This window comes from Pseudorasbora parva, chromosome 1 (assembly GCF_024679245.1).
Source record: "Pseudorasbora parva isolate DD20220531a chromosome 1, ASM2467924v1, whole genome shotgun sequence".
In the NCBI taxonomy this organism is placed as follows: Eukaryota; Metazoa; Chordata; class Actinopteri; order Cypriniformes; family Gobionidae; genus Pseudorasbora; species Pseudorasbora parva.
In genome coordinates, this window is record NC_090172.1 from 70,797,126 (window position 1) to 70,941,304 (window position 144,179).

Here is a 144,179-nt window from a genome sequence, read left to right on the forward strand (position 1 = left end):
GGAAACTGGACAACTCTGTAGACTTTGTCCTCCAATATGGAGAATTTTGTAGAAGAATTAACAGTGATTTCTCCGGATTCTACTATTTGTTCGTACAGATGGTGAATATCTGTATCTGTCTGCTGAGCTTCCCAGATGTCATGATCAGTAATTGGCAGATCTTCTGTTTTCTCAGATTCCACCTTTGAGGTCTGAGATAGAGCAGTGGAACAAGTCAGAAGGCCCAGCTCATTAATGTCCACAGGTGCCCGGGACAAAGCATCAGGAACCGTATTATACTTCCCCTTCCTGTACTCCACTGTAAAATTGAATTCCTGGAGTCGAAGTGCCCACCGAATTAGACGAGTGTTAGGTTTCTGTGTTTTGAAGACCCACATCAAGGAAGAGTGATCAGTGACGACAGTGAAGAATTTTCCTTCCAAGTAGTACCTCCATCTCTCGAGGGCCCACACGACTGCCAAACATTCTTGCTCGGTAGTCGTATAATTTCTTTCGGCCGGATTTAAGGTACGACTGGCAAAGGCCAAGACTTCTTCAGTGCCAAGTCCCGTTTGTTGCACAAGAACAGCTCCTAAACCGACCTCACTTGCATCAGTGTAGACGACAAATGGCAGATTTAGATTAGGATGGCCCAACACAGGTGGAGACACAAGGAGCTGTTTTAGAGCTTGGAAGGAAGTTTGACATTGCGAAGACCAAAGGAATTTAGCACCTTTCCTTTTTAAGGCATTCAGAGGTTCGGCCACTTGAGAAAAGTGTGGTACAAACCTATGATACCAACCAGCCATGCCTAAAAATCTCTGGACTTCCTTTATGTTCTTTGGTACAGGGAATTCTTGAACTGCTCTGGTTTTTTCTGGATCTGCCTTGATTCCTGTAGCAGTAACGATGTGGCCAAGAAACTTCAGAGAAGTACGGAAGAAATGTGTTTTCTTCATATTAACAGTCAGGTGGGCCTCTTTCAATTTATCCAAAACAGCCTGGATGTCCTGGAAGTGCTGTTCCACTGATGGAGAGTAAATTATTATATCATCCAAATAGACGAGACAAATCTTACCCTGTAGCTCTCCCAGGACTCTTTCCATTAACCTTTGGAAAGTCGCTGGTGCATTTTTTTAGGCCAAAGGCCATGACCTTAAAATGGAATAGCCCCTGACTGCAGATGAAAGCAGTTTTATCTTGACTGTCCTCTTCCATTCTAACCTGCCAATATCCACTGTTAAGGTCCAAGGTGGAAAAAACAACAGCACCACTCAAGGACTCGAGAATTTCTTGGATGGTAGGCAGTGGATAGGCATCTGACTGAGAAACTGAATTTACCTTCCGATAGTCAACACAGAAACGGTAGCCGCCAGTTTTCTTGGGAATCAGTACAACGGGGGAAGCCCATGCTGATGAGGAAGGCTCGATGACATCAGCAGCTAACATCTCATCAATAAGCTGTTTGATAACTTTCTGTTTAGTAGGAGAAACACGATAAGGCTTTTGTTTTATAGGAACATCTTGTGTAACATAAACTTGGTGTGTCAAAACACTTGTTTTACCCAAAACATCTGTGCAGACATCAGAGTTCTGTTGGAGTTGTGTTAGAAAATGATCCTTTCCTCTTTCACCTAGGCAGGTGTTTTGGCATGCCACATACAGATGGTTTGGTTCTTCCTTTGTTGTACCAGGGGGAAGAGCAGAAAAGAGAGCAAGGGGTGAAGAATTATGCCAGTCATGAAAGTGAGCATCATTTTTTCAAAAAATAATATTTTTGCTCAGGCTGAAACCAGTAGACATTGTTCCGGATGTCCATTTGTAGCCCACTGAAGAAGAGATAGTCTAAACCCAGCACAACAGAAAAAGCAAGCATCTGTGGGGCAAGGACCACCACAGGTAAGGTGACTGTTAATGTTTGCACTGCGAGTTGTACTTCACCCCATCCTAAAGGTTGCCGGGCTCCTCCATCAGCCAGATAAATGGGACCTTCAGTCCAGGGTTTGAGCTGTTGAGTTTGATAACCCATGGTTAACCACAATTTCTCATTAAGCAGTGTATATGAAGATCCTGTGTCCACCAAAGCCTGGCCTTGCCAAGAGTCAATGCCTACAGGCACAATCAATTGCTGTGGTAGAGATGAAGAAAAAGGATGCGTAGGTGAGTATACAGACTCCATATGAGTAACAGTGCTAGCAGTAGGATGATTACCATGGTTACTTTTAACAGGATTTGAACTTTGCTGGCCTTTATAATTTTTGTTCTTACCAGAACCACCCTGAGGACAAGAAGATGGAGAGTGAGGGCCTTTACACCGCCAACAGAAGAGTGCTTTAGAGGAGTCCTGTGGTACTGGAGCAGTTACTGGATTATTCAACTGATTCGAAGCAGGGCTAGTTACTCTGAGTTTCCAAGGCTTTTTCAGATGTTCATATTGTAGCTGGTTTTCCTTGTCTTTTTCCAGCTGTTGCCCAAGACGGACTAAACTGTCAACAGAAGTAACTCCATTACTTCGAAGTTGACTTGCCATCTGAGGATTGATGTTCTTCAAGATCAGCTTAATGACTTCATCCTCTGCAATGTGTGGCTTCCAGCGTTTACACAGGGCACGGTACATATAAGCGAAATCTCTTATGCTTTCACCTTCCTGCTGTACACGTGTTCTTACTCTCTCTGCTAACTCATCCTCGTAGTCTTCCGACAAGAAAGCACCAAGAAACTTAGACTCAAACTCCTGCCAAGTGGTGGTTTCAAGTCGAGCAACATCCCACCAGTCTCTAGCTGTTCCATGAAGCACATTCCTGAGTGTGGCTATTAATTCTTCATCTGAAAGAGGATGAAGAGCCATGAAATCATAACATTTCTCCAGGAAGATCAATGGATCATCACAGTCTTCTAGTCTACCAAAGCAAGGAAATTGGATTTTAATAGGCTGTTTCCCCCCAAAACGTCCTCTACCTTCAACGGTGGTTACTGATTCATTGGTGGGATTAAGCTCAGAATCACCAAGTCCATTCTGAAATGTAGAATGGAGTCGCTGTAATCTGGTATTCACCACTGGAGTTTCCACCACAGGAGAAGGGGATGGTGACTTTATTGTTTGCACAGAAGCATTTGCTTTCCTGTAAATCTGCTGTGATGACTTGAGAACCTCAATGTCCATAGCTAATTGATGCAAATGCTGTGTGCACTGATGGAGTTCATCCTGTAAATTACTATTGGAGCTTGTATGAGCAATGAAGGTTTTCATTTGTTGAGTACATTGATCAGTGGCCTTTTGAATGAGATCCAGAGATGTAGCCATTGGTTCCATGACACCATTGAAATCCTTTAATACCTCTGCATGATGATTCTTTAGTCGCCAATGCAGCATGTTATTAAACTCTTTTCTGAAGTGCTCAAACTGATTACTCATAAGCTGTTTTATTTCTGTTGTTTGTTTCCCAGATGCAGAATCCCCATTCAAAGTCAAAGTGTTTACAGCATCTTTCAACTCTCCAATTTCAGTGAAAAATGTGTCTTTTAGATTCTGGCATTGGGTTCTGGTCGTTTCACTCAATTGCTGAAGTGTCAGAGTGTCCATGAATCCAGTTGCTCCTAAGGAGGGCTGAGATGACGATGATAAAGGGGGCCGGAGATCAAAACTTCCTGTTAAGTCCATATCCAGCAGAGTATGTTGAGATGGAAGAGCTGGAAATCCTTCCAATGCACTAGGAAAAAGGGATTGAAAACCATCCTGATTCAAAGACATTATGTCCATAAGATCCTCTGTAAAGTCCTGGTTTGGAATTTGGTTTTGATCTCCCTCTATTCCATGACAAGACTTGCTTGAAGATGCAGCCATATTAAGTGTTGGGTTTTAGTCGGTTTGAATGATGAAGAGTGATTTTATTTGAGTACAATTTCCTTCTCACAAGCTTTAATATTTGGGTCCCATCTGGGGTGCCATTTTTTATGTAACGCTTTCTCACTTCTTTGTTTTGGGTTTTTTTTTATTTGCTGGGGTGCCAGACAGGGTTTCTGTCATTACTTTAAACTTTAAGGAAAAAAACGTACAAAGGTCCTGTATAGTCTGTTTTGTCAATGGTCTTACACAAAACCTTTATAAGTGAGATAAGGAATTGATATCAGCGATGCAGGTAATAAAACCCATAATAAACCCTCTTTAAGCAAAACTCATTCAACACAACACATGTAGAATTTCTTTTTGATATATATTCAACCATGTGCATTTATCAAAAGTCCCAACATTTACATAAGTAGAGAACCAAAGAATTTCGAGAAAAAAACAAAAATATCAGTTCCAATTGTCCAGCCAAAAAATAGGCTTAATAAAAATAAATAAACAAAACTAGTTCAGTCCAAAAGGCATAAAAAAAACAATCCAAAATACAAACGATAAATAATCAGCAACAAAAATAGTTCAAATAGTCAAAAAGTATAATAAGAGGAAATAAATAAATTATTTCCCTTAAAAAACAGTCAAGTCAAAGTCAAACAGTCATCCACGGCAGGCTGGATTTTACTCACGACTCCTCATGGCCTTGTACACCTTTCCTTAGGCATTAATACGAGGCTGCAAACTCCCACTCCGTTCATTCATTTCGGGTTTTCAGACCAATCCTCTCATAGCGTTCTCCCTGCAGCGTCTCAACGACGAGCCGCTAGTAACTCAATGACGAGGATCCTTTCTCTTCATGCTCCGGAAAGCGCTCTCCATAGAACACGCCGACGAGTACTTCAACCCGCGGATAAAGCAACAAATCGCCGCGGGAGTCTTTAAGGGGAGTTTCGCGAGCGTTTCAATGACACTCGACAGCCGCCGCCATCTTGCCACCATCTACCCTTTTGTCAGTGACGCACGTCCTCCAGATAAAGGTAAAGAGGCTGGACATAAGACGCCGCCATCTTAATTCGGCAATAGGGAACGATGCCTGTTTATACAAATGAATGATGACTGATAAATGAACAAGTCCTTGCACTTTATTTATTTTATGACATCGTCACAGTACACTAGAACCGATATACACTTCAAAGTGCTGTAAGGCAAGAATCAAGGCTAGGGCCTCTTTCTCTATGGTGCTGTAGTGAATTTGATGCTTCAAGAATTTTTTTGAAAAGAAGCTGATGGAATGATTCAAACCATCCGTACCAGTCTGCAATAAGACAGCACCAACACCAGTACCACTAGCATCAACTTCTAACAGAAATGGCTTTTCAAAATTGGGTGCAACGAGGACAGGTGTACTACAGAGCAGAGTTTTCAGAGCATCAAAAGCAGATTGACAAACAGAAGTCCACCTGAATGAGGCTGTTTTTCGCAGTAACCCAGTGAGAGGGCTAGCAACGTCAGAGAAATTTTTACAAAAAACATCGATAGTAACCGGTCATTCCCAAAAAACGGCGGAGCTCTCTTCTCGTTTGAGGGACTGGAAAGTCGAGGATAGCCTGAATTTTTGAGTTCAGTGGGCGAACATGACCACTACCGACTTCTTTACCCAAGTATGTGATGGTAGCACATCCAAATTCACACTTAGCTAGATTCAAGGTAAGATTAGCATCTCTGAGACGTTTAAAGACTTCCTCTAAAGTGTTCAGATGATCTTCCCAAGTGTTAGCATAACACACAACGTCATCTAAATATGCCTCACAATTTGATACATTGGATAACACAATGGACATTAAACGTTGAAAGGTAGCTCCAGCGTTTCGAAGGCCAAAAGGCATAACCCGGTATTGTAGGAACATTTCAGGGGTGGCGAAGGCAGAGATTTCGGAGGCCCGCTCTGTGAGCGGCACTTGCCAATAACCTTTTAGTAGATCAAGTTTTGTTACGAATTTAGCATTTCCGACACGATCAACACAGTCTTCCATGCGTGGCAGTGGAAATGAATCAGCCTTAGTCAACGCATTAACTTTTCTGTAATCTGTACAGAATCTCGAAGTACCGTCTGGCTTAGGGACGAGAAGACATGGTGAGCACCATGGACTGGAACTAGGGACTGCTAAGTTATGTTCAAGTAAATAATGAGTTTCCTTCCCCATCAGGTCTCTCTTAAGTGGATTAACACGATAAGCGTTCTGTTTAACAGGTGCATGGGACCCAACATCAATATCGTGTTTTATCACGTGTGTAGTGGTAGGATAGTCACTGAACAAAGTCGGATATCTTTCCACCAAAGTTTGTATATCAGCCTGGGCAGACGTAGACAAGTGTAACAATTTTGCTGAAAAGTTTGACAGAGTCTCTGAGTTGGATAACCGAGCAGTTGAGAATGTAGCACTATTCATCTTCAAACCGTCTACTTCAGGCGAATAATCTGACAGTGGTACATTCACTGGGGCGACAGTAACAACAGGGATCTTAACGTCAGAGTTAGGACGGGTCACATACCCCTTTAGCATATTAATGTGACAAACTCTCGACTTTCTCTTACGCTCGGGGGTATCAACTACATAATCGGTATCGCTTAGTTTCTCTTTAATCTCATAAGGCCCAGTAAATTTAGCTCGAAGCACTGAACCAGGCACGGGAAGTAAAACGAGAACTCTGTCTCCAATCTGGAAACCGCGCTGTACAGCTTTTTGGTCATATCGAGTTTTCATTTGGTCTTGGGCTGAATCAAGCGAATGTTTTGCCAGCTTCCAGAGTTTATGCAGTTTTTCACGAAAAGCGCTAACGTAATCTAGGATGTTTGTAGTGGGAGACGAACGGTCGGAAGAAAGAATCTGTTCTTGTAAAATTTTCAAGGGGCCACTCACAGTGTGTCCAAAAATCAATTCAGAAGGACTGAACCCGAGGGACGCTTGAGCCGTGGTACGTATTGCAAACAACAAGAGTGGGACCTCTTCATCCCATTCTTTCTGTTCTCCGACACAAAACGTTCGCAACATGGATTTGAGAGTTTGATGAAAACGTTCGAGGGCACCTTGCGACTGAGGGTGGTAAGCGCTAGATACTTGATGTTTAATGTTTAGTTTTTTTATTACTTTGGCGAACACTTTGGACATGAAATTAGTACCTTGATCAGATTGAATGTATTTCGGCACTCCGAAAGTGGTACAGAATTTTATAATTGCTTTGACAATAGCATGAGCCTTAAGGGAACGAAGTGGTATCGCTTCGGGATACCTGGTTGACGCACACATCAACGTTAACAAATACGAATTTCCCGATTTTGTTTTGGGTAATGGCCCAACGCAATCAATCAAGATTCGCTCAAATGGTTCGCCAAGCACGGGTATTGGCTTCAATGGGGCTGGAGGGATAACTTGATTGGGCTTACCTGATACTTGACATGCGTGACAGGACTTACAGAATTTGGAAACGTCAGATTTCATCGAAGGCCAAAAAAAGTGTTTCAAAAGATTATCGTAAGTTTTTCGGATGCCTACATGACCAGAAAGTTCATGGTCATGTGCCACACTCAATACCTGTTCTCGGAAGGGTTTTGGAACAACAACTTGAAAAACAGTACCCCAGTCATCCTTGACATGTCTAGGAGACCACTTGCGCATAAGAACGCCATCTTCAAAGAAGTAGGTCGCAGGATGTTCTGGCAAAACAGTCGGCTCGACAGCAGCTGCAAAACAGTGACACAGACTTTGATCGGCACTTTGTGCCTCAATTAACGTAGTTTTACCAAATGGTAAATCAACATCTGGAAGTGCGCACACTTTCAACTGAACCAAATCAACTTTCTCTGTTTCAGCAGAATTGTCAGCACACAAAAATGTTTTTGACAGATCAACGGAATCTTTGAATTTATGAGCTTGAGCTCGTGTCACTACACATGTGCAAAACACTTCAGGAAACTCCCCTTGCAACGCATCCTCGTCGTGCGTATCAGGAACATCTATTACTTCGGGTAAACAGAAAACTTTGTCACCGGCTAGATCATTGCCTAAAATGAGCGATACACCTTTAACAGGTAATTCAGATCGAACTGCCAGCTTAACTGTCCCTGAAATTATTCCAGAGCGTAAATGGACACTGTGCAAAGGAACTTTAACTACAGTGAGGTCAATACCTTGCACTAACACACTGGAACCACAACTTGACTTTTCAGAAAACGGTAACACCCTCTCTAAAATGAAAGACTGCGCCGCGCCCGTATCACGGAGCATGCGAATGCTTTTCGTTTCAGAGTCGGCTTCCTTAAGTGACACGACACCATCAAAAATAAATGGCTCAAAAGCAGATTCAGTGGTTGTATCTAAAGATACTAGCTCAGGGTACACATCAGGTCGATCAACTAATGCAACACTTTTAAAAGTGGTCGCTTTCTTACCGGCTTTACGCTTCAAAACGGGGCAAACGGCAATTAGATGCCCCAACTCATGACAGTAAAAACATTCACGGTTTTCGCTGCGATCTGCACTTGAATCGTTCTTGGGTACCACTGTGGTATCCTTAGGACTACGAACTCGATCGGGGAAGTTACGCTTTGCGGGTGAAAACACTATTCTGTGCGTGAGTACAAACTCATCAGAAAAAACTGCAGCTTCAGAGAAAGAGGACACTTTCTGTTCATTTAAGTAAACCACAATTTTCTCCGGTAGACAATTCTTAAATTCTTCTAACAAAATCAGCTCTTTAAGCTGCTCAAACGTGACGACTTTATTCGCAGTACACCATTTATCAAATAAATTTGCCTTGTCTCTGGCAAACTCCACATGTGTTTGACTAGAGGTTTTCACATGATTTCGAAACTTTTGACGGTATGCTTCGGGAACTAATTCATAAGCGCGCAAAACGGCGGTCTTCATCACATCATAATCCAAGCTCTGTTCAAGCGTTAACGCTGAACAGACCTCCTGGGCTTTACCGACGAGCTTACACTGTAACAACAGCGGCCAAACATTCCGCGGCCATTTTAACGTGGCGGCGATTCGCTCAAACACAGTGAAATAAGTGTCAACCTCACTTTCACGGAACAACGGAACTAGTGCTATTTGACGACTAATATCAAATCCGGGTTGACTTACTTGTGGGGTGCGTCGAGGTGCAGGAATAGGGCTCGGAGTGGAAGCGGTGATGGGCGACGACACAGGCATGCTCGCGCCAGGCGCATCAACAGCTGAGGGGTAAACAGGCGATTTTGTTTTCAGTTCGAGCTCCAGCTCTTTGAGCTTGATTGCTCGCTTGATTTCAAGTTCAACTGTGCGTGCATGCAGCAGCTGACTCTGATATTGTTGCCTGCCCAACTCCAACTCCAGCTCTTTCAGTTTGATCGCCAGTAAGGGATTTTGCGGAGACGGCAGATCGACGGGATCTATGCTAGCCAGTTCCTCGGGTTTGGGCTGTTCTCCCTCACCCGCGGGACCCGGCAACCGAAGTGCAACACCCGCCGAGTCGCGCTCCTCTGACAAAACTCCCTGCTCCACCAAATGTTTGTAAATCGCATCCTTAAGCTCACGTTTCACTGCACCACGAGGAACTGTAATTTGATATAAATCCGCGATTGAAAACAGATCGTCTTTGCGGCAGATATCCAATTGATCAGCCGTAGGCTGAACCGCAAACCTTTCTAGCTCAAATTTTAAAAACATCGCAAATTCCCTCCCCCTCAAAATGAAAACCACTAGCCAAACTAAAATATACTAAGCAAATTTCATGAGTTACACACGCAACGACGATAGTCCAATTGGTCTTTTGAAAAAAGAAAACTTTAAGACGAGCCCCCAATTTCTGTTACGACCGCTAGGGGTCAGCCGTAACAAAAAGGAAGCGAGTCTCACTACCAGAGATATATCAAAATGATGCAAGTTTATTTACAATGAAAATAAGGGTTTTAGCACAAGGGGCAGACACGGCCAAAACAATAAACAAAACACAACTTAACTTACCTATCTCCCTTAACCATAAACAAAGTGATAAACATAAATAAATTGGTGTCTAACCCCCCCCCCCCCCTTTAAAGTGGTAAAAATATATACAATAGTATTTACAGTTGTATATACACCCCCCCCCCCCTTTTTTTTGGAATCGGGTTTGTATATGACCATATTAGTGTCACAAACTTTTGTAAGTCACTTTGGATAAAAGCGTCTGCTAAATGATTAAATGTAAATGTAGCGTACACATTTCAGCGTATGAATGGTGTATTGTTGCTCATTTTGATGCCTTCATTGGCAGGGTTAGCGGACTCCAGCTTAAAGGGATAGTTCACCCAAAAATAATGAAAATGTGATGTTTATCTGCTCCCCCAGGGCATCCAAGATGTAGGTGTGTTTGTTTCTTCAGTAGAACACAAATTAAGATTTCTAACTCCAACCGTTGGGTTAGACCCACATATGAATCAGTTGACATGAGGTGTTTCAGGGATTATTAGAGGACAGAGAACGGGGGACTTTAACATGAGCACCCCCTGCTGGCCTCACCAACACAGCGATCTCAGCTTTAGATTCACCTTGACTGACCATCACTGCACAACTAGTCCAGAGGTGCACACTTTCTACAAAACATTTTGTCAGTGTAGTTAAACGTCAAATGTAATCCGGATTTTTATTGCCAGTTGATATATGCAAATGGCAGCCAAGGGTTAGGGTAGGTTCTTTGTATGATGCTGATAAATGTTCCACAAATAAAACACTTTTCTTATTCAAAAGTTCTGGGAAATGAGCTTCATGTGCTCATTGAAAGTTAATGGGATGGTTGAGCTCAACATATGCCATCATTGGTGTCCACAAAAATACAGCAAAAGAACTTTACAAAATATGTGTGCATATATTCTGTGCTTTTCCACATTGAAGCAGGAGGTGCTGGTGGACTTAAATGACAATCAATCAATATCCTTCAAAACAGACTGCATGTGTTCTGTAAGTGCAACAGATTATCAAAAACGAATGGCATGTAGGGCGGAGACTTGGCTCTGTCAGTCAGCTCGTGATTGGATGTTGAGATGTGGGCATGGCACTGCAGAGGCGGATCTGAATGCGAGCTTGCAGTCGATTGTGGGCGGGGTTTAGTCAGACTAGCGTTTGGAGAAACAGGCACATGATCAGCCTCATCCAAACACGCTGAGAGAAACAGCACGTCTTCACTTGAGAGCTGATATAGTGCAAACAAATGAACTTATTCAATAACAAGAATTTGTTTTTAAGACACTTTTTTTATAGTTAAATAAAGGTTAAAAAAAAACTTTTCTGGTAAAATAAAGATAAATAAATAAAGGTAAATAACTGAATAAAGGTAAATAAATAACACTGTATGAATTTATATAATTCTTTTTGTATATTTATATACCTTTATAAATTTTTTTAACTTTATTTATTTTCATTTATTTAGATTTCATTTATTTATTTAGCCACCTGTGCAATAAGTCCAATCCTGACATTTCCTCACTACTAAATATTCCACGCTCAACTATTAGTGGGATTATAACAAAGTGGAAGCCATTGGGAACAACAGCAACTCAGCCACCAAGTGTTAAATCCCAGAGCGGGGTCAGCGCATGCTGAGGGTCACAGTGCGCAGAAGTCTCCAACTTTCTGCAGAGTCAACAGCTCCAGACCTCCAGACTTCTGTGGCCTTCAGATGAGCTCAAGAACAGCGGAGAGAGCTTCATGGAATGGGTTTCCATGGCCGAGCAGCTCATCCAAGCCTTACATCACCAAGAGCAATGCAAAGCGTGGGATGCAGTGGAGTAAAGCAGCCGCCACTGGACTCTAGAGCAGTGAGACGTGTTCTCTGAGCGACCAATCACGCTTCAGTCTGACAATCACATGGACGAGTCTGGGTTTGGCCGTCGCCAGGAGAACGGGACTCGCCTGACTGCACTCTACTGGTGGAGTAGAGCCACTTCGTACGTAGTGTGGTTAAAAAAATCTTTGTTTGAAGGGCCTAACATTAACCCTTACCCCTACCAGCCAAAAGAGACTGGAGACATCCCTGCACCTTCACATGAACACGCAAAACGAAGGGGTAGAAATGGGATTGGGCCTAAGTACAATTAACTAAAAAGTGTTAGTTAGAGTAACTCTTTCCAAATAAGTAGCACATTACTTTCTGTAAAAAGAAACTAAATTACGCAATAAGTTAATTTTTAGGGAGTCATGCAATAGTGCATAAGCCTAGAAATCTAGACGCACCCTAGCGGCAGCAGATCCAATCTGACGCGAGTGTGGTCCAGCAACTCTCAATACACTTCTGAGCTGTAAAAACCAAACTCTAGCATAACGTGTCTAGAGTCGGTGGGGGGGGCTTAACATAATGTTAAGTTATGTTAAGTTAAGTTATGCCGAGTTGCGCTTGCGTGCTACTAGTTAACACAGAAGCTGGCGAACGGCGGCCTTTCGAATCAGCTTTGACCACTGGAAGACTTGGAGTTAAGCGTTTTCTCTGATAAAAGAACAAAGATCGGCACTGAATTCATTCTTAAAAAGGGAAGATGTGTTTGGAGGTTTGCCAACCGGATACGGCGAAAGTTTAATCTTCACATGTTTACTAGCTTCAACTAGCTCCGCTTCACGTTGCTCTGGTTGGTGTAGCGCTATCCTATCGCGTGCAGAGGGAGTTTGACAGACAGCCGTTTATCCCGCTCTCAGACTGAGCCGTCAATGGTGAGTTTCCAGACCAAACATCTTGATGTGGGTCTGGCTTGTCAGGCTAATAGTGTAATGCATTACTTTTAAAAGTAGCACTAAATAAAATCCATTGTGACAACCCCGTTTCAAACAACTTCATTGATTTCACCATCTGTTTTCTGCTATTTGAATAAAGAGCCTCATAATGCATCCATCATTCTCAGTGTTTTACACGGTACGAGACCAAAGGTTTTGCATATCAATGTATAAAGAGCTATTAAAAGGCAAGTAAAGAGGATTTTGAGAGCAGAACCTTGATATAGGTCTGTGAGAAGCGTTAGTCGTCTGTACCAGGTAAAGTGGGGTCTGGTGGTGTTTTTTGCTTATATACTTTAATACATTTTCTATATTATCAATACAAGAGTTGGAGCTGATGTGAAGAAAGCCTGTTAATCCTGATTTTCTACATTACTATTACAAAATAGACTTGAATTAAGCTGGTTCATTTAGACGTTCGCATATGAAACAATTCCACATTCAGTTGCAGAAAGCTATCCAGCATTTGGTATAACCGTGGTTTATTTCTTTCAGTGAATGCAGCAGTGGAAACCAGAAGATGCTGAAGAGGGTTGAGCTTGTGTTTGTGCTCGGTGAGTGTTAGTGCTAGTGTGGGAACTGCTGTCGGATCATCTTACCACAGCTGATTGTCCTTCTGATAGCCTCAGCAGGAATGCTCTGGAGGACCTGGTGCGAGCCGTATCTCTTCATCCTGATCAAGGAGCCCAAGACCTGGCTGGAGTCACAGGCGTACTGCCGACGGGAACACCTGGACCTGGCTACGGTTCAGAGCGATGGAGACAGAGCCAAGCTAAAGGAGGCGGCAGACGCAGCCAACTTTGGCTCTTTCGCATGGATTGGCTTCTACAACGGCGTCTTCACTTGGCGTTGGTCTTATCAAACTAAAGTGATAAGCTATGAAGAGTGGGAATCCTGGGAGCCGGACACGTCCCGCACAGTCGAGGCCTGTGCTTTTGTAAACAGAAACGAGCGATGGGGTGATGTAACCTGCCTTGAAGAAAAGTACTTTTTTTGCCAAACTGGTAAGAAATAATACAGCACCTTCACTTATAATCTGTAAGTCATGTTCCTCATAATATTCATCCCAACCTAAACACCTTCTTGAGATCTTGTTTTCTAGCAAAAACATTGTAACTTAAAAGTGAATTTGCAATCAATCAATCAATCAATCAATCAATCAATCAATCAATCAGCTTTATTCATATCGCTCTTCTCCAGCGCCGATTGTGTCAGAGCAGCTTCAGTGTTAAACAGGACAATACTGCAGCAGAATTAGATTTGGCTGTACAGTCGTTCTGGAGTAAACAGTGATGTTATCAGCTTATTTTAATTTATCAGAGAGAGACAATGTTGGCAGATCAGTATTATAGTTTATAGAATTAAATAAGACCTAATTCATTAATGTTATTTGTATATTTAGTTGAGTAACTTTGATCATAATGTTAGTGTCCCCAACTGAGCAAGCCAAGCCAAAGGCGACCAAAGGAACCGAAACTCCATCAGGGCATGATGGAGAAAAATAAACCTTAGAGAAACCAGACTCAGTTCTCCTCTGGCCTATTAACACACAGCGGAGGGTTATTATTCTGGACACCGCACAGCTCAGAGGTCAGATTAGAGCCGAATATTCCACATTTCAGGGTATCACGCAAGAGACGGGTTTATTGAGGATGGGGCGTCGATTAGACAAGAGTATGAATACATGAAAGATCGGAGTCGTCGCGCTGGAGACGGGTTTAACACAATAATAGAAAATCTCAAATAAATGCAAAGCTTGCCAGGGGGTTCTGCTTGAAGTCAAAACATCTTTAAGATGCATTTATTCAGAAGCAAAACTGCACTGGATATTAACCCTTGCTTTCAGAGAAAACTCTCCCACTTTCTGCTTGAAATCAGATGTTTTGAACAAATGTGCTAATGTTTTAAAGCTAATCACCGTAGAAGGCCTGCACATTTACCTGGTGTGTCTTCATGAAATCTTCTGCAAAACTCACTTTGCATCCTCTTGGCGGAGCGAAAAGCTCATGCAAACAAACACAGAATCAGTAGCTTGCCATTTCACATATGCTTTAACATTCGCCTGTATCCAAAGCAACTTACAAATGATGCAAGCAATTCCTCATGAGAGGCAACAATATCTGCACTAAGTAAAGTTGCAAATACAAGCTTGCTTAGCAAAAAAACTCGGATGCTTCTAGTCTAGGAGTCAGAGGCGTGAGAAAAACAGGCCATTCGACACCAATCACACTTTAGGTCATGTTTTATCACACGTTTCAATGTCCTGACCACAATTCTGAATCGTTCCAGACAAGACCGACATTGCAGGCAAGTTTGAGTTCATCCAAACGAGGCTGAGGTGGCGAGACGCTCAGCTTTACTGCAGAGAGAAGCATGTGGACCTGGCCACGATTACAGACCCCACGGAGAACAAGGCCCTCGCAGCCATCATTTCTGATCACAACGGCTCGGACGCCTGGATCGGCTTGTCCAAGAACCTGTGGCTCTGGTCGGACCAGACTAACGTGTCCTGGCCTTCGCTCCGATGGCAGTCCGGACAGCCGGATAACTTGGACGGCCAGGAGGAGTGTGCATCTGCTGGGACTGAAGGACAAATGGCCGACGTCTCCTGCTCCACACAAAGCTTCTTCTACTGCAAAACCCGTGAGTCCTGTGCTCCTCGCATGGCCAGATGTATCTCTCTATCTATGGGTTATTCATCACAGTAACGTTTGTTTCTCCAAGCTGTATTTAGGACCATAAAGCTGGTCCGAGTGGCAGTGAAAACTGCAGGACGTCTGGATGAAGCGGCAGTGATGGAGGCCATCAGAACCAAAGTGAGTGTCTGCTGTGCTCTGGAATAGCTATTATGAGTATTTTTATATTTTAATTTAAATATAGTTTGTGTTTTGTCATTTTTATTAGCTTTAGTGCCTATATTTTAGGGCTGTCAAGCGATTAACATTTTTATCTAATTAATTACACGATGTACCAATTCATGAATTACTATCGCTATTAATCACTTAAGACATTTGACATCTAAAGAAGTCATTATTGTGTCAAATGAGAAAAGCATCAAATAGGCATTACAAAAATTAGCTTTAGAAAGAAATATTTGATTTGATTCCACATCCACATTGATAAACAATTTATATGTCCAAAATATGATTTTTTAAAATATGAGTCAAAGACTTGATTAGTTCAAACAGCTGATTAAGTAAATGGTTCTCTTTATGAATGAGTCATTGAGTCATTAGATTCGTTCAAACGGCTGATTAAGTAAATGATTCTCTTTATGAATGAGTCATTGATTCATTAGATTTGTTCAAACGGCTGATTAAGTAAATGGTTCTCTTTCTAAATGAGTCATTGATTCATTAGATTTGTTCAAACAGCTGATTAAGTAAATGGTTCTCTTTCTAAATGAGTCATTGATTCATTAGATTTGTTCAAACAGCTGATTAAGTAAATGGTTCTCTTTCTAAATGAGTCATTGACTCATTAGATTCGTTCCAATGGCTGATTAAGTAAATGATTCTCTTTATGAATGAGTCATTGACTCATTAGATTCGTTCCAGTGGCTGATTAAGTAAATGATTCTCTTTATGAATGAGTCATTGACTCATTAGATTTGTTCCAATGGCTGATTAAGTAAATGGTTCTCTTTATGAATGAGTCATTGACTCATTAGATTCGTTCCAGTGGCTGATTAAGTAAACGATTCTCTTTATGAATGAGTCATTGACTCATTAGATTCGTTCCAGTGGCTGATTAAGTCATTGACTCACAGCACCACAGCTCTGCTCTGGCTTTAATATTTTCCTTTATTTTCCGCCTGTATGTGCCTTCTCTGATCGCTGAATTCTCGTGTGCAGGTGAATCAGATGCTCTCGGAGCACGAGATGGACGCCGGATTCAGCCTAGCATGGAGAGTCCAGCCTGATGGGAAGATCTTCCACATGCAAGAAAACAGCACACAACACAAGACGACAGTGTGTAAAAAGAGAGACAAACGCTAGACAAGTACAATTACTTCTACAGGCGTTAAGGAGTCTTTAGACATTCGTATAATACATTAGATTAATCACATTTAATGCACTGGTGCATTTCAAGGTACTGAACATTTTCTTTCTCATCATTTCATTGAAAACTGATATATATCTATGTATAACTGATATATATATATATATATATACTTTTGTGTTTAATAATCATTTGTATTTAATGGTTAAAAACTGATAGCTCCAGTAGTCATGAACAGATTCCTCTTGAGCTCTGCATATTCAGTGTATGACATTAATATTTAATGTATCAATAAAACACTTATATGACGTCTCATTCTAGACCCCGGCCCGAGTGAATGAGTTAATCTGGCTTGTAATGTCTGCTCAGAGATGATTTCCAGGTGTTAGTGCTTCTGCCGTAAGGGCTCCATCAGTCGTCGGGTGAGTGTGCTCTGGGCAGATTATCCCAGAAGGCCTGTGGTGTAAACCCAAGCAGACATTCCCTCGGCCCGTTACTTCAGGCAAAGGACATCCGTCCGCTCCACTCGATCCGGCAACGCTGAACACCAACAGCTCATCAACTAGACACACAACGCACTCCAAAACTTACCATTTAAAGTATATAACTACTCTAATTAAAATGCACCCACTTCTAAAATGTTACTTGAGTGACATTTTTGGAAAGTGTCAAAGGTCACATCACTCCGTTAATACATCACTGCGTGCAGAAGAGCTTTTCATGCAGCTGTGAATTTGGAGATACACACACACACACACACACACACGGCCATCCACGTGATGTAGAAGAACACGTGATTCCTCAGACCAGGCCACCTTCTTCCATCGCTCCGTGGTCCAGTTCTGATGCTCACGTGCCACTGTTGGTGCTTTCGGCGGGGTCAGGGGTCAGAGGTCACCCTGACTGGTCCATACGCCTCAAACTGAGCTGCTCTGTGTATTCTGACAGCTTTCTATCAGAACCAGCATTAACTTCTGGAGCAGTTTGAGCTCCAGTAGCTCGTCTGTTTGATCGGACCCCACGGGCCAGCCTTCGCTCCCCACGGGCAGTTGTTGACATTATGTTCTGATGAGAAAATGAATCGATGATTTAAATCACAATAAAAAATCCCCCCTGTAAAAACCTTTAACTCTGATATGGCAACAAAATCAAACAAGTCGAACCTGATTTTATCCAATGTTCAGATTTATTCTCTGTAAATGTATGCAAATTAGTGCATATTTTAGTGCGGGATTGGTTAGATGAGCGTTTAAAAGAATAGAAATAGAAATAGAAAGGGAAATGCTGTTGGGTAAACTGGCGCTGTGCGGCGGGTTAGGGTTAGGAACAGGCATTCCCACACGGAGCGCACATTTCAAAGTAAGACAAACTGGCTATGGCACCGTTTACTTTAGTACAGTCAAAAACGTACACAGAGCACCTTTAAGAAGAGACATTCCCTCACACAGCACTGCTCTTTCCTCCTTCACGGCCTTTATTCACTGCTAACGGTCCGCTGTAGGAATGACCACTGGGAACATTTGGTGCATGGGGAACACATATTCACTATTAACTACGACTTCTGCCTCAATAATCTCCTAATTTACTGCTTATTAATAGTTAGTAAGGTAGTTTTTGTAGCGTTTAAGTTTAGGTATTGGGTCGGATTAAGGGATGTAGAATAAGCTCATGCAGAATAAGGCATTAATATGAGCTTTAGAAGTGCTAATAAACAGACAATATCCTAGTAATATGCAGGATCATAAGACACTAATAGTTAATAACTGAACCCTCAAATAAAGTGTTACCGAACAGTCCATAAATGATTAGAAGAAACCACAAGCAGCACATTAAAATAAAAAGTGGCATTTTGAAGCTGAAGTTTTGTAAAAACACTCAAATAATCTTAGTGAAGTCATTATTTACAGCGTGTCAGAGCGAGTCACCTGTGATTTTGCATAATGGCCAGATTCAGGTGCCAAGCTCTCATCATTAGACAAATGTGTTAATGTAGGCCGTTTATTTACATAGAAGGCAGATGAGGCGTAAGACTAAACGCCAAACACATCTATTACCTTCAGAAGTCTGACCATTACTCAGAAGCATTCACTCACTATTATTTACAGCCTTCTGATGTTATAAGAATTATTAAAAAACTAAACAAATCTGCAATGTGTAGATTGAGCATGAGCCGTTTTCATGAAGTGGGCATGTGTTGGAGATGAACATAAAAATACCACAAAAGAATAAATTGAGTAACAAAAATGGCACTTTTTAAAAAGAGCCACACATTATGAAGTACAGACCTGTGTTTGGACGCGGTCCAGTTAGCGAAGGAGAGCAGGCTGGTTTAAATCCTCATGCCAGTAAAGGGGACATGAGGACAGTGGGAGTTTTGCATGCCATTAACAAGAATATTAAAGCTTGGGAAGACTCAAAAAACCCGGAGAGAAGAAAAGAAGAGAAGATCACACAGGTTTGTGTTTTTAACAACATATTGGACAATAATCAGTAGGGGTTATTGTGTTAATGCTGATGTCAAGAATATTTCTCTTGTTGTTTCAGATAATGGAGCACACACGACTGACACTGCTCGTTTTAATGGGTAGGTTCCCTTCAATGTGTCCTGCAAAAGTTGTTTCTGAAGTTGTGTTCAGGTTTTTTCTTGATTTTGTGAAAGCTAAGTTCAGGAATCACTATCATTCTTCAAACATAAAAACTCAACTTCACCACACGGTTTAGAATAACTCACGCTATGAAGCATTAGTTAAGCGTTATTACATAGTCAATTCATCATTAATAAATCAAAGACATTAGCACGCAGTTCAAAAGTACAGCTATACATGCATTGTTTTTGATTTATAAGCACATCTATAATGCGCTTAATTTTATTTTATTTAAAAGTGCAGATGTACACTTGAGGCTTCATTTACTGCACAGGTATGCTTTCTGGAGGCATTGTTATGCAGAGGTTTGTTTTTCATGTTAAATTTTAAGGTTAAATTTAAAAAATAAAAATAAATTAAGTTATATTTTTTGCATCTTCAAATAAATATTTCTATTTTCTTGCGTTTGTTTCCTTTTTATGTTCAGAAGAAACTGAGTCTATAGAGCTGCTCTGTAAAAGCTTAGCGAGGCATAGATCGACCTCACTTTAGATCAGCGCACTGGAATACCGACAGATACTAAAGGTTTCATAACTACCTGAATTAATCAATAATTACAGTAGGAATACGTGTTTATAAAGCATTTATTAACACACTGAGTAACTATTTCTATATGTCTAAATAATAAGATGTATAAATGTGGATTTAAATAGTTTATTAATCATTTACTTACACTTCTTAATGATCTTATGACAACTCCTAAATAACTGATTTGTAAATAATGTAAAACTTATTATAGAAATTATTAACTGATCATTAATTAAGTTTGAAAATACATTTTTAAACACATTATAGATATGCTTATGAGTCAAGAATGTATTGCTGTATTTATAAACTGCTTATTAATGTCTAATGCTATATAATTTACTAATGCTTCATAGCGTGCAATCGTTATAAAGTGTTATCCAAACATTTATTCTTGATTATGCGAACGTTACATTTTATCGTTCTTCAAACATTATGGGAATGTTCATTTTGAATTTCTCTGAACGTCGTAACATTTAATTAGAGTTAGATCAGATAAAAAAAATAATATCAGTCGATATCAATAATTATCACGATAAATGTCAAATCTTTATTTCTTTCACGTTTTAAGGCAGATTTTTGCCCCTGGGTGAAACCAGATTGGCTAATTGTTGTTTTATCATCAGAACAATGACAAACATTTGTTGATCAAATTAATATGACACGTTTCATCTCTTAGAAATACCCAATTGACAGTAGCTCAATCACCTTTGTTTGTTTTGTTTTGGTGTTAGTTTAGGCCGTTTATTTACATGGAGGGCAGATGAGGCGTAAGTCTAATTGCCAAACACATCTATTCACTTCAGAAGTCTGACGATTACTCAGAAGCATTTAGCTCACTATTATTTACAGCCTTCTGATGTTTACTAAGAATTATTAAAAAACAAAACAAATCTGCAATGTGTAGATTGAGCATGAGCCGTTTTCGTGAAGTGTTAGAGATGAACATAAAAATAACACAAAATAATAAAATTTTTTACATGAAGTACATATTGGTGTGTGAGATCTGCATCCCGTGCTCCAACGTCTTCCTGGTGAGAAAAACACCACTAGGCCTGAGGAGAACTGGCACCCCGACTGAGTCTGGTTTCTCCCAATGTTTATTTTTCTCCATCATGCCCTGATGGAATTTTGGTTCCTTGCCACTGTCGCCTTTGGCTTGCTCAGTTGAGGACACTTAAATTTCGATCTAAGTGTTCAACCAAATATCAAAATAAAATTATTTACTAAATGAACCGTATCAACTGCCTCATTCACACCATCAGACCCTATCCCTAACCCTGCCTCATTCACACCATCAGACCCTATCCCTAACCCTGCCTCATTCACACCATCAGACCCTAACCCTAACCCTGCCTCATTTAGACCATCAGACCCTAACCTAACCCTTCCTCATTCACACCATCAGACCCTAACCCTACCTCATTCACACCATCAGACCCTAACCCTAACCCTGCCTCATTCACACCATCAGACCCTATCCCTAACCCTGCCTCATTCACACCATCAGACCCTAACCCTACCTCATTCACACCATCAGACCCTAACCCTAACCCTGCCTCATTCACACCATCAGACCCTAACCCTAACCCTGCCTCATTCACACCATCAGACCCTATCCCTAACCCTGCCTCATTTAGACCATCAGACCCTAACCTAACCCTGCCTCATTCAGACCATCAGACCCTAACCCTAACCCTGCCTCATTCACACCATCAGACCCTATCCCTAACCCTGCCTCATTCACACCATCAGACCCTAACCTAACCCTGCCTCATTCACACCATCAGACCCTAACCCTACCTCATTCACACCATCAGACCCTAACCCTAACCCTGCCTCATTCACACCATCAGACCCTAACCCTAACCCTGCCTCATTCACACCATCAGACCCTATCCCTAACCCTGCCTCATTTAGACCATCAGACCCTAACCTAACCCTGCCTCATTCAGACCATCAGACCCTAACCCTAACCCTGCCTCATTCACACCATCAGACCCTATCCCTAACCCTGCCTCATTTAGACCATCAGACCCTAACCTAACCCTGCCTCATTCAGACCATCAGACCCTAACCCTAACCCTGCCTCATTTAGACCATCAGACCCTAACCTAACCCTGCCTCATTCAGACCATCAGACCCTATCCCTAACCCTGCCTCATTCAAACCATCAGACCCTAACCCTATCCCTAACCCTGCCTCATTCAGACCATCAGACCCTAACCCTAACCCTGCCTCATTTAGACCATCAGACCCTAACCCTATCCCTATCTCTGCCTCATTCACACCATCAGACCCTAACCCTATCTCTGCCTTAGTCATACCATCAGACCCTAACCCTGCCTCATTCAGACCATCAGACCCTAACCCTAACCCTATCTCATTCACACCATCAGACCCTAACCCTATCCCTATCTCATTCACACCATCAGACCCTAACCCTATCCCTAACCCTGCCTCATTCACACCATCAGACCCTATCCCTAACCCTGTCTCATTCAGACCATCAGACCCTATTCGTATCCCTATCTCTGCCTCATTCAGACCATCAGACCCTAACCCTAACCCTAACCCTGCCTCATTCACACCATCAGACCCTAACCCTATCCCTATCTCATTCACACCATCAGACCCTAACCCTATCCCTATTTCTGCCTCATTCAGACCATCAGACCCTAACCCTATCTCATTCACAACATCAGACCCTAACCCTATCCCTATCTCATTCACACCATCAGACCCTAACCCTACCCCTAACCCTGCCTCATTCAGACCATCAGACCCTAACCCTATCCCTAACCCTGCCTCATTCACACCATCAGACCCTAACCCTATCCCTAACCCTGCCTCATTCACACCATCAGACCCTAACCCTATCCCTATCTCATTCACACCATCAGACCCTAACCCTATCCCTATCTCTGCCTCATTCAGACCATCAGACCCTAACCCTATCTCATTCACACCATCAGACCCTAACCCTATCCCTATCTCATTTACACCATCAGACCCTAACCCTAACCATATCCCTAACCCTGCCTCATTCACACCATCAGACCCTAACCCTACCCCTAACCCTGCCTCATTCAGACCATCAGACCCTAATCCTATCCCAAACCCTGCCTCATTCACACCATCAAACCCTAACCATATCCCTAACCCTATCCCTAACCCTATCCCTATCTCATTGACACCATCAGACCCTAACCCTACCCCTAACCCTGCCTCATTCAGACCATCAGACCCTAATCCTATCCCTAACCCTGCCTCATTCACACCATCAAACCCTAACCATATCCCTAACCCTGCCTCATTCACACCATCAGACCCTAACCCTAACCCTGCCTCATTCACACCATCAGACTCTAACCCTATCCCTAACCCTGCCTCATTCACACCATCAGACCCTAACCCTATCCCTAACCCTGCATCATTCACACCATCAGACCCTAACCCTAACCCTGCCTCATTCAGACCATCAGACCCTATCCCTAACCCTGCCTCATTCAGACCATCAGACCCTATCCGTAACACTGCCTCATTCAGACCATCAGACCCTATCCCTAACCCTGCCTCATTCAGACCATCAGACCCTATCCCTAACCCTGCCTCATTCAGACCATCAGACCCTATCCCTAACCCTGCCTCATTCACACCATCAGACCCTATCCCTAACCCTGCCTCATTCACACCATCAGACCCTAACCCTGCCTCATTCACACCATCAGACCCTAACCCTAACCCTGCCTCATTCACACCATCAGACCCTATCCCTAACCCTGCCTCATTCACACCATCAGACCCTAACCCTATCCCTATCTCATTCACACCATCAGACCCTAACCCTATCCCTATCTCATTCACACCATCAGACCCTAACCCTAAACCTAACCCTGCCTCATTCACACCATAAAGACCCTATCCCTAACCCTGCCTCATTCAGACCATCAGAACCTATCCCTAACCCTGCCTCATTCACACCATCGGACCCTATCCCTAACCCTGCCTCATTCACACCATCAGACCCTAACCCTGCCTCATTCACACCATCAGACCCTAACCCTAACCCTGCCTCATTCACACCATCAGACCCTAACCCTGCCTCATTCACACCATCAGACCCTAACCATAACCCTGCCTCATTCACACCATCAGACCCTATCCCTAACCCTGCCTCATTCACACCATCAGACCCTAACCCTATCCCTATCTCATTCACACCATCAGACCCTAACCCTATACCTATCTCTGTCTCATTCAGACCATCAGACCCTAACCCTAAACCTAACCCTGCCTCATTCACACCATCAGACCCTATCCTTATCCCTATCTCTGCCTAATTCAGACCATCAGACCCTAACCCTAACCCTGCCTCATTCACACCATCAGACCCTAACCCTATCCCTATCTCATTCACACCATCAGACCCTAACCCTATCCCTATCTCTGCCTCATTCAGACCATCAGACGCTAACCCTATCCCTATCTCATTCACACCATCAGACCCTAACCCTATCCCTATCTCTGCCTCATTCAGACCATCAGACCCTAACCCTATCCCTAACCCTGCCTCATTCACACCATCAGACCATAACCCTATCTCATTCACACCATCAGACCCTAACCCTATCCCTATCTCATTCACACCATCAGACCCTAACCCTATCCCTATCTCATTTACACCATCAGACCCTAACCCTATCCCTAACCCTGCCTCATTCAGACCATCAGACCCTAACCCTATCCCTAACCCTGCCTCATTCACACCATCAGACCCTAACCCTATCCCTAACCCTGCCTCATTCACACCATCAGACCCTAACCCTATCCCTAACCCTGCCTCATTCAGACCATCAGACCCTAACCGTATCCCTATCCCTAACCCTGCCTCATTCAGACCATCAGACCCTAACCCTATCCCTATCCCTATCTCTGCCTCATTCAGACCATCAGACCCTAACCCTATCCCTATCTCATTCACACCATCAGACCCTAACCCTATCCCTATCTCTGCCTCATTCAGACCATCAGACGCTAACCCTATCCCTATCTCATTCACACTATCAGACCCTAACCCTATCCCTATCTCTGCCTCATTCAGACCACCAGACCCTAACCCTATCCCTAACCCTGCCTCATTCAGACCATCAGACCCTAACCCTATCCCTAACCCTGCCTCATTCAGACCATCAGACCCTAACCCTATCCCTATCTCTGCCTCATTCAGACCATCAAACCCTAACCCTATCCCTAACCCTGCCTCATTCAGACCATCAGACCCTAACCCTATCCCTATCTCTGCCTCATTCAGACCATCAGACCCTAACCCTATCCCTATCTCTGCCTCATTCAGACCATCAGACCCTAACCCTATCCCTAACCCTGCCTCATTCAGACCATCAGACCCTAACCCTATCCCTATCTCTGCCTCATTCAGACCATCAGACCCTAACCCTATCCCTAACCCTGCCTCATTCAGACCATCAGACCCTAACCCATTCAGATCATCAGACCCTAACCCTAACCCTGCCTCATTTAGCCCATCAGACCCTAACCCATTCAGACCATCAGACCCTAACCCTAACCCTGCCTTTGTTAGGGTTTGTGCTGGACGAGGGGGATCATGTCTTACAGGCAGAGTCCCAGGGTTTTATAGCCCCTACTTCATTGTACCCCAGAAAGGTGGGTTACAGCCATCTTTGAGCTTTGAATCTAACAAGGCTCCGTGGTTACTTGACCGAGTCCAACTCCTCTTACTCAGCTTGGAGTTGGACTCGGTCAACCGAACAACTCACAGAGGAATGTGCTCAGTTGGTGTTAAGTCAGGACACCGGCCCGCTAAAAATTTTCAGTGGTTCCTGGACCTGTTTGTTGCTCTGGATGTCACATTCCATGTTGCTTTAGCTTTAGTATGTGTTTTCCCCAGTGAGCCTACTCCTACAGACACAGAGCAAAGTCAGGCAGGACGAGGAGCAGGTCTTGCTAGTTGCAGCCTATTGGCCCAAACGGGCCTGGTTCCCAAAATTGAGGCTGCTCAGGAGAGATCCTCCCTGGAGAATTCCTCATTTTTCAACACAAAAATGATATCGGGATTATATTGGGACATTGCCCAGCACTAGCCTTGACTGTATTGACAGACAGATAGAGTGTGTATGTGTGCAGCAATCAGTTATATTTGTACCTTTCATTGATTACTAATTGAGTTTTTTTCTAGGTTTTTCCACCTCACCAGCCTATCAGCAGTCTATAAATGTCTACTATTTTATGTCGGCATTGAAAACGTTCTCTGAAGCGCAGCAGTACTGCAGAGAGACCTACACAGACCTGGCAACTATTGAAAGCATGAATGATCTGAGCTCACTTCAGACCCAATGGGTGCCTAGTACCGGCGCGTGGATTGGGCTGATGGAATCCTCTGCTCTTCTGTGGCACTGGGCTCTGGCAGACAGACGCTTTTATAGAGACGGAGAGGCAGAATACAGGAACTGGGCACGTTTTGAGCCAGACGAAAATCTTAATCAAGGATGTGTCATCATGACAAGCAAAGGACTGTTTAAAAACAACAACTGCCTCAATACATGCAACTTTATTTGTTATGATGGTGAGTAAAGTTATAGGCCTTTCTGCCTTTTCATTTCGTGTTTGTTTCGTTTAAGAAGTTACTGAGTAGAACAGCCAAAATAATTTCCCTGCTCCACAAAACAAAACATTTTAGAAACAATCCTGTTTAATATTACAAATGATGTAGTAGAACATGACGTGTTAAAAGTGTTTGTTCAGCACACTTATTATCATTAAATAAAACTAATACCATGCAAAAAAATTATTAAAAACAAAATAAACATAATCTAAAATAAAAAAATATATATTTTATTTTAGCTTGTTTAAAACCAAACAAACTAAAAACTTAATACAAATATATAGACATACAGACAAAAATAAAAGAATAATAAAAATGATAAAACTAAATTACTTAAAGGTGCACTATGTAGTATTTTTGCAGTAAATATCCAAAAACCATCAGGCCAGTGTTATTTATTTTGTTCAGTTGAGTTCTTACAATACCCCAAATGTTTCCAACTAGTTGTAAATTGTGAGAAAAATGCTATTTTAACCAAGGAGCCAGGATGTCCGAGCATAGCGTCTGAGGGAGTTGCCGGTCAATTGCGTCATATCTGCATTACTCCGGTTTCCAGTTTTATTCTTCAGAATCGCTTTACTCTTAGCAGTGTGAACAAGTGTCACAACAGCTGCCGAGCGAACGCACAGAGTAACATCATAAAATCATTTTCAACACACTTAAACATATCTAGTATGATAAACAGAGCTGTTACCTCCTACTCATGACCGGAAAAGCAGAAACGGCGCCGGCGACTGTGGCATAATAAAAGTCCCGCGGCTCTTGAGGCGTGTGCTGTTCATCTGATTAACAATCGCTCCTCCCTCAGCTCCACAACACTCTGTTAAGAACCCAAGGTATCTTGTCTGTTTTAATCTGTCATTTGTCTGTGTATATACTCTCTCTGTATGTATAGTTGTGTCTGTGTTCCAGGTGGGCGTGGTTTCGACTTACCGGTGGGGAAACACGGATTGGTCCCTCTAAACACCTGACCAGTACTTAACCCTTTAGGCGCCAGAGGTTTTTTCCTAAAACGTTCGATTTTGACATCTTAATTCCAAAAGGCTATATCTTAAAATTGATAAAAGATAGAAACTTTCTGTAAATTAGAGAAATATTAAGGAGGACCCTAAGTTTATGTAGAGATTACATTTTCCCATCTAATTTGCATATTATGACGTCATAGCGTGGGGGCAATCTTGGATTATATAATTTTCATGAAAAGCCACATGTTTAAATGATAAAATGCAGCACTTCTTTCCCCCCAAAATGTCCCTCACCTTCTGTGTGCTATATTGCACAATACTGCATGTTCAGGTAAATAGTAAATAGTAAACAAACTGTGTAAATCATTACTAATAAGTGGTAGAAACAAACCGAATCCATAGCGGTTTGCCTTTTGCTGTAGAGATTTTCCATTTACCACATACAGTAAGCACTCTGATTGCATATATGGGGCACATATATATTATATATGATATATTATGCATAATAGCCCCTCTGCCCCGCGTCACAGCACGTCTGCTCGCGTGCAGATCTGCCTCGCGCGCTGCCGCGTGTGCACAGCCACGGCCAGTGTTATCATTTTGACTCCCCACCCTGCCTCCACATTGCCCTCAAACTTGCTTATGAATACTTCGACCTCTTCTAACATACCCAGTGGCGTTAGATAAAATCTCCACCACAATACTGTCGCCGCGATCGCGGAGAGGCGCGCGGTGAGAAGACGCGCGCTTCATGGTGAGCGCGGCAAAAATCTCCCGCGGCCGCCTCATTCCCAACACTAACACACCTGCTAACTTCGCTATGAACACTCGGACCCCGGGAAACATTATTCCCACCACTGACATTGGGCAAAGGACCATCTGCATTGGGCAAATGATTCACCATTTGTGCTTAGTGTAACGTTAGGTTTAGTTTCACTTTCAGAGTCACCGTCATCTCACATTTCCCTTCAGAATCAGGGTCCGCGAATAGAAGACCCAACACTTCATTGCGGGTAAGCTTTATTGATGCCATTAGAACATAATAATAGTAATAATAATCTAATGCAAATACTCGCTGACGTTGACAATGCTCTGATAACACAGCTCACTCGCACGTCAGCTCCGCTTTTGTTTACACTGATTCAATGCGCTCTTGCTCGTATATTTTGTATAGAATCATGATGTTTGTATGAGTCAGGGATGAAGTACAACATGTCTACCATCTAGTGGAGGGGAGGTTGAATGAAATTTGACACCCTATTTGACAAAATCGGCCGTTTTATTCAGTGACGCATCTTGTCGAGTAAACTCGACCGTGGCGCCAAGAGGGTTAAGGACCGCCCCAAACACTCAGCCTTGGCCTTGTGCCTCGTTGACTTTGTGCTATATCGCCCTCGTTCTTCGCTTCCAGTGACTTTCTGATTATACCGTTCGTTTCGTCATCGTTTGTTTGAGAGTGTCATGCCAGAGAGATTGTGAGTGTTTTAGGAGGTTGTGAGTGTTTGTTAGACACCAATTTATTTATGTTTATCACTTTGTTTATGGTTAAGGGAGATAGGTAAGTTAAGTTGTGTTTTGTTTTCTTTATTTTTTGGTTAGGTAATTTAGGTTCAAAAGAAGATTGTTTTGTTTATTGTTTTGGCCGTGTCTGCCCCTTTGTGCTGAAACCCTTATTTTCATTGTAAATAAACTTGCATCATTTTGATATCTCTCTGGTAGTGAGACTCGCTTCCTTTTTGTTACGGCTGACCCCTAGCGGTCGTAACAGAAATTGGGGGCTCGTCTTAAAGTTTTCTTTTTTCAAAAGACCAATTGGACTGTCGTCGTTGCGTGTGTAACTCATGAAATTTGCTTAGTATATTTTAGTTTGGCTAGTGGTTTTCATTTTGAGGGGGAGGGAATTCGCGATGTCTTTAAAATTTGAGCTAGAAAGGTTTGCGGTTCAGCCCACGGCTGATCAATTGGATATCTGCCGCAAAGACGATCTGTTTTCAATCGCGGATTTATATCAAATTACAGTTCCTCGTGGTGCAGTGAAACGTGAGCTTAAGGATGCGATTTACAAACATTTGGTGGAGCAGGGAGTTTTGTCAGAGGAGCGCGACTCGGCGGGTGTTGCACTTCGGTTGCCGGGTCCCGCGGGTGAGGGAGAACAGCCCAAACCCGAGGAACTGGCTAGCATAGATCCCGTCGATCTGCCGTCTCCGCAAAATCCCTTACTGGCGATCAAACTGAAAGAGCTGGAGTTGGAGTTGGGCAGGCAACAATATCAGAGTCAGCTGCTGCATGCACGCACAGTTGAACTTGAAATCAAGCGAGCAATCAGGCTCAAAGAGCTGGAGCTCGAACTGAAAACAAAATCGCCTGTTTACCCCTCAGCTGTTGATGCGCCTGGCGCGAGCGTGCCTGTGTCGTCGCCCATCACCGCTTCCACTCCGAGCCCTATTCCTGCACCTCGACGCACCCCACAAGTAAGTCAACCCGGATTTGATATTAGTCGTCAAATAGCACTAGTTCCGTTGTTCCGTGAAAGTGAGGTTGACACTTATTTCACTGTGTTTGAGCGAATCGCCGCCACGTTAAAATGGCCGCGGAATGTTTGGCCGCTGTTGTTACAGTGTAAGCTCGTCGGTAAAGCCCAGGAGGTCTGTTCAGCGTTAACGCTTGAACAGAGCTTGGATTATGATGTGATGAAGACCGCCGTTTTGCGCACTTATGAATTAGTTCCCGAAGCATACCGGCAAAAGTTTCGAAATCATGTGAAAACCTCTAGTCAAACACATGTGGAGTTTGCCAGAGACAAGGCAAATTTATTTGATAAATGGTGTACTGCGAATAAAGTCGTCACGTTTGAGCAGCTTAAAGAGCTGATTTTGTTAGAAGAATTTAAGAATTGTCTACCGGAGAAAATTGTGGTTTACTTAAATGAACAGAAAGTGTCCTCTTTGTCTGAAGCTGCAGTTTTTTCTGATGAGTTTGTACTCACGCACAGAATAGTGTTTTCACCCGCAAAGCGTAACTTCCCCGATCAAGTTCGTAGTCCTAAGGATACCACAGTGGTACCCAAGAACGATTCAAGTGCAGATCGCAGCGAAAACCGTGAATGTTTTTACTGTCATGAGTTGGGGCATCTCATTGCCGTTTGCCCCGTTTTGAAGCGTAAAGCCGGTAAGAAAGGGACCACTTTTAAAAGTGTTGCATTAGTTGATCGACCTGATGTGTACCCTGAGCTAGTATCTTTAGATACAACCGCTGAATCTGCTTTTGAGCCATTTATTTTTGATGGTGTCGTGTCACTTAAGGAAGCCGACTCTGAAACGAAAAGCATTCGCATGCTCCGTGATACGGGCGCGGCGCAGTCTTTCATTTTAGAGAGGGTGTTACCGTTTTCTGAAAAGTCAAGTTGTGGTTCCAGTGTGTTAGTGCAAGGTATTGACCTCACTGTAGTTAAAGTTCCTTTGCACAGTGTCCATTTACGCTCTGGAATAATTTCAGGGGCAGTTAAGCTGGCAGTTCGATCTGAATTACCTGTTAAAGGTGTATCGCTCATTTTAGGCAATGATCTAGCCGGTGACAAAGTTTTCTGTTTACCCGAAGTGATAGATGTTCCTGATACGCACGACGAGGATGCGTTGCAAGGGGAGTTTCCTGAAGTGTTTTGCACATGTGTAGTGACACGAGCTCAAGCTCATAAATTCAAAGATTCCGTTGATCTGTCAAAAACATTTTTGTGTGCTGACAATTCTGCTGAAACAGAGAAAGTTGATTCGGTTCAGTTGAAAGTGTGCGCACTTCCAGATGTTGATTTACCATTTGGTAAAGCTACGTTAATTGAGGCACAAAGTGCCGATCAAAGTCTGTGTCACTGTTTTGCAGCTGCTGTCGAGCCGACTGTTTTGCCAGAACATCCTGCGACCTACTTCTTTGAAGATGGCGTTCTTATGCGTAAGTGGTCTCCTAGACATGTCAAGGATGACTGGGGTACTGTTTTTCAAGTTGTTGTTCCAAAACCCTTTCGAGAACAGGTATTGAGTGTGGCGCATGACCATGAACTTTCTGGTCATGTAGGCATCCGAAAAACTTACGATAATCTTTTGAAACACTTTTTTTGGCCTTCGATGAAATCTGACGTTTCCAAATTCTGTAAATCCTGTCACGCATGTCAAGTATCAGGTAAGCCCAATCAAGTTATCCCTCCAGCCCCATTGAAGCCAATACCCGTGCTTGGCGAACCATTTGAGCGAATCTTGATTGATTGCGTTGGGCCATTACCCAAAACAAAATCGGGAAATTCGTATTTGTTAACGTTGATGTGTGCGTCAACCAGGTATCCCGAAGCGATACCACTTCGTTCCCTTAAGGCTCATGCTATTGTCAAAGCAATTATAAAATTCTGTACCACTTTCGGAGTGCCGAAATACATTCAATCTGATCAAGGTACTAATTTCATGTCCAAAGTGTTCGCCAAAGTAATAAAAAAACTAAACATTAAACATCAAGTATCTAGCGCTTACCATCCTCAGTCGCAAGGTGCCCTCGAACGTTTTCATCAAACTCTCAAATCCATGTTGCGAACGTTTTGTGTCGGAGAACAGAAAGAATGGGATGAAGAGGTCCCACTCTTGTTGTTTGCAATACGTACCACGACTCAAGCGTCCCTCGGGTTCAGTCCTTCTGAATTGATTTTTGGACACACTGTGCGTGGCCCCTTGAAAATTTTACAAGAACAGATTCTTTCTTCCGACCGTTCGTCTCCCACTACAAACATCTTAGATTACGTTAGCGCTTTTCGTGAAAAACTGCATAAACTCTGGAAGCTGGCAAAACATTCGCTTGATTCAGCCCAAGACCAAATGAAAACTCGATATGACCAAAAAGCTGTACAGCGCGGTTTCCAGATTGGAGACAGAGTTCTCGTTTTACTTCCCGTGCCTGGTTCAGTGCTTCGAGCTAAATTTACTGGGCCTTATGAGATTAAAGAGAAACTAAGCGATACCGATTATGTTGTTGATACCCCCGAGCGTAAGAGAAAGTCGAGAGTTTGTCACATTAATATGCTAAAGGTGTATGTGACCCGTCCTAACTCTGACGTTAAGATCCCTGTTGTTACTGTCGCCCCAGTGAATGTACCACTGTCAGATTATTCGCCTGAAGTAGACGGTTTGAAGATGAATAGTGCTACATTCTCAACTGCTCGGTTATCCAACTCAGAGACTCTGTCAAACTTTTCAGCAAAATTGTTACACTTGTCTACGTCTGCCCAGGCTGATATACAAACTTTGGTGGAAAGATATCCGACTTTGTTCAGTGACTATCCTACCACTACACACGTGATAAAACACGATATTGATGTTGGGTCCCATGCACCTGTTAAACAGAACGCTTATCGTGTTAATCCACTTAAGAGAGACCTGATGGGGAAGGAAACTCATTATTTACTTGAACATAACTTAGCAGTCCCTAGTTCCAGTCCATGGTGCTCACCATGTCTTCTCGTCCCTAAGACAGACGGTACTTCGAGATTCTGTACAGATTACAGAAAAGTTAATGCGTTGACTAAGGCTGATTCATTTCCACTGCCACGCATGGAAGACTGTGTTGATCGTGTGGGAAATGCTAAATTCGTAACAAAACTTGATCTACTAAAAGGTTATTGGCAAGTGCCGCTCACAGAGCGGGCCTCCGAAATCTCTGCCTTCGCCACCCCTGAAATGTTCCTACAATACCGGGTTATGCCTTTTGGCCTTCGAAACGCTGGAGCTACCTTTCAACGTTTAATGTCCATTGTGTTATCCAATGTATCAAATTGTGAGGCATATTTAGATGACGTTGTGTGTTATGCTAACACTTGGGAAGATCATCTGAACACTTTAGAGGAAGTCTTTAAACGTCTCAGAGATGCTAATCTTACCATGAATCTAGCTAAGTGTGAATTTGGATGTGCTACCATCACATACTTGGGTAAAAAAGTCGGTAGTGGTCATGTTCGCCCACTGAACTCAAAAATTCAGGCTATCCTCGACTTTCCAGTCCCTCAGACGAGAAGAGAGCTCCGTCGTTTTTTGGGAATGACCGGTTACTATCGATGTTTTTGTAAAAATTTCTCTGACGTTGCTAGCCCTCTCACTGGGTTACTGCGAAAAACAGCCTCATTCAGGTGGACTTCTGTTTGTCAATCTGCTTTTGATGCTCTGAAAACTCTGCTCTGTAGTACACCTGTCCTCGTTGCACCCAATTTTGAAAAGCCATTTCTGTTAGAAGTTGATGCTAGTGGTACTGGTGTTGGTGCTGTCTTATTGCAGACTGGTACGGATGGTTTGAATCATCCCATCAGCTTCTTTTCAAAGAAATTCTTGAAGCATCAAATTCACTACAGCACCATAGAGAAAGAGGCCCTAGCCTTGATTCTTGCCTTACAGCACTTTGAAGTGTATATCGGTTCTAGTGTACAACCTGTTACTATCTTCACTGATCATAACCCCCTTACATTCCTTCAACAAATGTCTAATGCCAATCATCGTTTAATGCGATGGTCTTTGATCTGTCAAAGTTACAATCTGAAAATCTGTCATAAAAGAGGTATTGAAAATGTCATTGCTGACTCACTATCCCGTGTCAATCAGTAAAACATGTTTTATTTTTATGGAGGGGGGTGTTAAGAACCCAAGGTATCTTGTCTGTTTTAATCTGTCATTTGTCTGTGTATATACTCTTTCTGTATGTATAGTTGTGTCTGTGTTCCAGGTGGGCGTGGTTTCCACTTACCGGTGGGGAAACACGGATTGGTCCCTCTAAACACCTGACCAGTACTTAAGGACCGCCCCAAACACTCAGCCTTGGCCTTGTGCCTCGTTGACTTTGTGCTATATCGCCCTCGTTCTTCGCTTCCAGTGACTTTCTGATTATACCGTTCGTTTCGTCATCGTTTGTTTGAGAGTGTCATGCCAGAGAGATTGTGAGTGTTTTAGGAGGTTGTGAGTGTTTGTTTATTGTTACCATCTGATTATCCACTCTATTTTTGATCCCTGCCTGCTTGACTACGCTTATTGAACACTGAATCGGATTTGTTTGCCAAGACCCTGTATATACAACTGTAAATACTATTTATTTTGTTTATGGTTAAGGGAGATAGGTAAGTTAAGTTGTGTTTTGTTTTCTTTATTTTTTGGTTAGGTAATTTAGGTTCAAAAGAAGATTGTTTTGTTTATTGTTTTGGCCGTGTCTGCCCCTTTGTGCTGAAACCCTTATTTTCATTGTAAATAAACTTGCATTATTTTGATATCTCTCTGGTAGTGAGACTCGCTTCCTTTTTGTTACGGCTGACCCCTAGCGGTCGTAACAACTCGGCCCTGCCCTGCTTCACATAGTGATGGGCAGACCGAGGCTTCGTGAAGCACTGAAACAGTTGAAGCAAATGTGTCGAGGCTTCGAAACAGCACCCGACACCCGTCTCCATGACGCCATCTAGTGGACACTTGCATGTATTGTTTTGAAATAACCTTCACAGTGATACATGAAAAAAAAAAAGGTTCTAACATCTGTCTGACAGCTACTTGGTTTTCTAACCTGTAGCCTTCCCGTTGTGAATAACTTGAGTGTTTTTGTCATGTAAAATGAGGATTAATAAAATAAATACAGCCACAATGTGTCAGTTTTTACATCATATTTTTATTTAAAAATATTAATTGCTCTGCTGTTGAAGGGCTTAGTCGACTTCTTTTTTTACATATAATTTCTCCAGCCTTTGAAAAAATCCTTTCACAAGGGACACTTGTTGCTGGCATGCACAAATATTTAGTAGCAAGTACATATAAATGAGGGAAAATTACTGCTCTCTCTCTCCAGTAAGTTAATGGATCATGCGTTCTGGGCAAAAACGCATCCTTCAGGTATTTTTTCACTTCTACTGTTGCATCAGCTGTTACACTGTGTGTCGTCTGGGTATCACGGATACGGCTATCGAACAGTTCCCATAAACTGTCCTGTGTTTCTGTTGGTGTTGATGATGATGGTGATGATGATGATGGGCCTGGTGTTGACATTTGTGGCTCTGAATGAAACAAATCAACAATTAGTTACAAAGCATATAAACACACTGACAGCATATATGAAGTATAAGTGACATAAGTATGCAAATGATATATCTCCATAAAGTTAGATGAAGACTGAAACTGCTCACCAGAAGATGCTGTGTTTGAACGCATCAGCGAAGCGCACTCCAGTGTTATGTTCTTTTCAGCCTCCTGGGCTTTGGCAGCATTTCCAAAAGCAACATGTTTAAACCTTGGGTCCAGCAGTGTGGCAAGTGCCAAGGCTCTGAATGACTCATACCCCCCACATCTGGAGTGCAGACCTTCTTGCAGATGTGATCCTGTTCAAAACACGAGCAAAACATATTAATTATATTATTGACAACAATATGACATTTATAGCCAATTACATAGAATGGTCATTGTGGCCTACCTAATTGTATAGTTGATTCCTGAGTTGCAAGTCCTTTTTTCTGAGCAAGCTTGTGCTGCAACATCCTGTAGAGAGGTATAAGTTTGGAAGCTGACACCCTCTGTTCCTCTGACAACTCTGTTGTTGCTAGTTTAAATGGTTGAAGTAATGACAATGATTCTTCAATAATGTCATATTCAAAACTTGTCAGAGGAGCAATATCACTCTTTAAATTTGAAAGTGCAGCGCCCACTGGCTCTCGTTGCTCATGCAATCGTTGCATCATGTCAAATGTGCTGTTCCATCTTGTGTCCACCTCCTGTACCATCTTCAGAGTTGGTCTGCCCATCAAGCCCTGCATCTCCACAAGCTTGTCCTTTGCTTTGCAGCTGGATCGAAACAACCCCACAATCTTTCTGGCTTTCTGCCGTATTTCATTGATGACATGGGTTTGATCTAGGGCCTTCTTCACAATCAAGTTCAAAGTATGGGCAAAACATGGGACACGTCGAAGGTTCAGTAGCTCGGCACTTAGGATCATGTTGGACGCATTGTCCGTCACCATACACAGAACTTTGGAGGTTATTCCCCACTCAGCCATTAGCAACGATTTAGCCTCCATGAGATGCTGGGCTGTGTGGGTTTGGTAAAACCTCCTTACACCCAGTACAACAGTTGCCAGCTTTGCCTCTGGTGTTATGTAGTGGCAAGTCACACCAAGATATCCATCCATATTAATGGAGGACCACATGTCAGCAGTAAGGCTAACAAAATCTGCCTTTTTTAGGTCCTCCATGGTCTTCTTCTTGGTGTCATTGTACCTTTCGGTGACCATGGTTTTAAGCGCCTTCCGGGATGGGAGAACATAGCTTGGATCAAGCTTGTTCACAAACGCCATGAAACCCTCATCCTCCACGACGGTGAAGGGCTGCAAATCCTTCACCACCATGTATACAAGAGCCTCATCCAATTCCCTCTGTCTGCCTTTTAAAAGAAGATAAAAATAAAAGATGAAACATACTTCAAGACACATAAGTTGGGAAAAAATATAGAAATAGTGCACAGATATTACAAGCTATTACATTATTTGGAAACCTTTCCAGACAAACAATTTTGCTAAAGTTTATGATCTGACAGACACAGATCAAACTGAATATAGAACTACAACAATTAGAGCTGGTTGGCTGTCAAATGGTTAATAATATGTAGGCCTATACGTTTTTCAATTAATACAGTAGCTACGTTTGTGAAGTGATATATTTAACTGTTCACAGTAAAGCTGTGTTTAACACAATTGGGAGTTGTGATTGGTACATTACTTGTAAGGGTGGTAGACACAGGAATAGCCTAAGCCTTTTTAAAAGTATAGACTTTGTGACTTTATCTGAATTATATTTCAAACAATGCATACCTTGCTTAGACGGCCCAGCAGTGTCAGTAGCAGGCCTAGGTACAGGGGGAATATTACCATCCTCTGCACCCTCCAAAATGGCAGGATGAGTGCTCCTCAAATGGCGCATCATTGAAGATGTATTACTGCAATAGGCTAGCTGCCTATCACAAATCATACATCTCACTTTATTTGGGGTTTCCAAATGGAAATGCTCCCACACCACAGATGTACGACATCTCTTATGTGGAGCTTCCATATCTATATATCAACTATGAATCTCTCTCTCTCTCTCTCTCTCTCTCTCTCTCTCTCTCTCTCTCTCTCTCTCTATATATATATATATATATATATATATATATATAATATATATGTAATAATCTATATCTATATAATTCTATATCTAAATAATTCTATATTTCTATCTGCTGTGCTATCTGTCACTATCTAACTTTGCCTATATGAATGTGTCACTAGTCTATATCTATACTAACTATCTGTCACTGTCAATACCTATCAGTCAATATATCTAATTTAAATCTAGCCTAAATGTAACTAACCAAAGCTTACTATAAATCTCACTACTATCACAAAATCACTACTATCACAAAATCACTGCTATCACAAAATGTCTCTCCTCTCACAAAACCCACGAGGTGAAGATGGATTAACTTCACTTTTAAACTGTGGCGAATTAGGTTCATACAGATGTGTGACTGTGTGGTTTGTTCCCGCCCCTTGCAATCAAAGCAGTTTCGACAGGCGCACCTGATGAAACACTTCAGTGCTTCGTTTAGCTGTAGTCACGTGACATGGGTGTGTCGAATCACAGTCCGGAGCAGTGTTTCGAAACATCTGCGCTTCGGGATCTCGACACAGCTTCGAAACGTCAGTTTCGCGTCAGCCATCCCTAGCTTCACACTACAGCAACGATAATAATCACATCCATTAACATGATTTCTGCCAGAGTCCTATGTTCCACCTGCTGTGACCACATGTCCCACATGCCTGAAGACCACATGTCCCAAGATAATGCACTCAAAACTGGCCTCATCAAACTATGCCTTTGTTTTGAATAGGCACCCTCTAGCGGACAGGAAAGTTACATAGAAAAGTTAAAAATCCCTTTTATTATCATTAACTAAAACCATAAAAAAACCTTTTAATTGCATGCAAATAAAATAAACATGACCTGAAAAAACATTTTATTTGAACTTGAAGTATGAAAATAACTAATAGTAAATAATAATAATAATAATAATAATAATTATAATAATAATAATTAAAATAATAATAATAACTAATAAAATGTTAATTAATTACAAAATGACTTACATTTTAAAATGTAAATGAGTATGAAAATGAGAAATGATGCCTTTAGTTTATTTAATTTAAAGTATAGTTTAGAGTAACCTGCGTCCTCTGCTCCTGTAGCTGCTGACATTACCCAGCCTTACGTCTACATCAGCCTCCAGTACACATGGAGAGAAGCTCAGATACACTGCAGAGAGCTTCACACAGATCTGGCCATCGTGAGGAACCAGGAGGAGAACCGGCTCATCCAGCAGCTCATTCCTGCAGGCACAGTCGCATACATCGGCCTCTTCCGAGACCCCTACGCCTGGTCCGACAGAAGCAATTCTTCCTTCAGAAACTGGGCTTGGAATCAGCCAGATGTCCTCGGGGAATGTGTGGCGTTACTGGAGAGCAGACGATGGAAGACTGAGGTCTGCAGTAACCCGAAGCCATTTATCTGCTATCGCAGTGAGTGTTCCCTTATAATTATTATTAATATGCTGTGCAGTAGCTGTTAGGTACGCCAAAAAATGTAATTTTGCCAATGTACGGTTCGGTCATTTTTTAACCCATTTTTCTTTTTTTACTTCAGGGTGATGGTACGAAATTTGGTAAAGGTTTTGCTGTGTGAACACAAAAATTCCATTAAAAAAATCTCTGGCATGATTGGAAAAGGTTAAATGGTCAATACAAGTCACACTTGTATTGTTCACGCATTAAGAAATGAATCGGAGACATATTTCATCTAGTGGAAGCATTTGGTACTGCGCCCAGATTAAATCTCACTGAAAGCCCATTTTATGAGATATTAAACTCAAATTTGGGACACAGTGTATTTAGATAAATGAATTTACAGTTTTAGAGTAAAACATGTTATGGAAAAATATATTTCACTTTCTTTTTTTTTTTTTTTTACAATTATATAATGAAAAACAAACATTTTTGAAATTCACTTTTTAAAAACTTTTTTTGCTTCAGCAATCATATCATTAAAATAAAAAAGGTCATTTTTGATAGACGTGAATAGGACCATATATGTATATGTATATATATATATATATATATATATATATATATATATATATATATATATATATATATATATATTAGGGACGCCACAATACTCAATATAATATTGAAATGTTGAAACAGTTTATTTCAGCTCTGTTTTAAATATTTATCTCAGTTTATTTCAGCTCTGTTTGAGTGTGCCTGTGAGTCTACGCACTGATATGAGCAAATATCCGATCATATGCTCTAAAGTTAGGGTTTTTAGCCGCGTTTTAAAGCCTTGCCGGATAAACATTTAATACGCATTTTACATGTGCTGAGTGCACGCGCTGTCAAACACGAGATTACTGGACTACGTAGTCTTACTGCGCTAATACTGTCACACAACACAGATAAACACAGTCGGTTATGTCTAAAGTTAAAGTAAAATCGCGTGTCTGTATATGATGAGATGCGGGCAGGTCTTAGCGGCGCAGACTAGTGCTTGTGACCGCTTGTCCTTAAAGGGACAGGTCACCTCTAAAATTATAGAGGTGTTAGAGGTATTAAAATAGACAAAGAAAAGAAAAGAAAAATCACTCACTGCTCTTGAATAAAGTAATAATGCAGTAGCTTTCAATCAATGTATATTGAAGACTATGTAGTTGTAGTTTTAGTCTACATTCTTTCAATTTCATACATAAATGCTGCTGTACATCTCTGAGCTGCCACTGTACATCTTTATATATAGATTTATTTTATATTATACAATACACTAGGAATGTGTAGAAGGGTTTTTTTTTAAAGTAAAGTTTTAAGTTTAAGTAAGGCTCTTAGTCTCTTTCTGTTCCTGTCGCCGAAGAATAGAAAAGCAAAAAAAAAAAAAACGAACCGAACCGAAAACCGTGGAAATAAACTGCGGTATGTATTGAACCGTGGACTAACTGTACTGTTGCATCCCTAATGCTGAATATAATGATATATATATCATCACTATCTCTGAGTGTGAAGGAGTTCAACTCTTTAGTCCTGTTGTAATGCTGTGTTCAGGTGAGGTTGTTACGAAGAGGCAAATCCTGAGACTGAAGGTCAAATCTGGTCTGAATGGGAATGATCCGGATCTGAAGACGGCCATCTTAGCTGAGGTGTGTCATATCATTAACTGCTTTAACTTAGCTTTTAAATGTACTTTTAATCAACCTCATAATAATGCAATATATAAATGAGCAGAAGAGACTCTTACTGTCTGGTAGTGTGTATCAGACCGTTCCTTACGGAGCATGCAACACAGCTTCTTGTCCAAGCCCTGGTCATTTCTAGACTTGACTATTGCAACGCGCTTCTGGCTGGACTTCCATCTTGTGCAATCAAACCGCTGCAAATGATCCAGAACGCTGCAGCACGTCTTGTATTCAATGAGCCCAAAAGGGCTCATGTCACACCTCTATTCATCTCTCTGCATTGGCTACCACTCGCTGCCCGGATCAAATTCAAAGCCCTGACTCTTGCTTATGGATCTTCCACAAGCGCAGCACCCGCATACTTCGACTCACTCCTTCGCGTCTACACACCCACCAGAAGCCTTCGCTCCGCTAATGAGAGGAGGCTTGTGGTACCATCACAGAGAGGCATGAAATCCCTCTCTCGAACTTTTTCTTTCATTTTTCCGGGTTGGTGGAACGATCTTCCGTCCTCCATACGCACAACAGAATCACTCACTTTGTTCAAAAGACAGGTAAAAACTCATCTCTTCCATGAGCACTTAATCTTACATTAAAAAAAAAAAAAAAAAAAAAAAAAAAAAAAAATCCCCCTCTATTTCTCCTTTCTTCTTTCCTTTTCTGGTCTTTGCTACACTGAGCAGTGTACAAATCTTGGTATTTAGGGCACTTTTTGTGTTTCGTTGCCTCTTCTTGACGGATCGCTTCCTGTTCTCCTGAGTTGTAAGTCGCTTTGGATAAAAGCGTCTGCTAAATGCATAAATGTAAATGTAAATGTAAATGTAAAGCCGTGTGTTGGTTTCAGATCCAGCGGCGGCTGCAGAAACTGGGAGAGATGAACGTCACCAGACTGGAGTGGAGAGAAGCTGCCGACGGAAGAACCAGAGCACAGTAACGGCAGAGCGGATGGAAGACACGGAAGAGACACAAATATCCCTGCATCTCTGGGAAGATTTACAATAACGGGGGCAGATTATGAAATGACACATGCAGGACTGTGTGTATTTACATATACATTTAGTGTTGTACTATGATTTCTGGTGAGGGTTTTTCTTTGTGATAAAGTATGGAGGAATTGTGCGTATTTCATGGGCTTATGTTCAGAAACTAAATGTGATGAAAAGCAATGCTAAATGAAGATAATAAAACGCACCCAGCCAGATAACAGGCCTGCTATACTCCAACTAAGACTGTTATTTGCTTCTGTATTCTTTCTATCGCCATGTGGTGCTTTCAGATCCAGAAGAAGCTGCATTTAGCAGAAGCCTTTATTTATTCATAGCAATTTACTGAAGAGGAAGAAAAATCAGGTTGTCCATATGTTGTGCTCTTTAGACTGCACGATAACTTTAAGAGTTCACTACAAAACTAAAATACTGTATAATTTGGTCATTTATTTATAGAACAAATCTGTTGTTTTTTTCACAGTATGACCTAACAAACCACAGTTATGACCAATATAATGATGTATTTTCTGCAAGTGAGATGTGATATTAATAATAAACATAATTCAAATCAACAAAAGTGAAACATTCAGTCACAAAAACCAGGACCAGGAGAATTTCCATCTGGACCAGAGTGATTTCCATCTCGACCTTCACCTTCTCCTGAGGCGTTTTATTCAAAGACAAAAGCAAATCACTAATCGCACCAAGCCTGCGAGTTAGGGAAATGAGTTAACTACAGACCAAAACATGCTGATAAACATCTCTCAACAAATACATGATCTGGAATGGGTTTTGCTGATTTTATGACATTTTTGTCAAAACAAAACAGAAAACAGCTTAACAGTGCAAACAAACTGACAGTACCAGGGTGGACAAGCTAAAACAACACAAATGGTGATATATAGGGTTTCAAAACGCTGTAACATTAGAGTTCAAATGGTGGTATTAATGTCTCAGACAAGTTTTAAACTGATAATGTTCAACATTATAAAGCAGTAAGATCATGATCTTTACTGGGGACACAAAGTCATAGAATGTAATTACATTTCATCAAGTTAGTGTTTTAAGCATTTTTACATGTATTCCAATATAATATCTAACGGCACTAACAGTTTACACAATACATTTTATTTGGGAAGTGATGTTTAGTTGTTCTTTTTAATAGTCTACCTATTTTCATCAGTCATCAAGCTCAGTAAACAGTGTCACAGACATGGAGCTGTAGCTTTAATTTCCCTAAACTGATTGCTCACAAAAAAACAAAACAAAAAAAAACAGTCTACATATTTTCAGATCATTTTAAGTTTGCTTTCCTGTGTCCAAGTCCAGTCCTAGTCCTAGTTAGTTCATTATTCCTGTCCCCTGCACAGGCCATGCCCGCCACCCCTTGCCATCCTGTGATCATGTCTTGTGCATCCCAGTCTCATGTGTTATGGTGTCATTGGTTAATTGTCTTGATTTTGTTCACAGGTGTGTCTTGTCTAGTCATCAGTAGTCTCTGAATTGAAACCCTCTTGTTTGCCGTGTGTCTTTGCCTAGAATTGTCTGTGTAACCCATTGTTTAGTAAGAAGTCATGTTCTAGTTTTGTCTGTTCAGATTTAAAGGGCTCATATAATGGTACATGCACTTTTACAAGCTGATTGTATGGAAATGTGTATTCGCAGTGCCTGTACACAACCATCCCATAATGATAAAAATCAATCCAGAGCTTTTTTTTAATCTCCTTATTTGTTTTCTCCTGTCTCAAATCGAGCCGTTCGATGTGTGACATCACAAGCCCCTCGCACGACTGTTGATTAACAGCAGCATACCTCAGACCCGCCCTGAGCGAGCTCATCATAGGCTCTGTCCCAAATGGCACCCGAAACCCTCACAGTCTTCCTCTGAGTCCGCACTTTTACGACGTAATGCCGCTTTGACTACCGGGTAGAATTCCTCTGCATAGCTCGTAAACTTGCAGGCTCGGCTGAAGTGTGCATCGAGGGCACATAGCAGCCACAAAGGGGGCGCTCACGAGCACCCTTCTTAAAGCTTAAATGACGAATGGGACACCCTGCGGTCTTGTGGACTTAACAGACACGCGCAAGCAATGGCCATTGTAAGTCCACAAGACCGAAAGTGCACATGAAGTGTGCCATTTGGGACAGGGCCATAGTCCGCCATTGTTGATGCGCTGGAGCAGAATGGCGTCTCAGCGATTGTGGTGTTCTGTTCTTGGGTGTAATAATGAACACGGCAGTCATTCTGATGTTCCTAAATCTGAACCGCTGAAGACGCTGTGGCTGAGTTTTGTTTTCGTCAATGCTTTTATGTCTGCGCGAACCGCAAAGCATTTTTCACCAGACTGCTTTGTAACTGAGGGTTAGTATAAAGCAGGTTTTGCTAAGAAGCTGCTCCTGAATAAAGATCTGCACCAGCTATTCATGTTCCTGCTGCCCCTCCTGAAGAAGTGAGTGTAGTTTGAAATGTTTTAATGCTTCACAATGAATGCGGATAAAGTGGGTAAGTTAAATTACGGCATGCTTTATATTTATAACATTCTCAATATAATTCATAACAAATATAGTTTATAATGAACAATGCTTTAGGGTTATTGTGTTATTATAGTTTAATATGCTGTGTTCATTATTACACCCAAGAACAGAACACCACAATCGCTGAGACGCCATTCTGCTCCAGCGTATCAACAATGGCGGACTATGGCCCGGTCCCAAATGGCACACTTCATGTGCACTTTCGGTCTTGTGGATCCACAATGGCCATTGCTTGCGTGTGTCCGTTAAGTCTGTGTACGCTGGTGATAATGTTAACATGGATGTGCTAACACTACACTAAGCTTAATATAATAACGTTAGATGGTTTATAACGGTGTGTGTTACTGTAAAGAAAATCATGTTGTAACAGTTATTACAATGCATCGATAAGGTTACGCATCACTGACAAACCGACATTAAAGCAGCACTAGGTAACTTTTCAACCTTCATAATATATTTTTTTTAGACTCTTGTGATGATAAATCGACTTACAATAGGTTGAATGACACGTCTGCCATAGCCTGATGGGGTCTGTATCGTTTTTAATCGTACTTTTAAACTTCGGGTTTCGGGTAGTAACCCGAGAAAAAGAAAAGAACTACAAAATTCGACTGCTTTACGGCATATTGGTCACTTCCACCAACACACACACTTCCTTACATTCGGACGTGCGAGCCCAACTTTGTTCGTCGGATAATATAGTCATGTCCGAAGCAGCAGAGACAAATAAGAAAGAAAAGGTTTTGTTGGAGGAAAGCAATAAGAGGAAATGAAAAAATTATGGGATTAAAGGCAGGACGAGGATCAACATGTGACCAGGGTTTGCTCGTCGGCGTGAGCTGAAGGAGGCGGGCCCAACCGATGCTGTCCTGCTTGTTACGGTGAGCTACCACTCAAACATTGAACTGAAGTATCATATAGATTCTGGAAAACGCTAACCAATAGACTACTATAATGACGCTGGCTTGTAAACGTGAGCATCGTGATTATTTGGCGTTTGAAAAAAACAAAACCCATGAAATTATATTCATATGACATGCTGAAGCATGCCACTGACTGTAACGTTACCTGGGATGAAGACATTTCCCACGCGCCGCCAGAAGTGCTGCACCGACCCGCGGGACGCTTTTATGAAGTTATTTGGCCCGCACCGCACCACTGTATATATTTTTACAACACGCCGCGCACCCGCGACCATTAAATAGACATACGGGGTCCGCGGGTTATGAGACGACCCACGCATCACTAGTTCAGGGCTATCAGGGTTGTCATGTCAACAAATGCACGCGCGATGGCATCCCCTGTTGTAGGATTACAGAGCTTACGACAGTAGTTGAGGACATTATTTTTTCCAAACTGTAGGGGGACCCCGAGAGCAAAAGTAGCCAAGTGGGGCTTTAACCATTTTAGTTTGGATTGGTTTGTATTTGTTCATGTTTGGATTAAGTATCTGCACATGGGTTCTGCTAACTTGGCTTCATTAGACTGTAACATTAGCAAATTAACTATTAATCGTTTCTCTTAAATTAATTAAAATTCACTTATTACAGATTAGTCAAGGCTGTCGGTATTACTTGTTATACATATAACATTGACAATATAGATTATATAAATTACAAATATATATTTGTTCTATTATTTTGTTGTTATAGATTTCAAGGAGAAGTGCCAAACATGCATCTGCTTGTGTTTGCATAGGTAAATAACGGCAGAAGAGTAAAAAGAGATGTTATATTTTGCATGATCTGAAAATATACTCTGCTAATCACAAACACAATGTGTTTACACAAATACAGGTGATCTGAAAACGAACTAGAAGTAAATCCTTAAAGCTTTGCATATCTAAACTCATTGTCATATATTAGTCAATCAATCAATCAATCAATCAGCTTTAGTTATATCGCTCTTCTCCAACGGCGATTGTGTCAGAGCAGCTTCAGTGTTAAACAGGACAATACTGCAGCAGAATTAGATTTGGCTGTACAGTCGTTCTGGAGTAAACAGTGATGTTATCAGCTTATTTTAATTTATCAGAGAGAGACAATGTTGGCAGATCAGTATTATAGTTTATAGAATTAAATAAGACCTAATTCATTAATGTTATTTGTATAATAAGTTGAATAACTTTAATCATATTTTTAGTGTCCCCAACTGAGCAAGCCAAGCCAAAGGCGACCAAAGGAACCGAAACTCCATCAGGGCATGATGGAGAAAAATAAACCTTAGAGAAACCAGACTCAGTTCTCCTCTGGCCTATTAACACACAGCGGAGGATTATTATTCTGGACACCGCACAGCTCAGAGATCAGATTAGAGCAGAGTATTCAAAATTTCAGGGTATCACGGAAGAGACGGATAGTCCAAAACAATATCGCTTTGAAACTAACTTGCATTTATATTGCACAAAACATTTGTGCAATATAAATGCAAGTTAGTTTTAGAAGTAGAGTTTTAAAGCAGAATAGATTTTCAAACATCTGTAAATGTAAATCTTCCTGAGACGACACTGTTGGTTTTGCATAGACTTCTGAATAACTTTGTCCTTCATTTACATCATCCACAAGGGCATTTAAACAGAAAAAAGATTACACGCACAACAAAACAACCCAAAAACAATTACATTCATTTTATTTCTGTATGCCAAAACCATGACATGCTCTGACTATTGTACTAGGGAATCATGACTACTGTCACCTCTTCAATGTTTTGATGCAGATTAATGTCTGATCTGCCATCTTCACTCAATCTGAGATCCATACTTTGAACATTTAACTAATGGATACAGATATATTCTTGCATATTAAACTAGTTTAAATGTGTAACATCTTCTTCAAGGTGCAACGATGACTCGTATGATAATAAGTGTTCCTAAGACGATCTCCCGTAGGAGGAGCCCCAAAAAATTATTCAATACACACTTTGCAAATCTGACTGTGAAATTCTCTTCTTGACGTAGACAACCCATATAAAGAGGACAAGATTGAGAACTTTGGGAAGATCCTGATAACTCACTATCACTACAGCACAGGTAGGCCAAACCTTCATCAACTGATACTTCAGTTTATCTAATAATCCAGAAGAGAACAGGTAATTATGCTGTACTCTTACAGATGCATGTTTACACTTTCTCGACTGACTAATAGTGTTTTTCTAATTAATCAACAGGTTTTATTTATGGATATTTTGTTATTAATGGTAGGATTTCTCTGTTCTGTTCTTGTTCTAAATTTAACCACTTAAACTCTGTGGACCCTGTACATGGTCCGGAATGACATTGTCATGTAAATACGTTCAATTTTAAATGTTTGTGTAGGAGCTATGAGGTCATATGTGGCACCATTTGAAAGCTTAGAGTCTCTACTGGAGATATGCAGCACTTTGGCATTGGTTTTAGACAAAGTAATGTATTTACACAAAATTACTCTGCTACCATTTCCGTCTTGATTTAGCCTGCCCAAATTAAAAAGCCCGGGGAAAAAAGGGGGGTCATCCCTTCAGACCCATTTGAGTAAATCTTGCATCAACATGACACAGACAAACTTCTTTTTTTCACTATTTTCAGGAATTTAGTGGAAACAACCCAAACTGTCTGCAGGGTCCTAGAGCACACAGCCCCTGAGTTACACACTTTCAAAAATGAATTTTACTTAATTATTTGCTTATATTTTCACAATGTGGCTAGGCAGCAAATATTATATTGTCCAAATATACACTTTTCCTCATAAGAAATACATTTAATCTAAAAAAGTAAGTCTGCCAACTTCATGCATATGCATACTATGTATATTAGTGAACTAATTTGGGATTCATTTTTATATGATGTTTTTCCAGTGACAAAATTACTAAAAATCATGGAACAAATTTGGCTTCATCTTCTTTCTCTTTCAGGTAAAACATTTACATAACATTACAAAAGCATAAAAACAGAAAAAATATTTGTACATTTTTGCTGTTTTGCATACTGTGTCATTACATTTAAATGTCTTGATTATGCATGTAACCCTTGTTCACTAAAGGAGGGAACGTTTCAACAAATTGGGATCTTGTTTTAGAGCCCAATCACCTTCGAGGGTAAACTAAACGAGCTAATGCACATTGGCATGCAAGATTTGTATCTTGTGCCCTGCCCCCAAAGCGCAGGTATAAATATGAAAGATATGCAACACACATTCTGGTTTCAGCTGAGGAGCCATCCGATGACCCGGCCACTCAGCGATGGTACAGCAATCATGATGACGGGATGTGACATCTCCAGGAATCGGGTATTTTTGGAGGTCTTCCCGAGAAGAACACTATTCAACAAACAGGTTCCACTTCAAAGCGTAAGCACGCCTTGTAGAGGGCACTCTCAGAAGTGATGCTGTCCACCTATGCCTGGGGTAGATCACCTAAATCCGGGTGTCATAGGGTACCCCGAATCAGAGAAAGCAGATCATTCCTCAGAGGAATGTAACAGGGAGGAGATGTTGCGAGGAGCCTTAGTTCAGGGAACCAGGTCTGGTTGGGCCAAAACTGCGCAACTAGGAAGACCTGCTTCTTGTCCTCCCTGAATTTGCACACTTTCTGTACGAGTAGGCTCACTGGGCAAAACGCATACTTGCGTAGGCCCCAGGGCCAGCTGTGTGCCAGTGCATCTGTACCAAAGAGTAAAACTGCTGACAATGTGATGTTTCCAGGGCAGCAAACGGGTCTACTTGTGTGGCCCCAAATTGCTTTCAAATCAGCTGAACCACCTGGGGATGGAGTCTCCACTCTCCCAGGAAGCGCTGGCTGTTGTGAGGGCTCGTCGGCTGCACGATTGAGCAGGCCCAGAATGTGAATGGCATGAAGATGTTTCTGACTCTATAGGAGGATGGCGAGCAAGTTTCGGCATGCAATAAGACCAGTAAGGCCACTGTCCTGAATGAATTCAAGCAGTTTAACACCAACTGACCACGCTCCACTGTGAGGCACTGTTAGGTACTGTTAGGTTGATTGAGTCCAACTCCATGCTGAGAAAAGAAATCTTCTGCACAGAAGAGAGTTTGCTCTTTTCCCAACTGACTGGCTGAGGTGACAGGGACCTGGTGCTCATTCTCACGACAAGACAGTTGAGGATGCAAATGCCATGTTCTCCCAATGGGACAAGGAGGAGGACTTTGTGCTGATATGCCTGCCCCTCGAATGCAAAGCATAGGAATGATTTGCGTCGTGGGAGAATCGGCATATAAAAAAAGTACACATGCAATTCTGTCCTTTGGATGAGATGTTAAACAGAGGTCCCGACTCTCTGTGGTTACTAAAAATCCCAGGATGTCCTTCGGAAGAGAGCAGGTGTGTAACCCCGGCATCCTGGCCAAATTTGCCCATTAACCTCTGTCCATCATGGCCTCCAAATCAACCCTGATCCCAATTGGCTTCATCACTCTGTCTCCTCTCCACCAATCAGTTGGTGTGTGGCATCTGGCACAATATGGCTGGTGTGTGGCATCTGGCACAATATGGCTGCCGTCGCATCATCCAGGTGGTGCTGCACAATGGTGGTGGTTGAGGAGTTGCATAATTATTATCTTTCAGATCACTGCAAAACAATCCTGGGTCTGCATAGCATCTTGAACGGGATCCTATGAACCAAATCAGAACTTGCAGGCCCAAGATTGGCTGTAACCGCCTTTCTTGGGTACAATGAAGTAGGGGCTGTCTTCATAACCTTGTCTTCATAAGAACTAAAGGACTGCGATATCCACCTGTAAGACATGGGCACTCTCGTACAGCACAGAGGTGAGCTGAATGCAGGAACCCAGCTCGGAAGACATAGCATCTCAAAGTGAGGTCTTAGTGTACAGTGCAACACTTACCTGGTTCCACGGTTTGGCAGAGGGTGTGTGAGGAGGCTACCTTGCATATCTTTTGAAATGTACCCTGGTGCCCACTGGTGATAGGAGCGCAGTGTCTGAAGGGGGCAACGCTTAGCATCATCACAGCTCCTGCATAAGCCCTGTAGTAGTAATAATTGTGAATATTTAACAAATTATTTGATTGACAGCAGTTGTTCTTGAGGCAAAGTTGTTTACAATGATCTAACTTATGATATGAATATTGTGTGTATATGTGAAACTCCCAGAAAGATCCGGCAATGTGACAAGCATGGCTTCTTGGACAAAGGCACTGTATGGTGATTTTCAAGTCGATAGTACAAAGGGTTGCATAGTTAGAGCTATTTTACTATTTTTCCTTTTTAATTTTATAATGCCACCAAGTGGGCAATCCTGAATCCTTTTTGACCACAAACTGAGTAAATAAACATATCTGTATTCTCTCGACAGGACTCCTGTCACTTACTCTGTGTAGACCACAAGAGTATGTTCTGATCACAGAGGCGGCGACATGGGGAAATGCTCAAGAATACTGCCGGAAAAACCATGTCGACCTGGCCACTGTTCAAAGTAATGAAGACTGGACCGGTGTGACGGAAGTCGGTGCGGAAAAAAAGTATTATGGATATGCCTGGTATGGGCTCTACAACGACATCAACAGCTGGCGATGGTCTTATCAGGATGAGAGCCTCGTGTTTAAGGCCTGGTATCCTAGTGAGCCGGATAACTACGCTTCAGGAGAGGAGTGTGTCGCCATAGCTTCTGACAGAACCTGGAGAGATCGCAACTGCGATCTAAATAAATATTTTTTGTGTAGCGACGGTGAGAAACATTACTGAGTATATGCATTTATTACATTTACATTTATTTAGCAGATGCTCTTATCCAAAGCGAGCAATATGACGAATACCGTATGCCTGAAAAGACATGAATATAATGCCATAAGGGTTGGGCAATACAAGTAAATATTTACAGCACAGTTTTGAATTGTCATACAAATAATTGTGGTTAAATATTGAATTATGATTTCATCATGTCTCTTATAGAGTAAGCCAAAAAAATAATAATAATAATTTCAGTGTTGTAAGTAAATAATGGCAGACTTTTAATTTTGGAGTGAACTGTCCCTTTAAACTCCTATTTTATCGGGGTTCATGTAAACATGGAAATATAATTTAAAAACTGAGTTATGGAAACAATCTGAAACTTTTGGCAGGTTTAAAAGGCTCACTATCATTTAACCAGAATAAATGAATGCCTCTGATGTCTTGTTTTTACAGAAAGTGAAAATGCAACAGAGAAAATAGTTTTAATCAAGAACTTTAAGACATGGCTTGAGGCTCAGCAGCACTGCAGAAAGCATTATACAGACCTGGTTACCATTAGGAGTCTAGATGACAACATCCAGGCAACCAAACTGACCTATGCCGTATATGAGCCCTGGATCGGGCTGTACAGGGACTCCTGGAAGTGGTCAGATCAGGCCAACTTCACCTCCTCAACCCAACTCACCGCTCAGAATCTTTATGGGGGGACAGAAAACTGTGCTGGGATTTACTGGAATACTCGTCTTATTGATGAGTACTATTGCACTGGACTTTATTACTTCTTCTGCGGCACGGGTAAGTCTGTTCTTTCTTTTGTGGTTTGTTGACAAAAACTGAACAGTACAATATGACTTTTGATTTAATAAGGGTTTCCCAAACTGGAGGTTTATAAGGGAAAAGCTGTGAAAAGCTAAAAATAATTTAAATCATAAAAATATTTACTAAAAAACATTTACTAAAACTATTATATATTTATTTACCTGCATGTCATGTGACCATTAACCAACATCAGAGAACTGTGAACATACAGTAATATGCAAAATATTTTAATTATTCTAAACACATGTAATATTATAAATATATATTTCTAATACAACGCAAATGTATTTGATAACAAATATAACTAATTTTAATATTTATAATGGGAAAAATTCATATAATATTACATATTATAATATTATATACATATAATTTATAATAAAATATTGCAAATGTGTTGTTGTCCAAGACATTTTGGACAATTTCACGCTCCTGACTTTGTGGGATCAGTTTGTGGACGGCCCCTTCCTGTCCCAGCATGACTGCGCTCCAGTGCACAAAGCGTCGCTCCATAAAGACATGGATGAGGAGTTTGGTGTGGAGGAACTGGACTGGCCTGCACAGAGTCCTGAGCTCAACCCGATAGAACAGCTTTGGGATGAATTAGAGCGGAGACTGAGAGCCAGGCCTTCTCGTCCAACATCAGTGCCTGACCTCACAAATGAGCTTCTAGAAGAATGGGCAAAAATCCCCATAAACACACTCCTAAACCTTGAGGAAAGCCTTCCCAGAAGAGCTGGAGCTGTGAGAGAGGGTGGGCCGACTCCAGATTAAATGTAAAGGGTTAGGCGTCACAAACTTTTGGCAATAGTGTGTATTAGTGTTGTCAGAAAAAACAATATAACAAAATTAATCAATACTGATATTCAAATCCTCTTTTTCTGCATTATCGATACACTTAAGGCCAAATCACACGGCACAGACACACATCAACAAACATCAACACCAACTGGCCATTTATAATTTATAATTTTATGAAAAATATAACTGTCATGATCACACTGCCCCCAAAAGACACCGACAAACTCGAGCGTCAACGGAAAAACACAAGATATTCTCCATTTATTAAACTTACTGGTCACGCGCTTTCAAATACGGCTCTGCTCATGCTCAGATTCAACGCATGTGTGCTCAAACTCGGCCAGAGTGTTTTCTCTTAACCCTGATGGTGAAGTGACACACACTGCATCCTCTCACTCACTCGTCTCATTCGTTCGGGTTGAACTGAACAGTGTTGTTAAAGGATGTGAACTTCGGCACAGGGTCCCACAGGCTTTAGGCTCACGCCAAACATGCAAATCGCTGATCTTGCGGTTTGCATTCTCTTGGACCACCAAGAGGATGTCTGACTGACATGTATCACAACCAGTCACAGTTCATTTTCTTCCATGCTGTGTTTACATATACGTATATATATATTGGTCAAAGGAGTTCAGTTGACAAGAAGTTTGGGAATCCCTGATCTACATATTCATAAAGATGAAGATAAAGTAAGGTATTGTGTGTGGTTGTCCCGCAGTCAAGATTAAGCAGCAGGTGATCCGAGTGCAGGTGAAAGCCAGTGAGAATGCGGACGACGCTACCCTGAGAGCGCTCGTCTTACACAAGGTGGGTTTTATAATACTCTGACTGAAAATGTGTTCATATTCAATGCTGACTCAATTCAAAATCATTCTGTGCTGGCTGGAAGAGTTTCATTGATGTATTATAGTAGTGAGAGTCTGAGGAGACTCTAGACTTTATTACATAATCGGCATTACATTAAGACATTACATAATTGGCATTCCTTTTGCCACATTTGTTTTTGGCAACGACATTGTGATTCGATTTGAAAACTGACCTCATGATGGCAAAACATCCATTTGCTAAAGTCTCATGAATGATGAACATATAGAAGTTTGCCATTGTGGATGTGAAAGCAAAAGTGACTGCAGACTATGTTTTGAGCAGTTTTTGCACTTTAGGCAAGATTTGAAGAAGACAATAAATTTGGAGAGAAATATATCAAACTTGTTTAATCAGAGGCTGTTCTGTGCTTTAGTTACAGCAGACGCTGATCGATTATGACGTCACACTGACATGGAAGAAACAACAGGACGGAAAAGTCTTCCAAAAGAAGAAGACTCTAGGACAGAAAACGGAGCCAGTAATCAATGCTACGTCATGTTCTTACTTGGAGTGGAACTGATCTCAAATCAATGCTTTATTTCATTCTTAGTTACAGAAAACTGACTAGATTAATTACAACTTAATTAGACAATAATACATTTACATCTATTCATTTAGCTTTTATTCATCCAGCAGATATAGATATGCAATAATTAAATATGAATAAATGTTTTGTAACACTGTAAAATCTTCATGAAGAATAAATAAAGGCCTTTGCGATGATAAAACGAGTGCATTGATGGTTCACGATGACTGTTACCACGATTACTCCATTCTCATTAGTTCACTAACCCTAACCATCTAAGATAAGAATGAGAATTAAATCACAGAATTTAAATGACACAATATAGAAATAAAAGACCCAGAAGCCGTGAGAAGAGTACTGTTACTGGAAAAAGAAATACAGCAATTTTACAGCCATTTAATTCAAGTCTTCAGAGACGGAATTGCTTTATATGAAAGCAATGTTTTTGTTTATCTCAAGGCAAGGCAAGTTTATTTATACAGCACATTTCATACACAATGGCAATTCAAAGTGCTTTACATAGAAAGGAATTAAAATAGGGCTAAAAAATGCATAAGAAAAAGAGTACAATGTAAAGAGAATTAAAAATAATAAAATGATGATAACCAAAGAACAGGACAGGTAAACTAAAACAGTTATAAAAAAAAATATTTAAAAAATGATGCATAGATAAAATAAGATAAGATAAGGTGCAATCAGGGACGTACAGTGCTCAGAGCTCATTCAGTAAATGCACAGCTGAACAGATGTGTTTTGAGTCTGGATTTGAATGTGGCTACTGTTGGAGCACATCTGATCTGTTCAGGAAGCCGGTTCAGCTGCGGCTGGCATAATAGCTAAAGGCAGACTCTCCTTGCTTTGAGTGAACTCTTGGTATTTCTAACTGACTTGATCCTGCTGATCTGAGTGATCTGTTGGGTTTGTATTTAATCAGCATATCTGCGATGTATTGAGGTCCTAGCTCATTGAGTGATTTATAAACAAGTAATAGTCCTTTAAAATCGATCCTAAATGTAACTGGAAGCCAGTGTAAAGACCTGAGGACTGGTGTGATATGGTCATATTTTCTGCTTCTGCTCAGCGTTCTGTATGAGCTGCAGCTGTCTAATGGTCTTTTTGGGAAGGCCGGTGAGAAGTCCATTACAATAGTCCACCATACTGGAGATGAAAGCATGAACCAGTTTCTCTAAGTCTTGCCTGGAGACAAAACATCTAATCCTTGCAATATTTTTCAGATGATAGTATGCTGATTTAGTTATTGCTTTGACATGACTACTGAAACTCAGGTCTGACTCCAAAATCACTCCAAGATTCCTGACTTGATTTTTTGTTATCAGGCCTTTAGCCTCAAGATATGCGTTCACCTTGAGAATTTCATCTTTGTTTCCAAATGTAGAGATTTCGGTTTTGTCTTTGTTTAACTGAAGATAGTTTTGGCACATCCAGTTGTTAACTTCATCAATGCATTTGCACAGGGAGTCAATGGGGCTGTAGTCATTAGGTGACAGTGCTAAGTAGAGCTGGGTGTCGTCAGCATAGCTGTGGTAAGCAATATTGTTCTTTTTCATTATTTGGCTCAGTGGCAGCATATACAGGTTAAACAGGAGTGGTGCTAGAATGGACCCTTGTGGGACTCCGCATGTCATGGACGTCCACTCAGACTTATGGTCTCCTATACTCACATAATAACCTCTCCCTTCTAAGTATGATCTGAACCATCTGAGGACCATCCCAGAAAGCCCGACCCAGTTTTCCAGCCTGTCTAGAAGTATGGTGTGGTCAACAGTGTCGAATGCAGCACTGAGGTCGAGTAGAACCAGAATTGATGTTTTGCCTGTATCAGTATTTAAGCGAATATCATTTATAATCTTTATGAGCGCTGTCTCTGTGCTGTGATGCGGTCGGAAACCAGATTGAAAATTGTCAAAGAATCCGTTTGAGTTTAAGAATTTGTTCAGCTGACTGAAAACAACTTTTTCGATGATTTTGCCTATGAAGGGGAGATTTGAGATTGGTCTGTAGTTGCTCAATATGGAGTTATCCAGATTTCTCTTTTTCAGAAGAGGCTTAACTATTGCAGTTTTAAGGGCGGTTGGAAAAGTCCCGTAGAGAAGTGAGGAGTTCACCACTGCTAGGAGATCTGCTTCTTAACAGTTAAACACACTTTTGAAAAACAAAATAAGTGGGGAGTGTGTCTAGGGCACAGGTTGATGTTTTAAGATGCTGTACTGTGTCTTCTAAAATTTTACTGTCAATTGTTTCGAAATCAGACAGTAATTATCACTCAAAACACTAAATGGTTTAGCTCCAGTACTTAAGCGAGCTCTTAACACATTATACTCCATCACGTCTACTGCGGTCTCAAAACTCTGGCCAGTTGATCATACCTAGAATATCTAAATCAACTGCAGGCAGTCCTTTTCTTCTTTCGCCACTGCTGCCTTTGGCTCGTTTAGTTGGGGACACTAAATGATAATGATGCTGAATATTCAGCTTTGATCACAGGAATACATTTGTTATTTTAAACTTTAATATTGCACAATATTACCATTATATAATGTTATTATTTCATTGTTTTACTGTAATGGTCTTGGTGAGCATAAGAGACTCTTGAAGCATACAAAATTGTACCAACGCCACATTTTGTAAACATTAGTGAATGTTTAAGGTTTTACTTACTAGTCACATTTACCACATGGATCATGGCTCAGAGATGTGATCTGACAGGAGATCCGCTCAAGAGCATCAGCATGGAAGTGTCTGGGAACCTAAACAATGCGTCACACAGCCAGCAATATTTATTATACAATGCCAGGTTTATTAAAAGGAAATAAGCTACAGCAGAGGTGAATACAGAAAAGAGAAAAAAGAATATACAGAAAATGTTTTCTTAGGATAACAGAATTTATGTTTTTATGTTTAGGCCTACTTATTTAATATTGCTCATGCAGTGTCACTTAGGCCATGTTTGGACGTCAAAGCTTTCTTAAAATTAATGACAGAAATAAACTAATGTAAATTTGAAAAAATAAAGATGAAAATAATAGACACATTGTGAAACGTATTGTGAAAAAATGGATATGAAGTTATTTCTCAGCTCGTGTTTTTCTAATTCTCTTTCAGCAGCTTTCTCTTTTTGTTTTTGTTTTTAATGAGCTGAACTCAAAGATCTAAGACTTTTTATATGCACACAAAAGGCCTATTTCTCTCAAATATTGTTCACAAACCTGTCCCTTACATATGCCTGCCCGTACCGTAACCTCACCTCCACCATGGGCCACTCGATCCGTAACATTGACATCAGCAAACCGCTCACACACACACGACACACACACACACACACACACACGACACCATACACGCTGTCTGTCATCTGCCCAGTACAGGGAAAACCAGGATTCATCCCTGAAGAGAACACCTCCGGTCCGACAAAGTGCTCAACGCCATCGGATGTGAGCATTTGCCCACTCGAGTCAGTTATGTTATTGTCTACAATCATTTAAAACAGTCGCCTACTTTTGGGACCACATTTTACATTATATTTTACAAAAAAAGTTGGACTTTAAAATAGCTAGAAAATCAAAGCTGTATATCTAACTAAGTTCATGAGGTGAGGTTATAAATAAGGTGATTTGATTATTTGATGTGATTTGATTCATATCAATATCAAACAACATTTTTCATTTTAATTTAACTTGGAAGAGTGAATGAGGTGTGTGTGTGTGTGTGTGTGTACATGTGTACAAGTATGTGTACAAGTGTGTGTGTTTGTTTGTTTGAGTGTGTGTGTGTAGGAATGTTGGGAAGCGTGATGGGAAGGCAGATGGTCTCCTCATAAGGCACGTCAAGTCCAGATGGCGAGTGTGTGTGTGTGTGTCGTGGTGATACAGTGGCTTATGCCGTGATCTCAGAACACACAGAAATGCTGAAGTGTAAAACAATCCCATGTCTCATGTAACCGCTCACACTCAGCCTCGTCTGCGCTGATATTTGGACTGGAGTTCATTAGTGGGTCAGCGCTGGACGTTTGGACCCTGGTCATCCATTCTGGACCACAGACAGTGGAGAAAGGGAAACCCAGAGTTATTCACACACACGATCGGATCAGAATCATCCAGGATGAGCGGCTCACGGTCTGCCCGATGCTCCTCTCTGCTTGCTGGGCTTCTCTGTCTGACAGGCCCCCTGCTGGTCCGGGGCCAAAACGATACGGAGCCCATCGTGCTGGAGGGGAAGTGCCTAGTGGTGTGCGACTCCACTCCGAGCAGCGAGCCGGCCGGGAATGCTCTGGGAATGTCGGTGCGCTCCGGAAGTGGCCGCATCGCCTTCTCGGCCATCCGGAACAACAACCACGAGCCGTCAGAGATGAGCAACCGCACCATGACCATATACTTTGACCAGGTATGGGTTTTGAGAATAATGCTTTTGTTTTATCAATCAATCAATCAACTTTATTTATATAGCGCTTTTACAATCACGATTGTGTCAAAGCAGCTTCACAGTGTCAAACAGGATAATATTGCGACAAAATTAGATTTGGCTGTACAGTCGTACTGGAGAAAACAGTGATGTTATCAGCTTATTTTAATTTATCATATAGCAACAATGTTGGCAGATCAGTATTTAAGTTTATAGAATTAAATAAGACCTAATTCATACATTTTATTTGTATAATAAGTTGAATAACTTTAATCATATTTTTAGTGTCCCCAACTGAGCAAGCCAAGCCAAAGGCGACAGTGGCAAGGAACCAAAACTCCATCAGGGCATGATGGAGAAAAATAAACCTTGGGAGAAACCAGACTCAGTCGGGGTGCCAGTTCTCCTCTGGCCTATTAACACACCGTGTAAGATTATTATTCTGGCAACCTTACAGGTCAGAAATCATATTAGATTGGAATATTCAAAATTTCAGGGTATAACGGAAGAGACAGATTTATTTGGAAATAAATGATGGGATGGTGCGTCGATTACACAAGAGTATGAATACATAAAAGATCGGAATTATTGCGCCGAAGACGGGTTTTGAGCATGTCGTGCCAGTGAGGCAAATTCGGAGGAGACACCAATTGACACGGCTCAGCAGACACTCCAGGATGAGCTGGTCATGTCCAGGCAGGTCCACCATCCGATCCGGACAGGGCCCAGATCCGGGATAAACCTTGCGATAAACAGAGAGACTAACATTAGCGTAGATGTCACTCTTTTTATGATGTAACGAGTACATCAGGTGTTATGGGAAGTGTTCCCGGTTCCGGCTGACCTAGTTAATGCAGCCTAACAATCAGTCAATAGAATTGAATAATGAGAGTTAAAAATGTTCTATGTGTATGCCATAGTAAAGAGATGTGTTTTTAGTCTAGATTTAAACTGACAGAGTGTGTCTGCTTCCCGAACAATGCTAGGAAGACTATTCCACAGTTAAGGAGCTAAATAGGAAAAGGATCGACCGCCTGCAGTTGATTTAGATATTCTAGGTATGATCAACTGGCCAGAGTTTAGAGACCGCAATAGACGTGATGGAGTATAATGCGTTAAGAGCTCGCTTAAGTACCGGGGAGCTAAACTATTTAGTGCTTTGAGTATTAAGCAAGATTTTAAAATGTATGCGATGTTTAATAGGGAGCCGGTGCAGTGTTGACAGAACTGGACTAATATGATCATACTTCCTGGTTCTAGTAAGAACTCGAGCTGCTGCGGTTTGGACCAGCTGGAGTTTGTTTATTAAGCGAGCAGGGCAACCACCCAGTAGAGCATTACAATAATCTAGCCTTGAGCTCATGAACGCATCGACTAACTGTTCAGCATTTTGCATTGAAAGCATGTGCCGTAATTTAGATATATTTTTAAGATGATAGAATGCGGTTTTACAGATGCTAGAAACGTGGCTTTCAAATGAAAGATTGGTATCAAAGAGCACACCCAGGTTCCTCACTGACGACGAGGGCTTGACAGAGCAGTCATCAAGTGTTAGACAGTATTCTCGGTTACTACTTGTGGAGCTTTTCTGTCCAATAATTAAAAATTCAGTTTTATCTGAATTAAGTTGCAGAAAATTACTATTCATCCAATTTTTTTATATCAGCTATGCATTCCGTTAATCTTGTGAATTGGTAGGTTTCGTCAGGGCGTGAGGAAATATAGAGCTGAGTATCGTCAGCATAACAATGAAAACTAACGCCATGTTTCCTAATGATATCTCCCAGTGGTAGCATATACAGGGTGAAGAGCAGCGGTCCTAACACTGAGCCTTGCGGTACCCCATACTGAACTTGTGATCGGTGTGACATCTCTTCATTTACTGCTACAAACTGATAACGGTCAGATAAGTACGATTTAAACCATGCCAAAGCAGTTCCACTAACGCCAACATAGTTTTCGATTCTATTCAGAAGAATATTGTGATCGATAGTATCAAATGCAGCGCTAAGATCGAGTAACACTAATAGAGAGATACAACCACGATCAGATGATAAGAGTAAATCATTTGTAACTCTAATTAGAGCAGTCTCAGTGCTATGATACGGTCTAAATCCTGACTGGAAATCCTCACATATATCATTTCTTTCTAAGAAGGAGCATAGTTGTGAAGACACTGCCTTTTCTAGTATTTTTGATAGAAACGGTAGATTCGAGATTGGCCTGTAATTGACTAATTCTTTAGGATCAAGTTGCGTTTTTTTAATAAGTGGTTTAATTATAGCCAACTTAAAAGTTTTCGGTACATATCCTAATGTCAAAGATGAATTAATGATATTAAGCAGAGGATCTATGACCTCTGGAAGTATCTCTTTTTATAGCCTAGTCGGTATAGGGTCAAGCATACATGTTGTTGATTTTGATGATTTTACAAGTTTAGCCAATTCTTCTCCTCCTATAGCAGTGAATGAGTGTAATTTTTCCTCAGTGACCCTACAATGCTCTGTCTGAAGTGATACTGTAGTAGACGGCTGCATGGTTATAATTTTATTCCTAATATTATCAATCTTACTAGTAAAGAAGTTCATAAAGTCATTACTGCTGTGTTGTTTACAAACATCTGAAGCTGAAGCTTTATTTTTTCATAATTTAGCCACTGTATCGAATAAATACTTAGGGTTGTGTTTGTTTTCTTCTAAAAGAGTTGAGAAATAAGCAGATCTAGCAGTTTTTATGGCCTTTCTGTATGCAATCATGCTCTCTTTCCACAAATTGCGAAAAACCTCCAGTTTTGTTTTCTTCCAGCTGCGCTCCATTTTTCTGGCTGCTGTTTTAAGGGCCCGAGTGTGCTCGTTGTACCACGGCGTTGGATTATTTGCTTTAATCTTCTTTAAGCGCCGGGGAGCAACTATGTCTAAAGTGCTAGTAAAGAGAGAGTCAATAGTTTCTGTTGCAGCATCAAGTTCCTCTTGGCTATCTGTAATGCTGAGGAGATGGAACTGATGAGGAAGATTATGTACAAAGCAATCTTTAGTCGCAGCGGTTATCGTCCTGCCATATTTGAAGCGAGGGGATGGCTTTGCAGCCTTAGGTAAATTAAGTATACATGATATTAGGTAATGATCTGAGATGTCATCGCTCTGCTGCAGAATTTTAACAGTATCAACATTTATTCAACATATTCAACACAAGTGTCCTTGTGTTCCTTCAAAGGTTCTGGTGAATGTCGGGAGCCATTTCGATCCGGCACGGAGCGTTTTCCTGGCTCCTAGAAAGGGAGTGTATAGCTTCAGCTTCAGTGTGGTCAAAGTCTACAACAGACAAACTATACAGGTGAGTCACAACCACCGTTCCACATCTGTATAACATGTTCCGACTGCATCTGTGTAACATCACCGTCACTAAAGTCCGGTGTTCCGACTGCATCTGTATAACATCACCGTCACTAAAGTCCGGTGTTCCGACTGCATCTGTATAACATCACCGTCACTAAAGTCCGGTGTTCCGACTGCATCTGTATAACATCACCGTCACTAAAGTCCGGTGTTCCGACCGCATCTGTACAACATCACAGTCACTAAAGTCCGGTGTTCCGACCGCATCTGTACAACATCACCGTCACTAAAGTCCGGTGTCCCGACCGCATCTGTATAACATCACAGTCACTAAAGTCTGGTGTCCCGACCGCATCTGTGTAACATCACCGTCACTACAGTCCGGTGTTCCGACCGCATCTGTATAACATCACCGTCACTAAAGTCCGGTGTTCCGGCTGCATCTGTATAACATCACCGTCACTAAAGTCCGGTGTCCCGACTGCATCTGTGTAACATCACCGTCACTAAAGTCCGGTGTTCCGACCGTATCTGTGTAACATCACCGTCACTAAAGTCCGGTGTTCCGACCGCATCTGTGTAACATCACCGTCACTAAAGTCCGGTGTTCCGACCGCATCTGTGTAACATCACCGTCAGTAAAGTCCGGTGTTCCGACCGCATCTGTGTAACATCACCGTCGCTAAAGTCTGGTGTTCCGACCGCATCTGTGTAACATCACCGTCGCTAAAGTCTGGTGTTCCGACTGCATCTGTGTAACATCACCGTCACTAAAGTCCGGTGTTCCGACCGCATCTGTATAACATCACCGTCACTAAAGTCCGGTGTTCCGGCTGCATCTGTATAACATCACCGTCACTAAAGTCCGGTGTCCCGACTGCATCTGTGTAACATCACCGTCACTAAAGTCCGGTGTTCCGACCGTATCTGTGTAACATCACCGTCACTAAAGTCCGGTGTTCCGACCGCATCTGTGTAACATCACCGTCACTAAAGTCCGGTGTTCCGACCGCATCTGTGTAACATCACCGTCAGTAAAGTCCGGTGTTCCGACCGCATCTGTGTAACATCACCGTCACTAAAGTCCGGTGTTCCGACCGCATCTGTGTAACATCACCGTCAGTAAAGTCCGGTGTTCCGACCGCATCTGTATAACATCACCGTCACTAAAGTCCGGTGTTCCGACTGCATCTGTGTAACATCACCGTCACTAAAGTCCGGTGTTCCGACTGCATCTGTGTAACATCACCGTCACTAAAGTCCGGTGTTCCGACTGCATCTGTGTAACATCACCGTCACTAAAGTCCGGTGTTCCGACCGCATCTGTGTAACATCACCGTCACTAAAGTCCGGTGTTCCGACCACATCTGTGTAACATCACCGTCACTAAAGTCCGGTGTTCCGACCGCATCTGTGTAACATCACCGTCACTAAAGTCTGGTGTTCCGACTGCATCTGTGTAACATCACCGTCACTAAAGTCTGGTGTTCCGACTGCATCTGTGTAACATCACCGTCACTAAAGTCCGGTGTTCCGACTGCATCTGTGTAACATCACCGTCACTAAAGTCTGGTGTTCCGACTGCATCTGTGTAACATCACCGTCACTAAAGTCTGGTGTTCCGACTGCATCTGTGTAACATCACCGTCACTAAAGTCCGGTGTTCCGACTGCATCTGTGTAACATCACCGTCACTAAAGTCTGGTGTTCCGACTGCATCTGTGTAACATCACCGTCACTAAAGTCTGGTGTTCCGACCACATCTGTGTAACATCACCGTCACTAAAGTCTGGTGTTCCGACCACATCTGTGTAACATCACCGTCACTAAAGTCTGGTGTTCCGACCGCATCTGTGTAACATCACCGTCACTAAAGTCTGGTGTTCCGACTGCATCTGTGTAACATCACCGTCACTAAAGTCTGGTGTTCCGACTGCATCTGTGTAACATCACCGTCACTAAAGTCTGGTGTTCCGACCGCATCTGTGTAACATCACCGTCACTAAAGTCTGGTGTTCCGACCGCATCTGTGTAACATCACCGTCACTAAAGTCTGGTGTTCCGACCGCATCTGTGTAACATCACCGTCACTAAAGTCTGGTGTTCCGACCGCATCTGTGTAACATCACCGTCACTAAAGTCTGGTGTTCCGACCGCATCTGTGTAACATCACCGTCTCTAAAGTCTGGTGTTCCGACCGCATCTGTGTAACATCACCGTCACTAAAGTCTGGTGTTCCGACCGCATCTGTGTAACATCACCGTCACTAAAGTCTGGTGTTCCGACCGCATCTGTGTAACATCACCGTCTCTAAAGTCTGGTGTTCCGACCGCATCTGTGTAACATCACCGTCTCTAAAGTCTGGTGTTCCGACCGCATCTGTATAACATCACCGTCACTAAAGTCTGGTGTTCCGACCGCATCTGTGTAACATCACCGTCACTAAAGTCTGGTGTTCCGACCGCATCTGTGTAACATCACCGTCACTAAAGTCTGGTGTTCCGACTGCATCTGTGTAACATCACCGTCACTAAAGTCTGGTGTTCCGACCGCATCTGTGTAACATCACCGTCACTAAAGTCTGGTGTTCCGACCGCATCTGTGTAACATCACCGTCACTAAAGTCCGGTGTTCCGACTGCATCTGTGTAACATCACCGTCACTAAAGTCTGGTGTTCCGACCGCATCTGTGTAACATCACCGTCACTAAAGTCCGGTGTTCCGACTGCATCTGTGTAACATCACCGTCACTAAAGTCTGGTGTTCCGACCGCATCTGTGTAACATCACCGTCACTAAAGTCTGGTGTTCCGACCGCATCTGTGTAACATCACCGTCACTAAAGTCTGGTGTTCCGACTGCATCTGTGTAACATCACCGTCACTAAAGTCCGGTGTTCCGACTGCATCTGTGTAACATCACCGTCACTAAAGTCTGGTGTTCCGACTGCATCTGTGTAACATCACCGTCACTAAAGTCCGGTGTTCCGACTGCATCTGTGTAACATCACCGTCACTAAAGTCTGGTGTTCCGACCGCATCTGTGTAACATCACCGTCACTAAAGTCTGGTGTTCCGACCGCATCTGTGTAACATCACCGTCACTAAAGTCCGGTGTTCCGACTGCATCTGTGTAACATCACCGTCACTAAAGTCTGGTGTTCCGACCGCATCTGTGTAACATCACCGTCACTAAAGTCTGGTGTTCCGACCGCATCTGTGTAACATCACCGTCACTAAAGTCCGGTGTTCCGACTGCATCTGTGTAACATCACCGTCACTAAAGTCCGGTGTTCCGACCGCATCTGTGTAACATCACCGTCACTAAAGTCTGGTGTTCCGACCGCATCTGTGTAACATCACCGTCACTAAAGTCTGGTTCTCTGACTGCAGGTGAGTCTCGTGATGAATGGCTGGCCGGTGATCTCTGCCTTCGCTGGCGATCAGGACGTGACCCGCGAGGCAGCAACCAACGCCGGTCTGGTGACCATGGAGAGAGGAGACAAGGCCTACCTCAAATTGGAGAGGGGGAACCTGATGGGCGGCTGGAAATACTCCACCTTCTCTGGGTTCCTGGTTTTCCCCCTGTAGAATCAGAAGCTTGTGTGGACAACAGAGACACTGATAGAAAGCAGAGGGTTGTTGTTGATTCATCTTCAGCCTGTTCTTCTCATGTAGGCCTTCTTACTTTCTTCCTCTGCACCTTTTCCTTATGCATGAACCTGCTTTTTAACACACGAGCCTGTATGTACAATCTTAGTTTTCATTACATGCGGTTCACACAATGGCACAAAAAAGCGATTAATACATGAAAATTAAACATATAGCTCCTTTAACCTTATATTGCACTTTTAGGGTCCACAATGGGACAAGCTTATTAGAAATGCTTATTTAGCAACAAATAATCAGTGAAAGGTGCAGCTATTAAATATGACAAGCTCTTCGGTTCTCATTCTGCCCGGGGTTAGGGACCTCATAACCTGCATTTACTTGTACATGCAGGTGCTGTCATATAATTAGAATATCATCAAAAAGTTGATTAATTTCACTAATTTCATTCAAAAAGGGATACTTGTATATTGTATTCATACATTACACAGACTGATACATTTCAAATGTTTAATTATTTTCATTTTGATGGTTATAACCCCAAAACAATTATAAATCCCAAATTAGAAAATTAGAATATTGTGAAAAGGTTCAATATTGAAGACACCTGGTGCCACACTCTAATCAGCTAATGAACTCAAAACACATGCAGAGGCCTTTAAATGGCCTCTCAGTCTAGTTCTGTCGGCTACACTATCATGGGGAAGACTGCTGACTCGACAGATCTCCAAAAGACGACCATTGACACCTTACACACGGAGGGCGAGACACTAAAGGTCACTGCAAAAGAGGCTGGCTGTTCTCAGAGCTCTGTGTCCGAGCACATTAATAGAGAGGCGAAGGGAAGGAAAAGATGTGGTAGAAAAAAGTGTACGAGCAATAGAGATAACCGCACCCTGGAGAGGAGTGCGAAACAAAACCCATTCAAACATGTGGAGGAGATACACAAAGAGTGGACTGCAGCTGGAGTCAGTGCTTTAAGAACCACTGCGCACAGACGTCTGCAGGACATGGCCTTCAGCTTCACATTCCTTCTGTCAAGCCACTCTTGACAGACAACAACAGACAATGTCAGAAGCATCTCTGCTGGGCTAAAGACAAAAAGGACTGCTGAGTGGTCCAGAGTTATGCTCTCTAATGAAAGTAAGTTTTGCATTTCCTTTGGGAATCAGGGTCCCAGAGTCTGGAGGAAGAGAAGAGAGGCACACAATCCACGCTGCTTGAGGTCCAGTGTAAAGTTTCCACAGTCAGTGATGGATTAGGGTGCCATGGCATCTGCTGGTGTTGGTCACTGTGTTCTCTGAGGTCGAAGGTCAACGCAGCCGTATACCAGGAAGTTTTAGAGCACGTCATGCTTCCTGCTGCTGACCAACTTTATGGAGATGCAGATTTCATTTTCCAGCAGGACTGGGCACCTGCACACAGTGCCACAGCAGCCAGTGCCTGGTTTAAGGACCATGGTATCCCTGTTCTTAACTGGCCAGCAAACTCGCCTGAGTTTAACCCCATAGATAATCTCTGGAGTATTGTGAAGAGGAAGATGTGATGTGCCAGACCCGACAATGCAGAAGAGCTGAAGGCCTATCAGAGCAAACTGGGCTCATAACACCTGAGCATCACAGACTGACCGACTCCATGCCACGCCGCATCGCTGCAGTAATTCAGGATAAAGGAAACACAACTAAGCATTGAGTGCTGGGCATGCTCTTACTGTTCATGCGCATACTTTACAGTTGGCCACAATTTCTAAAAATCCTTTCTTTGTACTGGTCTTAAGTAATATTCTATTTTTCTGAGATACTGAATTTGGGATTTTCCTTTGTTGTCAGTTATGATCATCAAAATTAAAAGAAATAAACATTTGAAATATATCAGTCTGTGTGTAATGAATAAATATAATATACAAGTTTCACTTTTTGAATGGAATTAGTGATATAAATAAACTTTTGATGATATTCTAATTATATGACCAGCACCTGTATAGTTTAAAACCCTGATTCTCAATTCACTTTGAAGACTCAAATACTAAATGTCTAAAGAAAAAACAAAATGACAAGAAAAAAAACCTTGGGTTGGTAGAGGAGGATCAGGAAAGTGTGTGTGTGTGTGTGTGTGTGTGTGTGTGCGTGTGTGTGCGTAATGCACACAAAAGGAGGGACCCAGATACTGTTGTAATTATAAAACTAAATAATTATATTTTCATCAGACTGTCACAAAAGATGGCAATGACGTGATGGTTAGATGCAGTTGGGTCGTCCGGGGAAGGGCAGAAATCACCAGTTTACGGAGAGATTCAGACGTGTGTGTGTGTTTAAAACACATCTTTACAGCTGTACAATAAAATGTTGATGTCTTTAACCATGAAAGACTTTCCTTTATTTTTTTAAAAAAGAACATGCATTTATAATATCATTAATATTTGTCATTATAAAATTAATCATCAACCATCATGAAATTGTGCAAAACGCGTTTTCTCACTGGTAAGTTTATGATTTTGCTCTATTTGGGAAATAAAACATCCCAACACAGAACAAAAGTGTTAATTTTATTGGACTTAATGTATTTGCATTTGCTGATTACAGTAAATTTCTTTAAAGGCTATTTTTCTCTGCTTCAGTAACACTTTCATACACCTAAACTGAGGGTTTGTTCATCTGTCATACAACCTGATTTATAGAACATTTTGTTCCCTTTTCTGTCTGTTAGCAGTATTTTATGATTTATGATAACAGAGATTAAAAATCCCCTCACTAAAACATTTACCTCTAATATGTAAACGTAAATATAAGTGTTTTGAACCTGGCTTTATCTAGTGCTCAGATTTCAGTTCTGCAAATGAGTGCATATTTAATTAGAGGTTTAATTTGCATATTTAAACAGTATAATATACTATAACAATATAACAATATATATATATATATATATATATATATATATATAAAAAAAAATAAAAAAAACGTAACAAAAGGTTTGTCCTAATGTTCAGTTAGTCAGGTGAGTGGCATTAGTGGCGTTGGGTTAAAACTGCCTCATTCTGCCATGAAGGTCAGGGTGTAAACGAACACAAGAGCCTCTATTCATCAGCATTATGTGCCATCTGTCGTGTTCTGGCCACAGACGTCAGAGCCGAAGGGACAGCAGGTTCACACGCTCTTCCTTTCTCATGCAGAACAGCGGGAAATATCTTACATATTAGTTATGGATGTGCATGGAAAACGTAACTATTTTCAGATGTGGGCATTTTTTATGAAATCATACAAACTAAAATGTATGATTTTTGGGTGATAAAATAAGCATGATGGTGCGCTCGTCAGCTCTTGTGGACTTCACAGTGGTTTTAAAGGGGACTCGAGTCTGTTTCTATTATTACCACAGGCGTTTTGTCCAGAACAGCAGGAGAGCTGTGTCAGGAGTGGGAGACAGATGGGATGATCATGATGCCAGGATCCTGCTGAATAAAGCACTCAATCGCTCATCTCAACATAAAGCACAGGGAATATACAAAACATGCACTCATATCTTAGGAAAACAGTATACAAATTTAATCAAAGGTAAGAAAAGTACAGTAGTTACAACAGACGTGTCCCAAAGACTTCATGAATCTAAACTGAATCCTCATATATTCAGATATTCAGGATCATACACTCACCTAAAGAATTATTAGGAACAGTTCAGTTCCTGTTCAGTTTCTCATTTAATGCATCACATGGCAGTTCTTCAGTGCATTTAGGGGTGTGGTCCTGGTCAATACAATCTCCTGAACTACAAACTGAATGTCAGAATGGGAAAGAAAGGTGATTTAAGCCGTTTTGAGCGTGGCATGGTTGTTGGTGCCAGACGGGCTGGTCTGAGTATTTCACAATCTGCTCAGTTACTGGGATTTACACACACAACCATTTCTAGGGTTTATAAAGAATGGTGTGAAAAGGGAAGAGCATCCAGTCTGCAGCAGTCCTGTGGGAGAAAATGCCTTGTTGATGCTCGAGGTCAGAGGAGAATGGGCCGACTGATTCAAGCTGATAGAAGAGCAACTTTGACTGAAATAACCACTCGTTACAACCGAGGTATGCAGCAAAGCATTTGTGAAGCCACAACACACACAACCTTGAGGCGGATGGGCTACACCAGCAGAAGACCCCACCGGGTACCACTCATCTCCACTACAAACAGGAAAAAGAGGCGACAAAATTGAAGACTGGAAAAATGTTGCCTGATCTGATGAGTCTCGATTTCTGTTGAGACATTAAGATGATAGAGTCAGAATTTGGCGTAAACAGAATGAGAACATGGATCCATCACGACTTTTTACTGGTGTTGGTGGTGTAATGGTGTGGGGGATGTTTTCTTGGGATACTTAATGCCCCTTAGTGCCAATAGGGCATTGTTTAAATGCCATGGCCTACCTGAGCATTGTTTCTGACCATGTCCATCCCTTTATGACCACCATGTACCAATTCTCTGATGGCTACTTCCAGCAGGATAATGCACCAGGTCACAAAGCTCAAATCATTTCAAATTGGTGTCAAATTGGTGGAACGGGAGCTCCGTGCCCTGGATGTGCATCCCACAAATCTCCATCAACTGCAAGATGCTCTCCTATCAATATGGGCCAACATTTCTAAAGAATGCGTTCAGCACCTTGTTGATCAATGCCACGGAGAATTAAGTCATTTCTGAAGGCGAAAGGGGGTCAAACACAGTATTGCTATGGGGTTCCTAATAATCCTTCAGGTGAGTGTATTTCTATGTAAACCCATTTTTACCACATAATAAAAAAAACATTCTTTGAAAAACATCTTGATGTGAAATGTTTTGGGCAAACTGGTGTCTCCGCTCAGCCTTCAGAACTGGTTCTGCTGATGGAGAATGGCCTCAAGTGTCCTCAATTCAGAACTGGTTCTGCTGATGGAGAATGGCCTCGAGTGTCCTAAAGTCAGAACTGGTTCTGCTGATGGAGAATGGCCTCGAGTGTCCTAAAGTCAGAACTGGTTCTGCTGATGGAGAATGGCCTCGAGTGTCCTAAATTCAGAACTGGTTCTGCTGATGGAGAATGGCCTCGAGTGTCCTAAAGTCAGAACTGGTTCTGCTGATGGAGAATGGCCTCGAGTGTCCTAAAGTCAGAACTGGTTCTGCTGATGGAGAATGGCCTCGAGTGTCCTAAAGTCAGAACTGGTTCTGCTGATGGAGAATGGCCTCGAGTGTCCTAAATTCAGAACTGGTTCTGCTGATGGAGAATGGCCTCGAGTGTCCTAAATTCCGAACTGGTTCTGCTGATGGAGAATGGCCTCGAGTGTCCTAAAGTCAGAACTGGTTCTGCTGATGGAGAATGGCCTCGAGTGTCCTAAAGTCAGAACTGGTTCTGCTGATGGAGAATGGCCTCGAGTGTCCTAAATTCAGAACTGGTTCTGCTGATGGAGAATGGCCTCGAGTGTCCTAAAGTCAGAACTGGTTCTGCTGATGGAGAATGGCCTCGAGTGTCCTAAAGTCAGAACTGGTTCTGCTGATGGAGAATGGCCTCGAGTGTCCTAAAGTCAGAACTGGTTCTGCTGATGGAGAATGGCCTCGAGTGTCCTAAAGTCAGAACTGGTTCTGCTGATGGAGAATGGCCTCGAGTGTCCTAAGGTCAGAACTGGTTCTGCTGATGGAGAATGGCCTCGAGTGTCCTAAAGTCAGAACTGGTTCTGCTGATGGAGAATGGCCTCGAGTGTCCTAAAGTCAGAACTGGTTCTGCTGATGGAGAATGGCCTCGAGTGTCCTAAAGTCAGAACTGGTTCTGCTGATGGAGAATGGCCTCGAGTGTCCTAAAGTCAGAACTGGTTCTGCTGATGGAGAATGGCCTCGAGTGTCCTAAGGTCAGAACTGGTTCTGCTGATGGAGAATGGCCTCGAGTGTCCTAAAGTCAGAACTGGCTCTTCTGGCTGTTCTTCGGGTAGCTAGGAGAAGCTGTGCGGTGCCTCTGCCGGGGTCTTTCAGCCACAGTCATGTTGTTGTAGTTGCCGAACTGAAGCCCAACGACGTTGGACATGTTGATGCATACTCCACCTAGGAGAAGCAGAGCGGATGAGTGAGTTCAGTTCCTGCATGACACGCCCATTCATTTAGTTCCCCAATAAAGACTGACAGGAATGGCTGAGAAGATGTAAAGATTCAGATGTTCAAGTTCTCCTCTAAAACATATCTCCACTTTGGTCTAAAACATATCTCCACTTTATTTTTTATTAGTACCACAATAAATTGATCTACCATTTTGGTAGAGAAAACTATATACACTGATAAGGCAAAACATTATGACCACTGAAAGGTGAATAACACTGATGATCTCTTCACCTTGAAATCACCTGAGGATCAATAAAATGCAGCTCACATCTGTTGCTTTCATTCAAATACACTATGTTTACAGATTTTTGCACTTGTCATGTAGTTTTAAATTGTACTTTCTCCAGAAAAATTGCAAACTGTAACTTCCCGGGTGAACTTCCAGAACACTGACCTGGTGTCGACATCTGACGCTGCAAGAACAACAGATAAAGTTAGACAGTCAGTCATATGAAAGGTTTGTATTTGGCGTGCGAGTGGTTCGTTTCGGACCTGTGGTGTTCTGGGAGGCGTCACCGCTGCGGCCGGACGAGGAAACAATTCTAAAACAACAACAACAAATGCATTCAGCAGCAAACAATCATCACATTCATAAAATCACCAAAATCATTAAATCACCAATCACCCCAATCATCACAATCACCAATCATCAGATCACCACAGTCATCAAATCACCACAATCACCACAAACATCACAATCACCACAATTATTAAATCACCAATCATCAAATCACCACAATCATCAAATCACCACAATTATCACAATCGCCACAATCATTAAATCACCAATCATCAGATCACCACAATCATTAAATCACCATTCATCAAATCACCACAATCATCAGATCCCTACAATCATCAAATAATCACAATCATCAAATCAACACAATCATCAAATCATCACAATCACCACAAACATCACAATCATCAAATTACCACAATCACAATCATTAAATCACCAATCATCAGATCACCACAATCATTAAATCACCATTCATCAAATCACCACAATCATCAGATCCCTACAATCATCAAATAATCACAATCATCAAATCAACACAATCATCAAATCATCACAATCACCACAAACATCACAATCATCAAATCACCACAATCACAATCATTAAATCACCAATCATCAAATAATCACAATCATCAAATCACCACAATCATCACAAACATCACAATAATCAAATCCCCACAATCATCAAATAATCACAATCATCAAATCACCACAATCAATCATTAAATCACCAATCATAAAATCACCACAATCATAAAATAATCACAATCATAAAATCACCACAATCATAAAATCATCACAATCATCTCAATCACCACAATCATCACAATCACAATCATCAAATCACCACTATCACTAAATCTCCACAATCATCAAATCATCACAATCAGCACAATCAAATCACCACAACCATCACAATCATCAAATCACCACAATAACTAAATCACCACAATCAACACAATCACCACAATCACTAAATCACCACAATCATCACCACAAAAAACACAATCACCACAATCATCACAATCACTAAATCACCACAATCAACACAATCATCACAATCACTAAATCACCACAAAAAACACAATCACCATAATCATCACAATCACTAAATCACCACAATCAACACAATCACTAAATCACCACAATCATCAAATCACCACAATCATCACTAAATCAACACAATCACTAAATCACCACAATCATCAAATCACTAAATCACCACAATCATCAAATCCCCACAATCATCACAATCATCAAATCACTAAATCACCACAATCATCAAATCACCACAATCATCACTAAATCACCACAATCACTAAATCACTACAATCAACACAATCACCACAATCACTAAATCACCACAATCATCAAATCACCACAATCACTAAATCACCACAATCATCAAATCACCACAGTCACCACAATCACTAAATCACCACAATCATTAAATCACCACAATCACTAAATCACCACAATAACTAAATCACCACAATCAACACAATCACTAAATCACCACAATCATCAAATCACCACAATCATCAAATTATCACTAAATCACCACAATCATCAAAATCACCACAATCATCACTAAATCACCACAATCATCAAAATCACCACAATCACTAAATCCTCACAATAATCAAATCATCTCAATCATCAAAATCACCCCAAACATCACAATCACCACAATCATCAAATTACCACAATCATCATCACAATCAAAACATCACAAATCATCACAATCAAAACATCACAAATCATCATCACAATCAAAACATCACAAATCATCATCACAATCAAAACATCACAAATCATCATCACAATCAAAACATCACAAATCATCACAATCAAAACATCACAAATCATCACAATCAAAACATCACAAATCATCAAATCACAACAATCATCAAATCACCACAAATAAGCAACTAATCACAAATCATCACAATGCATTATGGCGTTAATTACCTTTCTCTCCGGCTTTTGAGAAACTGGCTGCTGTTTCCTACAGACAAACACACACCCTGGAGTTTAGTTTATTTAGACAGCACATTTGCATTTAGTGTATTTAGCACTGAAAACTGTTTTAACGATTTGAACTAGTGATGCGGCAAAATAAAAAGTCTGGGCTGAAATTGAAAAAGCTCATGTGCTCTTATTCACCAGACCAAGAATGGCATTGACAGAGAATTCAACACAAATTATTAATAATAAAATATAAAAATACATGTGAATATCATAGTATAATAAAAAACAAAAAAAAAGATTTATTAAAATTGTAATAAAATGATTTTGTAAATAAAGTGTAATAATAAAATGTTATTAAATTAATGATTTTTATGAACAGAGAACAATTGCTTTAAAATAAACAATAGTAATAAATAATTAAATGTAATATTAGATTAGAAATATAAAAATATATATTAGATCAGTCAAATTATTTAAAGTTATTAAGAATGTTTACTTTGTTAAAATTATTACATTTTAATATAATTAATATATTACATAATTAATATATCACATAATTAATATATTATAATATAATATATTATAATATAATATAATATAATATAATATAATATAATATAATAAATACCTGTTTAGGAAGTGATCCACTGACGCAGGACGCAACCTGAGGACGTACTTCTAAAAGAAAGAAAGAAGTTCAGATGCAGTGACTGTGGATGGGGTTAGGGTTTAGCTGACTCTCACTGTGGATGGGGTTAGGGTTTAGCTGACTCTCACTGTGGATGGGGTTAGGGTTTAGCTGACTCTCACTGTGGATGGGGTTAGGGTTTAGCTGACTCTCACTGTGGATGGGGTTATGGTTTATCTGACCCTCACTTTGGATGGGGTTAGGGTTTAGCTGACTCTCACTGTGGATGGGGTTATGGTTTAGCTGACTCTCACTGTGGATGGGGTTATGGTTTATCTGACCCTCACTTTGGATGGGGTTAGGGTTTAGCTGACCCTCACTGTGGATGGGGTTAGGGTTTATCTGACCCTCACTTTGGATGGGGTTAGGGTTTAGCTGACCCTCACTGTGGATGGGGTTAGGGTTTATCTGACCCTCACTTTGGATGGGGTTATGGTTTATCTGACCCTCACTGTGGAAGGGGTTATGGTTTATCTGACCCTCACTGTGGATGGGGTTATGGTTTATCTGACCCTCACTGTGGATGGGGTTATGGTTTATCTGACCATCACTTTGGATGGGGTTAGGGTTTAGCTGACTCTCACTGTGGATGGGGTTATGGTTTAGCTGACTCTCACTGTGGATGGGGTTATGGTTTATCTGACCCTCACTTTGGATGGGGTTAGGGTTTAGCTGACCCTCACTGTGGATGGGGTTAGGGTTTATCTGACCCTCACTGTGGATGGGGTTATGGTTTATCTGACCCTCACTTTGGATGGGGTTAGGGTTTAGCTGACCCTCACTGTGGATGGGGTTATGGTTTAGCTGACCCTCACTGTGGATGGGGTTAGGGTTTAGCTGACCCTCACTGTGGATGGGGTTATGGTTTATCTGACCCTCACTGTGGATGGGGTTATGGTTTATCTGACCCTCACTTTGGATGGGGTTAGGGTTTAGCTGACCCTCACTGTGGATGGGGTTATGGTTTAGCTGACCCTCACTGTGGATGGGGTTAGGGTTTAGCTGACCCTCACTGTGGATGGGGTTATGGTTTATCTGACCCTCACTGTGGATGGGGTTATGGTTTATCTGACCCTCACTGTGGATGGGGTTATGGTTTAGCTGACTCTCACTGTGGATGGGGTTACGGTTTATCTGACCCTCACTGTGGATGGGGTTAGGGTTTATCTGACCCTCACTGTGGATGGGGTTATGGTTTATCTGACCCTCACTTTGGATGGGGTTAGGGTTTAGCTGACCCTCACTGTGGAAGGGGTTATGGTTTAGCTGACCCTCACTGAGGATGGGGTTAGGGTTTAGCTGACCCTCACTGTGGATGGGGTTATGGTTTATCTGACCCTCACTGTGGATGGGGTTATGGTTTATCTGACCCTCACTTTGGATGGGGTTAGGGTTTAGCTGACCCTCACTGTGGATGGGGTTATGGTTTAGCTGACCCTCACTGTGGATGGGGTTAGGGTTTAGCTGACCCTCACTGTGGATGGGGTTATGGTTTATCTGACCCTCACTGTGGATGGGGTTATGGTTTATCTGACCCTCACTGTGGATGGGGTTATGGTTTAGCTGACTCTCACTGTGGATGGGGTTATGGTTTATCTGACCCTCGCTGTGGATGGGGTTACGGTTTATCTGACCCTCACTGTGGATGGGGTTAGGGTTTATCTGACCCTCACTGTGGATGGGGTTATGGTTTATCTGACCCTCACTTTGGATGGGGTTAGGGTTTAGCTGACCCTCACTGTGGATGGGGTTATGGTTTAGCTGACCCTCACTGTGGATGGGGTTAGGGTTTAGCTGACCCTCACTGTGGATGGGGTTATGGTTTATCTGACCCTCACTGTGGATGGGGTTATGGTTTATCTGACCCTCACTTTGGATGGGGTTAGGGTTTAGCTGACCCTCACTGTGGATGGGGTTATGGTTTAGCTGACCCTCACTGTGGATGGGGTTAGGGTTTAGCTGACCCTCACTGTGGAAGGGGTTATGGTTTATCTGACCCTCACTGTGGATGGGGTTATGGTTTATCTGACCCTCACTGTGGATGGGGTTATGGTTTAGCTGACTCTCACTGTGGATGGGGTTATGGTTTATCTGACCCTCGCTGTGGATGGGGTTACAGTTTATCTGACCCTCACTGTGGATGGGGTTAGGGTTTATCTGACCCTCACTGTGGATGGGGTTATGGTTTATCTGACCCTCACTTTGGATGGGGTTAGGGTTTAGCTGACCCTCACTGTGGATGGGGTTATGGTTTAGCTGACCCTCACTGTGGATGGGGTTAGGGTTTAGCTGACCCTCACTGTGGATGGGGTTATGGTTTATCTGACCCTCACTGTGGATGGGGTTATGGTTTATCTGACCCTCACTGTGGATGGGGTTATGGTTTAGCTGACTCTCACTGTGGATGGGGTTATGGTTTAGCTGACTCTCACTGTGGATTGCGTTATGGTTTAGCTGACCCTCACTGTGGATGGGGTTATGGTTTATCTGACCCTCACTTTGGATGGGGTTATGGTTTATCTGACCATCACTTTGGATGGGGTTATGGTTTATCTGACCCTCACTGTGGATGGGGTTATGGTTTATCTGACCCTCACTGTGGATGGGGGTTAGGGTTTAGCTGACTCTCACTTTGGATGGGGTTATGGTTTATCTGACCCTCACTGTGGATGGGGTCAGGGTTTAGCTGACCCTCACTTTGGATGGGGTTATGGTTTATCAGACCCTCACTGTGGATGGGGTTAGGGTTTAGCTGACCCTCACTGTGGATGGGGTTAGGGTTTAGCTGACTCTCACTTTGGATGGGGTTATGGTTTATCTGACCCTCACTTTGGATGGGGTTATGGTTTATCTGACCCTCACTTTGGATGGGGTTAGGGTTTAGCTGACCCTCACTGTGGATGGGATTATGGTTTATCTGACCCTCACTGTGGATGGGGTTAGGGTTTAGCTGACCCTCACTTTGGATGGGGTTAGGGTTTATCTGACCCTCACTTTGGATGGGGTTAGGGTTTAGCTGACCCTCACTGTGGATGGGGTTATGGTTTATCTGACCCTCACTGTGGATGGGATTATGGTTTATCTGACCCTCACTGTGGATGGGGTTAGGGTTTAGCTGACCCTCACTGTGGATGGGGTTAGGGTTTATCTGACCCTCACTTTGGATGGGGTTAGGGTTTAGCTGACCCTCACTGTGGATGGGGTTATGGTTTATCTGACCCTCACTTTGGATGGGGTAATGGTTTATCTGACCCTCACTGTGGAAGGGGTCAGGGTTTAGCTGACCCTCACTGTGGATGGGGTTATGGTTTATCTGACCCTCACTGTGGATGGGGTTATGGTTTATCTGAGCCTCACTGTGGATGGGGTTATGGTTTATCTGAACCTCACTGTGGATGGGGTTATGGTTTATCTGACCCTCACTGTGGATGGGGTTATGGTTTATCTCACCCTCACTGTGGATGGGGTTACGGTTTATCTGACCCTCACTGTGGATGGGGTCAGGGTTTAGCTGACCCTCGCTGTGGATGGGGTTACGGTTTATCTGACCCTCACTGTGGATGCGGTCAGGGTTTAGCTGACCCTCGCTGTGGATGGGGTTACGGTTTATCTGACCCTCACTGTGGATGGGGTCAGGGTTTAGCTGACCCTCGCTGTGGATGGGGTTACGGTTTATCTGACCCTCACTGTGGATGGGGTTATGGTTTAGCTGACCCTCACTGTGGATGGGGTCAGGGTTTAGCTGACCCTTGCTGTGGATGGGGTTATGGTTTAGCTGACTCTCACTTTGGATGGGGTTAGGGTTTAGCTGACCCTCACTGTGGATGGGGTTAGGGTTTAGCTGACCCTCACTGTGGATGGGGTTAGGGTTTATCTGACCCTCACTTTGGATGGGGTTAGGGTTTAGCTGACCCTCACTGTGGATGGGGTTATGGTTTATCTGACCCTCACTTTGGATGGGGTAATGGTTTATCTGACCCTCACTGTGGAAGGGGTCAGGGTTAAGCTGACCCTCACTGTGGATGGGGTTATGGTTTATCTGACCCTCACTGTGGATGGGGTTATGGTTTATCTGAGCCTCACTGTGGATGGGGTTATGGTTTATCTGAACCTCACTGTGGATGGGGTTATGGTTTATCTGACCCTCACTGTGGATGGGGTTATGGTTTATCTCACCCTCACTGTGGATGGGGTTACGGTTTATCTGACCCTCACTGTGGATGGGGTCAGGGTTTAGCTGACCCTCGCTGTGGATGGGGTTACGGTTTATCTGACCCTTACTGTGGATGGGGTCAGGGTTTAGCTGACCCTCGCTGTGGATGGGGTTACGGTTTATCTGACCCTTACTGAGGATTGGGTTATGGTTTAGCTGACCCTCACTGTGGATGGGGTCAGGGTTTAGCTGACCCTTGCTGTGGATGGGGTTACGGTTTATCTGACCCTCACTATGGATGGGGTCAGGGTTTAGCTGACCCTCGCTGTGGATGGGGTTACGGTTTATCTGACCCTCATTGTGGATGGGGTTATGGTTTAGCTGACCCTCACTGTGGATGGGGTTAGGGTTTATCTGACCCTCACTGTGGATGGGGTTATGGTTTATCTGACCCTCACTGTGGATGGGGTTATGGTTTAGCTGACCCTCGCTGTGGATGGGGTTATGGTTTATCTGACCCTCACTGTGGATGGGGTCAGGGTTTAGCTGACCCTCGCTGTGGATGGGGTTATGGTTTATCTGACCCTCACTGTGGATGGGGTTATGGTTTAGCTGACCCTCACTGTGGATGGGGTTAGGGTTTATCTGACCCTCGCTGTGGATGGGGTTAGGGTTTATCTGACCCTCACTGTGGATGGGGTTATGGTTTAGCTGACCCTCGCTGTGGATGGGGTTATGGTTTATCTGACCCTCACTGTGGATGGGGTCAGGGTTTAGCTGACCCTCGCTGTGGATGGGGTTATGGTTTATCTGACCCTCACTGTGGATGGGGTTATGGTTTAGCTGACCCTCACTGTGGATGGGGTTATGGTTTAGCTGACCCTCACTGTGGATGGGGTTAGGGTTTAGCTGACCCTCATTGTGGATGGGGTTATGGTTTAGCTGACCCTCACTGTGGATGGGGTTAGGGTTTAGCTGACCCTCACTGTGGGGGTTATGGTTTATCTGACCCTCACTGTGGATGGGGTTATGGTTTATCTGATCCTCACTGTGGATGGGGTTATGGTTTATCTGACCCTCGCTGTGGATGGGGTTACGGTTTATCTGACCCTCACTGTGGATGGGGTCAGGGTTTAGCTGACCCTCACTGTGGATGGGGTTACGGTTTATTTGACCCTCACTGTGGATGGGGTTATGGTTTAGCTGACCCTCACTGTGGATGGCGTTAGGGTTTAGCTGACCCTCACTGTGGATGGGGTTATGGTTTAGCTGACTCTCACTGTGGATGGGGTTAGGGTTTAGCTGACCCTCACTGTGGATGGGGTTAGGGTTTAGCTGACCCTCACTGTGGATGGGGTTAGGGTTTAGCTGACCCTCACTGTGGATGGGGTTATGGTTTATCTGACCCTCACTGTGGATGGGGTTATGGTTTATCTGACCCTCACTTTGGATGGGGTTAGGGTTTAGCTGACCCTCACTGTGGATGGGGTTATGGTTTAGCTGACCCTCACTGTGGATGGGGTTAGGGTTTAGCTGACCCTCACTGTGGATGGGGTTATGGTTTATCTGACCCTCACTGTGGATGGGGTTATGGTTTATCTGACCCTCACTGTGGATGGGGTTATGGTTTAGCTGACTCTCACTGTGGATGGGGTTATGGTTTATCTGACCCTCGCTGTGGATGGGGTTACAGTTTATCTGACCCTCACTGTGGATGGGGTTAGGGTTTATCTGACCCTCACTGTGGATGGGGTTATGGTTTATCTGACCCTCACTTTGGATGGGGTTAGGGTTTAGCTGACCCTCACTGTGGATGGGGTTATGGTTTAGCTGACCCTCACTGTGGATGGGGTTAGGGTTTAGCTGACCCTCACTGTGGATGGGGTTATGGTTTATCTGACCCTCACTGTGGATGGGGTTATGGTTTATCTGACCCTCACTGTGGATGGGGTTATGGTTTAGCTGACTCTCACTGTGGATGGGGTTATGGTTTAGCTGACTCTCACTGTGGATGGCGTTATGGTTTAGCTGACCCTCACTGTGGATGGGGTTATGGTTTATCTGACCCTCACTTTGGATGGGGTTATGGTTTATCTGACCATCACTTTGGATGGGGTTATGGTTTATCTGACCCTCACTGTGGATGGGGTTATGGTTTATCTGACCCTCACTGTGGATGGGGGTTAGGGTTTAGCTGACTCTCACTTTGGATGGGGTTATGGTTTATCTGACCCTCACTGTGGATGGGGTCAGGGTTTAGCTGACCCTCACTTTGGATGGGGTTATGGTTTATCAGACCCTCACTGTGGATAAGGTTAGGGTTTAGCTGACCCTCACTGTGGATGGGGTTAGGGTTTAGCTGACTCTCACTTTGGATGGGGTTATGGTTTATCTGACCCTCACTTTGGATGGGGTTATGGTTTATCTGACCCTCACTTTGGATGGGGTTAGGGTTTAGCTGACCCTCACTGTGGATGGGATTATGGTTTATCTGACCCTCACTGTGGATGGGGTTAGGGTTTAGCTGACCCTCACTTTGGATGGGGTTAGGGTTTATCTGACCCTCACTTTGGATGGGGTTAGGGTTTAGCTGACCCTCACTGTGGATGGGGTTATGGTTTATCTGACCCTCACTGTGGATGGGATTATGGTTTATCTGACCCTCACTGTGGATGGGGTTAGGGTTTAGCTGACCCTCACTGTGGATGGGGTTAGGGTTTATCTGACCCTCACTTTGGATGGGGTTAGGGTTTAGCTGACCCTCACTGTGGATGGGGTTATGGTTTATCTGACCCTCACTTTGGATGGGGTAATGGTTTATCTGACCCTCACTGTGGAAGGGGTCAGGGTTTAGCTGACCCTCACTGTGGATGGGGTTATGGTTTATCTGACCCTCACTGTGGATGGGGTTATGGTTTATCTGAGCCTCACTGTGGATGGGGTTATGGTTTATCTGAACCTCACTGTGGATGGGGTTATGGTTTATCTGACCCTCACTGTGGATGGGGTTATGGTTTATCTCACCCTCACTGTGGATGGGGTTACGGTTTATCTGACCCTCACTGTGGATGGGGTCAGGGTTTAGCTGACCCTCGCTGTGGATGGGGTTACGGTTTATCTGACCCTCACTGTGGATGGGGTCAGGGTTTAGCTGACCCTCGCTGTGGATGGGGTTACAGTTTATCTGACCCTCACTGTGGATGGGGTCAGGGTTTAGCTGACCCTCGCTGTGGATGGGGTTACGGTTTATCTGACCCTCACTGTGGATGGGGTTATGGTTTAGCTGACCCTCACTGTGGATGGGGTCAGGGTTTAGCTGACCCTTGCTGTGGATGGGGTTATGGTTTAGCTGACTCTCACTTTGGATGGGGTTAGGGTTTAGCTGACCCTCACTGTGGATGGGGTTAGGGTTTAGCTGACCCTCACTGTGGATGGGGTTAGGGTTTATCTGACCCTCACTTTGGATGGGGTTAGGGTTTAGCTGACCCTCACTGTGGATGGGGTTATGGTTTATCTGACCCTCACTTTGGATGGGGTAATGGTTTATCTGACCCTCACTGTGGAAGGGGTCAGGGTTTAGCTGACCCTCACTGTGGATGGGGTTATGGTTTATCTGACCCTCACTGTGGATGGGGTTATGGTTTATCTGAGCCTCACTGTGGATGGGGTTATGGTTTATCTGAACCTCACTGTGGATGGGGTTATGGTTTATCTGACCCTCACTGTGGATGGGGTTATGGTTTATCTCACCCTCACTGTGGATGGGGTTACGGTTTATCTGACCCTCACTGTGGATGGGGTCAGGGTTTAGCTGACCCTCGCTGTGGATGGGGTTACGGTTTATCTGACCCTTACTGTGGATGGGGTCAGGGTTTAGCTGACCCTCGCTGTGGATGGGGTTACGGTTTATCTGACCCTCACTGAGGATTGGGTTATGGTTTAGCTGACCCTCACTGTGGATGGGGTCAGGGTTTAGCTGACCCTTGCTGTGGATGGGGTTACGGTTTATCTGACCCTCACTATGGATGGGGTCAGGGTTTAGCTGACCCTCGCTGTGGATGGGGTTACGGTTTATCTGACCCTCATTGTGGATGGGGTTATGGTTTAGCTGACCCTCACTGTGGATGGGGTTAGGGTTTATCTGACCCTCACTGTGGATGGGGTTATGGTTTATCTGACCCTCACTGTGGATGGGGTTATGGTTTAGCTGACCCTCGCTGTGGATGGGGTTATGGTTTATCTGACCCTCACTGTGGATGGGGTCAGGGTTTAGCTGACCCTCGCTGTGGATGGGGTTATGGTTTATCTGACCCTCACTGTGGATGGGGTTATGGTTTAGCTGACCCTCACTGTGGATGGGGTTAGGGTTTATCTGACCCTCGCTGTGGATGGGGTTATGGTTTATCTGACCCTCACTGTGGATGGGGTTATGGTTTAGCTGACCCTCGCTGTGGATGGGGTTATGGTTTATCTGACCCTCACTGTGGATGGGGTCAGGGTTTAGCTGACCCTCGCTGTGGATGGGGTTATGGTTTATCTGACCCTCACTGTGGATGGGGTTATGGTTTAGCTGACCCTCACTGTGGATGGGGTTATGGTTTAGCTGACCCTCACTGTGGATGGGGTTAGGGTTTAGCTGACCCTCATTGTGGATGGGGTTATGGTTTAGCTGACCCTCACTGTGGATGGGGTTAGGGTTTAGCTGACCCTCACTGTGGGGGTTATGGTTTATCTGACCCTCACTGTGGATGGGGTTATGGTTTATCTGATCCTCACTGTGGATGGGGTTATGGTTTATCTGACCCTCGCTGTGGATGGGGTTACGGTTTATCTGACCCTCACTGTGGATGGGGTCAGGGTTTAGCTGACCCTCACTGTGGATGGGGTTACGGTTTATTTGACCCTCACTGTGGATGGGGTTATGGTTTAGCTGACCCTCACTGTGGATGGCGTTAGGGTTTAGCTGACCCTCACTGTGGATGGGGTTATGGTTTAGCTGACTCTCACTGTGGATGGGGTTAGGGTTTAGCTGACCCTCACTGTGGATGGGGTTAGGGTTTAGCTGACCCTCACTGTGGATGGGGGTTAGGGTTTAGCTGACTCTCACTTTGGATGGGGTTATGGTTTATCTGACCCTCACTTTGGATGGGGTTATGGTTTATCTGACCCTCACTTTGGATGGGGTTATGGTTTATCTGACCCTCACTGTGGATGGGGTTATGGTTTATCTGACCCTCACTGTGGATGGGGTTATGGTTTAGCTGACCCTCACTGTGGATGGCGTTAGGGTTTAGCTGACCCTCAGTGTGGATGGGGTTATGGTTTATCTGACCCTCACTTTGGATGGAGTTATGGTTTATCTGACCCTCACTTTGGATGGGGTTATGGTTTATCTTACCATCACTTTGGATGGGGTTATGGTTTATCTGACCCTCACTTTGGATGGGGTTAGGGTTTAGCTGACCCTCACTGTGGATGGGGGTTAGGGTTTAGCTGACTCTCACTTTGGATGGGGTTATGGTTTATCTGACCCTCACTTTGGATGGGGTTATGGTTTATCTGACCCTCACTTTGGATGGGGTTAGGGTTTAGCTGACCCTCACTGTGGATGGGGTTAGGGTTTAGCTGACCCTCACTGTGGATGGGGTTATGGTTTAGCTGACCCTCGCTGTGGATGGGGGTTAGGGCATCTTGTGCAATTAGGGCATTTAATTGTGGGGGTTAGGGCATCTTGTGCAATCAAACCGCTGCAAATGATCCAGAACGCTGCAGCACGTCTTGTATTCAATGAGCCCAAAATGGCTCATGTCACACCTCTATTCATCTCTCTGCATTGGCTACCACTCGCTGCCCGGATCAAATTCAAAGCCCTGACTCTTGCTCATGGATCTTCCACAAGCTCAGCACCCGCATACTTCGACTCACTCCTACGCGTCTACACACCCACCAGAAGCCTTCGCTCAGCTAATGAGCGAAGGCTTGTGGTACCATCACAGAGAGGCATGAAATCCCTCTCTCGAACTTTTTCTTTCATTGTTCCGGGTTGGTGGAACGATCTTCCGTCCTCCATACGCACAACAGAATCACTAACTTCATTCAAAAGACAGGTAAAAACTCATCTCTTCCATGAGCACTTAATCTTACATAAAAAAAAAAAAAATTATAAAAAAAAAAATTCTTTCCCCCTCTATTTCTCCTTTCTTCTTTCCTTTTCTGGTCTTTGCTACTCTGAGCAGTGTACAAATCTTAGTATTTAGGGCACTTTTTGTGTTTCGTTGCCTCTTCTTGACGGATCGCTTCCTGTTCTCCTGAGTTGTAAGTCGCTTTGGATAAAAGCGTCTGCTAAATGCATAAATGTAAAATGTAAATGTAAATGTTAGGGTTTAGCTGACCATGACCCTCAATGTGGATAAAAGCATCAGCTGAATATTACTAACCATTCTGTGGTTTTGGGGAGATCTGTATTGATTTGAGACTGGAACAGACGTCACCTTCCTGAAATGACAAAAGTAAAGAAGCCTTAGTTCCGACGGCACACACACACACACAGCTCCTTTACTCCACCCATTCCCCCTCTGAGTGAAGGGTGAGGGGAGGGGCGATGTTAAGGAGCCGTAAACGAATGGTGAGGGGACGGGTGGAGTAAAGGAGCCATGAGTGAAGGGTGAGGGAACGGGTGGAGTAAGGAGCCGTGAGTGAAGGGTGAGGGGACGGGTGAAGTAAAGGAGCCATTAGTGAAGGGTGAGGGGACGGGCGGAGTAAACGAGCCATGAATGAATGGTGAGGGGACGGGTGGAGTAAAGGAGCCGTGAGTGAAGGGTGAGGGAATGGGTTGAGTAAAGGAGCCGTGCGTGAAAGGTGAGGGAACGAATGGAGTAAAGGAGCCGTGCGTGAAGGGTGAGGGGACGGGTGGAGTAAAGGAGCCGTGCGTGAAGGGTGAGGGGACGGGTGGAGTAAAGGAGCCGTGAGTGAAGGGTGAGGGGACGGGTGGAGTAAAGGAGCCGTGCGTGAAAGGTGAGGGAACGAATGGAGTAAAGGAGCCGTGAGTGAAGGGTGAGGGAACGAATGGAGTAAAGGAGCCGTGAGTGAAGGGTGAGGGGACGGGTGGAGTAAAGGAGCCGTGCATGAAGGTTGAGGGGACGGGTGGAGTAAAGGAGCCGTGAGTGAAGGGTGAGGGGACGGGTGGAGTAAAGGAGCCGTGCGTGAAGGGTGAGGGGACGGGTGGAGTAAAGGAGCCGTGAGTGAAGGGTGAGGGGACGGGTGGAGTAAAGGAGCCGTGCGTGAAGGGTGAGGGGACGGGTGGAGTAAAGGAGCCGTGAGTGAAGGGTGAGGGGACGGGTGGAGTAAAGGAGCCGTGCATGAAGGGTGAGGGGACGGGTGGAGTAAAGGAGCCGTGCGTGAAGGGTGAGGGGACGGGTGGAGTAAAGGAGCCGTGAGTGAAGGGTGAGGGGACGGGTGGAGTAAAGGAGCCGTGAGTGAAGGGTGAGGGAACGGGTTGAGTAAAGGAGCCGTGCGTGAAAGGTGAGGGAACGAATGGAGTAAAGGAGCCGTGAGTGAAGGGTGAGGGAACGGGTGGAGTAAAGGAGCCGTGAGTGAAGGGTGAGGGGACGGGTGGAGTAAAGGAGCCGTGCGTGAAGGGTGAGGGGATGGCCGGAGTAAAGGAGCCGTGAGTGAAGGGTGAGGGGACGGGCGGAGTAAAGGAGCCGTGAGTGAAGGGTGAGGGAACGGGTGGAGTAAAGGAGCCGTGAGTGAAGGGTGAGGGAACGAGTGGAGTAAAGGAGCCGTGAGTGAAGGGTGAGGGAACGGGTGGAGTAAAGGAGCCGTGCGTGAAGGGTGAGGGAACAAATGGAGTAAAGGAGCCGTGAGTGAAGGGTGAGGGAACGGGTGGAGTAAAGGAGCCGTGAGTGAAGGGTGAGGGTACGGGCGGAGTAAAGGAGCCGTGAGTGAAGGGTGAGAGAACGGGCGGAGTAAAGGAGCAGAGAGTGAAGGGTGAGGGAACGGGCGGAGTAAAGGAGCTGTGAGTGAAGGTTGAAGGGACGGGTGGAGTAAAGGAGCCATGAGTGAAGGGTGAGGGGACGGGCGGAGTAAAGGAACGCGTGGAGTAAAGCAAATGCACCAGCTGCTTCAGGACGTCCCGGACGGCATCACTGAGTCCACGCTGGTGCATCTCGAAGATCACTTCCGTCACATTGACACAATCTGAGAACAGAGAACAACACCATAATAAACTACTGGATTCAAATTAAAAATAAATATTTTTATTACGAATAAATAAAATATAAAATAAAAAATACTACTAAACTAAATTAATTACAATAAAAAACATTAAAACAAATAGATTACATTTGATTGAATTAATTAATTAATTAATTAATTAATTAATTAATTAATTAATTAATTAATTAATTAATTAATTAAATGATAATCATATTTGGCATCTAAAAGATTGAAAATAAATAAACTAACAAATTTGATTAAAATAAACAAAAATTATTATAAAAAAATAAATAGTGTTTATTTAAATAAATAATAAAGTAATGCATTTGATTTTAAATAAGTAAAACTGACAAAATAAATGCATTTGTATTTAAATAGCTAAAACAATTTAATTGCGGGCAAATTATAAATAAAACTAGATTTAAATAAAAAAAGAAAAGTAGTGTTAAAATAAAAAACAAAACAGTAAATAAATGATTGAAGTTAGATGTAAAGGAGCATTTAATGAGCATGAGGGTGATGTTCCTGACCCAGGAAAGTGGGTCTTCTGTGGGGTTCCTGATGCCAGCAGCGCCTCAGGAGCTCCAGCAGACCCTCCAGGCCTTCGGTCTCACTGCAGTCAATCAGGGTCAGGTCCGGCCTGTCCCCCTGAGGGATCCGAAACCGCACCAGACTGGACACGGCGCCTGGAACACACACCCATAACCCATGAGACTGGACACACACACACACATGAGAATAGACACACACCCATGTGGATGGCAATGAAAGAGTGGCTCGAGGACGCTTACCGCCATATGGTTCCTTCCCGGTGATGATGGACCACAGCAGGACGCCATAACTGCAGAGCGAAGCATTCAGAAGACACACTCAGACGTTTTAGAAGACAAGTCATGTAAACACAGTAGAGACTCCACTGTGTGTGTGTGTGTAGTTTGTCTGATACCTGTAAACATCGGAGGCTTTGCTGGCCTTGTAATTGACAGACTGCAGCGCTTCAGGAGGCATGTAGCTCAGCGTCCCGCCCTCATCCTCACCTGCATCTGCCCCACACCTGGAGATGCTCCGAGCCACTCGGGACAGGCCGAAATCTGTGATCTGCAGGACGAGACAAACACAGAGGCTGACAGAGATCTGAATCCTAGAGGGAAAATCAGGACAATCACATCCTGAATCTGACCCAGGCATTTATCAGCAGCTTAAGAAACGTCATGACATGAGCCTCAATCATTCTGACCATCTGAGAGCCTCAATCATTCTGACCCGTCTGAGAGCCTCAATCACTCTGACCCGTCTGAGAGCCTCAATCATTCTGACCGTCTGAGAGCCTCAATCATTCTGACCCGTCTGAGAGCCTCAATCATTCTGACCCGTCTGAGAGCCTCAATCATTCTGACCGTCTGAGAGCCTCAATCATTCTGACCCGTCTGAGAGCCTCAATCATTCTGACCCGTCTGAGAGCCTCAATCATTCTGACCGTCTGAGAGCCTCAATCATTCTGACCCGTCTGAGAGCCTCAATCATTCTGACCCGTCTGAGAGCCTCAATCATTCTGACCCATCTGAGAGCCTCAATCATTCTGACCGTCTGAGAGCCTCAATCATTCTGACCGTCTGAGAGCCTCAATCATTCTGACCGTCTGAGAGCCTCAATCATTCTGACCCGTCTGAGAGCCTCAATCATTCTGAACGTCTGAGAGCCTCAATCATTCTGACCCGTCTGAGAGCCCCAATCATTCTGACCCGTCTGAGAGCCTCAATCATTCTGACCCGTCTGACAGCCTCGATCATTCTGACCCGTCTGAGAGCCTCAATCATTCTGACCGCCTGAGAGCCTCAATCACTCTGACCCATCTGACAGCCTCAATCATTCTGACCTGTCTGACAGCCTCAATCATTCTGACCCGTCTGACAGCCTCGATCATTCTGACCCGTCTGAGAGCCTCAATCATTCTGACCCTTCTGAGAGCCTCAATCCTTCTGACCCATCTGTGAGCCTCAATCATTCTGACCCGTCTGAGAGCCTCAATCAATCTGACCCGTCTGAGAGCCTCAATCAATCTGACCCGTCTGAGAGCCTCAATCATTCTGACCGTCTGAGAGCCTCAATCACTCTGACCCATCTGTGAGCCTCAATCATTCTGACCCGTTTGAGAGCCTCAATCACTCTGACCCGTCTGAGAGCCTCAATCATTCTGACCCGTCTGAGAGCCTCAATCATTCTGACCCGTCTGAGAGCCTCAATCATTCTGACCCGTCTGAGAGCCTCAATCATTCTGACCCGTCTGAGAGCCTCAATCATTCTGACCCGTCTGAGAGCCTCAATCAATCTGACCCGTCTGAGAGCCTCAATCATTCTGACCCGTCTGAGAGCCTCAATCATTCTGACCCGTCTGAGAGCCTTAATCATTCTGACCCGTCTGACAGCCTCAATCATTCTGACCCGTCTGAGAGCCTCAATCAATCTGACCCGTCTGAGAGCCTCAATCAATCTGACCCGTCTGAGAGCCTCAATCATTCTGACCCGTCTGTGAGCCTTAATCATTCTGACCCGTCTGAGAGCCTCAATCATTCTGACCCGTCTGAGAGCCTCAATCAATCTGACCCGTCTGAGAGCCTCAATCATTCTGACCGTCTGAGAGCCTCAATCATTCTGACCCGTCTGAGAGCCTCAATCATTCTGACCCGTCTGAGAGCCCCAATCATTCTGACCCATCTGTGAGCCTCAATCATTCTGACCCGTTTGAGAGCCTCAATCATTCTGACCCGTCTGAGAGCCTCAATCATTCTGACCCGTCTGAGAGCCTCAATCATTCTGACCCGTCTGAGAGCCTTAATCATTCTGACCCGTCTGACAGCCTCAATCATTCTGACCCGTCTGAGAGCCTTAATCATTCTGACCCGTCTGAGAGCCTCAATCATTCTGACCTGTCTGACAGCCTCAATCATTCTGACCCGTCTGAGAGCCTTAATCATTCTGACCCTTCTGAGAGCCTCAATCATTCTGACCGTCTGAGAGCCTCAATCATTCTGACCCTTCTGAGAGCCTCAATCGCTCTGACCCATCTGTGAGCCTCAATCATTCTGACCCGTCTGAGAGCCTCAATCACTCTGACCGTCTGAGAGCCTCAATCATTCTGACCCATCTGTGAGCTTCAATCACTCTGACCGTCTGAGAGCCTCAATCATTCTGACCCATCTGTGAGCCTCAATCATTCTGACCGTCTGAGAGCCTCAATCATTCTGACCCATCTGTGAGCCTCAATCATTCTGACCCGTCTGAGAGCCTCAATCACTCTGATCCGTCTGTGAGCCTCAATCATTCTGACCGTCTGAGAGCCTCAAACATTCTGACCGTCTGAGAGCCTCAATCATTCTGACCCGTCTGAGAGCCTCAATCATTCTGACCGTCTGAGAGCCTCAATCACTCTGACCCGTCTGAGAGCCTCAATCATTCTGACCCGTCTGAGAGCCTCAATCATTCTGACCGTCTGAGAGCCTCAATCACTCTGACCCATCTGAGAGCCTCAATCATTCTGACCCGTCTGAGAGCCTCAATCATTCTGACCGTCTGAGAGCCTTAATCACTCTGACCCGTCTGAGAGCCTCAATCATTCTGACCCGTCTGAGAGCCTCAATCATTCTGACCCGTCTTTGAGCCTCAATCATTCTGACCCATCTGTGAGCCTCAACCATTCTGACCCATCTGAGAGCCTCAATCACTCTGACCCGTCTGAGAGCCTCAATCACTCTGACCCGTCTGTGAGCCTCAATCATTCTGACCCATCTGAGAGCCTCAATCATTCTGACCCGTCTGAGACCCTTTATCATTCTGACCCATCTGTGAGCCTCAATCACTCTGACCGTCTGAGAGCCTCAATCATTCTGACCCATCTGTGAGCCTCAATCACTCTGACCGTCTGAGAGCCTCAATCATTCTGACCCATCTGTGAGCCTCAATCACTCTGACCGTCTGAGAGCCTCAATCACTCTGACCCATCTGTGAGCTTCAATCACTCTGACCCGTCTGAGAGCCTCAATCACTCTGACCGTCTGAGAGCCTCAATCACTCTGACCCATCTGTGAGCTTCAATCACTCTGACCCGTCTGAGAGCCTCAATCACTCTGACCCATCTGTGAGCCTCAATCATTCTGACCGTCTGAGAGCCTCAATCATTCTGACCGTCTGAGAGCCTCAATCATTCTGACCCTTCTGAGAGCCTCAATCACTCTGACCGTCTGAGAGCCTCAATCATTCTGACCCGTCTGAGAGCCTCAATCATTCTGACCGTCTGAGGGCCTCAATCATTCTGACCGTCTGAGAGCCTCAATCACTCTGACCCGTCTGAGAGCCTCAATCATTCTGACCCGTCTTTGAGCCTCAATCATTCTGACCCATCTGTGAGTCTCAACCATTCTGACCCATCTGAGAGCCTCAATCACTCTGACCCGTCTGAGAACCTAAATCACTCTGACCCGTCTGTGAGCCTCAATCACTCTGACCCGTCTGTGAGCCTCAATCATTCTGACCCATCTGAGAGCCTCAATCACTCTGACCCGTCTGTGAGCCTCAATCATTCTGACCGTCTGAGAGCCTCAATCATTCTGACCCGTCTGAGAGCCTCAATCATTCTGACCGTCTGAGAGCCTCAATCATTCTGACCCGTCTGAGAGCCTCAATCATTCTGACCCGTCTGAGACCCTTTATCATTCTGACCCGTCTGAGAGCCTCAATCATTCTGACCGTCTGAGAGCCTCAATCATTCTGACCCGTCTGAGAGCCTCAATCATTCTGACCCGTCTGAGAGCCTCAATCATTCTGACCCGTCTGAGAGCCTCAATCATTCTGACCCGTCTGAGACCCTTTATCATTCTGACCCGTCTGAGAGCCTCAATCATTCTGACCCGTCTGAGAGCCTCAATCACTCTGACCCGTCTGAGAGCCTCAATCATTCTGACCCGTCTGAGAGCCTCAATCATTCTGACCGTCTGAGAGCCTCAATCATTCTGACCCGTCTGAGAGCCTCAATCATTCTGACCCATCTGAGAGCCTCAATCATTCTGACCCGTCTGAGAGCCTCAATCATTCTGACCCGTCTGAGACCCTTTATCATTCTGACCCGTCTGAGAGCCTCAATCATTCTGACCGTCTGAGAGCCTCAATCATTCTGACCCGTCTGAGAGCCTCAATCATTCTGACCCGTCTGAGAGCCTCAATCATTCTGACCCGTCTGAGAGCCTCAATCATTCTGACCCGTCTGAGAGCCTCAAACATTCTGACCGTCTGAGAGCCTCAATCATTCTGACCCGTCTGAGAGCCTCAATCATTCTGACCGTCTGAGAGCCTCAATCACTCTGACCCGTCTGAGAGCCTCAATCATTCTGACCCGTCTGAGAGCCTCAATCATTCTGACCGTCTGAGAGCCTTAATCACTCTGACCCGTCTGAGAGCCTCAATCATTCTGACCCGTCTGAGAGCCTCAATCATTCTGACCCGTCTTTGAGCCTCAATCATTCTGACCCATCTGTGAGCCTCAACCATTCTGACCCATCTGAGAGCCTCAATCACTCTGACCCGTCTGAGAGCCTCAATCACTCTGACCCGTCTGTGAGCCTCAATCATTCTGACCCATCTGAGAGCCTCAATCATTCTGACCCGTCTGAGACCCTTTATCATTCTGACCCATCTGTGAGCCTCAATCACTCTGACCGTCTGAGAGCCTCAATCATTCTGACCCATCTGTGAGCCTCAATCACTCTGACCGTCTGAGAGCCTCAATCATTCTGACCCATCTGTGAGCCTCAATCACTCTGACCGTCTGAGAGCCTCAATCACTCTGACCCATCTGTGAGCCTCAATCATTCTGACCGTCTGAGAGCCTCAATCATTCTGACCGTCTGAGAGCCTCAATCATTCTGACCCTTCTGAGAGCCTCAATCACTCTGACCGTCTGAGAGCCTCAATCATTCTGACCCGTCTGAGAGCCTCAATCATTCTGACCGTCTGAGGGCCTCAATCATTCTGACCGTCTGAGAGCCTCAATCACTCTGACCCGTCTGAGAGCCTCAATCATTCTGACCCGTCTTTGAGCCTCAATCATTCTGACCCATCTGTGAGTCTCAACCATTCTGACCCATCTGAGAGCCTCAATCACTCTGACCCGTCTGAGAACCTAAATCACTCTGACCCGTCTGTGAGCCTCAATCACTCTGACCCGTCTGTGAGCCTCAATCATTCTGACCCATCTGAGAGCCTCAATCACTCTGACCCGTCTGTGAGCCTCAATCATTCTGACCGTCTGAGAGCCTCAATCATTCTGACCCGTCTGAGAGCCTCAATCATTCTGACCGTCTGAGAGCCTCAATCATTCTGACCCGTCTGAGAGCCTCAATCATTCTGACCCGTCTGAGAGCCTCAATCATTCTGACCCGTCTGAGAGCCTCAATCATTCTGACCCGTCTGAGACCCTTTATCATTCTGACCCGTCTGAGAGCCTCAATCATTCTGACCCGTCTGAGAGCCTCAATCACTCTGACCCGTCTGAGAGCCTCAATCATTCTGACCCGTCTGAGAGCCTCAATCATTCTGACCGTCTGAGAGCCTCAATCATTCTGACCCGTCTGAGAGCCTCAATCATTCTGACCCATCTGAGAGCCTCAATCATTCTGACCCGTCTGAGAGCCTCAATCATTCTGACCCGTCTGAGACCCTTTATCATTCTGACCCGTCTGAGAGCCTCAATCATTCTGACCGTCTGAGAGCCTCAATCATTCTGACCCGTCTGAGAGCCTCAATCATTCTGACCCGTCTGAGAGCCTCAATCATTCTGACCCGTCTGAGAGCCTCAATCATTCTGACCCGTCTGAGAGCCTCAATCATTCTGACCCATCTGTGAGCCTCAATCATTCTGACCCGTCTGAGACCCTTTATCATTCTAACCCGTCTGAGAGCCTCAATCATTCTGACCCGTCTGAGACCCTTTATCATTCTGACCCGTCTGAGAGCCTCAATCATTCTGACCCGTCTGAGAGCCTCAATCATTCTGACCCGTCTGAGATCCTTAATCATTCTGACCCGTCTGAGAGCCTCAATCATTCTGACCCGTCTGAGACCCTTTATCATTCTGACCCGTCTGAGAGCCTCAATCATTCTGACCCTTCAGAGAGCCTCAATCATTCTGACCCGTCTGAGACCCTTTATCATTCTGACCGTCTGAGAGCCTCAATCATTCTGACCGTCTGAGAGCCTCAATCATTCTGACCCATCTGAGACCCTTTATCATTCTGATCGTCTGAGAGCCTCAAACATTGTGACCTTTTCTCATAATTATAAATTGTGTGTAATTTTATATTGTCATAATTATTACTGTAATACTTTCTGTCATTATTTTAAACTTTTAATATCATAATATCGACCTTTTAAGTAAAAAAAAAGGTTTGCCGTCAATGCTAATATATTATTATATATATATATATATATATATATATATATATATATATATATATATATATATATATATATATATATATATATATATATATTTTCAATCGGTTTATTGTGCATTTTCATAAAGCACTAAAATAAATGTGTGTGATAAATGTGTTCAGTCATAAGCTTGACTTTATCTCAGAATTATGACTTAGTAATTAATTTGTTATTAACATAATTTGTACTTTTTTAATTTCTCATGATTTAAATAATTAAAGTTTGGCATCGATGGTGATATTTTCCTTTATATTTCCCCCAGATTGTTTAGAGTGGTGAAGCTGTCTAGAGCGTGTCATGTGCGCTTGCCTTGGCGTCGAGGCTGGCGTTCAAGAGCACGTTGCTGGGCTTCAGGTCCAGGTGCAGCAGAGGCGGACTCAGCTGATGGAGGAAGTTCATTCCCAGGCCGATCTGATGAGCCATGCGGAAGGCCAGAGGCCATGGAGGAGGGCCGGCTAGAGTCTGCAGAAGCTCAGCCACCGAGCCATTCGACATAAACTCCATCACCAGCCCAGACTGAAGCGGGAGCAGAGGCACACCCACACGGCCCTCATACAGCCCAAAGATCCGGATGACATTGGGATTTCCTCCCTGGAACATCATGCTTGCTTCTCTCTGGATAGAGGATTCAGACCTGCTCAGAGCAATCACAGAGGAGATGATAGAGTCTGTCTCCTCAGTGTGAATATAGTTATTCAGTAGGTTCACTCCATATGGGGCAAGTTGTGACAGTGGAAACCTGCTATTTAATGACACGGACTACGAAGAACTGGGGAAGGGATGTAGTTGCTAGTAAATTAATTCATTCAATTAATTATCTCTGACTTTGTATTGCATGAGGCGGAAGCCAATAAGACGTGAGGCTCCAGCAGGAAGGTCAATTTTGGAATCATGGCACTCAGTATGCCTACATGTGGAGTGAACATTTGATCAAATATCCAAATGTCAAATGTATATATGATATTTCAATTGCTTTTTGGGTCAACAGCTTATAAACACTTCTGGGTTTTTGAGCTTGTTTTCTGCACAACTTGTCACATATCAGCTTTTAGACATTGTTAACCCTCTTGGCAGCACGGTCGAGTTTACTCGACAAGATGCGTCACTGAATAAAACAGATGATTTTGTCAAATAGGGTGTCAAATTTCATTCAACCTCCCCTCCACTAGATGGTAGACATGTTGTACTTCATCCCTGACTCATACAAACATCATGATTCTATACAAAATATACAAGCAAGAGCGCATAGAATCAGTGCAAACAAAAGCGGAGCTGATGTGCGAGTGAGCTGTTTTATCAGAGCATTGTTAACGTCAGCGAATATTTGCATTAGATTATTATTACTATTATTATGTTCTAATGGCATCAATAAAGCTTACCCGCAATGAAGTGTTGGGTCTTCTATTCGCGGACCCTGATTCTGAAGGGAAATATGAGATGACGGTGATTCTGAAAGTGAAACTAAACCTAACACTAAGCAAAAATGGTGAATCATTTGCTCAATGTAGATGGTCCTTTGCCCAAGGTCAGTGGTGGGAATAATGTTTCCCGGGGTCCCAGTGTTCATCGCGAAGTTAGCAGGTTTGTTAGTGTTGGGAACGAGGTGGCCGCGGGAGATTTTTGCCGCGCTCACCATGAAGCGCGCGTCCTCACCGCACGCCTCTCCGCGATCGCAGCGACAGTATTGTGGTGGAGACTTTATCTAACGCCACTGGGTATGTTAGAAGAGGTCGAAGTATTCATTAGCAAGTTTGAGGGCAACGTGGAGGCAGGGTGGGCAGTCAAAATGACAAAAACACACTCGTGCACACTCGGCCGTGCACATTCAGCGGCGCGTGAGGCAGATCTGGACGCGAGCAGACGCGCTGTGACACGGGGCAGAGGGGCTATTATGCATAATATATAATATATATGTGCCCTATATATGGAATCCGAGTGCCTACTGTATGTAGTAAATGGAAAATCTCTACAGCAAAAGGCAAACCGCTACATGCATTCGGTTTGTTTCTACCATTTATTAGTAATGATTCACACAGTTTGTTAACTATTTACTATTTACCTGAACATTCAGTATTGTGCAATATAGCACACCGAAGGTGAGGGACCTTTTGGGGGGAAAGAAGTGCTGCATTTTATCATTTAAACATGTGGCTTTTCATGAAAATTCTATAATCCAAGATTGCCCCCACGTTATGACGTCATAATATGCAAATTAGATGGGAAAATGTAATCTCTACATAAACTTAGGGTCCTCCTTAATATTTCTCTAATTTGCAGAAAGTTTCCCTTTTATCACTTTTAAGATATAGCCTTTTGAAATTAAGATGTCAAAATCGAACATTTTAGGAAAAAACCTCTGGCGCCTAAAGGGTTAATGGAGAGAGGTGCTTATGTCAAGCAATTCAGGCAGATTGAAAATCTTCCAAATAAACTATTTTGGGAAAGATAAAACTGCTATCAATTTTGCTTCACATTCTGACTCTTGGCACAAATCTTGCCACCTGAAGTTTAAAGCGTATGAAAGCGACAAAGACAAAAGTATAGAAGGCTATTGAATCTGGAGATGGAAAGCCAATGAAACGCCAATGACTGGATGTTCAAAAGATTCTTATTCTGTAAGGGTGGCATAGATCAAGCTGCTCTCCATGCCTCCTGTTGCGAGTTTTGCGAGTGCGACACATACGAATCTGTCTCTTCAGTAGTTAACCTAAAAACTACAGGCTACAAACTTTTTTGGGTTTCCATCCAAATCTCTCTATAAATTACATTTGGTGCAAAATGCAGCTGCTCGAGTTATTACCAAAACTTTCATTTCTAAACACATTACCCTGATTTTACAAAATTGCATTGTCAACTGCCAATTTAGGGGACCCAACCCTACTTTAGTTATATAAAGGGTCATAAACATACAACCCCAAATCAGAAAAAGTTGGGACAGTTTGGAAAACGCAAATAAAAAAAGAAAGTAGTGATTTCTAAATTTACTTTGACTTGTATTTCATTGCAGACAATATGAACACAAAATATTTCATGTTTTGTCTGGTCAACTTCATGTCATTTGTAAATATGCATCCTTTCCTGTCATTCAGACCTGCAACACATTTCAAAAAAAGTTAGGACAGGAGCAATTTAGGGCTAGTAATGAGGTGGATGGGCCGAGGATCGCCAGTTTGCCAACAAATACGTGAGAAAATTATTGAAATGTTTAAAAACAATGTTCCTCAAAGAAAGATAGGAAGAGATTTGGATATTTCACATTCAACAGTGCATAACATAATTACAAGATTCAAGGAATCTGGAGGAATTTCAGTGCGTAAAGGACAAGGCCGCAAGCCTAAGCTGAACAACCGTGGTCTCCGATCCCTCAGGCGGCACTGCATCAAGAATCGTCATTCATCTATAAGCGATATCACCACATGGGCTCAGGACTACTTTGGCAAACCTTTGTCAAGTACCACAATACGTAGTTACATCCACAAATGCCAGTTAAAACTGTACTGTGCCAAAAGGAAGCCTTTTGCATCCTGCATTGAAGCATCCTGGCCAAATTTGCCCATTGGCCCCTGTCCATCATGGCCTCCTAATAATCCCCATATCCTGATTGGCTTCATCACTCGGTCTCCTCTCCACCAATCAGCTGGTGTGTGGTGAGCGTTCTGGCGCAATATGGCTGCCGTCGCATCATCCGGGTGGATGCTGCACATTGGTGGTGGTTGAGGAGATTCCCCCCTTCTATGTAAAGCGCTTTGAGTGCCTTGAAAAGCGCTATATAAATCAAACACATTATTATTATTATTATTATTATTATGTTAACAGTGTCCAGAAGCGCCGTCGACTTCTCTGGGCTTGGAGGCATCTGGGATGGACCATCACACAGTGGAAATGTGTTCTGTGGTCAGATGAATCAGTATTTCAGGTATTTTTTTGGAGGAATGGACGCCGTGTGCTCCGGACCAAAGAAGAAAAGGATCATCCAGACTGTTACCAGCAACAAGTCCAAAAGCCAGGGTCTGCCATGGGATGGGGTTGTGTCAGTGCCCTTGGCAAAGGTAACTTGCACTTCTGTGAAGGCACCATTAATGCTGAAAAGTACTTAAAGATTTTGGAGCATAATATGCTGCCTTCAAGAAGATATCTTTTCCAGGGACGTCCATGCATATTTCAACAAGACAATGCAAAACCACATTCTGCACACATTACAAAGTCCTGGCTGCGGAGGAAGAGGGTACGGGTACTTGACTGGCCTGCCTGCAGTCCCGACCTGTCTCCAATAGAGAATGTGTGGCGCATTTTGAAGCGCAAAATGCGACAACGAAGACCCCGTACTGTTGCCCACCTTAAGACTTGTTTGCAGGAAGAATGGGACAAAACTACACCTGAAACACTTCATCACTTGGTGTCTTCAGTCCCTAAACGTCTTTTGAGTGTTGTGAAAAGGAATGGCAACATTACAAAGTGGTAAATGCTTTACTGTCCCAACTTTTTTTGAAATGTGTTGCAGGTCTGAATGACAGGAAAGGATGCATATTTACAAATGACATGAAGTTGACCAGACAAAACATGAAATATTTTGTGTTCATATCGTCTGCAATGAAATACAAGTGAAAGTAATTTTAGAAATCACTTCTTTTTTATTTTATTTGCACATTCCATATGGTCCCAACTTTTTCTGATTTGGGGTTGTAAATAAACATAAAATGTTAACTTCATTTTATTAATTTGAACAGTTTATCTTGTGCAGGAGCTTGAAAATCGAAGTTTTTAAAAGCAGATTTAATTTATAATATTCTTCTAATATAACATGATAAAGTTTTTTTTTTTTTCAAGGACTCATTGGCCAAAATAACACTATATACCCTAAGAAAACACCATGCAAAATTTGGTGCTTTTATCAACTCATTAACAGTATTTTCACTGTCACTGGACTACCAGGCTTAAGGGGTCATATAATGCCATTTTTGTACAAGTTAATATGATTATTTAGTGTCCAAATTAAAACTTTGTAATATACTTTAATTAAAATTTTTATTTAGTATTCTAAGTAATTACTCATTTAACCCATTTAACCTGTTAAGCTGATTTCTAAATTTTGAAAAAAATCCTAAGAAATGTATACTCAGACTAAAACAAATACAGTTTGTGAATCCTTTGCACTAAAAGCATAATTATGGTCTCATTTGAAAGCAGACACCTGGCAGTTTACTGTAAAGTCAAAATGATAATATTTTTTATAATAAAAAAAAGCTATAATAAGCTTCAAAGTTTTGTAAAGTTATTAGAAATTTATTTGTATGATATATCTTTATGAAAATAAAATTGAAGTGGGCCTTGGAGAAATCTAGAAATGCACTACAGCTAAAGCCACAAGTCTGACCATGTTATATTTCAGATCTGAAGATGATCAGTCTAAAACTCTGAATTTTATTAAACGTTTTACAAGATCGTTTGATGTGATTTTATTTTGAGATATCGCTGAAATATCAACTGATGTTTATTGCCACATCTCAGCTTTCAGTCGCTGTATTGCCTCTATTGTTTAGAGGTGCAAACTGCCCCATTCAGTTTGTCTCCCCGGCATTCACACTTATGCGGACTGGTTATGGCTCAAATTATTATTCTTTTGTCTGCATTATAATTACTAACGATTCTCTATTCAAACTGTTCTATTCAAACCTCATTTCTAAATCAAACCTCTCACTTTACCCTCACTGAGACTCTATTGAATGCATTTCGTCCAAATAAGCATTTCAGTAGTTTTACATTTAGAAAATGTTCATAAAAATAAAGTATTTACTCAGTGGCAGGTGCATCTAGGGCAAGCTAGCATGTTAGCTTAGCACACCAGCAAAACAACAATTTATACGATTAAAATCATGTTTTATTCAAAACTTGCTTCATATCACTTTATATTTTATATGTAGAGTGTTTTATATAACAATATGTGATCTCATATAGCTTCGGGTCAAAAAATCTGACAGAAAATATACAATGCTAAAAGCTATGTGGAATAGCATTGCATTATAAATATCATCTATTATGAAACCACCCAGCATGGCATAAAGAACACAGACCAACCATATATTGCCGCGATTGTGTGTTTATTGTCTTAAAACGTGTCTATCTGCATAAAATAGCGATCTGACGATCCCAGGGAGCTGTGTGGATATGTCCATATGTCAGATACTTCCTGAATGTCACATGGTGTGTCTGTTCTTCATGTGTTCCCCATGGGGTGAATTTTCAGTAGTACAGCTTTCCAGCGCCCTCCGGCTGCCAGAATGAATTGAAAACACAGCATAACACAGTCTACTGCGCTCATAATCACACATCCGCGGATTTTGGATAAAGATTGAATAAATAATACTTCTCTGTATAGAAATTTGACTCAAACGTGTGAGAATCTATCAATATTTCTCCACATCTGCACACTTTTGAAGTAAAAGCCCTGAGGGAAGTTGTTTTGTCGAGTGTCTTCATGACGACCAAGGAGGATTTTTTTATGAATGGGAGCAAATGACGCGCATATTACAATCAAAAGGTAGCGACGCCCAAGATCATATTCATAACTCCTGGCACATATTAACACATTACGGTCATTATAAGACTTTGAGAATAAAACAGAGGTAACAAAATTAAACTTTAGTCTTAGATCTTTTTAATGATGTATAGTTTGTCAAGGTAATTACTTACATCTGATAGTAATTTTGAGCTAATTTAACCTCTTAACCCTCGCCCTGTGCTGAGAAATAAATAAAAAAATGACATACCCCAAATAAAAATGTCTGCAGCTCTTAAACCCTATGGTCTATATCCATAAAAGTGGTCTTATTTTAAACTAGACACTTTAAATTATGTTACCCAAAAGTCATAATAACTCAAATAGTATAGGGACAGATTAAAACAAGGGGAAATATGCATGTAAGTGACTCACGTTTTTATTTTTTTATTATTCCCTTATGGAAAAAAATATTAGATTTTAATTTTTATGCCCTGAAAATAACCTAAATATAAAACTGAATGTCTGATCATGCTTTGATTAAAATTTGAGGACGATTCTCTCAAAAATGTAGCTTCTGTAAGCTTTTATGTCAAAAAAGACTGGGGGTCCTTTCAATAAAGTCCAATTATATTAGAACATTTGTGTAATAGTAAAGAGTAGTTTTTATTCAAATAAATCTGCAATAAACTGCTAATTATAATGCATTTGCAGTCCCTGATAACTAAAAAAACTATTTACAGAATTTACAAGTGTAAAAAAAACTCATTTAGTTGATAAAAACAGTCTCTTATTTAGTCTGCGCGTTGTGTGTAAGTATGTGTGCTTACACTGGCAGGCGCTGGATACGATGAATGAAAACTGTGGAGAGGACGCTAAGTAACAGCTAAGTAAGCATGAGGTATTCACCAATGCTTCTTACGACATCTCTTACAGAAACTACGCAAAATATTGTCTTTTGATTCGTTACTACATCCATCAATCAAATCTATGCTGGCTATGCATTGGCTAGGCATTGACTGGCTTATCCAACAAAGGACCGGCGAGTTTGACTGACAGATGTATCACCCAGTGACGCGCTCCCTTTCTATTTATGTGTCCTAGTCAGCTTTTGATTGAAGGAGAGAGACCTGGGAGGGTTTAATATAACCGGAACAGTCCACAGTACAGGGGAGATTGTCAAAATAAGGCTTACAATCGCTATTTCATTGAAAATGGACATGATTGATTACTCTTAACACAAAACGCTTATGCAAACAACGGAGGATTTTTAGTTTTTTCCCCTTATTTTTTCGTTGTTTTGGATTAAAAGTGGGATGCATTTTGAAGAGTGGACTCTTACACAGACATGTATGCTGTTGTTTCGTGGATTCGTCCGATCTGATCTGAACGTCAGGAGATGAAAGATGAGTACCGCGTTCATTATGCTAATGTTTAAATAGCCACTGCTTTAGCATTTAATTTAACCCTTTCCTCTCTGGTGTATTTATTGCAAAAACGAGTTCAGAACATGAATCTTGAGTGTTTTAGCTTTCAAATGATGCATAGTTTGTGATAGTTGATTGAACAGTTTGTATAAAACAAAAGTAATTATAAGTAGAGACACGCCCACTTGCGTCAGACGCCCCGCCCACGATCCGGTGCGGATTAAGAAGTTAAGCAAAGAGAGTTTCAGCACGTCCTCGTCCTCGTGACGGTTATCAGGTTAACCTGTTTTCAGCAAGCTTTTTCTGTGCATGTGCCTTTTATGCTAATGAGCTTTGCTCACAGTAATTTTACTGTGCCTCAATCATAATTAAATATCAAAATCCACTTTCTGTTATCAAGAATTACCATTTAACTAGTGAAAACTGAATTGTTGATACCAAGAAGCCATATCCTGTGAAAGAATAAAGGTTAAGACGGCTTGCCATATTGTGTGACAACTTGCCCCGCTGTCATCAATAACCTAATAACTTTATAATAACGTATTAGAAAAGTTAACAACACATATTTTAGTTGACTTTGAGGTGAAATTACCCGTCTTTATAGAGCAGCAGCTTTATCGCCACATCCATGACCCATCTCGTGTGTTTGGCCCGATAAATCTGGCCGAAGCCGCCGGAACCGATCTTCACAAAACACTGCAGACTCTCATCCCGAATCACTTCCGGTCGCATGCAGAACTGACCTCCGTCCATCGCGTGAGCTTTCACTCGACACCGCTCTGTGAATAAAGCTCAACGGAGTTTAAACATCTCAGGAAATGTGTGCGACCATCGCTCCTCTCTCCGAGTTCCGCGTTAAATGGCGACGCTTCCACATTGTGAAGTTTGCCCGTTTCACTTCCCCATCAAAACAAACGCGTGAAGACTGACGTCACCTCACCTGCCCACACCTACGGAAGCCCGTTTCGCCTCAAAACAAATCATACTTTATCTAAAATCATCCTATAAATGTCGAAATTATAAGGTATGATATTAAAAGTCGAAATTATGACATGAGTATATTATGCAGTCATGATGGAGATGAAAAATAAATCATAATTTCGACTTTCAAAGTCACGTCATCATTTTCATTCATGTCATATTTTTTCTGTCTTGAATATGTAGCAGAAGAGGGCTTCCATGTAAAATATAAAGTGTTTTCCTTTTCATATATAATGTGAAACGGAACTATATTAGCATTAGAGCAGTTTGTTTACACCTGTCTCTGCTGCTGACTCCGACCGGATGGACTTTTACGTCAGTGGAAATCCCCACAACATGTGAATGTATCTGAGAGAAGCCATAGTAAAGTGTGTGAGGAGATATAGCTGCTGTGTTTTCATATCTTATGTTATTTATGAGACTGTTTGGGCATCGTTTCAGTCCATAGGTCATGTGTTTATATATGCAGATGCGCGTGCACAGGAACAGCCGCCGCTCCGATCCGCGTGCGCGCCCTTTCGCTTAGTTACGGTAGAAGCTCGTCGCAAACTTCCCCTTTAGTTTCGTTTTAGCAACAATCATGAGCAGCTCTGAATGCGGACAAACGAGTCTCCCTGAAGCCTCATGACCCTTTGAGGAGGACTGTGTGTTTATAATCGCCCTTTGAGGAGGACTGTGTGTTTATAATCGCGTCGCAAACACACCAGTTAAAGGCGATATGGTAAGTTAAAGAGCGCTTGTTTACTGTCCTTCAGTCCTACTTTACACATTCCTCTTTTATTCTTGTGTTTTGTTCGTCAAGAATGCTTTGTGAATCTGTGTCTGCTGTAGTCAAACAGTATTTAGTCAATAATGAACATTATTACGCAACCAGATGATCTTTAATCGGTGGCCTGATGAATATATTGTAAATAATTGCTGAATATATAAATGGCTCGGCTCTTTTTAAAATGGTCATTCCGACTTAATAACACCTGAGAGTTGAGAGCGACAGTTTCAGTCAGTTGAGGTTAATTTATCTCATTTGTTGTGTCTTTGTTAATGAGGATCTGTGGACACATCAGTGTTTTTAGATTTAAAGGCGCATTTATTCTATGACTTACATATCAGTATTTGCATATTTAATTCCCCATATTTGAATTGAAGGGCCGAGTTGTTATTCTTCAATAGTCACGGTAATGGATTAGAGGTGTACCTTTAGGCAAACTGAGCGAACCTGTTATATATGTTCATATTCATACGCCTTTACAAGTCAGAGAATACATTTCCCTTTAGATAAATACCTCTTCATTTCTGGGTTTCTGCTTTCTTTGCCTGTCATCGGTTACTCAATTATTCAACTAAATTGTAAAAATACTGTTTTAAAAAGAATAGTTGATTTAGTATTTTGTTAATATATATTTATATACTAGACTAGTGTTGTCAAAAGTACTGACCTCAATAACAAATCAGTACTGAAATGTTAAAAATGTGACACTTGAGCTGTAATCGTAAACACCTCTGATTGGCCATTGTGCTCACGCGCTCATCAGATGTGCCTGTGATTGGCTACAGTGATCAACACACGGCAGAGCGTTAGAAAGCACAAGCAGGCGTCGAGTAGCGGACCAGAGGCTGATAGAAACCTGCATTTAAACGCTCTGTGTCCATCTGTGCAAGCGCTCCATGAAAAGTGTCATTGATATATTTTTACAACATGTTTGTGAAGCGCTGATCGTAGTAGCCAATCACAGACATATTTGATGAGCATGTGAGCACAATGGCCAGTCAGAGGTGTTTAAGAGTCCGCTCTACAGCGCTCAAAGAGTCACATTTATAACATTTCAGTTACGATTTTGTATCGAGGTCGGTACTTTTGACAACACTAATATACACTCCCCTAAAGGATTATTAGGAGCACACACTAATGCTGTGTTTGACCCGTTCTCCTCCAGAACTGCCTTAATTCTCCGTGGCATTGATCAACAAGCTGCTGAAAGCATCTTTAGAAATGTTGGCCCATATTGATAGGAGAGCATCTTGCAGTTGATGGAGATTTGTGGGATGCACATCCAGGGCACGAAGCTCCCGTTCCACCACATCCCAAAGATGCTCTATTGGGTTGAGATCTGGGGACTGTGGCGGCCATTTTAGTACAGTCAACTCATTGGCATGTTCAAGAAACCAATTTGAAATGATTGAGCTTTGTGACATGGTGCATTATCCTGCTGGAAGTAGCCATCAGAGGATGGGCACATGGTGGTCATAAAGGGATGGTTGCCATTGAAAGCATGAAGCCATTTTAGTTCAGTCAACTCATTGGCATGTTCAAGAAACCAATTTGAAATGATTGAGCTTTGTGACATGGTGCATTATCCTGCTGGAAGTAGCCATCAGAGGATGGGCACATGGTGGTCATAAAGGGATGGTTGCCATTGAAAGCATGAAGCCATTTTAGTTCAGTCAACTCATTGGCATGTTCAAGAAACCAATTGACAATTCGCCTTATTCACCTGGCGGCCATTTTGAAAACTCTAACGCCGTTGAGGGGTACACAAACCCGGAAGTTGGACTCTGATATGGTACTAATCAGCAGCAGCATTCTGTGTCACTCACTTCGTCACTCAGGAAGAATACAACAGAGGACAAACCTTTCACCGTTTCCGGAGGATAAGGGATTACATGGAGAGTGGTTAAAAAAAATATCAGAAGGGATCCTGGTTGTAATTTCTGCATTTTACTGCAGACAAAGTTCGAAAGACTCAAGGAATAGCAAGACTGGGACATGTCAAGTCAGCTTTATTCAGCGCTTTTACAATCACGATTGTGTCAGAGCAGCTTCAGTGTCAAACAGGACAATATTACAACAAAATTAGATTCGGCTGCAGTCGTTCTGGAGAAAACGGTGATGTTATCAGCTTATTTTAATTTATCATAGTGTCAGTGTGGGCAGATCAGTAATATAGTTGATACAGTTAATTTACATGTGGGAGATATGTGTATAAGCTACTGGATCTTCATACATGTAAAATAAAATGTCCATTTATCTAAAGAATAAAGTACAATTTTATTACACATGGATGATGTCTTTCATAACTTTACAACTGGTCAGAACATCAGATAGAAATAAGTCATTCAAACACATTGACAGGCACACTGGTCTAGGTTTGTAAAGGTAACTATTTATTGGTATGGAGGAATACAAATGGCCTGCTTGTATATTGTAAGTATGGAAAAACTTGCCAGAAAATGGCAGAACATTAGAAATTACATTAGGAGCAAAATTAAAAAACATTAACAAAAGAAAACTATATACATTATCAGTGATGCATTACATGATTTTGTTACACACAGCAGGCAGAAAGTGAGGGACACAGAATGCTTCTACTGATTAGTACTGTATCGGAGTCCAACGTCCGGGTTTGTGTACCCCTCAACTGCGTTAGAGTTTTCAAAATGGCCGCCAGGTGAATAAGGCGAATAGTCTCTTTTTCCCATTTGTAGTGGAGATGAGTGGTCCCCGGTGGGGTCTTCTGCTGGTGTAGCCCATCCGCCTCAAGGTTGTGTGTGTTGTGGCTTCACAAATGCTTTGCTGCATATCTCGGTTGTAACGAGTGGTTATGGGCATATGGTGGTCATAAAGGGATGGACATGGTCAGAAACTGCTCAGGTAGGCCGTGGCATTTAAACGATGCCCAATTGGCAATAAGTAATAATTAATAATAATTTGTTACATTTATATAGCGCTTTTCTAGGCACTCAAATCGCTTTACATAGAAGGGGAGAATCTCCTCAACCACCACCAAGTGGTGACCTAAAGTGTGCCAAGAAAACATCCCCATCCTCTGATGGCTACTTCCAGCAGGATAATGCACCATGTCACAAAGCTCAATCATTTCATATTGGTTTCTTGAACATGCCAATGAGTTGACTGAACTAAAATGGCCGCCACAGTCCCCAGATCTCAACCCAATAGAGCATCTTTGGGATGTGGTGGAACGGGAGCTTCGTGCCCTGGATGTGCATCCCACAAATCTCCATCAACTGCAAGATGCTCTCCTATCAATATGGGCCGACATTTCTAAAGAATGCTTTCAGCAGCTTGTTGATCAATGCCACGGAGAATTAAGGCAGTTCTGAAGGCGAAAGGGGGTCAAACACTGTATTAGTGTGTGTTCCTAATAATCCTTTAGGTGTAAGTATACATTGTACATACACACACACACACACACACACACACACACACACACACACACACACACACACACACAGTGGGTACAGAAAGTATTCAGACCCCCTTAAATGTTTCACTCTGTTATATTGCAGCCATTTGCTAAAATAATTTAAGTTCATTTTTTTCTCTCTCATTAATGTACACACAGCACCCCATATTGACAGAAAAACACAGAATTTTTTGACATTTTTGCAGATTTATTAAAAAAGAAAAACTGAAATCCCTCCTAACTCCTATCCAATCCTCAGTATTCAGACCCTTTGCTGTGACACTCATATATTTAACTCAGGTGCTGTCCATTTCTTCTGATCATCCTTGAGATGGTTCTACACCTTCATTTGAGTCCAGCTGTGTTTGATTATACTGACTGGACTTGATTAGGAAAGCCACACACCTGTCTATATACGACCTTACAGCTCACAGCGCATGTCAGAGCAAATGAGAATCATGAGGTCAAAGGAACTGCCTGAAGAGCTCAGACAGAATTGTGGCAAGGCACAGCTCTGGCCAGGTTACAAAAAATGTCTGCTGCATTTAAGGTTCCTGAGAGTGCTGTGGCCTTCATAATCATTAAATGGAAGACGTTTGGGACGACCAGAACCCTTCCTAGAGCTGGCCGTCCGGCCAAACTGAGCTATCGGGTGAGAAGAGCCTTGGTGAGAGAGGTAAAGAAGAACCCAAAGATCACTGTGGCTGAGCTCCAGAGATGCAGAGATGGGAGATGGGAGAAAGTTGTAGAAAGTCAACCATCACTGCAGCCCTCTACCAATCAGGGCTTTATGGCAGAGTGGCCGACGGAAGCCTCTTCTCAGTGCAAGACACATGACAGTTTGTTAAAAAAAAAAAAAAAATACCTGAAGGACTCCAAGATGTTGGCAAAATAACATTCTCTGGTCTGATGAGACCAAGATAGACCTTTTTGGCCCTAATTTTAAGCGTTATTTTTTGGAGAAAAACAGAAACTGCTCATCCCCTGTCCAATACAGTCTCAACAGTGAAGCATGGTGGTGGCAGCATCATGCTGTGGGGGTGTTTTTCAGCTGCAGCGACAGGACGACTGGTTGCAATCAAGGGAAAGATAAATGCAGCCAAGTACAGGGATATCCTGGATGAAAACCTTCTCCGTAGTGCTCAAGACCTCAGACTGGGCCAAAGGTTCACCTTCCAACAAGCTAAAATAATGAAGGAGTGGCTTTACAACAACTCTGTGACTGTTCTTGAATGGCCCAGCCAGAGCCCTGAGTTAGCCCAATTGAGCATCTCTGGAGAGACCTGAACATGGCTGTCCACCAACATTTACCACCCAACCTGACAGAACTGGAGAGGATCTGCGAGGAGGAATGGCAGAGGATCCCCAAATCCAGGTGTGAAAAACTTGTTGCATCTTTCCCAAAAAGACTAATGGCTGTATTTGCTGTGGCTGTGTTTTTCTGTCAATATGGGTTGCTGTTTGTACATTAATGAGGAAAAAAGGAACTTAAATGATTTTAGTAAATGGCTGCAATATAATGAAGAGTAAAACATTTAAGGGGGTCTGAAAACTGTCCCTACCCACTGTATATATTATGTACAGTAGTTCTGTATTTGGACCTAAAGCTCTGCATTTGCTAGTCAGTTTAGTGAATCCGTCGGCAGAGGTGCAGTGAGTCATGGCTCAGTCAGGATGTGGATCGCAGCGGCCGGTGGAGGACGAGTTCACCTGTGCAGGTACGCTGCGGCCGGTGGAGGACGAGTTCACCTGTGCAGGTGTGCTGCGGCCGGCCCTGGTGGCTCTGCAGCCGGCAGTGGAGCGGGTCTTCTGCGTGGATCTGCTCATCGGAGGACAGGAAGCGCAGTCGGCTGAGCTCATCTGGCTGCAGCTGCGCGGATCTGGACCAGATGTGGAGGCAGCAAAGGTGTCTGTACACTTTCAGCTTCTCAACACCTGAACTGAAACCACATACATGTCGATGTAGATTACAGTACTCAATCAGAGAGTATCTAACTAACTGAATCCTCAATGTAAGATCAGTCCAGAGCCCATAGATGACCCTAGTGTGAAGTATTATCATGTTTTCTGTTACTGCTGTGGTGAGAATTGTTGTTGATTTACTCGCCTTGTATATTATACGACTCTTAGATTTTCGTGAAGGGCGTGGTTAATCAGGAAGCTCAACAAGAGATGCAGGTTCCTGAAGTGCTTCACTGTGTGTTCTGCGGTGCAAAAGGGCTGTTCATGGACTGCCTGATTAAAAATACCTCTGCACATATAGTGGTGAGTAAAAACATAATGTACTCGAATGCATTATTTTATGGGACAGGAGCTGCTATAATATTTGAGGAAGTGTTGATAGTATTGGATTTCACCGATCGTTTGCTTCTGAATATTAAAATGAGGACACAATGTAAATGACTTGCTCTGGCCCTTGTTTTACATGATTGTGTTCTGTTGTCGCCTCGTCACGCTGCTGCTGTTTATAAATACGCAGTGCTCCCGTTGAAAACAATTGAAAATATATCAACAAGAAAGGAGTCGTGTACTAAAAAGACAGGACACGTCATGCCATCACTGCTGGCAGCATCACTTTGGTTGACTATGCCGAAATTGGCATTTTTGTTCCCGGCATGACCCAAAGAATCAATTAAGACCAGTAGCCATTACAATAGGCTAATCAAAACTTATTAGCATTTTTGGAAATTTCATTATAACTTTTGACCTTAAGGCAGTGTTTCCCAACCACGATCCTGAAGGCACAACAACACTGCATGTGTCCTTAATCAAACACACCCGATTCAAATGAGCATCTTATTAGTGGAGACTCAAAGACCTAAAATATGGGTGTGGTAGCCGTGATGAGGTCTATCCGTGTGCTCAATAACTTCCCACAAGTGGTTCTGTGAGATGCCATAGACCCAAGAGCAGAAGAAGAAAAGTAGGAACGTCAGCGATTACAATCTGTTTTTGGCCCCAAAAAATATAGTAAAAAGCACTTTGGTGGACACGGCCTAAATCTGCTGGTAACACTTTACAATAAGGTTGTATTAGTTAACATTAGTTATTGCATTACTCAACATGAACTAACCATGAACAATGCCTGTAGCAATATGTTGTTTATGTGGATATTTAAATAAAAATAAAATAAAAATCGTATTGTTTAAAATTCGCTCCGTTTTAAGAGCATTAGGTTCAAGAAGTTAAATGCAAGATTAATGTTTCAAAATAAAAATGCATGCAGGACAAATTAAATTAAAATGCATAAAAATGCAACATTTTGCCCTAGTTTGCCATGCCTATGCTATTGAGCCGTCCCATAATTAATCCTGTTGTGTAGTTATAGTGCTCATATAATGATCCAGGCTCTGTTTGATTAAACTATTGTCTAAACCTCTGCTGCAGGTGGGATCCCAAGGCTTTCTCCTCATAACTGGACTGGCAGAACCTGTGGTTAAAGCCTACTCCTTTATTACAGACCTGGTGGAGAAATACAGGAGCAGCCAGGGGCGGCGTTCAGAAGCTGGGCTTGGGATAGCAGGCGAATCCCTGGACTCGCGTCGGGCCTTCAAGTCGCTGGTTGAGAATCTGGAGGACCGTCACACGCTCGACCTGCTGGTGTTACCGGTGATGGTGAAAGAGGCCCTGCTGGATTTAGTGAAGCAGTCTGGGTTAGACTCGCGTGCAAAGCAGTTCCAGGAAGGTCTGATCGCATTGGATGGCAATAGATCATGGGAGGATCCAAGGATCAAACGATCGAATCATTATGCAGAGAACTCACATTCCCAGCAGCCGCAAACTGTGTATGACAGGATTAACGGCACAAATGATTTCAGCAATGAATCCCACAGTCCGTTTCCCCAAGGTTTCATCCTCGACCCAACCCAATCTGAGAGCCCAGAGTCTCCAGAGCGAGGAGCTGAATCAAAGACTCCTGCTGTTCTTTCGTCCTCAGGGAGCAGAGAGGAGTTTGAGCACCTCCTTAAGTTCTTCTCTGCCATGGGATTCACAGAGGAGGTGGTGCACAACGTTCTGGCCCAAACCGGCCCCAAAGAAGCCTCACAGATCCTGGATTTGATCCAACAGGAGCATAACAAAACTGTCCAGCGAAAGAATAAAGACAATGCGGTGGCCGTCAGGGGTGAAATACTTGGGGCACAGATCCCAGAGGCCAGTAAAGCAGGAGAGGGGAATGCTAAAGAGGAAGACTTTGTCTTGGGAGTGTTGAAGAAAGCTGCGGCCACTTGTGGATATACTGAGGACAGAGTAATGGAGGTGTATGGCAATCTACCTGAGCTCAAGCCACACGAGCTACTCATGCAACTGCAGAAACAAGAAGCCAAAGTGGCGAACAGGGCGAGAAATGGTAGCAAGCAAGCTGATTGGACGATTGAGCCGAATTCAGTGGCAGATCTTGATAAGCTTGACACTGGGAGACAAAAGGGAGCGACAAAAGTAGAACCGCTAGTTGACCACAGCAGTTTATCAGTGAAAGGCCCGCCACAGACAACATACTCCTTTGAGACTATGGACCCAGACGCACAGCCAGGGAATATGCATGCCCAATCCCCTCCGCGGAGTATCAGACCAAACATGGACCACAGTTTCCCATACCCCTCCACCCCCGTGATCGTGCCCAAACCGAGAGCAGGGTCAGGGTCAGCATCTGTGGCGACGGGCCCTCAGTGGAGTATCAGACCAAACATGGACCTCAGTTTCCCATACCCCTCCACCCCCGTGATCGTGCCCAAACCGAGAGCAGGGTCAGGGTCAGCATCTGTGGTGACTGGCCCTCAGCGGTTCCTGGAGAGCCTCAAGACGCCTTTCACACTGCAGCTGTCGGACGAGCCCGGCGACTCCATGCTGCGCCAGGTCATCATCGACGGCAGCAATGTGGCAATGAGGTACAAATCAGACCCATTACGGCTTAAATCAACCCCATTTCAGAAGCTCCCCAGCTCAAACTTTTGATTTTGTTTTGTAAAAGACAAACATAAATATAGTGATGAATGGCGAAATATTAGATGTCTCAGATGTGTCTTGACAGAGGAATCACTGTTTTGTAGAGGAGGGTTAAAATGACAATTTTCACCTGGCATCTGGAGAAAAAAATTACAGGGGTGTAAACATGTTTTAGAAAGATGGCAGCATCAATATGTTATTTTCACACAGAGATTGGCAGATCTATTAGGGAAATCTGTTGACTTTATCAATCTTTGTGGCATTATATGCCAATGGTGACCATTCAAACATGGGAAATAAGCACTTCTTCTGTTTTTTGCATGTGTGTAACTTGGGTTAGGGTCAGGGATATCTTAATATCCTTTTAGATTCTAGTTCTTAACAAACTTTCCTTTTAATATCTTAATTTTAAAGACTGTCAAGGATTCAGTCCCAGAGATATGGAGATCGTAATGTGGCTCTATGAGTAAATCTGTAAATTGTACACATTTTCAGTGGGCAAAAACCAAATGTGGGTCAATTTGCATTAGTGTTGTCAAAAGTACAGACTTCAGTACTGCTGATACTTATACACCATCAGAATACCTGTGGCAATATTCTAAACAAATAGACACCAAACAGGATGGTAGAAGATTGAACTGTCATGCGTTCATTCATTTGTTCATTAACAGGAGAAAACGGTGGTTATCCAGCCAATTTCAATTGATCACAGTGTCAATCTGCTGTCAATGCGGGCAGTTCGGTAACATAGTTGATATAGCTAATTTAGTTTAGTAATTACATTTAATTGGATATTTAGTTGAAAATGTTTGAAATATTACAAAACATTCCACTGATGCTACATTCTCTTCTCAAGTAAATGTTTAAAGCATGTTTATGTGTCTGTACTGGATATACTGAGGATGGACAGTACTTTTGCAGTGTTCTTTACCCTCAATACTGACAAGAAGACCTGGCTTTATTGATGAGATGACACTGAGCAGCTGATGTTTTAGTGCACTTCGTGAGAACTGTAGGTGAATGTGATCTGATCTCCTACAGTCATGGGCTGGGCGTGTTCTTCTCCTGCCGAGGCATCGCTCTTGCTGTTCAGCACTTCTGGGCCAGAGGACATCGAGAAATCACCGTCTTCATCCCGCAGTGGAGGCAGAAGAATAACTCCAAGAATAAAGGTGATGCTCACTCCATGCCTGGACCAAGAACCACAACTATAAAGATAAACATAAGGGCCTGTTCAGATGGAACGTGCTTCTCCATTTCACTGCTCTGCTTTTGCATCGTTAGACACTCCACATCAGGATTCAGAAATTAAACCGTGATGTAACAAAGCCTTGTTAGATTCATCTATATCTGATTCAAAACCAAAGATCTGTAACCGTGGCTAGTTGTGTTCCTCATGGTGTGGTTCTGTTTCCTGTAGAAAAGCATTACCTGACGGAGCTTCATGATCTGGGCTTCATCTCGTACACACCCTCCAGAGAGGTCGAGGGCAAGAGGATCAACTCGTATGATGACCGGTAAATCAACACGGCATGTTCAGAAGGGTCACCGTTTACTCATGCGTGACTTTCTGACTTCTGCAAAACACCAAAAACATTCTTTAAAATATCTTCTTTAGTGTTCTGCAGAATTTAGTTACACAGGTGTGAATGACATGAGGAGATGATGACAGACATGCGTAATCCAAGATCTTTTAATATGCATAGATCTTATATTTAGGCCTGAATATTGAGTGGCCGCTGTGATGTGAAACGCTCGTTTCTTCAGATAACGAGTGATTGTTCTTCAGATTCATGCTGGCACTGGCGCAGAAGACGAATGGAGTGATCGTCACAAACGACAACCTGAGAGATCTAGTGGATGAATCGCCCGCATGGAGAGACATCATAAAGAAGAGGTAATACATAAGTAGTCAGTTACAGTTTTCCCTGGCATAATATATTATAGGTATATTTCTGCTGCCTTTCTTTTGAAACAGTTTTAACATTTAAAGAATAATCCTGGACTACCATCCGTTTAAAGTGCCCCTATCATGCTATTATAAAGGTCCCTAATTTGGGGTTTTGGAGGCTCAAGTTCACATGTATCAAAAGCGATTAACTGAGACTTGTTACAGCACTTGTTTGTTTAGTTGCTTCTATTGCTCTCCTCATTTATAGGTCGCTTCGGATAAAAGCGTCTGCTAAATTATTAACTGTAAATGTAAAGAGATGCTGTTCAGCCAATCAGGACCAGAGGCCGGCATTATGCAAATTAGTTCCAACCGTGATTATGTTCAGGAGGAAGAGAGACTGAATTACTGACGACTCGTTCAGTTTAGAATCGCTGCTTTCTGTTAGGAGATAATGAATGTGTCTGAACTATGATCTTATACTTTCACTAACAGCTCTATTACACACCATATGAAAGGTAATGAGCATACGGTGGCACTTTAAACGGATCTCTCTAGAAGGCCTTTATATCAGGGATTTAGTGATGGGGCTTGTCTCAGTTTGCTACAGTACGTGTTTGCTGGAGATCTCTTCATGTTGCCGGACGATCCTCTGGGCCGCGGCGGGCCGCACCTGAGAGACTTCCTACACAAACTCAGCAGGTAATACCTGTATCTATATGCTAGTGTTCTCTAACATTTGACCAAGAAGGTCAAAGATTTTAGTGTTTCAACCTCACAGTCTTTCTCTTCCAGGAAAACAAACCCAATACTATCGTAATAGAACTGTTGTTAATATTTTCCCATCAGCATCTCGCCTGCTCCAGGAAATCAGACGTTTGCAGGTGCATCCGCATCCTCCTTCTCCTCACCACCGGCTCACACTGAGGTGATGCAGTACCACGACCGGACTCCAGGGGTCAGGGGTCAAGCAGAGGTCAGGGAGACGACTGCGGAGGAGACCCTAAAGCTGCAGCAGTACCGGGACTGGACTCCAGGGGTCAGGGGTCAGGCCGAGGTCAGGGAGAGGACTGCGGAGGAGACCCTAAAGCTGCAGCAGAGTTTAATGCCCATCTTCCCAGGCCAGGAGAGCGTGATCATCATGATCCTTCAGTGCCATCCGGCGCTCCGAGACATCAGCCGGCTCACAGACCTCATCCTGGATCAACAGGAATAACCATGGAAAACTAGCTTTCTTCTTATTATACATCTTAAATTCAATCATAATTTATATTTCATTAAGTGTTATTCATGTGCTTGCACTGAGGGGGATAAAAACAGTTGTGCTTTTAGGGTTAAATAACACTTTACAATAAGGCTCCGTTAGTAAACATGAACAATACTTCTGCGGCTTTTATTAATCTTATTTCATTTTAATTTCAGCATTATTAAAGCTTTTTAACATTCGTCAATGCACTCAATAAACAATGAACAGTTATATTTTTACTAACATTTACACTTTAATATATATCCGGCACATTGTTATTTAATGCATGTTAACCGATGAGAGCTTATTGTAAAGTGTTATCAATGTTTAAAATGTTGTTGATGACTATTTATTTTCATATGCTCCTTTCTTAAAGTGAGAATAATGAAAAGGACCAAAATATTTTTTTAAATGAAAGAGTTTATTTTAAAATGCTTTTGCTTTCATCACTGCCGATGTAATTGAGCATGTTTACATTTTGTATTTTTATACGGATGTTCATAAACATGACATGTCCCTATTAAATCAAATAAACAAAACCGGTTGTCAGTGAGTGTGTGTAACAGTAATCTACATCAAACAGACCAAACATATTCCCTCTGGCTATTCCTTTATTATTTATTAATTATATTTATTATCATATTATTCCAGACAGACTTATCTGAACAAACGAGGTGCTTGTTTGTGTAAAATCAAGTCACCTTCATTTATATAGCGCTTTTTTACAATATAGATTCTTTCAAAGCTTTACAGTGATAATAGGAAGTTAATGGAAGAGGGATTGTTTTTTGTATCAGCTCTAGAAAAGTTATTGTCCAGCTAAAGGATTTCTGTTGTAAATAATGATTCGTCTTCATACTTTGGGGCCACTTACATAACACCATCTTCAACCAAAACCGAAAACTCAGCACGTTCCGGCTGATGATCAGTTTTATTCATTTCACCTGTCCGTGGTGTGGTGTATACGTCACTTTAGTCGTATAAAAAAGCGATAATGCCAATATATTTCAAAGATTTTCAAAAATACTATGAACTTAATATACAGTATGTGAGGAAAAACATCTATAAGATATAACATATAATGTTCCCAAAGACACAAAAACAATAAACGTAACAACACATTTCAAACAAACAAACATAAAATAGTCACTCAAACAGCGGTTACGTCCGCGACGAATGTTGCGTGTTGTTTTCAGCTAAATCCCAGCACATAGAGACTCTTTCACATAGATATTATCACATAGAGACTCTTTCACCTAGATATTATCACATAGAGACTCTTTCACCTAGATATTATCACATAGAGACTCTTTCACCTAGATATTATCACATAGAGACTCTTTCATCTAGATATTATCACATAGAGACTCTTTCACCTAGATATTATCACATAGAGACTCTTTCCCCTAGATATTAGCACATAGAGACTCTTTCACCTAGATATTATCACATAGAGACTCTTTCACCTAGATATTATCACATAGAGACTCTTTCCCCTAGATATTAGCACATAGAGACTCTTTCCCCTAGATATTAGCACATAGAGACTCTTTCATCTAGATATTATCACATAGAGACTCTTTCACCTAGATATTATCACATAGAGACTCTTTCCCCTAGATATTAGCACATAGAGACTCTTTCCCCTAGATATTAGCACATAGAGACTCTTTCACCTAGATATTATCACATAGAGACTGTGTCTGTTCCCTGAATTAGTACATACAAAAAAAACATCAAAACATTTAACGGTAAAAATGTAATTGATGTCCAACAAATAAACGAGATATAATACGGATGAACAAATGATAAAGAGATAATTTGAAACAAATGATCAAGGGAGTCGCTCTAGTTGCTGAATATTCGATCCCTTTCCCCAAAAGCGCTTATTGTTAATGATATGATTTCAGTTAATAATCTAGATGAGCTGTGTTTGACAGAAACCTGGCTGAAATTACTTTACATTAATGACTACCGACTACATTACTTTAAATGAGTGCACCCCCCGAGATTATTGTTTTAAACACGAGCCGTGTCTGAAGGGTAAAGGGCTCCAGGTTAAAATAAAGTTGCTGTAATTTATAAAAATATCTTCAGTATTACTCAGAAGTCTCGTTTCAAATATAATTCCTTTGAAGTTTTGGTGCTTTATGTAACGCTGTGTAGAGTAAATGATAAATCCAAAAGACAGTCTTCCTAGCATTGTTCGGGAAGCAGACACACTCTGTCAGTTTAAATCTAGACTAAAAACACATCTCTTTACTATGGCATACACACAGAACATTATTAACTCTCATTATTCAGATCAATTGACTGATTGTTAGGCTGCATTAACTAGGTCAGCCGGAACCGGGAACACTTCCCATAACACCTGATGTACTCGTTACATCATAAAAAGAGTGGCACCTACGCTAATGTTAGTCTCTCTGTTTATCCCGAGGTTTATCCCGGATCTGTTTTTTGAATATTCCAATCTAATATGATTTCTGAGCTGTGCGGTGTCCAGAATAATAATCCTCCGCTGTGTGTTAATAGGCCAGAGGAGAACTGAGTCTGGTTTCTCTAAGGTTTATTTTTCTCCATCATGCCCTGATGGAGTTTCGGTTCCTTTGGTCGCCTTTGGCTTGGCTTGCTCAGTTGGGGACACTAACATTATGATCAGAGTTATTCAACTAATTATACAAATAACATTAATGAATTAGGTCTTATTTAATTCTATAAACTATAATACTGATCTGCCAACATTGTCTCTCTCTGATAAATTAAAATAAGCTGATAACATCACTGTTTACTCCAGAACGACTGTACAGCCAAATCTAATTCTGCTGCAGTATTGTCCTGTTTAACACTGAAGCTGCTCTGACACAATCGGCACTGGAGAAGCGCGATAGAAATAAAGTTGATTGATTGATTGATTGATTGATTGATTGATTGATATAGTACAGAAAAAAAAGAAAAAAAAAATATATATATATATATATATCCTAAAACATACAGTGGAACAATAAATGTGTAATAATTTAACACTGTATACTGTTGCAGAAATAGCAAAATATCTTCATCACTAAACAATAAGTGTATTTAAAAAACAACCCCGATGAGGCCAGTGCTAAGTGGGAGCTATTGGCCATCCAGATGAGCTGAGAGCTGTCTGAGGGGCTCTGTACGTTACCTGCAGCTATTATACAACAAAACAAGCATCATTTCCTCTTCATATGGGACATCTGATTACCACAGCAATTGCTTACATCTGTTAATATTTAATAAGCTATCACTACAACTGATCTCTAACTTTACAGTTTCAGTAAACAGACATTAACAGGTCAAATTGAGCAAACCTCTGCTTAGCCCCATGACGAACTGTGGGCAAAGGCTGATGACGTAACACCAGGTGGGCCCGCCCTCACGTGACTATGATTGGCCGATTGATAAGCCTAAATCTGATTGGCTAAAGAATACGACTGCTCCGGGTGGGAGGAGAGCGCTGCCAGGGGAGTCTCAAAATACACACACACACACACACACACACACACACATCCAAGGCGATTCACACGCGAATGATGATTTGCACATTTACATTCAGGGACAAATTCGTAAATTTGAAACATTCAAAAGTTTTTATGCACTGTTGTAAATCTACGAATTGTGTTTTGCATTTGTGAAATGTTTTTTATGAATATATAATTTTATTTTTCGCATGTGAATAGTTTTTTGTGCATGTAAATTTGATTTCATGCATGTGAAATTGTCTACACATGTGTGCATTGTGTTTTTTGCGTGAATTATTAATGAGTCTTTTCTGCTTCCATAAAACAACCAGAGGGAGAGAGAAGAGTGCACGTGAGAGAGAGAAAGTGTGTGTGTGTGTGTAAGAACGCAGTATGTTTGCAGCCACTGAGCTAATAATACTCATAGATTGAGCGTATGTGACAGGGATGGAAATTAACTAATTAATTAATTTTTGTCCACCGGCCACTGGATTTCAAAATCTACCAGCCACTCCATGTTTTTAACCGACAATGTGTAACTGCACGTGAAAATTAATACTACAAGCTCTACAATACTTAAAGGGGGGGTGAAATGCTGTTTCATGCATACTGATCTTTTTACACTGTTAAAGACTTGGAATCCCATACTAAACATAGACAAAGTTTCAAAAGTTAAGGTGGACGTTTGATGGGAGTATTTCTTTGTCAAAAATACTACTTCCGGTTAGTCATAAGTTTCGGCAAGTTTTTTGCGATCATGCGTCCCCTTTGACGTTAATGGGGGCGGAATTTCCTTGTATGGGCCTTACGGACAATTCTACCGGAAGAGCGTGAGAGAGAGAGAGAGGGAGAGAGAGAGAGAGAGAGAGAGAGAGAGAGAGAGAGAGAGAGAGAGAGGGAGAGAGAGAGAGAGAGAGGGAGGGAGGGAGAGAGCGAAAGCAACAGGCTACGCCCATCAAAGCGCTGGCTTGTAGGATGCGCTGAACAGGTGATGTGCACATAACAATGTCACCAAAAAAGTGCGTTTTTGGTTGCCAGACCAAGACAGTCCTGCACAGATTCCCCAAAAACCCCGCGGTAAGGCAACAGTGGATGTAATTTGCTTTTCCGGATCAGCAACTGAGTTGCGCGAATGTTTATATCTGTTCGCTGCATTTCGGTGCCGACTGTTTCATAAACAAGGCCCAGCTCGACGCCGGATTTTCCCGATCGCCTAATGCTGAAGGATGGAGCAGTCCCAACGTTAGAACCGCAGGCGGTGAGTGAGACTGCTTCAAATGTCTGTGTTTTTGCCAATGCTCATCAAGTAGCCCAAACATGATCACGTATAGTTAATTGATCAATGGAGCATGCGATGTGTAGTGCGTGTACATTTGTTTAGCTGGCCACTATATGTGTAACTTTATGTTTGTGTATTGTAAAAGCACTCCAAACAACAATACACAAAGAGTGGGGAAATATGTTGAACTAAATAAGCGCGCTTCTTCATTTAAATGCGCTACTATTCCGTGTCTTTCTATGTAAACACTAACTTAACCTGCCGTGCAAAACCAGTCCGCTTACTGTCTACACAAACCACGCGTAAACACACACACACACACACGTGCACAACTGCACTTCCCACATGTACACCTTCAAAGACAAAAATACGACGATATAATTCAAGTATAAATATGTAAATAACACAAGCCGCTCAGCATATTATATAGTTAGTGTATAACTTGTACCACATAGAGACGTCCTGCTCTAGTCGTTTTTGCTGCTGCTCCTGTTCAACTGCAGCCTCTGGGTCTGATTCCGGATCATAGATGTATGGCTGTATCTGATTAAAAGCCATATTTTTATTTTGAATAAAGTTTTTTTCCCGCTGTTAGGGATGACACAGCTTTACGACGCACTCGACTCAACACAATAGCAGCAGCGAGCACACGTCATTATTTAGCTCCGCTCACACGATACGCCCCCACCCGCTCGGCTTTTTTCGGAAAGACTCGGAACAGCGCATCTTTCTTATATAATTATAAAAAAAATAAAGACTTTTCGGAGATATGCAGGATGCAATGCTACTCTATAGGTACTCAAGATTGACATGACACTGACTGAAACTGAGTGTTTCACCCCCCCTTTAAGCTGTTTATTTAATCTCAAATCTCAATGAAATACTGAAATTTTTTCACTCTTATACACACACAAACCATGAACTGATATACATTTCATTAAATGAGTAGGGCTCTATGTTCTTTTTTTTTTTACCTGGATGTAGCATTTGGATAATTCGTGATCTTTTATGGCTTCCAGTTTTAGGTTTTTAGTACCAACAATGAAACTATTAGTTTTGGCATCTCCTGAAGCGTGTTGACGACACACCGAGCAGAACATTGTCAGTAGGGATGCACAGAAATAAAAATTATTGGCTGAAACCGAAGCACTAAAAGAAATTATGCCAATTATCCATTGCATTTATGGCTAATGCTGTGACTGTGTAACTTTACTAAAAATCAAGGCATTGCAATTGCATTAATTAATATTAAAGTTTCAAATAATAAATCAATTAAAAATTATGCAAATATTTATTTAGCACATTGCAACAACCCACAGTATAAAATAAAATTAAAATGTTTAACTCGACCTCACTCATGTGTACATTAAATAATAATATACAGGTCTACTAGCCTACAGAAATGTAATAAAGTAATCAAATGTAAAATAACTGCATATTTAACTGTTTAAATGAAAGATTATTCCTTATTAAACTTACAAAAGCTATTCAATCAAGAGCAGTGAGTGATGTCCTTATCGTTTGTTTGACATTAAACAGACGGCAGTAAAAGCTACTGCCCCTTTAAGAGCTAATAGAGGGATATGCGTCATCTTTCACGACTGTATAAAGTTCACTTAAGGCATATTCAGACGATGTCTGCTAGAATTCTCATCAAGATGAACATGTTGGCATACTTTTTGTGTGAGTTTGTCCGTTTAAGCGCAAGACTTGAAAAAGAACTCAATATTTGCGCGCTGTGAGACGGGTGCGCGCTTCCGGATGACAGTAACGGATCTTCTCTCAGCGCGCGCGTTATTATTCGCGTCTTCTGGCACTACATCCGCATAATGACGGCGAAAACGACTGGTCATATTCGGACATACGGCCGCACTCGCATGCATTGAACAAAGTTTACAAAGAAGGGGAAACAGTATGCTATTTTTATTTACCCGCCACGGTGGCCGGTAGGTGAAGCGAGTTTACCCGCCACAACTCAAAATCACCCGCATTTGGCTGGTGGCGGGTGCTAATTTCCATCCCTGGTATGTGACGTGCTTGTGCATGATTTGGCAATAGGGGACAGTCATGTGCTGGTTAAAATCGGGCCGACTCCCCGAACTTTTTAAACATGTTTAAAAATGATCGTAAGGTCGGGGGGTGCTCTTAACGTGCTCGGCTCGTCTCGTATTTCCTCTCACACGGCGCGATCCGCTACCATACGAGCATCTACGATGTCAATGCGATTTCTCGCGAGAAAAAAAAATCGTCTGCGAGTGCGTACAACAGCAAAAATCGCACCGTGTACGTCCGCCTTTAGTCTGAGTTTGCATCTCTTAGGAAGTGGTATGCCCAAAAACAAGTTCATTTGGGGCTAAACCCAGTACTCTCCTGAGTCACTTCTCTCGCTGTCAACACAAGCCAAGGTAAGCCCTCCTCCCAGTCTTGATCCAGTTCCGTACAATAAGAACGTAATAAGGACTTCAATGACTGATGAAAGCGTTCTAAAGCACCCTGACTCTATGGATGATATGCAGTAGATATTAATATTTAGCTGACGCAAAACCTCAAAAATGCCAGAAGTGAAGTTAGTACCCTGATCCGATTGTATAATTTTAGGAATTCCAAAAACTGACATGAACTGAGACAATGCTTTAATTACAGACTTTGTCATGATTGATCGTACACTACCTAGTGTGCACTACCTAGTGTACTTCACCTAGTGTTCACTATGTGCTGGGATTTAGCTTACTCTGGTGACGTGAGAAAACTAGCAGATGGTTGGTTTAGCCTGTTTGTCTGCTTCCTGACCTGGGCCCCAGTGAGTCACGGTTTAGTGTACTTCACCAACTAGTGTGCAACACCGAGTGTACTACATTATCTAGTGTGCAACACCTGGTGTACTACATTATCTAGTGTGCAACACCTAGTGTATTTCACCTAGTGTGCACAACCTAGTGTACTTGCCCTAGTGTATTTGTGCACTACCTAGTGTACTTCACCTAGTGTGCACTACCTAGTGTACTTCACCTAGTATATTTCACCTAGTGTACTTCACCTAGTCTACTTCATCTAGTGTACTTCACCCAGTGTGCACCACCTAGTGTACTTCACCTAGTGTGCACCACCTAGTGTACTTCATGTAGTGTGCACTACTTAGTGTACTTCATGTAGTGTGCACTACCTAGTGTACTTGCCCTAGTGTATTTGTGCACTACCTAGTGTACTTCACCTAGTGTGCACTACCTAGTGTACTTCACCTAGTATATTTCACCTAGTGTACTTCACCTAGTCTACTTCATCTAGTGTACTTAACCCAGTGTGCACCACCTAGTGTACTTCACCTAGTGTGCACCACCTAGTGTACTTCATGTAGTGTGCACTACCTAGTGTACTTCATGTAGTGTGCACTACCTAGTGTACTTCATGTAGTGAGCACTACCTAGTGTACTTCATGTAGTGTGCACTACCTAGTGTGCACTACCTAGTCTACTTCACCTAGTGTACACTACTTAGTGTACTTCACCTAGTGTGCACTACCTAGTGTTCTTCATGTAGTGTGCACCACCTAGTCTACTACACCTAGTGTACTTCACCTAGTGTGCAACACGTAGTGTACTTCACCTAGTGTGCAAAACCGAGTGTACTACATTATCTAGTGTGCAACACCTGGTGTACTTCACCTAGTGTACTTCACCTAGTGTGCACTACCTAGTCTACTTCATGTAGTGTGCACTACCTAGTGTACTTCACCTAGTGTACTTCTTGTAGTGTGCACCACCTAGTGTGCACTAACTAGTGTAATTCACCTAGTTTACTCTCCCTAGTTTGCACTACCTAGTGTACTTCATGTAGTGTGCACTACCTAGTGTACACTACCTAGTGTGCACTACCTAGTGTACGCTACCTAGTGTACGCTACCTAGTGCGCACTACCTAGTATGCACCACCTAGTGTACTTCATCTAGTGTACACTACCTAGTCTACTTCGCCTAGTGTACACTACCTAGTGTGCACTACCTAGTGTACTTCACCTAGTGTACATTACTTAGTGTGCATTACCTAGTGTACTTCACCTAGTCTACTTCACCTAGTCTACTTCGCCTAGTGTACACTAGGTAGTGTACACTACCTAGTGTACACTACCTAGTGCACACTACCTAGTATACCCTACCTAGTGTACACTACCTAGTGTACACTACCTAGTGTGCTTCACCTAGTGTACACTACCTAGTGTACTCTACCTAGTGCACACTACCTAGTGTGCACTACTTAGTGTACTTCACCTAGTGTGCATTACCTAGTGTACTTCACCTAGTGTACCTGGGGGGGGGGGGCAACAACAGCCCCAAAGGTTACAACTCATCTCCACTACAAATAGGAAAAAGAGACGACAATTTGCACGAGCTCACCAAAATTGGACAGTTGAAGACTGGAGAAATGTTGCCTGGTCTGATGAGTCTCGATTTCTGTTGAGACATTCAGATGGTAGAGTCAGAATTTGGCGTAAACAGAATGAGAACATGGATCCATCATGCCTTGTTACCACTGTGCAGGCTGGTGGTGGTGGTGTAATGGTGTGGGGAATGTTTTCCTGGCACACTTTAGGCCCCTTAGTGCCAATTGGGCATCGTTTAAATGCCACGGCCTACCTGAGCATTGTTTCTGACCATGTCCATCCCTTTATGACCAATAAAACCTTCCAGCAGGATAATGCACCACCTCACAAAGATTGAATAATTTCAAATTGGTTTCTTGAACATGACAATGAGTTCACTATCATAAATAGTCATAAAATCATTTTCTATCAAAAATACTAGAAAAGGCCGTGTCTTCACAATTATGTTCCTTCTTAGAAAGAAATGGTATATGTGAGGATTTCCAGTCAGGATTTAGACCGTATCATAGTACTGAGACTGCTCTAATTAGAGTTACAAATGATTTACTCTCATCATCTGATCGTGGTTGTATCTCTCTATTAGTGTTACTCGATCTTAGCGCTGCATTCGATACTATCGATCACAATATTCTTCTGAATAGAATCGAAAATTATGTTGGCATTAGTGGAACTGCTTTGGCATGGTTTAAATCGTACTTATCTGACCGTTATCAGTTTGTAGCAGTAAATGAAGAGATGTCACACCAATCACAAGTTCAGTATGGAGTACCGCAAGGCTCAGTGTTAGGACCGTTGCTTTTCACCCTGTATATGCTACCACTGGGAGATATCATTAGGAAACATGGCGTTAGTTTTCATTGTTATGCTGACGATACTCAGCTCTATATTTCCTCACGCCCTGATGAAACCTACCAATTCACAAGATTAACAGAATGCATAGCTGATATAAAAAATTGGATGAATAGTAATTTCCTGCAACTTAATTCAGATAAAACTGAATTTTTAATTATTGGACAGAAAAGCTCCACAAGTAGTAACCGAGAATACTGTCTAACACTTGATGAGTGCTCTGTCAAGCCCTCGTCGTCAGTGAGGAACCTGGGTGTGCTCTTTGATACCAATCATTCATTTGAAAGCCACGTTTCTAGCATCTGTAAAACCGCATTTTATCATCTTAAAAATATATCTAAATTACGGCACATGCTTTCAATGCAAAATGCTGAACAGTTAGTCGATGCGTTCATGAGCTCAAGGCTAGATTATTGTAATGCTCTACTGGGTGGTTGCCCTGCTCGCTTAATAAACAAACTCCAGCTAGTCCAAAATGCAGCAGCTCGAGTTCTTACTAGAACCAGGAAGTATGATCATATTAGTCCAGTTCTGTCAACATTGCACTGGCTCCCTATTAAACATCGCAGACATTTTAAAATCTTGCTTATTACTTACAAAGCACTAAATCGTTTAGCTCCCCGGTACTTAAGCGAGCTCTTAACGCATTATACTCCATCACGTCTATTGCGGTCTCAAAACTCTGTCCAGTTGATCATACCTAGAATATCTAAATCAACTGCAGGCGGTCGATCATTTTCCTATTTAGCTCCTAAACTCTGGAATAGTCTTCCTAGCATTGTTCGGGAAGCAGACACACTCTGTCAGCTTAAATCTAGACTAAAAACACATCTCTTTACTATGGCATACACACAGAACATTATTAACTCTCATTATTCAGATCAACTGACTGATTGTTAGGCTGCATTAACTAGGTCAGCCGGAACCGGGAACACTTCCCATAACACCTGATGTACTCGTTACATCATAAAAAGAGTGGCATCTACACTAATGTTGTCTCTCTGTTTATTCCGAGGTTTATCCCGGATCTGGGCCCTGTCCGGATCGGATGGTGGACCTGCCTGGACATGACCAGCTCATCCTGGAGTGTCTGCTGAGCCGTGTCAAATGGTGTCTCCTCCGAATTTGCCTCACTGGCACGACATGCTCAAAGCCCGTCTTCGGCGCAGTAATTCCGATCTTTCATGTATTCATACTCTTGTGTAATCGACGCACCATCCCATCATTTATTTCCAAATAAATCTGTCTCTTCCGTTATACCCTGAAATTTTGAATATTCCAATCTAATATGATTTCTGACCTGTAAGGTTGCCAGAATAATAATCTTACACGGTGTGTTAATAGGCCAGAGGAGAACTGAGTCTGGTTTCTCCCAAGGTTTATTTTTCTCCATCATGCCCTGATGGAGTTTTGGTTCCTTGCCACTGTCGCCTTTGGCTTGGCTTGCTCAGTTGGGGACACTAAAAATATGATTAAAGTTATTCAACTTATTATACAAATAAAATTTATGAATTAGGTCTTATTTAATTCTATAAACTTAAATACTGATCTGCCAACATTGTTGCTATATGATAAATTAAACTAAGCTAATAACATTACTGTTTTCTCCAGTACGGCTGTACAGCCAAATCTAATTTTGTCGCAATATTACCCTGTTTGACACTGTGAAGCTGCTTTGACACAATCGTGATTGTAAAAGCGCTATATAAATAAAGTTGATTGATTGATTGATTGATTCACTGTACTAAAATCGCCCCCACTGTCACCAGATCTCAACCCAAGTAGTGAAGGGGAAGAGTAATGTTTATTTTCTCTGCCTTAGGATTGCAAGTGTCCTGAGAGAGGTGAGGGAGTGGGGAACTTGGCCATGGTGTGTCCTCATGGATGAGGTGTTAGGACAGGCATTCTAACAAACCTGTCCTCATTGCCTCCATTTTACAGTCAATCACTGCATCCATTGCCGTGTTAAATTAACATGATGTCCATATTTGGTGCTTTGAATATCACGGTTATCGCCAATGCCGGTATATCGCCACACCTCGAGTAGCTTTTAATGCTGCTCAGATACTGATCGCTATCCTGAACCCTTTTTAATAACCAACACCGGCAGTTCCACGGCTCTGTATCTGATGTGGAATATGCTGACATTTCTGAAGATAAAACTGACAGGGTTTTTCTTGATGAGCTCATCTGCATTTTCTCCCTGGAGTATTATAAGGCCTGTGACATCACACCCATATAAGTGTTTGCTTCTGTCTTCATGTCTTCATCTCTTGTATTCCTCTCTCAGACTCGTCTTAGACGGACCAAAAAATGTAACAAATACAAAAATTACACTTTTTTTGTTAATCCCAATTTTTTTGGTCCGGCTTGTAGTTTTAATTATTGTTGATTATATTTACGCTTTTTGTCTTTTATTAGCCAATGTTCTTTGTCCCCATTGACTTGCCAAAGCTGCATTATATATATACCAATATATATATCTGACTCTGACTTTTGTATAATTTTATAATTTAATTCTGCCTTTGTGTGTTTTGGTTTTGTTTCCTGTTCGTTTCATGTCTTTTATTTTGAAGTTGATCTCCGTCATGTTTCCTATTCGTTTCTTGTCTTTTATTTTGAAGTTGATCTCAGTCATGTTTCCTGTTCATTTCATGTCTTTTATTTTGAAGTTGATCTCAGTCATGTTTCCTGTTCATTTCATGTCTTTTATTTTGAAGTTGATCTCAGTCATGTTTCCTGTTCGTTTCATGTCTTTTATTTTGAAGTTGATCTCCGTCATGTTTCCTATTCGTTTCTTGTCTTTTATTTTGAAGTTGATCTCCGTCATGTTTCCTATTCGTTTCTTGTCTTTTATTTTGAAGTTGATCTCCGTCTTGTTTCCTATTCGTTTCTTGTCTTTTATTTTGAAGTTGATCTCAGTCATGTTTCCTGTTCATTTCATGTCTTTTATTTTGAAGTTGATCTCAGTCATGTTTCCTGTTCGTTTCATGTCTTTTATTTTGAAGTTGATCTCCGTCATGTTTCCTGTTTGTTTCATGTCTTTTATTTTGAAGTTGATCTCCGTCATGTTTTCTGTTCGTTTCATGTCTTTTATTTTGAAGTTGATCTCAGTCATGTTTCCTGTTCGTTTCATGTCTTTTATTTTGAAGTTGATCTCAGTCATGTTTCCTGTTCGTTTCTTGTCTTTTATTTTGAAGTTGATCTCCGTCATGTTTCCTATTCGTTTCTTGTCTTTTATTTTGAAGTTGATCTCCATCATGTTTCCTATTCGTTTCTTGTCTTTTATTTTGAAGTTGATCTCAGTCATGTTTCCTGTTCGTTTCTTGTCTTTTATTTTGAAGTTGATCTCCGTCATGTTTCCTATTCGTTTCTTGTCTTTTATTTTGAAGTTGATCTCAGTCATGTTTCCTGTTCATTTCATGTCTTTTATTTTGAAGTTGATCTCCGTCATGTTTCCTATTCGTTTCTTGTCTTTTATTTTGAAGTTGATCTCAGTCATGTTTTCTGTTCGTTTCTTGTCTTTTATTTTGAAGTTGATCTCCGTCATGTTTCCTATTCGTTTCTTGTCTTTTATTTTGAAGTTGATCTCCGTCATGTTTCCTATTCGTTTCTTGTCTTTTATTTTGAAGTTGATCTCAGTCATGTTTCCTGTTCGTTTCTTGTCTTTTATTTTGAAGTTGATCTCCGTCATGTTTCCTATTCGTTTCTTGTCTTTTATTTTGAAGTTGATCTCAGTCATGTTTCCTGTTCATTTCATGTCTTTTATTTTGAAGTTGATCTCCGTCATGTTTCCTGTTCGTTTCTTGTCTTTTATTTTGAAGTTGATCTCAGTCATGTTTTCTGTTCGTTTCTTGTCTTTTATTTTGAAGTTGATCTCCGTCTTGTTTCCTATTCGTTTCTTGTCTTTTATTTTGAAGTTGATCTCAGTCATGTTTCCTGTTCATTTCATGTCTTTTATTTTGAAGTTGATCTCAGTCATGTTTCCTGGTTTGTCATGTGGTTCCCATGCCGTCATGAGATTGTGTCATGTGCTTCCCTATCTCTTGTGTTCTCTGTTCTCATTGGTTCATTGTTTTGTTCATTGTTCACAGGTGTGTCTGGTTTAGTCATTAGTCCTTGTGTATTTAAGCCCTCTTTAAGCCCTACTTTAGTGTTGTTAGATGCTCTGCTCTTGTTAGATGTGACCTGCTCTTGGTGAGTGTCTGTTCATGTTTCAACTCAAGTTCTCGTTCTCGTTCTCGTTCTCGTTCTCGTTCTCGTTCTCGTTCTCGTTCTCGTTCTCTTCATATTTAAAATTAGACTGCCCTTGGGTTCAGCAACTCTCCTCCAGTGGATATCCGTTACACTTTGTGCATTTGTTTGCCTGAGATTTATTTAGCTTGTGTGTTTGGAATGACGTGAGGGAGAGGAATTAATGACGGAGTTAGTTCCATAAAAGGTAAATTGTAAGCTATTTTGGCAACTTGTGTAAAATCTTCCCATGCAGCTTTAAAACATATCTCTGACTGCAGTGATTAATGTGTCTTAACACCGTCCCTATGAAAGGGTTGCTCTGTGTTTGTCTTCACCTCCGGTATCCAGTTAAGACTTGTTTGATTTTGTTGTTTTTGTATTTTCTGCATTTCTTTTTGTTTCTTTTTCATTTCTAGCACTTTTTGTCTGGCAATATTTTTTTCCATATTCAATAAATTTTTTACACTTTGTAATTTAATGTCATTTTATTTATGCTCCTTTCATTTATTAGAAAATATGGTATTTCAAAAAAAGTTTTTATGACTTGTCTTTATTGACTTTACTATTTTAAAGCCCATTCCTGTGTTTACTGGTAACCCTTTGCTTTAAAGTATGAACTTACTGATCTCTGCTGTATTTTGTGATATATATATATATGAATAATTTCTGTCCTTATTCTGTAGTTTTTTTATGCACGTTTCTTTCTCTCTGACTGGCTTTTGTATGTATTTTTTAATGCCTTTTGTATTGTGTACTACTTTTATTTTTATTCCTTCATTTTCTATGGCTTTTTGTGCATTTGTATGTATGTCTGTTTTCCTTGGTGTGTTTTAATATTTATAAATATAAAAGAAATGCAGAACATGCATTTAATTCCTCGCTTAAAATGTCCATCTATCTAGGGTTAGTCCAGTCTCATCACTCTACCCCTGGCCCTCAAACTAACCCATTCCCCTCTGCATTACATCTGTGAAGTTTAAATGTCTTAATGGCTGGCCTTCTAGCTGTGCCACTAAAACACTGAAGATGATTCTTGAACGTAGACCTGTCTGTTCCTCAATCTACCAAACTCACACCTCTTTATCACACCTGATGTTATTTGACTGGGTCAGTTATTCTCAGAATGAATGAATGCCATGACACTGGCGTTCAGAACCGTATCTCCACCTCAGCACACTTGTTCCAGCGTAACTGTTGAGAGGGAGTCTGCACAAACACGCCAATGTTCCTTTTCATACAGCTTTAAAAACATATCTTTGACTGCATAAGTTATTTGTCTTAACACCGCCCGTATAAAAGGGTCGGTGTTGCTCTTTGTGTTTGTCCTCACCTCTGGTATCCAATTAAGACTTGGTTGATTTTGTTGTTGTATTTTCTTACAATATTCTTCTTATTTGTATTTTCTTATTTTATAGTAGTTTTTTTTAGTCTGCCAATATATATTTTTCCCATTTAAGACTTTTTTTTTAAACCCCATTTGTAATTTGATTGAATGTCCTTTACTTATGCTCCGTGCATTTGAGCAAATACGCTATTTTAAAAAAATATATTTTTATTTTCTTGATGCTGTCTCCATTGACTCCATTGACTAACCCTTTTTGCCCATTTGTATTTGTACCTGATGTTTTACTTGGTCTGTTTTAATATTTATAAATGTAAAATAAACAAAGAAATGCAGAAAATTAATTCCTCTTTTAAAATGGCCAGTTGTGTTATTTGGGAACTTTTATTTGCTTTGACCTTCTGGAAATGTGAAGAACTTTAGTTGTCTACCGATTTAACTCGTATGTGCAACTTGTTTCTTTACTTGTTGAGCAATGTTCGCCACCAGCTTTATGGTGGAAAGTTTGGCCATCCTTCAAAGCAGCAGAACCGGGTGCAGTCATTCATCTGCTGCTGCATATCCAACGCCACTTCAGCTCCAATATATAGGGGTATCCCGCACTCGGGGAGAATTGGGGAGCAGAGATGTGTTTATCAATGTGTGTACTAAAGCTTTAGGGATGGTTGCATGGTTCTTCTCAAAATGGTTTCAAAGTGGGTAAATTTACATTTGTAATAAGGCTCTTTTCTATACATTTATGCAACTATTATCTACTTGTGTTTATGCGCCTGTGGCCCTTTTTGTATTTATGCCTTGTGTCCTCTTGTATGCACCATTACATTTTTAAAGCTTGTCATGATTTTTGCCTTGCTTTTTTCATTGCAACTTTTTTTTTTTAATGGTTTGTTTCATTTATTTATACTCTTGTGCCCTTAGTCTTTATGCATATTGTATATTTTGCAATTTAGGCTTTTTATTATGCCTTTTATACTCATTTGATTTATGAACACTTTATGATGGCTGTCTTTTCATGGTCCTTTCTATTGGAGTTTCCCTTTTTACTCTTGAGTTTCTTATTGCTACTTTTTGTATTTACATTGTCTCTTCTTATATTTTGTACATTTTAATAGCCTAATGACTTTACCAGTAAATATACTTATGGTGTTCCAACAAACAACGGCTTTCTGGCTTTTTACCATAAGATACCATTTACACAACAGCAGCAAAATACTGGTAACGCTTGTGATATGTCATCGGACATGATCTTTAAACGCCGCACCATTGTCTTCCTTCATTATGCCCCTCACTCACAGCTTTACAAATTAAAAAGGTAACTGTAAACAGTGCGGCATAATTTCCATAACTTATGATTGGTCCAAAGCAGAATTCTTCAATTATCATGTTCTGACTTTATACATGAAAATACCCTTAATCTTCGTTCCATGTTCACAAAGAGCACATACCAGCAATTTACTAGTAATGTTACAACTTCTAAAACTGTTAAATAGTCAGAGCCAGTTTACCTGTATTTTTGAAAAGGTCCTGTTCACACATGATCTGTTTCCAGTAATTTACCATTAAAGGTTGTCTGTGTTAAAGGGGCTAATGTTCTAGGTGTTTTTTGTTTGTTGCCCTTTATGTTTCTGCAGGTTTATGATGGTTGGACATGGTTGTGGTTGATCTTTATGATGGTTCAGCCAATGTACAAATGTTTTCTGCCTTCCAGCTGTGCTTTCTTGTGTTTGAGACTTTATCTGTTTTAGTTAGTGAGGATATGCTTTATCTTCTTCTTTCTGCTGTTCCCTTCAGGCGTTGCCATAGCGAATCATCTGCCTCTATCTAGTCCTATCCTCTTCTCTCAGACTGACTACCTTCATGCTTTTTCCAATATATTCACTCTCACTCCTCTGAACATGTCCAAACCATCTCAGCCTGGCATCTCTAACTTTGTCTCTGATGTACTCAGTCCTGATCCTATCCATCCTCGTCACACCCAAAGAGAACCTCAGCATCTTCAGCTCTGCTACCTCTAGCTCTTCCTCCTGTCTTTTCCTCAGTGCAACTCTCCAAACCATACGACATCGCTGGTCTCATTACTGTCCTGTACACCTTTCCTTTCATTCTTGCTGGGACTCTTTTTTTCACAACAGACCTGACACTTTTCTCCACCCATTCCAACCTGCCTGCACAGGCTTCTTCACCTCTTTTCCACACTCCCCATTGCTCTGGACTGTTGACCCTAAGTACTTAAAAGCATGTACCTTCTTTACCTCTTCTCCCTGACCTCACTGTGCCACTTGGTTCTCTCTCATTCACACACACATGTATTCTGTCTTGCTGCGACTAACCTTCTTTCCTTTTCTCGCCAATGCAAACCTCCACCTCTCTAGACTTTCCTCCACCTACTCCCAGCTCTCACTACAGATCACAATGTCATCCGCAAACATCATAGTCCATGCAGATTCCTGTCTGCCCTCTCCTGTCAGCCTGTCCAAAACCACCGCAAACAAGAAGGGGCTCAGAGCCGATCCTTGATGCAGTCCCACCTTTACCGTGAAGTCCTCTGTCTCACCTATGGCACACCTTACCCCCGTCCTACTGCTCTCATACATATCCTGCACCACTCTATCATACTTCTCCGCCACTCCAGACCTCCTCCTGCAATACCACAGCTCCTCTTTTGGCACTCTGTCATATGCTTTCTCTAAATCTACAAAGACACAATGGAGCTCTTTCTGACCCTCTGTACTTCTCCATTAACATTCTCAAAGCAAATAATGCATCTGTCGTGCTCTTTCTTGGCATGAAACCATACTGCTTGTCACAAATGTCGACTTCTCCCCTGAACCTTGCTCACTTCATTCTCTTTATAGCTCTCCTAATTTCACCCTTGCTAATACTTTCTATTTCCTGGTCAACAATATTTGCCTTTACAACTCTTTTCTCTGTCATTTTCCTCATTCATCAGTTCCTCAAAGTACTCCTTCCATCTTTCCCTCACCCTCCTGTCACCTGGCAACACATTTTCATCTCAATCTTTAATCACTCTAACCTGCTGCACATCCTTTCCATCTCTATCCCTCTGCCTCGCCAACCAATACACATCCCTCTCACCTTCTTTACTATCTAACTTTGCATACGTGTCCTCATGCACTTTCTGTTTGGCCTTTGCCACATCTATCTTAACCTCACGCTGCATCACCCTATATTCCTGTCTACTTTCCTCCATCCTGTCACTTTCCCACTTCTTCCTAGCCAGCCTCTTCCTCTGGATACTCTCATGGACTTCCTCATTCCACCACCAAGTCTCTGTCTTCTTTCCTCCTTCCAGATGACACACCTGGCACCTTTCTACCCGTCTCCCTGATCACTGTGGCTGTAGAGGTCCAGTCCTCTGGAATCCCTTCTTGACCACCTAAAGCTTGTCTAAACCTAAACTCCTCCCTGAAAACCACACAGCACTCTTCCTTTTCCTAACCCTTACCCACACCACCATCCTATGCTGTCTAGCTACACTCTCACCTACCACTAGATTACAGCGTCTACATAAAATATAGTCCACTTGTGTGCTTCTGCCACCACTCTTATATGTCACCCTGTGTTCCTGCCTCTTATGTGTCCACCACAGCCATCTCTATACTTTTAGCAAAGTCTACCAACCTCTGTCCTTCTGGATTCCTTTCCTGAAGACCAAACCTGCCCATCACTTCCTCGTCCCCACTATTCCCTTCCCCAACATGTCTATTCAAATCTGCCCCTATCACTACCCTCTTATCTCTGGGAACAGTCTGCATCACTTCCTCCAACTCGCTCCAGAATCTGTCTCTCATCTTGCTTACAACTTACTTGTGTAGCCACCATGCATAACAACATTCAGCATCGCACCTTCAATAGCCAGCTTCAGCCTCATTCTACCTATCTGACACTCTCTTTACCTCCAGACTCCACACTCCAACTCCATGTTTCTGCCTGTCCACACCATTATAAAACAGTTTAAACGCTGCACCAATGCTTTTAGCCTTGCTCCCTTTCCACCTGGTCTCCTGGACACACAGAATGTCAACTTTCCTCCTCTGCATCATATCTACCAGTTCTCTGCCTTATCCTGCCATTGTACCAACATTCAATGTCCCTACTTTCAGTCCTAAACACCTGCCTTTCCTCTTCTCTCTCTCTCTCTGCCCACTGACACACCTTCCTCCTCTAACATACTCTCCTTCTCTCCTTCTTTGACTATCAGTAGCCCAATTTCCACCAGTGTCCTGTAGGTCAACAGCACTGTTGGAGGTTGTTGTTAACCTCGACCCAACCGATCGGGTTTGGAAGTCATATTCGTGATTCGCATAATGAATTTGGCAAACAGACTAAACCTAAACTTATGTCCCTTTCAAATTTTCTATGTATCCTTTGTACATTTCCTTTTATACTCCTTGCATTTATAACTGTTCTGCCCACCTCTTAATCTCCTGCATTACCACTGGTTTATGCCCAGCTTTAGGTCATCAGTGGTTTCTGCCCTCACCCACTCCCTTTGCCAAAGACAGCCAGTCCTTCATAGGCATGTGATTTTGCCTATGTCATAGCAGCTCTACCTCTGGCTTCTTGCTTCCTGTACTCTGGCTCCAATGCAGTTGTTTCTTCCCCATGTCTACCAACCAAGTCTTCACTGCAATTTTGTTTTTATGCTGTTGATTTATGCATGTGTAATTGTATCTAAGCATTTGTTCTGAAAATTAAATAAAAATATACATTTGTAAATGTTGTTTTTTAAATTTTTTTTGTTGCAGGCGGTGGGTAGGAGGGGTAGGAGGGGTAGGAGGGGTAGGAGGGGTAGGAGGGGTAGGAGGGGTAGGAGGGGTAGGAGGGGTAGGAGGGGTAGGAGGGGTAGGAGGGGTAGGAGGGGTAGGAGGGGTAGGAGGGGTAGGAGGGGTAGGAGGGGTAGGAGGGGTAGGAGGGGTAGGAGGGGTAGGAGGGGTAGGAGGGGTAGGAGGGGTAGGAGGGGTAGGAGGGGTAGGAGGGGTAGGAGGGGTAGGAGGGGTAGGAGGGGTAGGAGGGGTAGGAGGGGTAGGAGGGGTAGGAGGGGTAGGAGGGGTAGGAGGGTTAGGGTTAGGGTTAGGGTTAGGGTTAGGGTTAGGTTAGGGTTAGGGTTAGGGTTAGGGTTAGGGTTAGGGTTAGGGTTAGGGTTAGGGTTAGGGTTAGGGTTAGGGTTAGGGTTAGGGTTAGGGTTAGGGTTAGGGTTAGGGTTAGGGTTAGGGTTAGGGTTAGGGTTAGGGTTAGGGTTAGGGTTAGGGTTAGGGTTAGGGTTAGGGTTAGGGTTAGGGTTAGGGTTAGGGTTAGGGTTAGGGTTAGGGTTAGGGTTAGGGTTAGGGTTAGGGTTAGGGTTAGGGTTAGGGTTAGGGTTAGGGTTAGGGTTAGGGTTAGGGTTAGGGTTAGGGTTAGGGTTAGGGTTAGGGTTAGGGTTAGGGTTAGGGTTAGGGTTAGGGTTAGGGTTAGGGTTAGGGTTAGGGTTAGGGTTAGGGTTAGGGTTAGGGTTAGGGTTAGGGTTAGGGTTAGGGTTAGGGTTAGGGTTAGGGTTAGGGTTAGGGTTAGGGTTAGGGTTAGGGTTAGGGTTAGGGTTAGGGTTAGGGTTAGGGTTAGGGTTAGGGTTAGGGTTAGGGTTAGGGTTAGGGTTAGGGTTAGGGTTAGGGTTAGGGTTAGGGTTAGGGTTAGGGTTAGGGTTAGGGTTAGGGTTAGGGTTAGGGTTAGGGTTAGGGTTAGGGTTAGGGTTAGGGTTAGGGTTAGGGTTAGGGTTAGGGTTAGGGTTAGGGTTAGGGTTAGGGTTAGGGTTAGGGTTAGGGTTAGGGTTAGGGTTAGGGTTAGGGTTAGGGTTAGGGTTAGGGTTAGGGTTAGGGTTAGGGTTAGGGTTAGGGTTAGGGTTAGGGTTAGGGTTAGGGTTAGGGTTAGGGTTAGGGTTAGGGTTAGGGTTAGGGTTAGGGTTAGGGTTAGGGTTAGGGTTAGGGTTAGGGTTAGGGTTAGGGTTAGGGTTAGGGTTAGGGTTAGGGTTAGGGTTAGGGTTAGGGTTAGGGTTAGGGTTAGGGTTAGGGTTAGGGTTAGGGTTAGGGTTAGGGTTAGGGTTAGGGTTAGGGTTAGGGTTAGGGTTAGGGTTAGGGTTAGGGTTAGGGTTAGGGTTAGGGTTAGGGTTAGGGTTAGGGTTAGGGTTAGGGTTAGGGTTAGGGTTAGGGTTAGGGTTAGGGTTAGGGTTAGGGTTAGGGTTAGGGTTAGGGTTAGGGTTAGGGTTAGGGTTAGGGTTAGGGTTAGGGTTAGGGTTAGGGTTAGGGTTAGGGTTAGGGTTAGGGTTAGGGTTAGGGTTAGGGTTAGGGTTAGGGTTAGGGTTAGGGTTAGGGTTAGGGTTAGGGTTAGGGTTAGGGTTAGGGTTAGGGTTAGGGTTAGGGTTAGGGTTAGGGTTAGGGTTAGGGTTAGGGTTAGGGTTAGGGTTAGGGTTAGGGTTAGGGTTAGGGTTAGGGTTAGGGTTAGGGTTAGGGTTAGGGTTAGGGTTAGGGTTAGGGTTAGGGTTAGGGTTAGGGTTAGGGTTAGGGTTAGGGTTAGGGTTAGGGTTAGGGTTAGGGTTAGGGTTAGGGTTAGGGTTAGGGTTAGGGTTAGGGTTAGGGTTAGGGTTAGGGTTAGGGTTAGGGTTAGGGTTAGGGTTAGGGTTAGGGTTAGGGTTAGGGTTAGGGTTAGGGTTAGGGTTAGGGTTAGGGTTAGGGTTAGGGTTAGGGTTAGGGTTAGGGTTAGGGTTAGGGTTAGGGTTAGGGTTAGGGTTAGGGTTAGGGTTAGGGTTAGGGTTAGGGTTAGGGTTAGGGTTAGGGTTAGGGTTAGGGTTAGGGTTAGGGTTAGGGTTAGGGTTAGGGTTAGGGTTAGGGTTAGGGTTAGGGTTAGGGTTAGGGTTAGGGTTAGGGTTAGGGTTAGGGTTAGGGTTAGGGTTAGGGTTAGGGTTAGGGTTAGGGTTAGGGTTAGGGTTAGGGTTAGGGTTAGGGTTAGGGTTAGGGTTAGGGTTAGGGTTAGGGTTAGGGTTAGGGTTAGGGTTAGGGTTAGGGTTAGGGTTAGGGTTAGGGTTAGGGTTAGGGTTAGGGTTAGGGTTAGGGTTAGGGTTAGGGTTAGGGTTAGGGTTAGGGTTAGGGTTAGGGTTAGGGTTAGGGTTAGGGTTAGGGTTAGGGTTAGGGTTAGGGTTAGGGTTAGGGTTAGGGTTAGGGTTAGGGTTAGGGTTAGGGTTAGGGTTAGGGTTAGGGTTAGGGTTAGGGTTAGGGTTAGGGTTAGGGTTAGGGTTAGGGTTAGGGTTAGGGTTAGGGTTAGGGTTAGGGTTAGGGTTAGGGTTAGGGTTAGGGTTAGGGTTAGGGTTAGGGTTAGGGTTAGGGTTAGGGTTAGGGTTAGGGTTAGGGTTAGGGTTAGGGTTAGGGTTAGGGTTAGGGTTAGGGTTAGGGTTAGGGTTAGGGTTAGGGTTAGGGTTAGGGTTAGGGTTAGGGTTAGGGTTAGGGTTAGGGTTAGGGTTAGGGTTAGGGTTAGGGTTAGGGTTAGGGTTAGGGTTAGGGTTAGGGTTAGGGTTAGGGTTAGGGTTAGGGTTAGGGTTAGGGTTAGGGTTAGGGTTAGGGTTAGGGTTAGGGTTAGGGTTAGGGTTAGGGTTAGGGTTAGGGTTAGGGTTAGGGTTAGGGTTAGGGTTAGGGTTAGGGTTAGGGTTAGGGTTAGGGTTAGGGTTAGGGTTAGGGTTAGGGTTAGGGTTAGGGTTAGGGTTAGGGTTAGGGTTAGGGTTAGGGTTAGGGTTAGGGTTAGGGTTAGGGTTAGGGTTAGGGTTAGGGTTAGGGTTAGGGTTAGGGTTAGGGTTAGGGTTAGGGTTAGGGTTAGGGTTAGGGTTAGGGTTAGGGTTAGGGTTAGGGTTAGGGTTAGGGTTAGGGTTAGGGTTAGGGTTAGGGTTAGGGTTAGGGTTAGGGTTAGGGTTAGGGTTAGGGTTAGGGTTAGGGTTAGGGTTAGGGTTAGGGTTAGGGTTAGGGTTAGGGTTAGGGTTAGGGTTAGGGTTAGGGTTAGGGTTAGGGTTAGGGTTAGGGTTAGGGTTAGGGTTAGGGTTAGGGTTAGGGTTAGGGTTAGGGTTAGGGTTAGGGTTAGGGTTAGGGTTAGGGTTAGGGTTAGGGTTAGGGTTAGGGTTAGGGTTAGGGTTAGGGTTAGGGTTAGGGTTAGGGTTAGGGTTAGGGTTAGGGTTAGGGTTAGGGTTAGGGTTAGGGTTAGGGTTAGGGTTAGGGTTAGGGTTAGGGTTAGGGTTAGGGTTAGGGTTAGGGTTAGGGTTAGGGTTAGGGTTAGGGTTAGGGTTAGGGTTAGGGTTAGGGTTAGGGTTAGGGTTAGGGTTAGGGTTAGGGTTAGGGTTAGGGTTAGGGTTAGGGTTAGGGTTAGGGTTAGGGTTAGGGTTAGGGTTAGGGTTAGGGTTAGGGTTAGGGTTAGGGTTAGGGTTAGGGTTAGGGTTAGGGTTAGGGTTAGGGTTAGGGTTAGGGTTAGGGTTAGGGTTAGGGTTAGGGTTAGGGTTAGGGTTAGGGTTAGGGTTAGGGTTAGGGTTAGGGTTAGGGTTAGGGTTAGGGTTAGGGTTAGGGTTAGGGTTAGGGTTAGGGTTAGGGTTAGGGTTAGGGTTAGGGTTAGGGTTAGGGTTAGGGTTAGGGTTAGGGTTAGGGTTAGGGTTAGGGTTAGGGTTAGGGTTAGGGTTAGGGTTAGGGTTAGGGTTAGGGTTAGGGTTAGGGTTAGGGTTAGGGTTAGGGTTAGGGTTAGGGTTAGGGTTAGGGTTAGGGTTAGGGTTAGGGTTAGGGTTAGGGTTAGGGTTAGGGTTAGGGTTAGGGTTAGGGTTAGGGTTAGGGTTAGGGTTAGGGTTAGGGTTAGGGTTAGGGTTAGGGTTAGGGTTAGGGTTAGGGTTAGGGTTAGGGTTAGGGTTAGGGTTAGGGTTAGGGTTAGGGTTAGGGTTAGGGTTAGGGTTAGGGTTAGGGTTAGGGTTAGGGTTAGGGTTAGGGTTAGGGTTAGGGTTAGGGTTAGGGTTAGGGTTAGGGTTAGGGTTAGGGTTAGGGTTAGGGTTAGGGTTAGGGTTAGGGTTAGGGTTAGGGTTAGGGTTAGGGTTAGGGTTAGGGTTAGGGTTAGGGTTAGGGTTAGGGTTAGGGTTAGGGTTAGGGTTAGGGTTAGGGTTAGGGTTAGGGTTAGGGTTAGGGTTAGGGTTAGGGTTAGGGTTAGGGTTAGGGTTAGGGTTAGGGTTAGGGTTAGGGTTAGGGTTAGGGTTAGGGTTAGGGTTAGGGTTAGGGTTAGGGTTAGGGTTAGGGTTAGGGTTAGGGTTAGGGTTAGGGTTAGGGTTAGGGTTAGGGTTAGGGTTAGGGTTAGGGTTAGGGTTAGGGTTAGGGTTAGGGTTAGGGTTAGGGTTAGGGTTAGGGTTAGGGTTAGGGTTAGGGTTAGGGTTAGGGTTAGGGTTAGGGTTAGGGTTAGGGTTAGGGTTAGGGTTAGGGTTAGGGTTAGGGTTAGGGTTAGGGTTAGGGTTAGGGTTAGGGTTAGGGTTAGGGTTAGGGTTAGGGTTAGGGTTAGGGTTAGGGTTAGGGTTAGGGTTAGGGTTAGGGTTAGGGTTAGGGTTAGGGTTAGGGTTAGGGTTAGGGTTAGGGTTAGGGTTAGGGTTAGGGTTAGGGTTAGGGTTAGGGTTAGGGTTAGGGTTAGGGTTAGGGTTAGGGTTAGGGTTAGGGTTAGGGTTAGGGTTAGGGTTAGGGTTAGGGTTAGGGTTAGGGTTAGGGTTAGGGTTAGGGTTAGGGTTAGGGTTAGGGTTAGGGTTAGGGTTAGGGTTAGGGTTAGGGTTAGGGTTAGGGTTAGGGTTAGGGTTAGGGTTAGGGTTAGGGTTAGGGTTAGGGTTAGGGTTAGGGTTAGGGTTAGGGTTAGGGTTAGGGTTAGGGTTAGGGTTAGGGTTAGGGTTAGGGTTAGGGTTAGGGTTAGGGTTAGGGTTAGGGTTAGGGTTAGGGTTAGGGTTAGGGTTAGGGTTAGGGTTAGGGTTAGGGTTAGGGTTAGGGTTAGGGTTAGGGTTAGGGTTAGGGTTAGGGTTAGGGTTAGGGTTAGGGTTAGGGTTAGGGTTAGGGTTAGGGTTAGGGTTAGGGTTAGGGTTAGGGTTAGGGTTAGGGTTAGGGTTAGGGTTAGGGTTAGGGTTAGGGTTAGGGTTAGGGTTAGGGTTAGGGTTAGGGTTAGGGTTAGGGTTAGGGTTAGGGTTAGGGTTAGGGTTAGGGTTAGGGTTAGGGTTAGGGTTAGGGTTAGGGTTAGGGTTAGGGTTAGGGTTAGGGTTAGGGTTAGGGTTAGGGTTAGGGTTAGGGTTAGGGTTAGGGTTAGGGTTAGGGTTAGGGTTAGGGTTAGGGTTAGGGTTAGGGTTAGGGTTAGGGTTAGGGTTAGGGTTAGGGTTAGGGTTAGGGTTAGGGTTAGGGTTAGGGTTAGGGTTAGGGTTAGGGTTAGGGTTAGGGTTAGGGTTAGGGTTAGGGTTAGGGTTAGGGTTAGGGTTAGGGTTAGGGTTAGGGTTAGGGTTAGGGTTAGGGTTAGGGTTAGGGTTAGGGTTAGGGTTAGGGTTAGGGTTAGGGTTAGGGTTAGGGTTAGGGTTAGGGTTAGGGTTAGGGTTAGGGTTAGGGTTAGGGTTAGGGTTAGGGTTAGGGTTAGGGTTAGGGTTAGGGTTAGGGTTAGGGTTAGGGTTAGGGTTAGGGTTAGGGTTAGGGTTAGGGTTAGGGTTAGGGTTAGGGTTAGGGTTAGGGTTAGGGTTAGGGTTAGGGTTAGGGTTAGGGTTAGGGTTAGGGTTAGGGTTAGGGTTAGGGTTAGGGTTAGGGTTAGGGTTAGGGTTAGGGTTAGGGTTAGGGTTAGGGTTAGGGTTAGGGTTAGGGTTAGGGTTAGGGTTAGGGTTAGGGTTAGGGTTAGGGTTAGGGTTAGGGTTAGGGTTAGGGTTAGGGTTAGGGTTAGGGTTAGGGTTAGGGTTAGGGTTAGGGTTAGGGTTAGGGTTAGGGTTAGGGTTAGGGTTAGGGTTAGGGTTAGGGTTAGGGTTAGGGTTAGGGTTAGGGTTAGGGTTAGGGTTAGGGTTAGGGTTAGGGTTAGGGTTAGGGTTAGGGTTAGGGTTAGGGTTAGGGTTAGGGTTAGGGTTAGGGTTAGGGTTAGGGTTAGGGTTAGGGTTAGGGTTAGGGTTAGGGTTAGGGTTAGGGTTAGGGTTAGGGTTAGGGTTAGGGTTAGGGTTAGGGTTAGGGTTAGGGTTAGGGTTAGGGTTAGGGTTAGGGTTAGGGTTAGGGTTAGGGTTAGGGTTAGGGTTAGGGTTAGGGTTAGGGTTAGGGTTAGGGTTAGGGTTAGGGTTAGGGTTAGGGTTAGGGTTAGGGTTAGGGTTAGGGTTAGGGTTAGGGTTAGGGTTAGGGTTAGGGTTAGGGTTAGGGTTAGGGTTAGGGTTAGGGTTAGGGTTAGGGTTAGGGTTAGGGTTAGGGTTAGGGTTAGGGTTAGGGTTAGGGTTAGGGTTAGGGTTAGGGTTAGGGTTAGGGTTAGGGTTAGGGTTAGGGTTAGGGTTAGGGTTAGGGTTAGGGTTAGGGTTAGGGTTAGGGTTAGGGTTAGGGTTAGGGTTAGGGTTAGGGTTAGGGTTAGGGTTAGGGTTAGGGTTAGGGTTAGGGTTAGGGTTAGGGTTAGGGTTAGGGTTAGGGTTAGGGTTAGGGTTAGGGTTAGGGTTAGGGTTAGGGTTAGGGTTAGGGTTAGGGTTAGGGTTAGGGTTAGGGTTAGGGTTAGGGTTAGGGTTAGGGTTAGGGTTAGGGTTAGGGTTAGGGTTAGGGTTAGGGTTAGGGTTAGGGTTAGGGTTAGGGTTAGGGTTAGGGTTAGGGTTAGGGTTAGGGTTAGGGTTAGGGTTAGGGTTAGGGTTAGGGTTAGGGTTAGGGTTAGGGTTAGGGTTAGGGTTAGGGTTAGGGTTAGGGTTAGGGTTAGGGTTAGGGTTAGGGTTAGGGTTAGGGTTAGGGTTAGGGTTAGGGTTAGGGTTAGGGTTAGGGTTAGGGTTAGGGTTAGGGTTAGGGTTAGGGTTAGGGTTAGGGTTAGGGTTAGGGTTAGGGTTAGGGTTAGGGTTAGGGTTAGGGTTAGGGTTAGGGTTAGGGTTAGGGTTAGGGTTAGGGTTAGGGTTAGGGTTAGGGTTAGGGTTAGGGTTAGGGTTAGGGTTAGGGTTAGGGTTAGGGTTAGGGTTAGGGTTAGGGTTAGGGTTAGGGTTAGGGTTAGGGTTAGGGTTAGGGTTAGGGTTAGGGTTAGGGTTAGGGTTAGGGTTAGGGTTAGGGTTAGGGTTAGGGTTAGGGTTAGGGTTAGGGTTAGGGTTAGGGTTAGGGTTAGGGTTAGGGTTAGGGTTAGGGTTAGGGTTAGGGTTAGGGTTAGGGTTAGGGTTAGGGTTAGGGTTAGGGTTAGGGTTAGGGTTAGGGTTAGGGTTAGGGTTAGGGTTAGGGTTAGGGTTAGGGTTAGGGTTAGGGTTAGGGTTAGGGTTAGGGTTAGGGTTAGGGTTAGGGTTAGGGTTAGGGTTAGGGTTAGGGTTAGGGTTAGGGTTAGGGTTAGGGTTAGGGTTAGGGTTAGGGTTAGGGTTAGGGTTAGGGTTAGGGTTAGGGTTAGGGTTAGGGTTAGGGTTAGGGTTAGGGTTAGGGTTAGGGTTAGGGTTAGGGTTAGGGTTAGGGTTAGGGTTAGGGTTAGGGTTAGGGTTAGGGTTAGGGTTAGGGTTAGGGTTAGGGTTAGGGTTAGGGTTAGGGTTAGGGTTAGGGTTAGGGTTAGGGTTAGGGTTAGGGTTAGGGTTAGGGTTAGGGTTAGGGTTAGGGTTAGGGTTAGGGTTAGGGTTAGGGTTAGGGTTAGGGTTAGGGTTAGGGTTAGGGTTAGGGTTAGGGTTAGGGTTAGGGTTAGGGTTAGGGTTAGGGTTAGGGTTAGGGTTAGGGTTAGGGTTAGGGTTAGGGTTAGGGTTAGGGTTAGGGTTAGGGTTAGGGTTAGGGTTAGGGTTAGGGTTAGGGTTAGGGTTAGGGTTAGGGTTAGGGTTAGGGTTAGGGTTAGGGTTAG

At 42.8% G+C, this 144,179-nt stretch overlaps 5 protein-coding genes across 7 annotated transcripts; 4 read left to right on the plus strand and 1 right to left on the minus strand.

The window, feature by feature from the left end:
- The first annotated feature begins 28,910 nt into the window (after positions 1-28,910).
- On the plus strand, positions 28,911-42,089 carry LOC137088695 (struthiocalcin-2-like). 2 transcript variants are annotated; one of them, XM_067452128.1, is made up of 4 exons: positions 30,801-31,328; positions 38,650-38,979; positions 40,552-40,646; positions 41,527-42,089. In XM_067452128.1, the coding sequence occupies exons 1-4, from the start codon at positions 31,325-31,327 to the stop codon at positions 41,614-41,616; spliced, it is 519 nt and encodes a 172-aa protein (XP_067308229.1). In that variant the 5' UTR covers positions 30,801-31,324; the 3' UTR covers positions 41,617-42,089. The 2 variants fall into 2 exon arrangements, with proteins under 2 accessions (XP_067308228.1, XP_067308229.1); XM_067452127.1 differs by lacking the exons at positions 30,801-31,328; positions 40,552-40,646; positions 41,527-42,089 and adding an exon at positions 28,911-29,854 and having other exon boundaries at positions 38,650-38,777.
- A 4,957-nt stretch (positions 42,090-47,046) lies between these two features.
- LOC137078520 (putative C-type lectin domain family 20 member A) lies at positions 47,047-51,712 on the plus strand. Its single transcript, XM_067445905.1, has 5 exons — positions 47,047-47,053; positions 47,160-47,231; positions 48,035-48,091; positions 50,509-50,880; positions 51,339-51,712. The coding sequence occupies exons 1-5, from the start codon at positions 47,047-47,049 to the stop codon at positions 51,710-51,712; spliced, it is 882 nt and encodes a 293-aa protein (XP_067302006.1).
- A 6,024-nt stretch (positions 51,713-57,736) lies between these two features.
- si:dkeyp-74b6.2 (cerebellin-1) lies at positions 57,737-67,625 on the plus strand. The gene is made up of 3 exons (XM_067447678.1): positions 57,737-58,299; positions 61,531-61,650; positions 65,044-67,625. The coding sequence occupies exons 1-3, from the start codon at positions 58,018-58,020 to the stop codon at positions 65,239-65,241; spliced, it is 600 nt and encodes a 199-aa protein (XP_067303779.1). The 5' UTR covers positions 57,737-58,017; the 3' UTR covers positions 65,242-67,625.
- Positions 67,626-68,779: 1,154 nt separating this feature from the next.
- ripk3 (receptor-interacting serine-threonine kinase 3) lies at positions 68,780-103,238 on the minus strand. Its single transcript, XM_067447681.1, has 12 exons — positions 102,908-103,238; positions 94,702-95,026; positions 87,854-88,005; positions 87,699-87,748; positions 87,438-87,593; positions 86,807-86,889; positions 85,128-85,185; positions 74,478-74,527; positions 73,850-73,886; positions 71,848-71,897; positions 71,750-71,768; positions 68,780-71,301 (listed from the first exon to the last, which is right to left on the minus strand). Exons 1-12 carry the CDS (start codon positions 103,066-103,068, stop codon positions 71,159-71,161), a joined length of 1,284 nt encoding a protein of 427 aa, XP_067303782.1. The 5' UTR covers positions 103,069-103,238; the 3' UTR covers positions 68,780-71,158.
- Positions 103,239-103,900: 662 nt separating this feature from the next.
- khnyn (KH and NYN domain containing) lies at positions 103,901-116,112 on the plus strand. 2 transcript variants are annotated; one of them, XM_067447679.1, is made up of 9 exons: positions 103,901-104,017; positions 109,121-109,404; positions 109,629-109,763; positions 110,886-112,384; positions 113,484-113,614; positions 113,863-113,959; positions 114,232-114,339; positions 114,934-115,035; positions 115,183-116,112. In XM_067447679.1, the coding sequence occupies exons 2-9, from the start codon at positions 109,159-109,161 to the stop codon at positions 115,547-115,549; spliced, it is 2,685 nt and encodes an 894-aa protein (XP_067303780.1). In that variant the 5' UTR covers positions 103,901-104,017; positions 109,121-109,158; the 3' UTR covers positions 115,550-116,112. The 2 variants fall into 2 exon arrangements, with proteins under 2 accessions (XP_067303780.1, XP_067303781.1); XM_067447680.1 differs by having other exon boundaries at positions 103,925-104,017; positions 109,125-109,404.
- The last annotated feature ends 28,067 nt before the right edge of the window (positions 116,113-144,179 follow it).

Bases quoted from the DNA above. Each gene is read 5' to 3' on its own strand.
- LOC137088695 (XM_067452127.1), top strand. From the start codon at position 29,291: ATGTCTTTAAAATTTGAGCTAGAAAGGTTTGCGGTTCAGCCCACGGCT. The intron at 29,855-38,649 runs GTAAGTCAACCC...CTGCTCCTGTAG, and splicing joins CACCTCGACGCACCCCACAA to CTGCTGACATTACCCAGCCT.
- LOC137078520 (XM_067445905.1), top strand. The intron at 48,092-50,508 runs GTAAAACATTTA...TTCTCTCGACAG, and splicing joins TCATCTTCTTTCTCTTTCAG to GACTCCTGTCACTTACTCTG. The intron at 50,881-51,338 runs GTGAGAAACATT...TTGTTTTTACAG, and splicing joins ATATTTTTTGTGTAGCGACG to AAAGTGAAAATGCAACAGAG.
- si:dkeyp-74b6.2 (XM_067447678.1), top strand. From the start codon at position 58,018: ATGAGCGGCTCACGGTCTGCCCGATGCTCCTCTCTGCTTGCTGGGCTT. The intron at 58,300-61,530 runs GTATGGGTTTTG...GTTCCTTCAAAG, and splicing joins TGACCATATACTTTGACCAG to GTTCTGGTGAATGTCGGGAG. The intron at 61,651-65,043 runs GTGAGTCACAAC...CTCTGACTGCAG, and splicing joins ACAACAGACAAACTATACAG to GTGAGTCTCGTGATGAATGG.
- ripk3 (XM_067447681.1), bottom strand. From the start codon at position 103,068: ATGGACGGAGGTCAGTTCTGCATGCGACCGGAAGTGATTCGGGATGAG. The intron at 95,027-102,907 runs GTAATTTCACCT...TGCTCTGAGCAG, and splicing joins CTGCTGCTCTATAAAGACGG to GTCTGAATCCTCTATCCAGA. The intron at 87,749-87,853 runs GTATCAGACAAA...TTCGCTCTGCAG, and splicing joins AAAGCCTCCGATGTTTACAG to TTATGGCGTCCTGCTGTGGT.
- khnyn (XM_067447679.1), top strand. From the start codon at position 109,159: ATGGCTCAGTCAGGATGTGGATCGCAGCGGCCGGTGGAGGACGAGTTC. The intron at 109,405-109,628 runs GTGTCTGTACAC...TACGACTCTTAG, and splicing joins CAGATGTGGAGGCAGCAAAG to ATTTTCGTGAAGGGCGTGGT. The intron at 113,960-114,231 runs GTAAATCAACAC...ATTGTTCTTCAG, and splicing joins ATCAACTCGTATGATGACCG to ATTCATGCTGGCACTGGCGC.